At 31.3% G+C, this 144,179-nt stretch overlaps 2 protein-coding genes across 2 annotated transcripts; one reads left to right on the forward strand and one right to left on the reverse strand.

The window, feature by feature from the left end:
• Positions 1–30,143: 30,143 nt before the first annotated feature.
• Positions 30,144–110,993, reverse strand: LOC134695204 (inversin-like). The gene is made up of 24 exons (XM_063556420.1): positions 110,878–110,993; positions 105,927–105,983; positions 103,682–103,802; positions 102,674–102,840; positions 101,652–101,825; positions 98,490–98,555; positions 97,490–97,591; positions 96,447–96,545; positions 95,446–95,521; positions 94,509–94,615; positions 93,740–93,905; positions 93,126–93,333; positions 92,408–92,488; positions 91,702–91,798; positions 90,389–90,495; positions 85,733–85,850; positions 82,205–82,296; positions 76,710–76,871; positions 61,820–61,966; positions 48,327–48,464; positions 40,830–40,933; positions 39,937–40,023; positions 38,990–39,127; positions 30,144–30,847 (listed from the first exon to the last, which is right to left on the reverse strand). Exons 1-24 carry the CDS (start codon positions 110,905–110,907, stop codon positions 30,738–30,740), a joined length of 2,754 nt encoding a protein of 917 aa, XP_063412490.1. The 5' UTR covers positions 110,908–110,993; the 3' UTR covers positions 30,144–30,737.
• A 5,582-nt stretch (positions 110,994–116,575) lies between these two features.
• LOC134694364 (hemicentin-1-like) lies at positions 116,576–128,918 on the forward strand. The gene is made up of 7 exons (XM_063555368.1): positions 116,576–116,600; positions 117,829–118,173; positions 118,666–118,947; positions 119,823–120,110; positions 120,821–121,114; positions 122,877–123,197; positions 128,354–128,918. The coding sequence occupies exons 1-7, from the start codon at positions 116,576–116,578 to the stop codon at positions 128,911–128,913; spliced, it is 2,115 nt and encodes a 704-aa protein (XP_063411438.1). The 3' UTR covers positions 128,914–128,918.
• The last annotated feature ends 15,261 nt before the right edge of the window (positions 128,919–144,179 follow it).

A 144,179-nucleotide genomic window follows, 5' to 3' on the forward strand; every position in this document is an offset into this window, starting at 1 on the left:
CGTTTTTGTTTAGTTTCATGCTTTATGTTTGCTTATCAATTGTCAACACTTCTTGAATATAAATGTTAAATTTACTCTTAAGCCAGCCATTTACTATAAATGTATAACTGCAATGACTTACAATACTTTACTAGAAAATAAGAGGGGGCAAGGGGGGTCCCAATAACAACAAAACAGCAAATTGATTTGGTTTATAACAGATAACAAGGAATAAAAATGGACAAAAACAGATAACAGTACTGTAAATTCAGAAATTATTGCGAGGTTTTTATTATTGCGAAATATGCGAATGAGTTGTAAACGCAATAATTTAAACTCTCATTTTGAAATATTTTATATGGATTTTACAGGATTTTTCTTAAAATCGTAAAAATTAAAATCGCATTTAAGTCTAAAATGACAAAATCGCAATAATAAATGCACGCAATAATATCTGAATTTAAAGTAAATGTAATATTAAAATAAGTTTGGTCTTTGACAAATCAGTATTTCTTAGTAATACGGATATAATCCTTTGTAATGCATTCCATTTTCTATGACTATGTTTTGAGTATTAATTTATGTATCTAGAATGCGTTTAAATAACTACTCAATATATTATATTTTTTGTATACGCTCGTTTACGGAACATAGTATGGTATACCATTGTCCGTCTGTTGTCAACATGTCGGACATTATCTCAAAAACTTTTTAACCAATTTGCATTAAACTTTGGGAATTTGTTTATATCTCTTGGAGTGAGCTCCCTTTTTGTTTGTTTTTTAATAAATTTTAGATTTTTAATTTCTGGGTAATAATTTTTTTTATTCAATAAAATTGGTGTTTTTTTTCTTCAGTTTTCTGATAATATATCAAAAACGCTTTCACAAACAAGGAATTTTGGTGAATTGTTAACATGAGGTAACTATTAATTTTTATAAATTTTAGATTTTTCGTTTTCGAATTAACGGGGTTTATTAATTAAAAAGGGGGGAATTTCCAGTTTTCAGACATTAACACAAAAATGTTTTCAGCAGTTCTCGTGGAACTTTGCTGACATATTTATTTGTTGTAAACTCCCTTTCGATTTTTATTAATTTTAGATTTTATGTTATTGAGTTAAGGGATTTTATTCATTAGAAAGGTGATATTTTAGTTTTCAAAAATAACTTAAAGATGCTTTCAGCAATTTTCATGAAACTTTGGTGTATTTTTTATATATATTGACTGAAGCTCCCTTTGATGCTAATAAAAAAAAATTACCTAAAAGAGTTTGAATATTCTGACTTTTTTCTAAATTACCATTTATTGAGGTGTGTGAATTTTTCTTAATAAGACTATGAGGCAAAATAGTATATAGTGTAGAAAAAATCAAAAGCACCAATTTTAAGCATGTTTATCAAGTACTTCAAACGAATTTTGACACACAAAAGCAATTATTCCACTATTTTCAAAGGCCTTATTTGAAAAAAAAATTATTGGCTGAGTTTTTTATTGTACCAAGTGTACTAATAAGTAGAATACATAGTTTAGTAGGGAAAACATGGCTTGAAAAGAAATAAATCTCTGTTTGTTATGAGTTAGGTGCAGCTTCGGGCCCAAGTACATGGTTGGAACTTTCATTGTACAATGCATTTGGTTCTACTTTGAAAAGAATCACAGAGATGAGTCTATGTACCATATTATATAAAAGGTTAAGTGATTGTTATGACCTAGTCCTTAATTGAGATCCATGTCAGATATTCCTGGCCATTTGTTTTCCTATTTGTCATATTAAGAATTATTTTAATTTAATATGTTCGTAGGGGAAACAAGGAACATTATTCTCATACAAAAAAATTAGATAATTCTAAATATACATTCATAAAAAAAAATGGAATTTATTACAAAGGATAATCCTAAGATATACTTGAAGTGTCATGGACCTCACTTCTGTGATGGGTATATATTAATGGAATCCTTTTCTGAATACGGTACTACATATAAGTAGTGGTAGACCCCAATGTCCAATGATTTTCAATTTATTCCGAATATTGACTGTAAAAAAAAATGCTAACATTCCAATTTTCAATAACAGTTAACAGCAAATACATTATCACATTAACAGATAACAAAAAAACTAAAAGCCCAATAACAGCTAACAAAGAATAAGACAATAACAGCTAACAGCAAATATATTCTCAAAATAACAGATAACAAGGAATTAAATTGCCCCATAACAGCATAACAGTTAAACCCCTTTCCCCCCTCATATAAGGAAGTTCACTGAATGCCTGATATATCTGGTGGTTTTTATAACTGTGTAAGAGATGTTTTTGATTTTTTTTTTAACTAAAACACTACTATTGGCTATGTGATCAATTTTGATAGCATTGTTTCTATGCAGCATTTTCAAAAAACCCAATTATGAACTAAACATTTATAGTTATTATAATACAATCTCATGGACAAATATTTAAATTAACAATAGCCGTGTTTAAAATAATCTCAAAATAGATTAAAACTTTTGTACGACAGAATGACCATTGAGTGTCACTGGTGAGTCTTTTGAAGACTAAACGCGCATCTGGCGTATATACAAAATTTAGTCCTAGTATCTATGATGAGTTTATTTACTGACACGCGCATTTAAAACGTTAAAGGGCCAAATAAAGTATAAAGCAATAGAGCATTTATGAGCCAAAGTTCACCCTCAGATCAAAATAGTTACAAAGCCAAACAAGTATAAAGTTTTAGAGCATTTAGGACCTAAAATTTCAAAAAGTTGTGTCAACACGGCTAAAGTAATCTGTTCCTGGGATTATAAATTCCTTAGTATTTAAAATAATTCATTTATTTAAAAACAGGAACATTTATAACAATGACGATAAATAATTGATATGCATTTCACCACCAAAGTTCTGACTACGTACTGGGCTGGTGATACCCTCGGAGACGAAACATTCATTATCAGTTGATTCGACCCAGTGGTGTAAATAGTTTTTAAAGGTATCAATTTGTCAAGATCAAATAACCCTTGTCAGACGGACATTTGTACCTTACAATCGTTCTATCCCCGAAATCATTAGACCAATTATATTTTGTTTGAACTGGTAGATTCTCTGAAACAGACTAATCATGAAATATGAACGCTAACCAATGGACAATAAACAACTGTCCACGCCAGACAAACCCTGTCAGTCGAACGTGTCAAATTTTCAATCATTCTGTACACAACATACTGTAAACAAACTTATTTTCGTGAATATTTTATTTTGAACGTAGCCATTACTTGCCCATTTAGATGTGATTTTATTCACGATTTTCAAATTTGCTTGATGAAGAAAAATAATGAAAGATAAAAGTTATATTTATTCGAGACGAATTATATTCGCATTATTTTACTACTCGAAAAAGTCGTAAAAATAAATTGCTCGCAAAAATTATTTGGTTTACAGTATAGAACTAGAACTATCTAACTAACTGACCCTAACATCGATTACTATAAGCCATGTAATTGATGTCAATGTTAGATTAACCATTTTTTATTTGGGCAATAGCTGTAAGATGGACAAGCGCGTCATACGATCATTCTACATAAATAATGAAGTTGACATATTAATTTATGTATCTGAAAAACTGGAGTGGTATTCTAGAACTATCTTAAAACTATGATATGTCCTAAGACCATCTTTTGTCAATAATTTGTTCTATGTCGGGTTCTCGAAGATCTCTTAACTTCGGATATATCTCATTTTTCGTCCTAACTTTAGGACACCTAATAAGGTGTCTTAAGATCATCCTATCTTCATCCTAGCATAATAACGTTTGTATTTCGGTTTTTGCTAATTATTTTTCATGACGATTTACATGAAATGAAACGGACCATCGGTTATTAACTCGTATATAAAGAAATTGTTCATGATTTTAAACTTTGAATTTCGTGTTTCACGATACGATGACACTACCAATTTAATTATCAATTCAAAACAAATAGTTTTAAAGTTTAAATTACAATCCTTTTATATGTAATTACATTAAAATCATTCATTCAATTCTATACATGTTATCACTGATGTACAGTAGTTGTCGTTTGTTTATGTAATATATACGTGTTTCTCGTTTCTCGTTTTGTTTATATAGATTAGACCGTTGGTTTTCCCGTTTGAATGGTTTTACACTATTAATACTGAGGCCTTTTATAGCTTGTTGTTCGGTGTGAGCCAAGGCTCCGTGTTGAAGGCCGTACTTTAACCTATAATGGTTTACTTTTTAAATTGTTATTTGGATGGAGAGTTGTCTCATTGGCTCTCACACCACATCTTCCTATATCTATTAAACAATTTCGTTAACAATCTTATTAAATGGTTTCGTCATTAATAAATGTTTTATAAAAACAATAATTTAAAGATTTAAATTTTCGACTTAGGATATGTTTAGGACCTCCTAACAGAAGATGCATCTGAGATAGCTTCGAGACACAACTTAAGAGTGTCCTCAGATAAACTTGTCCATCCCAAAAATGGTCTGAGATGTGTCTTAGGACGAATCTTAAGATACTCTCGAGAACACCACCCCTGATCTGTAGTCACGTTAATTTTCTTCCTCCGAACCTTATTTTAAATTTATAGTTTTTACATTATTCAACGTTGTGAATATTTTTGAGATAGCCAGTTTTTTTTCTCTGTTTTACGAAATTTATTCATTTCACCTTTATTTCTAACCAAAAACATGAAAAATGCAGAAATTAATTTTAAGTATTGGTAAAAAGTAGAAATGTAATTATTAGTTATTATAATAAGTTTATTGATATTATTCTTGTTAAAGTTCTTTACACGAATTAAATTCCGGCCATCGAACTGAGAAAAGTGCAATCAATGGTTATTTATGCTCACGTTAAAGTCATCCCAGCAGATATTGCTTTATTAATTTGTAATTTAATAATGTAATTATTAATTATAGATATCATAGGAATTTCTTGCTATTTCAGATTACTTTTTAAAAGTTAATTATGAGCTTGCACATAGATGGCTTTCTGAAAAAGATTAATATCTGCTTGATTTTTAGCATTCATGGCCGTTAACATGACAAATGACTTATTCTTTGTTAATGTGATTTTGAAAATGTAAGAATCTTTTGTTAGATTTATTTTGGATGACCTGATTTTGACATAATTACAGATTGGGTTCTGAACGGGAAATGCCATTCGCTTTTTTGGACTGATTTATTTTAGTTTTTGTTGCTGTGAATGATCGATAAAATGATAAGAATCATGACTTCTATCCCAGAAAGTGCAACTCCAAAAGTGTTTTTCCATGAAGTATTTTAAGTATTTTAGCTGCTAAATAATAATAATGGTTTTTTTTTTCTTTTAATATAACGAAAACACTGCTTCATACTACATACTGATTTGTGTACGTCAAATGTTGATTTGCACCGTCCAATAGTATCTAAAATGAGTTTTTATTTCTCGCTTTGTCCATATTGTATGTTTGTATAGTTAGCAAAGGTACCAGGATTATAATTTAGTACGCCAGACGCACGTTTCGTCTACATAAAGCTCATCAGTGACGCTCATATCAAAATAGTTTTAAAGCCAAACAAGTACAAAGTTAAAGAGCGTTGAAGAAACAAAATTCCCTAATTAGATCATTTCTATTATCTTGTAGATTGACGAACTCCTACCCACATGACAAATATCTCCATGGATTAATTATTTTTGCAGAGGAAAAAATGACATTTATTTGAAATCGACCCTAAACAATCAATCATCCACTGAGGATATTAGCGAGCAATAATCATCAGATTCTATACAAATCAATACAAAACTTCTTAGTAAATCAAAATCTTATCAACTAATAATGCAATATTTTTCTATCAATTCATAAAAGAACTGTTGACAAGAATTGATATCTGGACGACTGGTTTGAAATCAAAATTCTTAACACATATTACATTAATAAACAATAACCCCGAAAAGAAAAGAACTAACGCACATCAGTGGTTGTGCACTTTGATTATCTTCCATTTCAAAAGTACAATCCATTCTGGAATCCAGACATCATATAGAGTTTGGTTCTCGGTCATGAAATTGTTTTACATGGCAAATATGGGAAAATATTAGACAAATTATTAGAGAAGTCACTGACGATATGTCCAGAAACTGACATAATTACACCATCATCATTAATACTGTCTGCCTTACATTATTCTGAAAAGAATCAATATAGAGAAAAGGGTTAAATATAAGAAAGCTATTTTGATATTTGAAATTAGCACCTCTTTATTTCGAAAATATTTTGCAATCAATCTGTTAATATCCATAATTATCAGTAGCGATCCATTGACAATAACAATTTACACATGCCAAAATTACCAACTGTATGAATAAAACTTTGATGTATTCATGTGTACAAATTTAGAAAGGTGAAGATTTTATTTAAGTAATAGCCAGACATGTTAATTTTGTTATTTACATAGAAGTGCAATCAATTTATCAGCAAATGTTCTTGGTTTGATAATAACACCGGTTTTTTTCTATACATTCAGTATTGATACATTATAGATAAATGAGAAAAAACCTTAACAGTTGTTTAGTCTAACGTGTTGTAACGTTTGTTTTCTTAACTTCTTCTATGATGTTGAATAACCATTTTCTAATAATATAATAAAAAAGAAGGTTGTATGATTTTAACTGAAGATATACTATCAACAGGAATCCAGATTCCGTATATATAAAACAAAGCTAATACAGTATTACTAGGATAGCCTTTATCAATAAACATCTATACCGCATATAAACAAGCTTCTCGCTACATTGAAGACCTGTTGGTGACCTTCTGCTGTTGTTTTTTCTAGGTTCGGGTTGTTGTCTCTTTGACACATTCCCCATTTCCATTCTCAATTTTATTCAAAAACCCAACATGGCAAATTAAGAAAAAGATAAAGTGAAACAATTCTTAAGAGAAAAATAACGATAGAACAACAAATGTGCCATATAACAACCAACCACAACCACTGAATCTGAGACTCCTGGAAAGAAACATGTTAAATGTTACCGGTTTAAAAAACATTTCTGAGCTCTTAATCCTCTTTAATTTTGGATAGCTGCATAGCAGCACGTCATCATAACTGTCCAAATAATTTGTTGCGTTCTTCAGATTATCACGAAATATGTTTATTCCAATGACAATGTTTTCTGTCGGGAATTTGACAGTTGATTAATGTAAAACTCATGTGTTTAACAATGGATGCAGGGTTTCGGGTATAACTCAGATTATAGTACACTTACTCTAATTTCTATCTTAGATAGTTGTTCACACCACACAGAGAGTGAAACAGCATATGTAAGTCTATATTTGTAGATTATTGATAATTAAAATTAACAATATAATAATAGTTATTACTTTAATCACTCAATTTATTACTCCTAACATGACCTTTACCTTTTGCCATCAGCAATACAATGGGCTTCCATTCTGGATCAGAAATGATATATCCTTCAAGAAAAGGAACCAAAGCATTGGTTTTCTGAGCAGATTTTGTTGATAGTTTATGCATGTTGGCCACGGTGTTAACGTTGTCGGGCTTTTGATTTGTAGTTGACCTCTTTAAGTATCCATATTCTTTTTCTGAGCTAAGTACAGTTACAGTACTAAATTAAATGGGTTATGTTCAAGATTTTGCTAAAATTTTGCATACAACTTTTCTTTGTTTGACTTTTACTAAAAATCGAAACAATTATACATTTATCTCTTTTATTCTCTGAAATAATATACTGATTGAATTCTATCAAAAAAGGTGAACATTTATTCATATACCGTACACATACATCCGGCGAAAAATTAATGAAATTTGTATAAAAATAATCAAAACCCCATTTTTTAATACAATATATATAGATTTTTACGTCGATATAGTCGTAACGTCGTCGCGGTGCGAGCTGCATAATGTTAAATGTTGACGTTTAACTACATAATTTGTAACATATAAATCGTTAGACACAAAAAAAGAAGTTGGTGCCTATATGAATATATTGTTTTTTAAAGAAAAAAATCATGTAATAGAAGTTGTAGTGCTGATGACTTTATGACACATTTAAGAGTATATTTTGCCGGTTGTTTGAGCTTTCTATAGAAATGGTCACTTATGTTGAAAGAATTCACTAAAATTTCAGATATCAAAATATTTAAATTTGTTATCTGTGCCGACTTATCAATATAGATTGACGAGCCAAAGTTGTCTGCATATTTTAGCAAAATCGTTGACATAGCCTGTTAACTGTTCCTATACCTTATCTATATTCTTGGTCTCTCGTTCTTTCAATGTGAAACGACATGACATCGGATAGATGAAACCTATTGTTTTATTATGTCATTGAAAACAAGTTTTAATACGATTAATCAGAAATAAAATATAAAAGATATTCTTTTAATAAAAAAAAAATAAACTGTACTTTCTCAGTTTTCATACATAAGATTGTATTCAAATATATTTAGCGATTGATATCAGAAATGAATCTGTATATGTGTAACATAGATCTGGTCTAGAAAGATGGGATCAAAGTAGAGACGCAATTTATAATAGGACAGCAAATACGCTATTATATTCCAACATTGACTCTTCTTCAAGAATTAGATTCCTCCACAAATCTGTATAAGTTTAGGGTTTGTAAATTTGCAGAAATATAACAGCATCTTTTTAAATACCTCTTGTACCGTATTTCAGATCTGTTTTTAATTTGATGTCTTAAACAATATATGCATAAACGCAAGAAAAGTAGACACCTGTTATATCAAAAGTAAAACGTTTCAATTCTTTCAATACACAGTATAAAAATCATTATTCTGAATGCAGTAATTTATACTTTTGATTCTGATACTATCACTATAAAAATGTTCTTCATATTCAGCAGTTTTTGGATAGCTACATGCATGTAGATTAATACTGATGGATAAATGACCAAACCTGATAAACTGTAGAATCAATTTAACAGAAGATATAAATTCTAAGCAGAGGACATATCAAAAGTCTTGCTATAGAAACATTTCATTTTGCCTTTATAAAGAGAAAACAATTAGTCCAAATGATTATTTCTGAATAACAGCAATAGTTGGTCAATATGCATCAGCAATTGTAATGATAAAAAATGAAAATATCTTTTAATTTGAGAATCAAACAAGATAAAATCCTAAATCAGTTCTGTGCTTGTGAAGAATTGAAAATAGTGTTGTAAAGAGACAGCTCAAATTCAGAAATAAACTATCAAAAGGAAGTACTTGAAAAATAAGTGTTACAATGTTTTATGATGGTACTGTTTATGTTTCAAATGCCTCATGATACCCAACAGTACAGAGCCTTCGTTATGACAAACCAAATCTCTACAAACAATATTGTAAAAGAAAAAAACACTAGTTATCCGAGATGTCAAAAGACATTTCGTTGTCTGTGTCATTCTAGTGGATCTGGTCTTCATACAGATGCTCAACTTTGTAAGAAAAAAAATATGGCTGGATTTAATATATATATTTGTGCTGTTCAATACGTCACATTGTTATATGTCATAAAACATATTTAAGTTCTCCAACTATTGTATTAGATTTAAATCATCAACCCATGATGGAGAATTTTCACATTATGTATCGCTTACATTCTATTTTCCATAACGTAGTGAACGTAAAGAGCAGCAAAATGGTAGATTCAACACAATGATAAAACATACTGACTTATCAGATATGATTCAATTATGACACAGTATTTTTGCTTCTCCTTTGCAGATAAACGACATATATCCCTGTATTTCTTATATGAAACAAGCACTTGTTAATTTTTAAGTTGCTCTTGAAGCGCTTTCAAATCAACAACAACATTTGGCAAAATAACAAACTTATACACAAGTAAGAACGCTATTAACAAAAGAGTTGCAGTAACTCCTAAAATTGAAAGCCATTTAGAAATCGTTCCTTTTTGCTTTGCGTCTACGATCTCGCCAGAGGCATACTGTCGCCTTGACAATATGGCAAACAGGATAGCAAGAGATCCAAAAGGACAGTTACATAACGTAACAAACAGAGCTAAACCTAGATAATTAGGCGGTCCATTCCTAGACTCAGATAGCTTCCTTTTGTCATTTTTTCCAGTAGGAACACTTAAAACATCTCCATTATAACTTGTGCAACCATCTGTTGATGAAACCGGAAGTAATGAGACATCGGTCCTCTCGTCGGAAGGTGAAGGTGGAAGAAACTTGGGTTCAAAGTTAAAGGTGAGAAGTTCGCATTCTTTATCTTTTGTCATCACTCACATCTGCAAAGGAACAAAATGATATATGAAACTTGACATTTAAACTCACTGCATTTGTTTGCACCTGTCCTCAGAAAGGAACCTGAAGTCAATGGTTTGTAGATGTGTTTCATAAATTTTTCTCGTTTCCCGTTTTTATACAGATTAAACTGTTGGTTTCCCCGTTTTTATAGTTTTACACTTGTCATTTTGGGGCCCTTTATGGCTTGTTGTTCGGTGTAAGACCCGTTTTGAAGACCGTATTATCACCAATAATGCTTTGCTTTTTAGAAATTTTGACATGGATGGAGAGTTGTCGCATTGGAACTCATACCACATCTTATTATATATATCTCACAAACCAATTTTATTTTGATGGTCACCTAAGCCATTATACTCTAGATTCTCCTTAAATAATTATAACGAATATACATTTTTACGGAATCATAAGCCTGAACTTATGAAGCGGAACATAACATATAGAAACAATGTGTAATGCCTTTTATCATTAGATATTCAAAACATTGCCATTATACCATTTTTGGTCTACGCTTCTATCCTTTATACATGCAGTTAAACTTATCTTAAAGGAGAAGACGTCATTAAAACTGTAATAACCACTATTGGTTTGCTATGCATTATTTCCAGTCTGCAAACAAATTATTTTATATGATATCACTAAAATCTGATAACTACATGTGAAGATGCGATAACTTGTTTTCTACATATTAACTTTGTTTAATCCTTTGAAAATAATGCGCGTCTTGCGTACACAATTTTAAAATTAGAAGAATTCTCAGTGAGTTAATGGTAAAAGAAGCAGCTATGGAATGATGTAATATATTCATGACTTATAACTATATAATGACCGCAATAATTCTTCAAATTTTAAAATGTGTATAACCTGAATGTAATACTTCAAGAAATATACCTTGTGATTTCACTTTACTATAAGACGTGTCACGGTACATTTCTATCCCAAATTCATGTACTAAGTTTTGATGTTATATTTGTTATTTTCATCGGATTTTGTTTAATGCTTAGTTATTATGTCTTGTGTAGACGAAACGCGCGTCTTGCGTACTAAATTGTAATCCTGGTTTCTTTGATAACTATAAGTTCCTTTCTATGTGTGTTACATTTGAATGTTGTGTCGTTGTTCTCGTCTTATATTTAATGCGTTTCCCTCAGCGTTAGTTTGTAACCCGGATTTTTTTTCTTCTATTGATTTATGAGTGTCGAACAACGTTTTATTACTGTCGCTTTTATTTGGACTAGCGTTCGAAATATAGAGACTAGCATGTGGTTATTCGGGATTGGAATCAAGATCCAAATTAATTAGTAGAAACAAGTCAAGACAACATTATTATATTAAGTTTTCAACAAAATGTTTTAGGATTGAAAGTATTTCGAAAAAAATGTATACAACACAATTCTTTTCAATCTCAAATAATAAGTTTCACAACTGTAAATTGTTCGAATGTAATTAACACTTAAGGGCATACGATACAGTTTTGATCCCGTATTTACAGTTTGATAAAATAAATCATCCATATAGACTATTTTTTACCCGATTAAATCAAATATGCAATAAAAAATATACCTACATGTGCTACTTTTTGATAAAATGAGGTCGAAATTTTGTATATTTGCTCAAAAGTCGGATTTGAGGCCGTATTTTCCCTGTCAAAAGAAAGCCATATCTTTTTTGTTTTAAATGATAAATACAATTTGTTTTTTGTTAAATAATTTGTAATTTCGTCATTTTATAAGTATTATAATTATTTATGCATTTTTTATTCAGAAATAACTCATATTTATCAAATGTTCATGAATTGAGAAAACGTATTTTTTGCTGTATGTTTATCGAAATTTACAAAAATTGCACTATCTACAGTTTTATAAAATTTGGTCCACATTAACTCCGTGCAAAATGAAACAAAATGTATCTTTAATAAATAGAGGTCCATGTACTCGTTTTCAAATTAAATCAGTTTGAATGATAAAAATCCGTCGAAAAATGCATCTTTTCCCGATATGTTACAATTTGTCGTCGCGAAATCACATTTTACGTTAGCAACGTCATAACCTCTCCTGTATAAACTGTAACGTATGACCTTAATAAATTCCGTCCATCAGAAGGATTTTTCAGGAATTATGTTAATTAGGAACGCTTTAAACCAAGCAATTGAAAGGCCAGGATTTATTAATTGTAGATATGTTCAAGGCTAAATTATCAGAAGGGACAAAAAAGAATAGACACATTCATCTACGGTAAACTTTACTAATTCACTGACTATTGAGCTAATGATACCCTAATGATACCCTTGGGGATTAAAATTCAACCAGCAGAGATTTCGACGCAGTGATTATAAATAGACACACACTTAAATTAGTATCAAACGCGTTCACTCTGAAGTTCATTCGCGCAATTAACACTAGACCACTGTAATACACACGCTTAACAAAAGTAATCAACAAATAACTCATTTAATACAAGTGTTGCCAATTTGAAAAAAAACTGATACATTTTCTAACTGTAAACTAAATCAAACTGTCAAATAACTTGTTAGCATAAACTATATTTTAAAGTTCGCTAACGTCATTGCCATTAGGGATGTTTTTATAGCCCGACTGGTTGAAGAAAAACATCTGCCTAACGAACATGTCATTTCGCATTTGACATTCCTTGATACAACGAAATAGAAAATTATTTGTGATTTAGAAATATGTATTGATTTTTGTTGTTGTTTTTGGCACAGTGACAAGAATTAACAACCAGAGACTTGGGACATGGTACAATAAAATATGTCATTTTTTTCAATCATTAGAACTATAATTTTGTGCACCCGATGTGTGTTTCGTCTTTATAAGACTCAAATAAAATGTATATTAATGAATTTTAGTTATAAAAAATAAGGAGATATTGTGTGATTTTCAATGTGGCAACTATCTTTTAGGGACATGGTTGTAGGTTGCACTTTGTAAATAAAGCTGTTTCTCAAAACACGCCTCTCTTGGGGAGAACTTGAATATTCATAGAAAATCAATTTTGTTTACATACTGGTTTCCAGTTATGTTCTATGTGTTCCATTTCACAGAGACATAACTTGGGAATGTTACCAGTAAATTTACATGTGCATATTGTTTACATTGAAATCTGTGGTAACCTTTCATTCGAGGTAGGGGTATTTACGAAAATTAGTGTTAAACTCTGAGAATTTCAGGGCAAATAAACGTTGAAAACATGCCGCACAGCCCTATATTTTGACCTTTGAAAAAAGTTGTGGTGCATATGAACTTTCAATTCTAGGATAAGAATTTTTTTAAACTTCATAGTAAAAATTGTATAGTTTTAGCCGTAAAGGGAGTTCCAATGGGACATTGTATTGTCAATATTTACAGAATTGCAACCTATATAGGATGAAAAAGGGGAACATTCAGAATTTTATCAAGTTTGCTTTATTTCACAGATTTTAAAGAAATTAACTCAAATATTAAGTTTTATTAATATCTAATGAAGATTGATAGAATCCTTGGCTTTAAATATGATGACTCAGCATAGGTTCACAGTTTATACCCGATGTGTGTTTCGTTATTTTACTGGTAACATAACTTGGGAATGTTACCAGTAAATTTACATGTGCATATTGTTTACATTGACATCTGTGGTAACCTTTCATTCGAGGTAGGGGTATTTACGAAAATTAGTGTTAAACTCTGAGAATTTCAGGGCAAATAAACGTTGAAAACATGCCGCACAGCCCTATATTTTGACCTTTGAAAAAAGTTGTGGTGCATATGAACTTTCAATTCTAGGATAAGAATTTTTTTAAACTTCATAGTAAAAATTGTATAGTTTTAGCCGTAAAGGGAGTTCCAATGGGACATTGTATTGTCAATATTTACAGAATTGCAACCTATATAGGATGAAAAAGGGGAACATTCAGAATTTTATCAAGTTTGCTTTATTTCACAGATTTTAAAGAAATTAACTCAAATATTAAGTTTTATTAATATCTAATGAAGATTGATAGAATCCTTGGCTTTAAATATGATGACTCAGCATAGGTTCACAGTTTACAGTATGCAAAGTTCACTTAAAGTCCTGGATACAAAAATAATTCATAATATTTGCATATTTGTAAGTTAAATTGTTAAGAAGTGCTTATATTTACTCTTCGCAGTCATTGAAACTCATAGATCCTTCCTGAATATTATTTATGGGGTGTTCGTGTCCTTTCGATAACCCACGGCATAATCATGATAATAAATACAAGCTAGAAAAAACAAAAATATCCAAACAAAACTTACAATAGTATGTTCTATCCTGAATATGTACTAAATATTCCAAATTGCTAGAAACAGCAGAATGATTTAGGAAATTTGAGGCCCAGTGGCAAAAAAAGGAGAAAATTGCCCCCCCCCCCTCACCACCCCCCAATCCCCCGCGCCCCGCCCCCTGGGTCATAAAACCAATAATTTTAGTTGTAAAAGCTATGATTTTAAAGTTTTTGATATAGAAAACAATAACTATGCTTGGAAGTTGTGCAAAAATCAGATGTTAGCAGTCATCTCTATAACATTTTAAGTGAATTTATATCTCAGACTGGTATTTGCATACATACAACTATTGCAAATATGGCTTTGTTTGAACACTTCTAGTATATATAAGCTAAATTTCTGTCAGATATATGGTAACAGATGATACTTTTGTGACAAGAATTCTAAATTGACCATTTGAGACACAAAATGTGTACTTTAATTGTCAAATAGGCATACAGTAGGATGTGGACTGGAGACAGAGGCTGGATTGTATATTTTATATCATCTTGAATGTTGTAATGATTGACTGCTAAACATTACATTTATAGTATTCTGATATGCTTTCAATATGCTTTCAAACAAAACAGATTCTAGGCATTTTGTATTAGAGTTTTCTATTTGAATAAATGTTTATATAGGTTGCATTTTGTAAATAAAGCTGTTTCTCAAAACACGCCTATTTTGGGGAGAACTTGAATATTCATAGAAAATCATTTTGTTTACATACTGGTTCCCAGTTATGCTCTATGTGTTCCATCTCAAAGAGACATAACTTGGGAATGTTACCAGTAAATTTACATGTGCATATTGTTTACATTGAAATTTGTGGTAACCTTTCATTCGAGGTAGGGGTATTTAAGAAAATTAGTTTTAGTTTAAACTCTAAGAAGTTCAGGGCAAATAAACGTTGAAAATATGCCACACAGCCCTATATTTTGACCTTTGAAAAAGTTGTGGTGCATATGAACTTTTAATTCTAGTATAAAATAAACTTCATAGTAAAAGTTGTTCAGTTTTAGCCGCAAAGGGAGTTTCTTTGGGAAATTACATTGTCAATATAAACAGAATTGCAACCTGTTAGCATCTAGCTACTTTTTTTTCTTGTTTTTCAACTGAATACCAAAAATAATTCTGTTTAGTAAGTTATAAAAACGATTGGACGAGAAACTGTGAAACATGTAAAAAAAAATGTCATTGATATAGTTACTGTGTTCCTAAATGCTAGAATTATTTTAACCAAAAAGTCATAGATGGTCGATTGCAGATTTTGTATTTTTTTTAAATATTTTTATAATTTTCAATACCTTTCGATTCGTAATTGGTATGGCCTTTAAAATTTATTATGAGTTTAATATTTTATAATTTTAAACATAATTTGATAAAACAGTGGTTTGAAAATGGTGAGAAAAGATGGTTTGTCATATTTGATACCGGTATTAAGATTTTACAACAGGTAATATTAAACTAATAACTTACTTATTGAGTCATAAATTGACTTGAAATCTGATCATTTGAATTCAAACTGTTATCAAATATTAATTCAAAGTACTATATATTTCACAATTAACTTACACCGTGAACACTGATAAGAATATGATGCTAGAAAAACACCTTTCAAAGTAAAATTCGTCAGCGATTTGTCTAGATAGTTATATACGAATTTGCCCTACCAATGTAGCTATCCGTTTCCTTGATCTGTTCTTTAAACAAATTATATATGATGATACTATTGAAAAATCACGAAGAGGAATAGCGTACCGTAAGACATGTTATTTGATATAAACAAATAAAAGATTAGATGTATATGGTTGTGTTACAGTATAACATCTGTTATGGATTCCAACGAAAAGACCAAAAGATTTACAAAAGACCAAATGGTAAATAAATTATCTATTTAAAGTTAGTTTTACATTAACCAATATCATATAAAAAGCCTTAAATGGATCGGGGTAACAAAATGGTCAACCATGCAAAAGAAAAAAAAACACTTAATCTAGCTTAAAAATTAAACAGTGACAGACAGGAAACAGTTACAACAGTTGGACTTCATTCCCTTAATTTAGCTCTATGGACATGGTTCTTATCGCGCTGTCCTTTCCCTAACACCCCATCGTTGACAAATATTGTAAAATAATAGAATTGTGTGTAAAGATACTAATATTTTTATGAAGATGCCCGATTTTTTGCATAGCAAAACTATATGTATCGACAGAGTGTCGATTCTTTTAAAGCAAGATATGTTTAGGTAGGAATTTAAAATTTTTTTAAAAAAAATGGAGATCTCACGGCAATGATTTATTTTTATTCTATGGTTGTTGAGTTAAAGAGGAATTTATAAAGATTTCAAAATCTGAAAATAACGACTAAAATTCATAAATTCTTAACTATAATAGGGAAAAAATCTAAAACAATATCAAACTTAGCAGATATTGGTGATCAACGGGTTAAAGTTCAAAGGTCAAACCTAGATTTATTTTGTCTACAAAAAGCCATAAAATCAAAAGCCAATTTTCCATCTCTTGATATCTATGTAATCAACATTCTACTTTAAGTTGTCTTTTTCCAAGTCGCTTGAATTTGTCATTATGAATTATAGCTTAGATACTACTACCGTTTCTACGACTTTGATTGTTTTTATATCGATTAATCGATCGATGTCAGCACAAATGTCACAACAATCAAGAATTTTATTCGAACCACATTAGATAAATTGTCGCTGTTCGTCTTAATTTTGCTCATTTTGAAACCTTCTAAGTAGGCATAAGGATTAGGGAAATTACACGCGAAATACAAGTTAGCTTGAGAGTGCATTCTAAATAGTTTGACAGGCAATTTTCCCGTGAGAAATACCAGTTCCAATTGATCATGATTAGAGGTTTTTAATATACTCTAGATAAACTTTGATGCATGGTCGTGTTCCCCAGTTATTGTAATGCTCCGCAGATCAAATTAACACGGTATTGTCAAATTTTGCAACGTGATACGTCGGGTGCAATGATAGACCATATCGTACAGCTAACTAAATCTTTACTTGTATGAAATTTATTTACAGTTCCGTTAAATTGACAACATTGAGTGCGCAATTTCATTTTTTTTGGGTTCAAATGCTGTAAAATAACAAAATTGGTTCAGATTTAATTGATAGAAGATTATACAATTCGACAATCTATTTCTTTTAAGTGATATATCGATGCTCGGCCAAAACCTTCAAAAATTTAATATTTAAAACAAAAAACGCGATCGATTAATAGCTGGTACTTTCAGCTTGGCTTACAGACCAAAGTCCAAGATTCAGTCTATTATTGATATATATGCTGTTAATTATTGATGACATCAACATATTTGTCGAGAATGTCATTAACACCATTCAACAAAACAAATATAAATGACGACGTTCACAACGTGTTCTTTTAGGTAATTATTTCAAAATAAAAATTAACACCGGATTCTAAATGAGGGTCTGCACGAATCCCTCATTTTTTTTTTATATATTTTGATAATTTTTCTATTCTTCCTTATTTTGCCAATTATTCTCTTTCCTCTTTATTTTTGCCCATTTGTCTATTTTCTCTATGTTTAAACATTTATTCTGCACTTGGACTTTTATGTTAGCCACACAAGTGCGAGTTGAAGCTAGCATTTTCTACATAAGAAAGTTCCTGTACCAAGTCAGGCATTTGACAGTTGTTATCCGTTAATTTGATGCATTGGAGCTTTTAATTTTATCTTTTGATTAGGGACTTTCCGCTTTGGATTTTTGCCAATTAATCTCTATTCTATGAACCTCATGTATATCTGCAGCAACAGCTGTGATGTTTTTCTCGTCATTTGAGTTGTATAGAGCAATTTGCAATGTGTATAGATTTTTTTGATTTTTTTATTGTTCGTTAAAGACTTTGGGCAATTTTGGCAATTTTTTTTAAAGGTAGTTTAGCCTCTGAATCACTCCAATGTCAGTACAATAGATTGTAAGTTCGGGTCAAGCACGTCACATGGCGTTCAACTCCAACCTTAATTGCCAAAGATTGTCAGTTTTCCTATCGAACTCCGTCAGGTCGTAGCGCACGTGGCTTCCTTCGTCAATTCAAACTGACCAGCAAGAAATAGCAAACAGTGATGAAAGAGTCATTTAACACTTAATAAATCAACCAAACGTTGGCTTATTAGAATGTCTTAGTGTATTTTATAATTTTCAAAAATCAGTGGCAACCAAAAAGCATTTAATAAGCAGATAAAAAGTGTAATACTTGTCTTAAAAAATAAGAACACGTAGAAACTTAATTGCAAAGTATGAAACATTATCATTTGTTAGAGTTAAGTCATAACTTACCAACTCATCAGCAAAATGTCGAGCCCGAAAATCCGTTGAAAATATAGTCACAAAGGTGCTAGCTTAATTCCTATAAAACGTAGTCTCTGCTTAATGTAAAACAGATAATATCAAATACATGAGTTTGCGTAATGTGTTATAATTTTGTTGAAAATATTGAGATGATAATAACATATCGTTATAATGATTCGATTTTAATCAGAAATTTTCCAAACCGTTGCACAATATCTAATGAGTTCTAGGAAATAGTCATTACAAAAAGAACTCTTATCCCTATAAGAGGGTCTTATAATATGATATATAAATTAAATCTAATAAAAAAGGTGATATTATTTACAATGGTTTGTAATAGAAAGTAAAATCACAAAAATACTGATCTCCGTGGAAAATTCTAAACGGAAAGTTCCTAATCAAATGGCAAAATCAAATAATAAAAGACATCAAACGGATGGACAATAGTTATCAAAAGTACCAGGATTATAATTTTATACGCCAGACGCGCGTTTCGTCTACATAAGACTCATCAGTGACGCTCAAAATAGTTAAAAAGCCAAACAAATACAAATTTGAAGAGCATTGAGGACCCAAAATTCCAAAAAGTTGTGCCAAATACGGCTAAGGTAATCTACTCCTGGGGTAAGAAAATCCTTAGTTTTTCGAAAAATTCAAAGTTTTGTAAACAGAAAATTTATAAAATGACCATATAATTGATATTCATGTCAACACCGAAGTGCTGACTACTGGGCTGGTGATACCCTCGGGGACGAAACGTCCACCAGCAGTGGCATCGACCCAGTGGTGTAAATAGTTATCAAAAGTACAATAACTGTCATATTCCTAGATTGGTACAGGCATTTTCAAATGTAGAAAAGGGTAGATTGAATTTGGTTTTATAGCGCTAAACCTATCAGTAGCAGTATCTTGACCAATCACCATAGTCATCAAATAGAATGCTATATCAAATTTAAAATGTCCTTCTCATTTGAAATAAGTTTTAATTATGATTTTTAAGGGAAATTACAACTTTAAAATATGAGTAAATCTCTTCTGCCCCGTGGAAAATAAAAAATTAAACTCACTCTGGCAAAGTTGATTTTGCTGTTTTCTTTTTATACTCCTAAATGCCTATGGCATGGCTAGGATGTAGCAATTAAATACTAGTATCTTAAGGTCTTTTATTTTACCCAGCCGAAGATCAAATTTATGAATTCCCACATCCGCAAATATTTTATTTGGAAGTAATTACTAGTTATAGTATTAGTAATTATAAATAAATAGATTCCAAGACGATGTATATGACATAGACAGACAAACTTTTAAACAAAACATGAATGAATATGAATGAATGAATATATTTTATTGTAGAAGCAAACACAATGCTATAGTAAAATAACACAATATACAATTACAATAATGACAATAAATAAACAGAGAACAACACAATATGGTCATAATGAGCACATAATTACAACTGATATGCAATGATTAATTGTGATCTTAACTTCCATGCTTCATTAAGTAATTTACACAATTGTTTAAAAAAAAAACATAAGCAAAAAATGACAAATACAATAATGTATAAATAAAATGAATAAAGACACCTACCGATATGTTAGCATCTCCTGAAGTATAAATATAATGCCATTCATATAGTTATTTTACTTTGACTTTTCCTGCCATATCGCACACAAAAACATTCGATCCTAACAGTAAATCGTTACTTTAGTTTAATACAAATAATTACAGCCGTATTCCTGTGTTATGTTCCGTGCTAATTGGACGTACTTCCGCAGCGTTCAAATGCTCAAAGCCAAATGGTACATATTTATAGGGAAAACACTAAAGGATATCCAAAACTAACTTAGAGGACATCGAAGTGTGGTAACTTTATTTGTTTGGTATTTCTTCGTGCTATGTGTGAAGTGTCACTGTGACAGCTTGTTGCATTTATATATATATAGATTTACTTTTTTTGGAATCTAAAGTGTAATTGCTTTTCATCAATTATCACTGTCTTGATTTACTAATAATATCGATTAGGAGAAAAAAAATCAGCTTGTTGCATTTGTACATTTATAGATTTATTTTCTTTGGAAACTGAAGTGTAATTGCTTTTCATCAATTATCATGGTCTTGATTTACTAATAATATCGATAAGTAGAAAAAAAATCTTCACCTAGCTTTCATTATATTGAATACCAAAATTATCAAAATATAGATTTAGATACTTTTGAAACAGATGCAAAAAAAACCAACAACAATTGAACTCATATTGAGCTATTATAATAGAAATTAAAAAGATATGGGATATTCATCCATGACCAAAAACAATCAGTTAATGCACAGCTAATAAAATAATTCTAAAGAAATACACACATACACACCCACAAAGCATATGAAAAGCGCTTTTATTGTTGTTCTTCATTTCAAAATCAAAGTCTTTGTCTTACAAGAATACCAGATTAAGATATGTGGGTTCCATGTATTGCAATGGTCAATGGATCAGACGAAATTTAAGGGACTGTATGCTACTTTTGATTGTTGTTCCTTTAAATCGATTATAAATTTTTTAACAATGGAGTTTATAAAATGTTCTTTTATTCAAATTATTGACTGATCTGGTTTCATAACGCGTCGTTCTCATTGGCTTCACTGGGTAGTAAATATTTAGCCCCCAATGGGAGGTTTATATGTTTTTTGTTGGAGTCAGATGAAGATGGTTAGGCGTAACTGGTGAGTCTTTTATAGACAAAACGCAAAAACATAATTCCAATCCTGGTATCTATGAAGAGTTGTTTTACAACCACTGGGTCGATGCTACTCCTGGTGGAGTATGCATGCCCCCAGTGTATAGCCAGTAGTAGAGTAGCCATACAAAAGTTTGATTTTTTTTAAAACGCAGACTTTTCTTCCTCAGAAATAGATTACCGTATCTGTAGTTGGCACAACTTTTATGAATTTTTGGTCCTCTATGCTCTCAAACTTCCTACTTTGTTAGGGCTTTCTAATTTTGTTGTATTCAAGCGTCACTTGTGAGTCATTTTTTTAAAAGGAACACGCACGTATGGCACAAATATAAAATTTCAATCCTTGGAGCCAAATATTTGCTACCCATTGCAGCCAATGAGTAACGACGCGTTATGAAACCAGACCAGTCAATAATTTGAATAAAAGAACATACAACCTTCACCCTAACCTTAAATAATTATTAGTTTAACATCACAGCACAAGCTTTTATGTTGTTTGTTTGTATTTCCGTTTTTTTTAATCTTAGTTAATGAGTTGTTTCTTGTTGTTGGCACTTTTTTTTTTCGTACAATGATTTAATAACTCCTGTTTTCATTAAAATTGGAAAATAATTATTTAACTCGTGCTGTGATACTTCCCTCAATCAATTAAGTTAAAAAGGTTAAGAACCCATTAAAATTGTAAAATACCATCATGTTGTTAATGACAGGCATTGATTAAAATGAACAAATCTAAAAAAAAAACATAATGTAAAAATGAAAAAGAATAGTAAAATAAATCAAAGAGAAAATTCATAAAATTAAGATAGAATTAAAAGAAGCTATTATATCACCGTTTTCTTCTATACATGCAGTGTAGTCTTTCGCAAATGAAATCGCAACATGTTTTTTATTGTTACAACACAAATCTTATTTGACGACAGAGTATGTTTCTTGATAGATAAAAATGGTTACTCATGTTTCTCTTAATAAGAGTACGTTAGAATTATCATATAGATATAGGAAGATGTGGTGTGAGTGCCAATGAGACAACTCTCCATCCAAATAACAATTTAAAAAGTAAACCATTATAGGTTAAAGTACGGCCTTCAACACGGAGCCTTGGCTCACACCGAATAAGAAGCTATAAAGGGCCCCAAAATTACTAGTGTAAAACCATTCAAACGGGAAAACCAACGGTCTAATCTATATAAACAAAACGAGAAACGAGAAACACGTATATATTACATAAACAAACGACAACTACTGTACATCAGATTCCTGACTTAGGACAGGTGCACTTTCACTTCCACATGTGGAGCAGTATCTGCTTACCCTTTCGGAGCGTCTGATATCACCCCTAGTTTTTGGTGGGGTTCGTGTTGTTTATTATTTAATGTTCTATGTTGTGTCATGTGTACTATTGTTTGTCTGTTTGTCTTTTTCATTTTTAGCCATGGCGTTGTCAGTTTGTTTTAGATTTATGAGTTTGACTGTCCCTTTGGCATCTTTCGTCCCTCTTTCACTGAGCAGTTATGTTTTCAAACAATAAAAGAATAAAACCTTAATTGTAGTGAAGTTTAAAACAAGAAAATCAAAACAAACTGGAGAGGAAGTAATTTGGAGACTTTTTATCTCCAATATAACAGTTACGATGGCATTTGTACAGCACCAGATGCGCATTAGGACAAACTTTTCAGTTATGATCAGAGCCGAAATATATGAATACATACGTTAATGAGATTTCAAGTAAAGTATTTTTTTAGCCAAAGTCAAACAAGGTTTCATATATATTATAGCAACCTGCATCATTTAAACTACATAATTTTTGTTTATGCCAGTACCGAATTCATGTTTAATAGGTAGTTTTAGTACTAAGTATATATTATTATTTTTTGGAAGATTTACACTGCACTTATATAAATATCCATTTATTTGGTGCTTGAAAGTAAACTGCGCGACAATATTTTCAATCAAAATCAACAAAAGAATTTATTATTGCATATGGTTTTCTTTCCTGTTTGAATTTTACTTGGAGCTCTTGCATTGTTGTTATATTACTTTGATCAAAATACAAAATCAAGAACAATTGTTGTATCTAGAAATAAAACAAGCAGTGGTATCTGCATTGATAAAGGATTGTATCGTCAGATCACATTACTACAAGATATTCCTTCTTCCATTTTCAACCGTTTATAACATCGGGAATATGGTAGTTGTTATTAAGTAGTCTGTTTCTATGCATGTTTTTTTTCTTTTTGTATCACTATAGTGTTTCAGTTGTGGTTCGGTTTTTTTTGTTGGTTTTTGTTTGTTAACGCGCGTCTCGCGTACTAAATTACAATTCTGGTATATTTGATAACTATTTAAACCACTGCGTTGATGCCAATGTTGTTGGACGTTTCGTCCCCGAGGGTATCACCAGCCCAGTAGTCAGCACTCTGGTGTTGACATAAATATAAATAATGTGGTCATTTTTATAAATTTCCTGTTTACAAAATTTTGAATTTTTCGAAAAACTAAGGATTTTCTTATCCCAGGCATAGATTACCTTAGCCGTATTTGGCACAACTTTTTGGAATTCTGAATCCTCAATGTTCTTCAACTTTTTACTTGTTTTGCTTTATAAATATTTTGATATGAGCGTCACTGATGAGTCTTATGTAGACGAAACGCGCGTCTGGCGTATAACTAACATTTAGTCCTGGTATCTATGATGAGCTTATTTGCAATACTAGAACAAAACAATGTAGTATTTGGTCAATATCCCATACATACAGAGCCTCTGTAATCGATGCAACGGATGAAAATATTTATTCTTCGTTGACAATATTAAGTTTTCTAAGATGAAAAGATTGCGTTGTATAGTTCTCCACAATAGCTTTCTATAAATGCAGTAATTGCTTTTAGCTTTCACGTCTCGTATTTAGTTTGAATAACCGTGAAATTTTTAGAAAGGTTGTAAATTGTAAAACCCAATCAATTAACGATCGTCTTACATTAATACTTTAACATTTGTGAATGGTTTATCGAAGATTTAAACAATAATATGCTTTTCTATATAAAGTGCTATAGAGAAAATCTATTTAAATGACCAGGTTTCAAATTTGGGTACGTTGCTGTTCATGGATGAACATAAGTTAGTTTATGCAAGGATGTTGTGTTGTCATTTTAATGTTATATTTCACATGGCCATAAAAGAGGGAGGTTTGGCATGCCACAAAATCAGGTTCAACCCACCATTTTTTTCTTTAAAAATGTCCTGTACCAAGATCAGGATTCAAATGTGGATACGTTGCAGTTAGTTTAAGCAAGGATTAGTATAGTATACAAGTCCTTGGTTTCAGATTAAGTATCCACTTATATTATTATTAAACAAATTTAACATGGGTGCCGAATTGACTACATCAAGTGCCGATTTAACCAGGTGCCAATTTGACTAGGTGCTGATTTGACTATACTGGGTGCCGAATTAACCAGGTGCCGTTTTGACTAGAATTCTTTTTGAAGACGCCGAACGATGTGTAGCTGGGAATAATGTGTGCATTTGTAACAAAACATAACACAGCACAACCATCCTATTCTATGTCATTAGGAGACAAAATTATATTTATATTATAACAAATACTTAAAAATGTTCATCATCTTGTTTACAAATTCATGCCTATAGGTTGCATTTCTGTAAGTTTTGACAATGCAATTTCCCATAGGAACTCCTTTTACGGCGAAAACTGTATCACTTTTACTATGAAGTTTTGAAATCTTATCCAAGAATTGATAGTCCATATGCACCACAATTTCTTTCAAATGTCAAAATATAGGGCTGTGCGGCATATTTTCAACGTTTATATGCCCTGAACTTCTCAGAGTTTAAATTAACACTAATTTCCTTAACTACCCTTCCTCGAATGAAAGGTTACCACAGATTTCAATGTAAACAATATGCACATGTTTATTTAATGTGACATTTCCATCTCTGTGAGATGGAACAAAGAGAGCATAACTGGGAACCAGTATGTTAACAAAATTAATTTTCTAAGTATATTCAAGATCTCCCCAAAAGAGTCGTGTTTTGAGAAACAGCTGTATTTACAAAGTGCAACCTTTAGGTTTTGTACTACAAAAACGAAAAACAAGAGAGTGATAGCCATTTTTGTTGAATGTGTATTATCTTATCATGCCCGTTTTTAAAGTGAGGAGTTTTTGCAAGACTAGTGGCAGATCGCCCTATTATGGCCAGTCTGTCCTTGTCAAATGATGTCCCTTCTATCTCTAGATATTCTTTATACTTGACTTGTTTATTTACCAACACCAGAGGGTGTTTCATAATGTTTGTACGACTTCCTAGGTCAAACTTCAAGGTCAACATTTTTGGTTTCATTTGACAACTCCATGTCATATGGTACAGATCGTCTCTGTTGTATATTTCAAGAACCGTTATGATTTCAAAATTAATACTTGACAACTTTATTAAGTACACTAGAGGCTTAGTCTTAATGTATGAACAAATTCTTAGGTCAATGGTCAAGGTTTCAGTTGACTAGATGTAAAATGGTACCCATCATTAACCCACTATATCTTGAGAACTGTTATGATTTCAAAGTTTATACTTGACATATATATTAACCAACACTAGTGGGTGTGTCATAATGTATATTCAACTTCCTAGTGGAAAGGTTGGATGTCCGTCCCTTACAAACTGTTCGGCTCCAAATAACTTGTGGTTATATCGACTTCAAACTTAATAAATACATTCATTGTGATGTAAACTTTAAAAAAGTAATATTGAAGTATGGTTTTGACAAAGAACCAGGGGTTCAACTATATTCAATGTGATAGAGCAACAAGAAATAGTGTTCAATGTTTTGTCACATTTTAAAATTACTTGTTGATGGCAGATCTTTCATAGTCGGTTTCTAATTTGTTTACTACTTTTCTAGATTATGGGTTGGGTTAGAGCTTGGCATAGTGTACATTCATCGTTCGGTCATGACTTTGACTATGTTCCCTTGATTGATATTGTATGATTTTGTTATTTTTTATGAATTTCCCCTTTCTGAATTTTTTTAATGCTTGATATTTTTCTGTTTCTGTTTCCTTTGGATGCACACAGAAGATTTTGTCAAACTAGTCACTCTTTATATATATATATATATCCTGCATCACCCTGTTCTTATTTTGTTTTCACTGTAGAAAGGCATAGTTTGTGAATAACTAGAGGTTCTCACAATAATAAACAAAGAAAGCAGATGGATTCATGACAAAATTGTGTTTTGGTGATGGTGATGTGTTTGTACATCTTACTTTGATGAACATTCTTGCTGCTTACAATTATCTCTATCTATAATGAACTTGTCCGTGTAGTTTTAGTGGAAAATGTTAGTAAAAATTTCCAAATTTTATGAAAACGGTTAAAAAATTGACGATAAAGGACAATAACTCCTTAGGGGGTCAATTGACCATTTCAGTCATATTGACTTATTTGTAAATCTTACTTTTCTGAGCATTATTGCTGTTTACAGGTTATCTATATCTATAATATTATTCAAGAAAATAACCAAAAACAGCAAAATTTCTTTAAAATTACCAATTTAGGAGAAGCAACCCAACAACAGGTTGTCCAATCCATCTGAAAATCTTACAGCAGGTATATCTTGACCTGATAGACAATTTTACCCCATGTCAGATTTGCTCTAAATGCTTTGGTTTCCGAGTTATAAGCCAAAAACTGCATTTTACCCCTATGTTCTATTTTTAGCCATGGCGACCATCTTGGTTGAATGGCCGGGTCACCGGACACTTTTTTTTTAACTAAATACCCCAAAAATTAGTGTGGCCAAGTTTGGATTAATTTGGCCTAGTAGTTTCAGAGAAGATTTTTTGTAAAAGATTACTTAGATTAACGAAAAATGGTTAAAAATGGACTATAAAGGGCAATAACTCATAAAGGGGTCAACTGACTATATCAGTCATTTTGACTTATTTGTAAATCATACTTTGCTGAACATTATTGCTGTTTACAGTTTATCTCTATCTATAATAATGTTCAAGATAATTACCAAAAACAGCAAAATTTCCTTAAAATTAACAATTCAGTGGCCGCAACCCAACAACAGGTTGTCCGATTCATCTGAAAATTTAAGGGCAGATAGATCTTCACCTGATGAACATTTATATTAAAATAGTTTTGCTCTAAATGCTTTGATGTTTGAGTTATTCGCCAAAAACTGCATTTTACCCCTATGTTCTATTTTTAGCCATGGCAGCCATCTTGGTTGGTTGACAGGGTCACCAGACACATTTTTATAACTAGATACCCAAATGATGATTGTGGCCAAGTTTGGATTAATTTGGCCCAGTAGTTTCAGAGGAGAAGATTTTTGTGAAAGCTTACTAAGATTTACGAAAAATGGTTAAAAATTGACTATAAAGGGCAATAACTCCTAAAGGGGTCAACTGACAATTTCGCTCATGATGACTTATTTGTAAATCTTACTTTGCTGAACATTATTACTGTTTACAGTTTATCTCTATCTATAATAATATTCAAGATAATAAACCAAAACAGTAAAATTTCCATAAAATTACCAATTCAGGGGCAGCAACCCAACAACGGGTTGTCAGATTTATCTTAAAATTTCAGGGCAAATAGATCTTGACCTGCTGAACAATTAACCCACTGTCAGATTTGCTCTAAATGCTTTGGTTTTTGAGTTATAAGTCAAAAACTGCATTTTACCCCTCTGTTCTATTTTTAGCCATGGAAGCCATCTTGGTTTGTTGACCAGGTCAACTGACACATTTTTCAAACTAGATAACCCAATGATGATTGTGGCAAAGTTTGGTGAAATTTAAGGCCTTTTAGGCCAGGTGAGCTAAAAATAAGACAAGTGACTAGCTTGTTAAAATCTTCTATATACCAGCTCATAATAATCAATTGAATGTTGTTACACAGCTCTAAGTATATCATGGTAGGCAGTACTTATTGGTGATGGTAGGCAGTGCGTATTGGTGATGGTAGTCAGGGCTTATTGGTGATGGTAGTCAGGGCTTAATGGTGATGGTAGGCAGTACTTATTGGTGTAAGAAACCAGGGTTTCTCTTTTCCCGAGTACCCAACTATTAAGAGCATTCAACCACCTAGGCTTTCTAGCTCATGGTGATAAATGTGGTTTCACTTTAAATAAAAGAACAATAAATAACATCATTGTTACATATTTTAATGTCAAAATTGACATATTGTAAAATTGGTCATCTGTATTTACATATTTTGAAAGACTAAAAATACATATCACAAAATGCTCATATAAAATAATTGTAGCTGTTTCACATAAAAATCTCTTTCAAAGACCTCTTTAGGTTCATTTTGGTATGGACAGGTATATTTTTCTTTTTTTTTCTATATGAATAATTTATATTTTTTGACTTATTATACCTAAACAAACCCAATATAAATTCAATACAAAATATAAGAGATGAAGGAGAAACTGCTAGTTTTGCATATCTCTGGATATTGTGATAAACTCAAATTTGAAATTAACAATGTTATGAAAATAAAACCCCTAAATTTGAATGATATGGCGATCAGTCTGAAAAAAACAAATTATTCGGATACACTGTACTGGCTTACTGGAAAAGCATCAACAAAAATAGTTTAGCATTAACATTAACATATTCTGCATATTTTGAGAAACAATCTGTTTTGATAACAAATATATATCATCAATAAATACTATCAGTGATTTAAGATGATCAAATTCTTTCAGAGGTTTTACAAATGTATCCATGTGACAAAAATCACAGCATTTTTTAAGAGGTTTATGAACATAAAAAGAACATGAACTATTTTTCTATACTTATATACTATCTTTTATTTCATTATCAATATAAATAACAAAAACAATAATTTAATACCTGTAGCATATTTACTAATACTGCAATCAATACAACTAGTAGCACTCAATAGCAGAACATAATAGGGGCCCCAAGGGGGCTACCACATTTAGATCTCAAGGTCGTGTTTGAAGAATTTGGTTTTACTATTCATAAAGGTCACATGTCCCTTTTCAATGATATGTCAGATCCCTATTTCACTATCCCTCTTCCCTCCCTTAGTATCCAACCAAGAAAGACCTTCATAGATAGACTTGGACAATGAAAAGTCTCAAAATACTTGATAATATCCAACCTAGTAGTAGTATGAGAGTGTTGTTTGCAACTAACAGCAAAAATATCAGAAAGTTGCCTTTATCTAGCTTTTTGAAATATATTTTCCATGACTGGTAAAAAAAAAAAAAATAATTCTACCCCTTGGCAAAACTTAATGTATAATAAATATTCTATAATTAATTCAACATTTAACAAACTGAAGACATCATCTGTATCTAGTTTAAAATGCAATAACCATGACAATCAGTCAAAAAGGATTCCTTTACAATTTAAATGACTTAAAATCATCAATGAAAGTAAACAAATTGATTATTATAAGCACTTGAATATAAATCTTAAGACTTTGTATCTATCTATAAATATACATAAATAAAAATGTATATGAAACACAGTTTCAAATATGTATCTGAGTGCACTGCCAATGAAGTGCAGTAAATGAAAATATAACTTGCTGATTCTGTATTATATGTGAAATGTTAATAATTTTATCTGACACACAATATTTTTTTGGTTTTCAACAAGTTATTTTGCCTGTCATTAGTTTTTTCCTTTATATCAAACGTGTGGTGGAATGCTACATGTAAAAGCAAGATTACAAAATTTCGAATTCTCTAAACCAATATTTCTATATGTTTAAGATTCTAAAAACAAACATTCCCGTTTTTTTTTTAAATGAAATTGATTTAATTCAATGAACCCATCTGATATGGTGAGATATAAAAGTTTCACTTTGAAGTATCTTGTTAAATGCCTTATATGCTACATATCTAAAGAAGTATAGGAATTCCAATTCTGTCCAATCTTTAACATTTTGGCTCCATTTTAGATGACAGTAAACATCACTATATCAACTAAATGTCTTGGTTGCTATCACAGTTATCAATGATCATGTGACAAATATATTGTCAAAATAATCTGGTTAAGTCACATGACTTGTAATCACATGATCATACAAATGAGGATGACCTATATCCATTGCCACCACGTGATATGTTGTAAGAATACTGTCGTGATCTAGACTGTGTAGTATTAGGTACTCGCACACTTCTTAAGTTGTCTGGAAAATAGAACAAAATCAAATAAAAAAATTGTAATTAAGATTCAATGAAAAAATGTGTTTCAAAAGTATATATATGTTGTCTTGTTTATTGGATTTTTTTTTCAATTTGAAGAGGAAGTTAGGTCTCTGAATAAATTTTTCTCATTAACTGGAAAAATTGCTTTTTAAGCCACCTGATACTTACTAATATAAATATTTATTAACTTTGATTAAGTATTAAATTGTGTTTCCAGAGGGCAAAAATTCGTCTGTTTCCTTGTATTGATTTTTTATTTTCAAGAGGACTCAATGTGAAAGGCTATATGGTGACTTATAGTTGTTAATGTATGTGTTATTTGGTCTCTTGTAGAGAGTTGTCTTATTGACAATCATACCACATCTTCTTTTTTATATTTATGTGTCTGAATAAATTTTTCTTATTTAGTGTGGAATGTTTCTCCTTTATACCATCGGATACTTAAGTCTAAATAGAATTTACTTATTAATTTGCAGAATAAATATATATAACTATCTCCTTTTTTCCTGCAAATTAAATTTACTATTGTTAATTGATATGTTATAATGAATGAGCTGTAAATTCAGAAATCATTGAATGCATTAATTATTGAGATATTTGAAGAATGGACAAATCATTTGAGATCGATCATTGAGATTTCAGGAAAATCTGCATCAAGGTTGTACCTGACACTACAGGGAGATAACTCTGTAAAATCAGCTAAACGTTTTAATCATGTCGTATTGTTAAGGAAATATTAAAATGGAGAATGGAAATGGGGATTTATTGCATCAAAGAGACAACAACCCGACCATAGAACAGACAACAGCAGAAGGTAACCAACAGGTCTTCAATGCAGTGAGAAATTCCCTCACCCAGAGGCGTCCTTCAGCTGGCCCCTAAACAAGTATATACTTGTTCAGTGATTATGAAGGCCATACTAAACTCCAAATTGTATACAAGAAACTAAAACTAAAAATAATACAAGACTAACACAGGCCAGAGGCTCCTGACTTGGGACAGGTGCAAAAATTAAGCTTCTCAATGATCAAAATTAGTGTTTGTCAGACTGCTATATATCCAATCATTTTTTCTGATTAAGTGATTGGTTTATTTTAATTTTTAATTTTTTTCAAAGGGTCAAAGATATATATTTTGTCAAAAGTTTTATGAAAATTAAACAAGCCAAATTAATTTTAGTTGAGGTGTTGTGTACCACATTAAGATATATGTACCAGATATGAGAATGTGGGTTCTTATAATTGTGATATACCCTCACAGTGGCATTAATTGTGTCAAAAAAAATTCTGAATTTACAGTAATTTGATTTGTTATTCCTGAAAAGTTACTAGAACACACCCGCGAAATCGCGGGCATATACAGCTTGTAAACTGTTATAGGATGATTTTTTGTAAAATATATTATGTATGGAGAATTACATAAAAGGTAAATGTGTCTCCCTTTTTTCAGAGTCCGATATTTGTTTCCTTTCTGTTAAAATCATTTATATTCGTGTTTCTGGCCTACGACCACAATTCTTCTCCTTTGCAACAATGCTAAAAGTCAAATCAAAATGAAAATTTGCACCGTTTCAAACATGAAATAAATGTAACTGCTTATATATATACCCTTATTAGTCTAAAAAATATGCTTCTATGACAATCCATCAGTACTTTTTTTTGAGAGCCTTATTAACATGCCAATGGTAGGATTTGAATCATGTATAAATTACTTATACCGACTAAGGCTAATTCGAGGGGTTGTTGATCGGAGGGGTCCTGATCCCGAAATCCCGGGCTTAAAACCATGAAATCCTGAGATGCCGAAGAAATTAATATTCCGAAATCGAAAAATATATTCCCGGATTTCATTTGGATGAATCCCCAAATCCCGAGCTTAAAAACACCCGACTCCCATGCCCCGAAAAAGGTCCTGCCTCCCTCTAATCTCTACCTTGCTTTCATTTTTGCCAAATCACTATTTTCCCTTTTAACAATAATTTGTTATGCCCCAATTATGGGCATTATGTTTTCTAGTCTGTTCATCCGTGCGTTGGTTGTTGTTTGTTCAGTCGTCCGTCTCGTTCGTCTGTGCCACTTCAGGGAAAAGTTTTTGGTCGAGGTAGTTTTAGGTGAAGTTGAGCATGTTTTATTTATTTTAATATATATGCAAGTGGTATTACCCCTTAAATAGTAAACATTTCATAGAAAACAGTAAACAGAATCAGGGACTTTCTATACCAATATCAATTATGTGGTCATTTTTATAAATTTCCTGAATATAAAACTTTGAATTTTTGAAAAACAAAGGATTTTCTTATCCCAGGAATAGATTACCTTAGCCGTATTTGGCACAACTTTTTGGAATTTTGGATCCTCAATGCTCTTCAACTTGGTACTTGTTTGGTTTTATAAATATTTTGATATGAGCGTCACTGATGAGTCTTATGTAGACGAAACGCACGTCTGGCGTACTAAATTATAATCTTGGTACATTTGATAACTATATACTGACATAGAAATTCCCTGACAAAATACAGAGAGTCTCTATATATTAAAGTAGTATAATCGTAGTTTACATGTAGATAAACGCGAAAAATATTTGTCCTCTCTAAGGATGTATAATAGTTGTGATTTTTGCGATCTAAACACCACGATATGGAGAACGCTCTACAATTGGTTGTACTTGTTTCACATGTTTTACTTTTTTTAATACAAATGCAACTGGTATGACCCCTTAAATAGTAAACATTTAAAAAAAAAACAGTAGACAGAATACAGAAAGTCTCTATATATTGAAGTAGTAAAATGGTAGTTCACGTGTAGGTAAACACGAAAAATAATTGTCAGACTCCTCTCTGTAAGGAGGTATAATAGTTGTGATTCTTGCGATCTAAACACCATGATATGGAGTACGCTCTGATTGGCTTATCTATTTTTCATTTTTGTTATCTATCATACGATTGGTTGTATTTGTGCATGTTTCAAACAGGAAGTCTTATCTATGACTAAAAGTCAGTCTGATGACAGAATCATATCCGGACTCCTTTTTTGTTGTTTTTCTCCCAAAATAACTCAATCTGAATAATTATAAGAATAGATGACAAATGCGACTATGCATGTTACCTATAGGACACAGAGGCATGATGATTGATTTATTGTGGAAGGAAGAGAAGCGACACCCAAAATGAGGTCTTCTCGTTTAATAGTATAGATACTGCAGGTTTTCACATAACTTATCCCAATTTCTATGTTTATAAAGCACACAACAAGGAGATCATATAATTTTACTTGGATTTTTTATTTCCAATTTATATATTTGGCGGGAGTCCATTAAACTTTATATAATGTTAATGTTTGTGGTAAAACACAACTTTGTAGCAATTAATATGTCTATTTCAAATTATCCAGCTGATACTCACTTAACAAACCATTGAAATAATTGGCATATCCCCATAGCAATGATGATTAAAGGATGCTAATAAGATTTGGACAGAAAATAGTTTTATTTGCTAGGATCTCAGCAAATAAATTAATATTGTTCAATAACATAGAAACTATTTACACCACAGGCACAAGTGTGAAAACATGGTCAAATTCTAGTAATAAGGGTGAATCATATTGTTAATGTCATGGAATTCAGTGTGACTGTCATACAAGTGAGAGACCAGGTTTTATCCATACTTTTCTACATAAGGAAATGCCTGTACCAAGTCAGGAACATGACTGACACAGTTGTTTTCAATACGTTGGATGTGTTTTGGCTCTTGAATTTGCTATTTTTATTTTACTTAGGAGTTTGGTATTTTTAGTTTTATCTTTTTTTTTAGAATGAAGATTTTATCTGCTTTCTCTGTCATGCTAATTTATAAGATTATATATTATATCTGTTCTTCACCTTTGTTTTTAGTAGAAACTTCACATTTACATGATAAGAATATGGAACATATAAAAATATATTTTTCAAATAGTTCATGAGGTTTAATCTAACTAATCTCGTAATTGCATTGGCAGATTGGTGTTTTCATTTCCACCAGTAAATATTACATATACTGGACAATATAACTTGTCATTATAATTGTAGTACTGGAAAGGTATAACTTCACTCATGCCAAGTATTTCTTTATTTTAAACAAAGATAAATTCTGCACAATTTTTGGAAAGTCCCACTTTAACAAAGATTAATAGGGGGAAATCAATGGTGGTATTACTCCTGTTGAACACAAGGTGTTCATTCATCGTTGACAATGTAATGGAATTTGATGCGACTGTTATAAAAGTGAGAGGTTTAGCTAGCTATAAAACCAGGTTCAATCCACCATTTTCTGCATTAGGAAATGCCTGTACCAAGTCAGGAATATGACAGTTGATATCCATTCGTTTGATGTGTTTGGACTTTTGATTTTGCCTTTTGATTTTTGATTTTCCTTTTTGAATTTTCCTCGGAGTTTAGTATTTTTGTGTGTTAACTTTTATAACAAATCAAAGTCACACTGTTGCCTATTTCATCATGTTCTGTTCACATCAAAGGTTGATAGAAAACAATTAATTGAATCAGTGAATGTTTAATTTTGCATAACATTTAATGGAACTTTTTCATCTGTTTATTGATAATTTCTATCTGATCTTAAAGAATAAAGTGTATGACAGAGTTAAAATGACTTTCAGATGTGTTAAGGTGTTTAATGCAAATGTTTGAGACTCAAAGAATTTATCATTAATTATGTTTAATATTATATATTCTACTTGGAAAATAAGTTAATATATATCTTATTGATAATGGACATTTTATAATCAAAGTGACAATAATGCCTCAGGGCTTAATCCTTTATCCTTCTTAAATTAGAGACATTGCTAAACGAGTTGTATTAATTATTTATCTTTCTTTATCTGGATAATAACTTGTTTATATTTGTCAATAATCGATCTTAGCTCATTGCTTAATTCTCATATATATATATATATATAATATTGTACTACTTTGTAAAAGATAGAAGTTTGGAAGTCACAGCATTGGTGACAAGTTCCAGTCTTGGAAATACTTATATACTAAGTGGAATTAATCTTCTATGTATTACTGCTAGTTTACAGTGCATGATTATTTAGGTTTAACATTTAGTTGTGACCAAATCCTCATATCAGTCTCCTAGTTTTAGACTGTGGATTTCTTGGTTACAGTACAACATCTAACTAAAAATTGAACTATTAATGAAAGAGATTCCAAGACTTCAGGTTTTTTGGATTGGGAATAAAAAGCACTTCAAGGATTACACTATTCTCAACTTAAAACTGTTTATGTTTCAGATAAAATGTGTTATCAAGCAGAGTTCATAACTAAACAAAATATGGTTAGTTTTAATCTACGTCAAATACAACATTATTAGTAAAGCTGACAATAAAAATGTTATCAAACAGCATAACATATCTCAACACCTACTAATATTAATGACTTGATGTCACATCACTGTTCAAACTTATTAAAAAACTTTTTTTACATTGTCTTAGTTAAGCAAACTCTTGTTAAAAAAAATTACAGGCAAAACGTAAACTATGAAAAATAAAATTAGATAACAACAGTCATTTAATTTTTTTTAATTCAAAATTCAATCACCTAACTCTACTTTCAAACACTTCAAATACAAAAGTAGGTCACAGCAGCTTGTTTTTTATACCTCCTGGGTCTATGGTTGCTAAAGCTACTACATCTACTACTGTAGCTTCTTCGGTAGCTTAGCGAACTACTGCAACGACTTGTGTTACGACTATTTATAAATAGACTAGTGCTACTTTCATCGTCAATTGATAATACTACAAAAGTTCATAATCAGGGTCAAATCAGCTTTTTTTTCTTTACATTTTATAAATTAATGCCTTTAAGTTTAAAATTAAAATAAATTTTAAGTTACCAACAACCAAAATTTATTTGAAGATTCTCATGCTAATTTTCAAAATTTAAATAAGCAGAGAGAAATTTTTACTCATTATTAAAATATTGCCTCCATATAATACTTCAGTTTTAAAATACCTAAAAATGATGTGAAAATATAAACTTATTCTCAGCTTATTTTTGAAATAATTGACCTGTTGGGAAAGGTTTAAGTTTTCATCTCTTCCAACAAAAATAAGACATCAATTCTTAAGTACATCTGTATGTAAGAATTTGTACAAAATTTTGCCTTCTTCTCCGACCCCCTAAAAATGAAATGTATTACAGGAGCAATTTTTTGGCACCTTGAATTCAAATCAAAAAGTACAATAAATTTACCAAATTACATCTTTCCCACATTAACAAAGTATCAGTCTTGGCGATATTGAAAACTTTTTTTTGAATTTTGTCTTCAAGCTTTTCCTACTTTAAAAAAAACAAACATAAAAAATACCAAATAACTGAGATTATATCGTTAATATTTTTATATTTATAAACAACAGCCTATAAACAAACACATGAAATATGTAGCTATAAACTCTAAAAACTCTGTACAAAGATGTTAATGTCAGTTAAATATCTTTCGGGGATACTGCTATAAAGCATCTTTTTAAAGTAAAAAAAATATAAGAATTTCATCAAAATTACATCACAAATCTCATTTCTTTATAAAATGACATAATTTTCTTCCTTATAACTTATCCTTTTCAACATATGAAGACCAGGGCTTCCAAAAAATATTTATGCCAGCTGGACATTTTATATCTGATCCCGATTTTAATCCCTAAGACTAAGTCCCGAAAGGCAATTTAAATGAATTATAGTAATCAGATGGCCATCCCAATGACTGACATTGAATTAAAAAAACGTTTATTAAACTTTACTTTGAGATGAATTTGATGTTCTGACGTTCACTGTTAAATTGACAGTGCATAATTTAAAGTGTGCACATCAGCGTGCTCATATTTGCCTTAGTCTCTTTATTTGGGCAAAATGATGTTGTCAAAAACTTTACTTTCGTTTTTAAACTGGATGTTGACATGAAAATGGTAAAACATGGACCATATATGGGTACGTAAAATCCTTGTACATTTACAAAGCACGACTGAGTGAAGAAGCTCTTTCCACGTTTTTTCTTCAACAAAATACTTCAAATGAACTTTAGATACAGGTTTCAATGATAATTTTAGCATTTATGAAGAAATGTAGGATGCATAATTAAACTTGCCACCTGTGCACATGCGCACTTGTGTTCTAGTTCATACTACGTAGTTCTGACGATTTTTCATTTAAAACCTTTTTTAATTTTTCATCAAATCATGTTTATAAATGTATTTCTTATAATTTTAATCTTTTGGACTAAATCAATAAGATACAAACTGCTGAAATGTTAAAAATTATTTGTTAATAGACCGATCAATTTATACCATGTACGGTACTGAAAATAGTTTACCTGTCACCTGAACAGGTAGATTTCAGGGTTCACTGATTTCAGCTGTCCAACAAACTAATTAGCCTTGATTAAAAGTAGAAAGTATTGAAGTAGGGGTTGTTTTGATAGTAATTAATCATCATGTCACTTTTATGACCGGAAATGTGTGGCTGTGAAAGGCAAAATATTGGGTCAAAAAGATCGTGAATTATGTAAAAATGACCGAAAAAGCCTTGATATCTAAAAAGCAAAAGACCGTTTCATGCTTTTCCAAGCCGGACTTTTACCGGACATTATACAATTGTCCGGAATATATGACCGTTTTGGAAGCCTTGATAAAGACACATATTTTTTTTTAATACTTTTTGAAATCTCAGGAGAAAAGTAATGACTTTTATATAGTCCTTCCCATTCTAAGCTTTAGATCTATTTTCTAAAAGTATTGATTAAAGTGCTGAAGGATAAAATCTAAAGTGAAAGCAGTTTAATGCCTCGTTCACACGACCATTTAATTCGAATTGAATGCAAATCAAATTCGCTAATCGTGTTCACACACTCTTCTTTGATTCGAATTGGCTTGATCGAATTGATTCGAATTGGCTCAAATTATTGAACGTGAATCGAAATTTGAATTACGTGTGAACTCAGCATTAATGCCAAAAGAAAAAGAGTCATGGGAGAAAGCAGAAATAAGTGAGAATTATTGAATTAGCAATCTTCTGTTTTAAAAGGGGAGGAGTGTATAAAATACAAAATCAATAAAAAGGGGAGATAATTGTGTACTTACTTGCTAAATCTTCATCTTCTAATGGATTCCAATCAAAGTTTTTAGGATATCCCTGAGGGTCAATAAATGGAGAAGGAAGAAATCCTTTCTTGGAGACAAGTGGATGATATCGATCAACAGCAAAATTATATGACAAGGCTGAAAAGTACAAAAAATCATTAAACATCTTTTTAAAATCATAATGAAAGTTAGAGGTCATCCCTTGCTTTGGGGCAACAAATTGTGAAAAATTTACATATTTTATGAAGACAATTTAAAAAAAAACTGGAACAATTATTTTCTGTTATTTGACAATCTAAGAAGATGAGACCCCCTTCCATACTATCTTTAATGAGATGCAGATTCTCACAAACATGTTCACCATATCTCTCATATTTCCTAAGATTTACAAATTAAAAGACTATACTATGAGAAGCATAGATTTTTTTTATCCCTTGACAATTTAATGATAAATCATTGGTTGTTGCAGACAAATAAAAAAATATTTATTCATCAAGCCAAAGCATGATCTAAATTATTTATTTTTTATATAATCATCTAAACCTGAAGCAGTCTTATCAAATAAAGTACAATCAACAGAATAATGAGTTTATATTAAAAAAGATTTGAGATTAGGAAATCAAATAAGTTTATTACCTGTAAAAGATTTATTGGAAATAAAGTAATTGTTGAAGGCCATACGGTGACCTATAGCATGTATAGTTGTTAATGTTTGTGTCATTTTGGTCTTTTGTGGATAGTTGTCTCATTGGCAATCATACCACATCTTCTTTTTTATATAATATCCTCTAACAATTTACAAAAGCTTCCATACATCAGGTTTACTTGGTTCACAGGAACTTAAAAGGGTCAGTTATTTTTTTGCTGTGTTCCATTCTTTTTGTATTGCAGATCTTTGTACAATTGCACAGTGAGAAATATGCTTTTGGGTAAAATTTGTAACTTACCTGCTGCTGAAGGTACCCATTTTGACCAGTAAGGTCTTGCAGGTTTTTTGGGAGCAGGGTGCCAAAAAGGTACTGGTGGTGCTTCACCTACAGACACATTAAATATTATAATGATATTAAACTATTTAAGGTAGTACCCAACACTTTCACTAAAATTAATTTGGCTCGTTTAATTTTTATAAAATTTTGTCAAAGTATTTACTTTGAGACTTTAACAAAAATATAAGAAATTTAAAAATTTTGTACCAACTGTTTTGTTAGAAAAATTACACTGGTTATATAGCAATTTGACAAACACAAATTTTGATCGTTGAGAAGCTTAATATTTCTTTGAAACACAATGTAATTAAAATGTTTAGCTGACTTTACAGAGTACCACCTTAAAACAGTGGCAGAAATGTTTGTAAAACTGACCAACATAGATGATCCTTCTACTTTGTAGTTTATAATGAATCATATAAATTATTCAAGAGTTTCTTCCCTTTGTATGATTCGAAAGTTTTGTTTTTAACTTTGTTCAAAGTCTCTTTTAATAGCACATTTTGAATGAAAATATTACTTTTTTGTTGAAAATGCTAAAATAAACCATAATCAATGGGCCAAAATTAACAACTTAATAATAGTTCCATGAAATATCAATATCTTTGCCAAAGGCATGGATTGAATGTGAAATCTACTATTTCAAGTGTTAAAATCCTTTTTGTGAAAACAAAACTAATATGGTGTGGTCCATGTTTTGGAATTGTCCTTATCAAATGAATAGGGACAGAACTCTAAATAGACTTACAACTTTTGTTTGGTGATCAGATCAGTAGACTCACATAAATTAACTGTACAATGTTATAATATACACTATTCATACTGATGGTTTGAGGTAAAGGGAGATAACTCACCATAAATTTGTTTGACTAGAGCTTTTTGTTTCATGGTGATCACCTCAGGATCCCACAGATGGAGCTGTCTTCTGTTTGGTGTCAATGACCTTAGAAGTTTACGTCTGAAATAAAAAATTAAAAAATCTTACAAGACGAACAACTTTTTATTTGTAATTTTTTGCCAAAGTATTATTGTTCATGGCCAAATACACAAAAGCTTATTTTTCTGTTACAAGCTGGGTAAAAAAGCTTAACTAAAAATCTATGTAATTATCTTAAAGCTGCATGGAAACTAAGATTGCAAATTATCAGTCAATTTCATATTATTATAAGTTATCTCTGCATTATTTAATGTATTTAATTGTTCTCTGTATTCTGTCATATTTGTCATATATGTATATGCCTTGTATTATGCTAAAGCAATGTTGTTGCTAATGCAATAAAGCTTCATTCATTCATTCAACTATTGATCTTTGTAAAAGAAAACACTTAATGGCAGACAGGTTGGTTTTTGAAGGAGATGTGACACATTTTTTTTTTTTTTTTTTTTTTTTTGATTAATTAATAAATATTGGTAAAAAAATATATTGTAATAATTTTTTCTTGTCAAAACATCATTTAACAGCCTTTAAATGGTCAAAGAATCCAGCGCTTGTCGTAATCTTTGATTTTTAATGAGATACTGGTCACGTGATCGTGATGACGTCAGTGGATACAAGCCGAGAAAATGTCTCAATGAGAACGAAGTCGATCATATTTCTGCATAATTAAACAATGGACAGTGTTAGCATCAGTTTTCAAGGCAACTCTCTAACTTTAGATATTCGACCGTATCATTTTGAGCCGTTACTTGTAGAAAAAAATCAAGTAGAAGATATAAATCCGTCATCCGACATTGACGATCTTTCAAGCAATGTCGATATAATATAAAAATACTATATCAATAATTAATTTCACCAAAAATAAAGATACATTTCTTAAAAATGTTTGAGTGAAATTTAATTACATTTAATAAGAGAAAAGGATAGTTCATAAAGAATGTAGGACAGAAAGTCACAGGACAAAAAGTCACAGCCAAAAAGTCACGGACAAATCGTCACAGTACAAAAAGTCACAATTTATTTTCGAAATTATTTTTCTAATAACAAGAAAAAAATTATTTAGGAAAATACAAAATTTTTGATTTATTATATATGAAGTAACTTTGTTACTTAAAATTATTCAATAGATATCAATAATCAAATAATTGTTATAAAAATAACATGTCAAAGTGGCTTGATATCTATAAATGGCTTCATTTTGGCGTCAGAGATATCCTTTGCCTGATAAAATTTTATTTTTTTTCATTAATCAAGCATCATGAAAAATTTCTTAAACAAGCAAATGAATAAAAATAATAGAATAACTATCACCTTACCAAGTATGACGGGTGTAAAATTGAATCACTAAAGCTGTCACCAATAAATGTGTTATAAGTATGACATAACAGGGGTTTTTTTTTTTGGGGGGGGGGGGGGGGTATTAAAAGAAATATTTTAAGAAGTTGTAAAACAGTAAAATAAATCCATATGTCTCTTCTCCTCCATAATAATCCCATTGAAAATGTTCTATGAGTACTGTCTTAATTTTTTTTTAAAATTTTTTCTGTGTGGTATATCTTCAGTCTTTAAATTGTTTTGTATTTTGTGACTTCTATCTAACTTCGACAAAGTTTGGCATAGGGGCCGTATAATATGTAAAATGAAAGCTTACAGTATTGACGGAAACTTATTGAATTGGTTTCAGGACTATCTTCACGACACAAAACAGAGAGCAGTAATGCATAACAGAAATTTGAAACAAACACGATAAACGATTATATAAAATTGAAACGTTTCATTTGTACGGCCCAATAACGCAATTGAGTTGTTCCCATTCATTTATAACAATGATCTATGTAGAGCTAATATTATAAATGATCCTTCTTGTCATTGTGGGTCAGATATTGGGGATGACTACCATTACTTCTTTGTTTGTCCAAAATACACATCATGCAGAAAAACCTTATTCAATAATCTTAACTGGCTATCTGAAAGCATTGTTTTATATACAAAACTATTAATTTGCGAACACATTGAACTTTCGAATGAACAAAATATTCAAATTTTCAAACATGTTCAAAATTTCATACAATGGTCAAACAGCTTTTTTAAGCCTTGATAGTCTATGATAGAGCGTTACTGTTACTGGCACGGAACATCATGATCGTCATCATAAGTACACACGTCATTGTCACATTATCATATGACTTTTCAAACTTTCCTTTTCTCTTTTTTACGAATGAAAGCTAGTATTATTCTATAAACTGTTTGCCTTATATGTATGTCCATTATATCATACTAGTATAATTGTAATTTTATATTGTCCATGTTGTATGATTTACTAGTGTCTAATCCAATTTGCTTTAATTCGGCAAATAAAATAATGTTTCAACTAACTCAGTCTATACTTATACATAATCTACTACTCCCAGGTCTGTATCAATTGGATGTATTTGCATTATTTAAGTTAAAACTATGTAATACAGCTTTATGTCTTATGCAATATAAAGACTTGCATACATTCACTAGCCAAAATATTCGTTGCACATTCAAATCACCTTTTGCGTATAGTTTTTCACCGCAATAACCTTGCATCAATGGTCTGTCATTTTAAAAGCATCACTTGGCATCTCTTCACAATAATTTTTTATTAAGAAATAAAATGATTATTAATGAAAGAATAAAATAATAAGGGTAAGTACTAATAACTTATTGCAATACACCTTTCATACCTGCCTTATTTCTATTAGAAAACTCATAGAAATTTATGTACCAACTACAGGTTATGTATTAGTTATGGGGACTGACAGGCTTTTTTTTAAATTATTTTTTTACTTTAGAAGCATTACTTCTTAATTCTCTATTTATTTTGCTTATTTAATTATTGTTATCGTACTCCATTGTTTACTAAGTAAATTCACAAACCCAATATTTTCGATCCGCCCCCTTTAAAAAGCTGCACTGTCCAGTCCTTTTTTCTCTATTCTGTAATACCCCATATCCGACAGTTAGGTATTGACTATTGTTTATTCAAACAGGTTAAACAGATATGCATTACGTAACTCATATCCGTAACAATTGCCAACCTCACCTGTGAACCGAGTAGGTGAGCCCATGGATGTACACAGATTCGGCGCATGTTACGCAATAGCGCGTATTGCCGATGTCTTACATATCACCACCAGGGGGCATGACACCTGTAGCTTTCAACTTCAAAGGTAAATCAAGCGTTGTAGAGAACGTGTGCCGATACCTGTAACTTCTGATCAATGTTGATGACTTTTAATTTATTATGTCCAATTTCAGTGTACACACCTGCACACATGAACAGGTAGTAAGGTACACACAGGAGGTACAAAATACCAATTTTTAATATTGAGATATATTTGGCTATACAATTATACACAAATATGACTAAACTATATAAAAAAAAATTATAAAGTGAACCAAAAAATATTTGCGAAGAATTTTTTTCTTTTCTTCAGCCTTTCTCTGCTTATTATAAGCTCCCTGTGTATAGGTATAGGTGGACTGGGCTCAGCTGTTGTTGGTTGTTTCAATGGAATATCAGGTACTGCATTTGGAGTTTTGGCTTCATAGTAGGACATCCCTCGAGATTCTTCTTAACTTCTGGGTCACGATCGTAACAAACATTTGTAAAGTGGGCGGAACAAAGTCTATGACTAGTGCTTGGTAGGAAGTCCTATCTATTCCTGGGTTAGATGATGATTTACTCGGAAAAAAAAAAAAAAAATCAAACTGTCTTATTCCTTCTGTTGCATCCACTGGCAGCACACAGAACCATTTTTAATCACTGTCATGCTTTTTTTAAAAAGATATTCGAAAATAAAATTGCGCTAATTATGCCTATACACCCGTCAGTCAAATATGATTGATGTAACCACTGACGTCACAGCCTCGTTCTGAGTGACTTCCGGGATTGAAATATGCATAATTAGTAGGTCGACAGATCGATACATTTAGATTCATTATTTATCCATTTAAACGATAATTATATTGCTTTCAATGTTTTTTGGGGGGTAATTATGTATAAACAAATATTTATTCACCAAAAAAAAAATATAAAAAAATCATGTCACATCTCCTTTAAGTACCACTATAACTCCAATGCACAGTAGTGTAATAAAACAATTAGAGATACTGAAATCAGGTGTGCATTGTATGCAATTATTAATTAATTACCCAAAGATCTCATTGTGCCCTTGAATAGTAGGCATCAACTGCCAAAATACACCCAGTTAAAAATATCTGTCAAAGCAACTTACAATCTGGAACATGAAATAACTTAATTCCACAGATTTGTACTAAATTCTGGATGAATTTGATGAAAAAAGGATTATTAAAAATCGGGCAAAATCATTACCGTAAAATCAAACAAGTAGTTATCAACCTGTATGACAGCTTTTTTTCTTAAACAAACATATGTCATTATGAACATGATGAATAATTTAAAACCAGATTAATATAACCAATTACGGACAAAGAAAACACTCGTTAATTTTTCAGATCATTAGGTAAAATCAATCTTATATAACAAATTACTTCAAATTAAACTGATAAATCAATAAAAAATGTGATAAAATCTGACAAAAATGGTACATTAAAGTAATTTTATGTTTCCTCATTTATATTTATGAACTCTACGTCATCTATAAAAAAATTGATGAAAAATAATAAATTTGTTATTGATAATTAATCGGTATTATCTTAAGGAATGGTTCCGATGGATCCAAATTACAGACAAATCTAGTTGGTAATTTTAAGGTTTTCTTTTACACAGTACAAATTAACCTAATGAGGATGATTGATTGTTTGTTATTTATTGCAATTTTATGGCAGTCAGTTTTTATTGGTGAAGGAAGCCAGACTGCACAGGGAAAACCATCTACCTACAGAAGGATTAGGAAAACTGACACTCTTAGTCAATTAAGATTGGAGTCAAGTGCACCTGTCACATGTGTGATTCAAACTCACAACCTCAGTGTTCACAGTCTTCTGATTGGGTAGTTCGACCATTCAGTAACAGTGACCCCCCTAATAAGGGTGACAATAGTATTATCCCCATTACAACCCAAAGTTTCCTACAGGCAACACATTTTATAAATTCCTTTTTTGAAGTTGCCTACCCATGCTTTTTGGTAAGTATGAGGCGATTTTATTTTTTGTTTGGCCAAGAACATTAGTTACATGTTTCAGACAACATGGACAAAAAATGACGTACCAGCAGGAAAATAAATTTAAAAAAAAAGGTTGAACTGATTTGTGGCATAAAGTTTTTAAGGGAAATCAGTAATGAAGGCAACATAAATAATCTTAATTTTATTTTTGGCCTCATCAAAGCCTAAGACTTTCTGCTTTTTATTGAATATTCATTGTCACTAATCATTTTTTGCTAATAAGGTTGTCGCTTTGATAAAATTTCTCACATTGCAGATGTCTGACAAATGTTCATATTTCTAGTTGCTTCCTTTATTTTCTTAATGTCTAGCCATTGTTTGTTTGGATTAATAAAAACAATTACAGCCATCTTCACTAATGGAAGTGCACCATAATCAAATCAACTTCTGCAGACAAAATTGCATTATGGGAATCCCATAGCGATCTATCATGTCTATGTAGACTTTTGATAAAAATAGAGATAGCTAGATATAATTGAGACACAGGTGCAACGATCTTTCATTCTAAATAACCATAATACAATATTTCTATGTTCTACAAATATTGTCTTTACGTTATTGGTCTGTCTCCACACTTCCAATTGAATAACAATGTCTGATGCAGCTTATTCATTTTGCTTGATACAAGAATTTCTGAGAAATATGTTTGCTCTTAATAATTTGTTATATAGTTATCTTTATAGTACATGTAGTACAATGCTGAAATCATCTCACTCTATAAGGAATTCTCTGACATAAAGTTATGCATTTTAGAATCTGGGAATAATACTGAACTCTAAAATCAGACATGTATGAATAGTTTTACACATGCCATTATTGTAGCTTGCTTGTTCGTTGTGAGCCAAGGCTCCGTTTTGAAGAATGTACTTTGACCTATAATGATTAACTTTTACAAATTATGACTTGGAGGGAGAGTTGTCTCATTGACACTCATACCACATCTTAATATATCTATGTATCTCTGTTAGAAAAGAAGAAAATAATAAAACGTAAATAAAAGTTGAAATGTTCTCTACCCAGAAAAAAGAGGTGTTTTGTATTCAAGGTGCTTATTTATTCAAAATTCAAGAAAGGAAAGAGTTGTTTTCAAACAATGCATATCATAACATTCTTCAATGACAAATATAATTCCATGAAAAATGTATATGATCTAGTATAAATCTTAACCTGGGAACATTCACTATAATAAGATCTACAGTACCCAATGTACATTTTATAAATTCAATGACCTTTACTTTTTACCATCTACATGGATATGATATTACAGAAAGACAAGAAAAGAGGAAGAAAAAAAATGATTTGTTGAATATATATATATGTAAAACACTTCAAATGCAAACATTATTCTAACCTGAAGCTTAAGATTATTTCCCATTCCTAATGATGGAAACTATTAACAAAAACAAACTGTCTTCTGCCAACAAAAACAAGACACAAAAGAAATTTAATATAACGAATCGTAATACCCCATAGTTACTAACAGGTGATTTTAACTTTCTATAGGATTATGACAAAAAAATTACGGGTTCCGAAACAATGAGATTATAAGGACTTTAACATAATGAAAGCTCCGATTTTTAAATATTGATTTTCACAATTGAAGTTCTTACTTGATTATGGTCTTTAAATAACATCGTAATCCAATAATATACTGGTTGTAATTAATACATTTAAAAGCTTTTAAATCAATGAAAGAGAGAAACATGACACTCCTAAAGGATGAACAATTGATTTTGAATGTGGATCATTAATCCGATATACTTTTTACAAATTACAGGTTGAAATCAATGAGACAGCAACCCATCAAGAGCTGCAATGGCACAGTAAAATCTGTGAACACCCCTTATCAGGATTTAAAGAGATGTGTCGCTCATATATGAACAACCCATCACCAAGACAATCCCCAACCCGACATAAGGAAAGTGTTAGGACACTGGAGTCTTTCATTAGGGTGGAGGAAGCTAAAACCTAGACTGCTCTCCAGGAAGAGACAAAACAATGAGATATTTGAATATTGTTCTCCATTTACTGTCTAAATCAGAGCCTCTTTGACCAAATTGGGCCAACCTATACCTATTCTAGTTTAAACTTCTGTCTGGAAAGGTGAAAATCACCCTATTTTTATACTAAAATTTTCAGCATCCAGAGTCAGGATTATAAACCCAGGACTTTTCATCCCTGAAGCATTGGTCGAAAACATTAGGCAACTTGGTATAGGTTTCCCTACCAAAAATTACCTGTAATATTTCCTCCATGCTAGCTGTATAGTAAGGGCAGCTATTTGTTTCTGGAACTCCTCCGCCCCAGTCTGTGTCTGTAGCTGATGTATGGACTGCTTGGCTACAGTCAGTATACCAAACTGTCTCATCTTGTATCTGAAAATATATAAAAGTAAACTATTTAGATTTGTATTCTACACCTCCACAAATGACAGAGGCAAGCGCAGTAGGATTGACTTCGAAGAAGGGTTCGACATCCACGATCCAGACCTACTGCGCACACCACCACACACATCACCTGTCATCAACGAAGATTCCAAAGAGGCAATACAAACAGCCATGCTAGCAGCACGACCTGATACTCCGTACCAGCAACACCAACGCAGTCGGAGTTAAATGAAGGCCAAAAGACAAACAGACACCAGTCTGTAAAATAGGTTATTCCAGTCCGCAATATCCAAACAGGATAGCCGGACGTGAAACATCTACATATCATCATTGTATCATTTTAGTTAAATTTAACAGAGGTAGGTGGCATCTGAAAATGCTTAAATGTGGAATGACGTGTTCACCTTTTAGCTGGGGAAAAATGTGAAAAACAATTATTACAAATTTATGCATAAACAAGAACATGTCCATAGTACACAGACGTCCCATTCAGACTATCATTTTCTACATGTTCTTTGTTCAATGGACAGTGCAAAGCTAATTTGGAATTATTATTAGAAAGATCATATCATGTGTACTAAGTTTCAAGTTGATTGGACTTCAACCTCATCAAAAATTAACTTGACCAAAATTTTAACCTGAAGCAGGACAGATAAACGGATGGACGAAACAACGGATGAACATATCAAAAAACATAATGCCACTCTACTATAATAGGTTGGGCATAAAAATATATGTTCCAGATGACACAATTCAAGTAACGTAATATTTTTCACATTTTCATGTATAAAGTTCATGCATATTCTAAAACAATTGACCTCCCATCGTTATGCCTACTTCCAATATCTTCCAATTTCAGTGATCATAATTCAATTAATGTATAATTACTGATTGGCATGCCTTTATATACAAGAATTTAATAGACTTAATTAGTGTGAATTTTAAAAAAGGTTAAAATATAAAGTTTTTGTTTCAATTACAATTAAACTTTCTTATATTAATTTGATAGTTAAGTTATGCTGATCTGCTATTTGCATTTGTATCTAATAAACTTGACCAACTTTTAAATATTAGTTAGACAGCACACGTACGATCCGACCATATGAGTATTTTGAAAAAGTATGTGTACGGTCCAGACCTTACGCCTACGGTCCAAATACTCGTATGGTCTAGAACATATACATTTTTAAAATTGTTGCTAAGAATTTGGGTACAAGTACAAGGATTATTTTAAGTCACCTGAACAGTTCAAAATGCTTTTGATTGAATATATATGGACCATAATTTGGTATTCGGCCTTTGGTTTCTTTTTGTATCCTTTTTTATAAGTTCTAAAATTTTAACTTTTATTTTGTGGGTTGTGTTGGTGTTAGAATAGTATGAATGGAACAACTGAGTTTTTCGAGAAAAAATTAATACATTTTGATTCACAGTTTACGTGACATGAAACCAAACAGGAAACCAATCTTTATTTTCTTTATTTTGCACAATATAATTCAAAAGGCATAAATAAACACCATTACTAGTGTTACTTGCTTCATGTTAATATTCAAAATCTATTTTCAATGTTATATTAAAGTTTTTTTTAAACCTGACAGGAAACCATAAGAAACCGAAAGCATTTTTTTAGTTTTATTTTATTGCAAAATCTGCTTAAAATAATCTGAACAGTATACTTTTTCTTAAAATCCATCTTAAATGTAACAGTATTATAAAACTCCTAAATATGTGCTTGTTTTGAAAACAATTAGTACAATTTATTCAGAATTTTCCATATTTTCTCCATTGATACAGGATACCAAAAACGTTGTATCTTGATGTTTAAGCAAAACAAATGTATTTATATTTGGTTTTGATATTCCAGTTATATACAATTTTTCCAAATCATTGGCAATGTAACATTCTTTAAATCCAGTAAAGAAAAAAACTTTTAAATTGGAATTAAAATCTTTAAATAGGCACAATGTGATACTTGTGACCTGTACACCATCTACATGGTTTCCACATTTTAACCTACTTTAGTGGGCTAAAATCAATAAAGTACTTCCTTTCAAGTCATGCATGGTAAAAGTTTACTTCTCCTTTGACAAGTTTATTGCGTTTCTGATAAGTGTTTGTAGAACATGAATAAAAAATATTAATTAAAAACTGTGACAGGATTCCAACTTTGTACATTCTAAGTGTAACGGTATATTAACATGTATTTGTTATCAAATTATATTTATTCACCTAAAATATCCGGTAATATTTACTGCTGAAGTTAAATCAATCCAACGAGCATTGGTACAATGTTAAGTGACGTAATTTCGATTGATTTTTCCAAGGACTCTTCACGTCATTATCGGGAAACGAAGTGTGTTCTAACGTCTGTCAAATATGAAATCGATTTTGTCAAGTCATTGGGCATTTATTTTCACACAGGATCGTATGTAACATTATGCACATAGGAAAAATAACAGATTACCGGCGCAATCTCTTTGACAATTGTATTTTCCTCTTTAAAACAAGACGAAACAAGTCTACAGATTATGTTTGCTAACATCCCGTTGGAAACAAAAACAATGTTTAGACCTAGTATTTCGTACATCCGGCCGTAATGGCGTTATCACATGTTAGTCACATGTTTCACGTATGACAGGAAATGGTTAGAACTTAAGGACAAAAATAATTTTAATAAATAACTGGACTTCTGTTTCGTGTGAAATGTAACGCATAACGACAACGTACTTTTCTTACTTAATTATTACAAAGATCAAAACAAGAATGTAAATCATCTCGGATTTACCTGTTTGAACATCTCGCGAGAGTTCATATTTGCATATTGTTTTAAGAATTCTATTACAACAAAGCAGATTACATCATCTAAAAACTGCGTTACGAAATCGGACACATAAATCACGCCACTGTTCTTACATCTGCTACATAAATACTTATAGTTCTCGGCATTTTCTTCTCACTATTCTTATTGGTGGATGTTCTTTGTTATTTGAAGGCAAAAGTTACGAATTTGCCGGTGACGATTATCTATAAATCAGTCAGCGTTATGCTCTTCGGAAGCAATAAGTAACGCGAGAAAGGACACAAAAATACTGTTGTAGAATCTTTGAAATTCATATATTTATTTTTTTTTTCTAGGGAAGAGTAGCATACACTTGTATGTTGATAAAAATAATGGCATCTTTAGATGTAGTTGCAACTTTTCTTACAGTAATTCACATTTTATCACTTTTCTATAGTTATAGGAAACGGAGCCCAATAGCAAATTATGGTCCATATATCAATTTTTAACTGGATCCTACTCTAAGGTAGATGCTGTTTCTACAGCACAATTCAAATTTACTAATCATCCTAATGGGACTATAAATGTTATCTTTAACACAAGTTTTAAAAAGATTTTGTAAAAGCACTGTTATAGTATTATTGGTTACATTACATTGATTTCGGTAACATGAAAAACAAGTTTGAAGGGAATGATTTAAATATTTCAAAATGTCTGAGCCTTAAATCTATAATACTGGCAGTTTGAATGAAAGTGGAATTTAATTCTTTCAAGGTATACAAAATATTTTATGACTATTTTGTGTGATTGAGGCAAATAAAGTTAGAGAACAGAAACGAAAAAAAAATCAGCAATTTTGCCATTTGTGAAGGGGCATAACTCTAAATAGGTTAAAGTTATAGACACCACCATTGACCAAAGTTCAAACTAGATCTGTGTTTTGTTGTAATAAACATTTGGTGGAAACCAACTTTAAGAGGTACAGACAAGGGTAAAATGCTACGACTGGGCCATAAAACATTTGGGGGTTCATATGGGTTATGAAAGAATGGTGGTTGCAATCATAAGTACAGGCAGGATTGGGGACAAAGGCGTTAATCTCAATGAAAATTGGGAAAGGTATTATGATAATTGCATATTATAATGATCATGGAAAATTACTTGAAGTCTGAATAAAAGGAGGAAATAATTTCTTCTTGAATTCCCCTTGGTAGCTATAGACTTGCATAAAAAAGGGGGGGGGGGGGGGGGGGTTAAAAAGGAAGTTGTGTCAACTTTTGGTGTAGAAAAGATAGCAATTGGCAGTTTCAGAATCTAATGCATCCTGGGTAATATTTTCAAAAAGCGTACTGATTGGTTTAAACCGTGATTAATTTAACCAATGACGTAACGTTATTTTCACTTTGGGGTATGAACAATGAAATTACCCATGATGCTTTAGATTCTGAAACGGCCAAGTGTTCCCATATAACATGTAAATACTTACATGTCAGACTCAGACATTTCCTCCATTATTTTACAGTCCAAATAACTCAAAACTTTAAAACACTACACTATCATAATTTACACTGTGTCTTTCAATCAAAATTGACTTTAAACCTAAGCTTCTTTTTATTCAGATCAACATTCAATTAAAATTCTTGTCAAATCGTAGACTTATAAATCACTTTGGATTATATATCACAATGAAGGATAATTATAATCACATTTAATTCAATTGTGTATTCTTATGTAATAAAAAGTGTCATTTTTCTTGATTTACATTATATAATTTAAATTCTCCTTACCCTTGATACTAAGTGTTAGATTTAGGCTCACAAAAACAAAATTTAACTATTTTCTGTGTGCTGATTTAAGATTTTAAAAGTAAAAACAAATTATATCTAAACATCCCTTTATATACATCAGATCCTTACTCTTGAAAACTTTTACGAATCCCAAACATGAATAGACAATGAGGTTGTGAATTTTTCATTATACCATCTCCTGTGTGGTACAGTTAAAACTCTAAGTGTTTATCCAATGTTCAGTAACTAATTATTGTCAATTAAAAATACAAAGGCACCAATTGATCTCATCTATTAGTCTAAGTATTTAAAGTAACACTACTGTGGATTCATAAGTGTTCCTAAAGTATATCAGTTTTCATGAATTTGGTAAGTACACAGGTTAACCATGAATTTAAATGTTCAATGAAGTTTAAATTTTCTATGACTTGTATGAAGAATTGTCAAAATTACCAAATCATCTTTCTAAAATACAATCAAATGAAAACCACCAAAATTGGTATGAATGAAAATCCCAAGAAAGTATGCCATTACAACTTGAAATACACAAAATAAGTATAAATATATAGGAAGATGTGGTATGAGTGCAAATGAGACAACTCTCCATCCAAGTTTAATTTGTAACAATTTATAAAAGTAAACCATTATAGGTCAAAGTACTGCCTAAAACATGGGGCCTTGGCTCACACTGAAAACAGCAAGCTATAAAGGGCCCCAAAATTACTAGTGTAAAATCATTGAACAGGAAAACATTTCTAATCTATATAAAAATAAGACTACCATGCTAAATTAACTATGGTTATTTGGTCCAAAGGCCCATAGGGATAACTTATCACAACTTGTCGTAAAAAGGCTTATAGCTACATAAAACCCTGATTTACCCCATTAAATTTGCTTTTAAAAATAATTTTATTCAAAAACCAACAGATATAAATTGTGCATGATAAACGCAGCTGAACCTACTAAGAATTTTCAGAACTTGAATAAATATATAAAGACACTTACTTTTAAAGTATAATATATGTTTCCGAGATAAAGGTGTCAGTATCAATTTACAACCATGTTATATAACATTGAGTTGATCCAAATTTCAACCGATTTGTACAGAATTTATATAAAACTTTCACTATTCTTTAAAATGAAGGATTTCTCTATGTTATATACACCTGGTTTAAATCAAAACTTCCAATATATATAAGATTTAAATTGACAATTTCAGCCTAGACCTGAGATTAAAAAGATATTTATCTCTGAAGTATATTTTGTTCAAATAATAAATAATTCTTTATTATAATCCGTTATAATATTACTAATGAAAGGAAAACACTAGAAACTAGTGTTCAAGGTATTTTGTTAAAATATGTGTACGTAGATTTTGATTTAATCGGGCAAAAATACAAAGCAGTTATTTCATCAAAGTTTAAACTTAAAAGAATGGCCCATTTGATATTAAAGAACAAGTTTCTATACAGCTTAACCATGTTAACCTTGTAAAGTTGTCATAGTGAATAACTATTTGGTTTTGATTTTTGAAAGTTTTTTTGGTCTAAACATCATGAACATTAATCTTTCTACAACACATACATATATGTAGACCATAAAATTTTGTAGTTCAGTATATCACAATTCATTTAAAAGAGAAGGGACCAATATCGAAAGGAGAATTCGAATCAAAGAGAGAAAGATGAAATCATTGCAAAATGTGAAAAATTGTGAAAAGACAAAATAGACATATGACATTACAAGAATGTGTCCATATATATGCTTAAATATGCATTAACAAACTGCAGTAAAACTCTAAGGTGCTTATCATATTCTTGCAATTGTCAAAAAATATAATTATATACATAAATATCTAGTAATTGGTTGCTGTGTGTACATGGGAGAAAAATACCCTTATATCTAATCAGTTGGGGCTGCATATCATTTTTATGCAACTAAAAACACCATATCTGTTTAAAGGGGAATAATCCTTACAGAAATTGATTGTCTCCCATATTACTTTCTATTCCATGTGCATGCAATAACTGTTCAGTGTTCTATTGTCATGTATTTCATTTTATTATTTCATTGTTATAACAAATCATTGTAATCATTGTATGAAATTTAAAACCCGCAAGGGTCCATAATTGGATTAATAAAGTATTCTTATTCTTATTCTTATAGTACATGGATGCCCAACTTGCACTATTGTTTTTTAGTGGACTGTGAAATTGCCATTATTGGGGTAAAAAATCTAATTTGGCATTACAATTAAAAAGATCATAATCATAGCATTGGAACATGTGTACTAAGATTCAAGTTGAAGTGACTTCAACTTCATCAGAAACTACCTTGATACAATTATTAACATAAAAATATAACCATAATATATTATACGAAAATCAGAAATCAGATGTGGTAAATGCCAATGAGACAAATCTCCAGCCAAGTGACAATGTGTAAAAAGTAAAAAATTAAAGGTAAATAATACTTTGCAACCTTTGGCAATAAGACAAAATCTATTGTCCTTGCAAGTACATTGTTTCATTAATCCACAAAAAGAAATGTATCCACAAATGGTGGAGGGCGTATGACATTTGCGCCGATTTTGAAAATTTTCATTCTTTCATTTGCGCCAATTTTTTATTTGCTCCTAATAAGATTTACAGGTAAATTAATACTTGTACATGTACTGTACTATACCATTGGTAAAATTTGGTTCAAAATGTTTTTTTTATTTATGTTTAAGATAATTTTGAGTCATATTTTTCTGCAACTTCATTGTAACATGATGGGCATATTGCACACTGAAACGAGCCGAGGAGACAATTCTTTAATCATCAAGGGCCATACATATCGGAAGGTCAGTGTCCTGAAATATAACAACATATCTTACTAATGTACCATAAAACTGTGTAAAGCCATGGATTTTATTGTCAAAACACAGATCGAGCATAAATATGTGGCAGATGTCCGAAAGACAGAGGCTAAAGAACTACGGTTACGGTATGGGAAAATGTCTGGAGATGTACATGTAGGCCTTTCTCCACCTCCCAGTGGTGAGTAGGGGACAACAGTTATATACATGTTATGAATTTGACAATTCATAAATTTGTACAAGTGGCTAATGGAAGAGGTCTATAATGTTAAATGAAAAATAACATGACTTCAAGGATGGAGAGTTATCTCATTGTCACTCATATCACATCTTCTTATATCTATTCACCTGTAATTTACCTGTAAAAAAATCGGCGCAAATGAAAGAAAATATTGGCGCAAATGAAAGAAAAAATCGCGCAAATGAAGTGTAGATCAGCGCAAATGCAAAACGCCGATGGTGGACTCTCAAATTTATCTTAAAACAACATCAGTTTAAATCAAAAGAGAGAAACTTGGGAAAACAAATATCAATTATCTACCAAAAAAGAAGCATGGTTTATGAGTCCTATATTTTAACAAATTCAACCTAATTATTGTTGAATTATCTCCCTTAGTACATATTTTTGACAATGTCAAAGAATAAAAGTTTTAAACTAAAAGAATTAACAGTGGGTAGATAAGATTACCAGTCTGGTAAAGGTTATTTGCAAAGTAAAAATTGTTTTAAATTTTTCAATTCTAGGCCTTTTATAGGTATGGGTGTGTAGACTACAGTTTCCGATAATTGCTTTCATCCACTTCATTTGAACTTTGGAGAACTGTTGCCTCTTTGGCATTCATACTGCATCTTCTTATTCTTATATCTGGACCTTTTTTTATGGTTATCTTAAAATGATTACTCAAGCTCATGTAACATTGTCATACATGTGTATGTTATTAAGTAAATCCATCCCCCACCCCTCCTCTCCTGCACAGTGACACAATTAAGACAAAAATCTATAGTTTGCACTCTCTTTTCCTTACAGTTATATAAAATAATGGTCCAGGAAAAATGTCTTTTGAGAGATGATGGGAAAAGTTTATACAGTCATAATAATAAATATTTTACCATTGAAAAAACAGTATTTGATTTAGTTTTTGAATTATCTCCCTTAGAGCACAAAGAATAAAAGTAATTGAAAAAAAAAGCTATCTAATAAAAGAATAGGTCATATATGATTTATAATCAATTTTAAGATGATTCTTAATTATTACAGAAAGCATTGACTCTTTTTAAAATAGTCTATTGTTGAAGGCCGTACTTTAACCTATAATGGTTTAATTTTTAAATTGTTATTTGGATGGAGAGTTGTCTCATTGGCACTCACACCACATCTTCCTATATCTATATAAAGTAAACTTATAAACACTGCACCTGTCAACATTATTTTAGATTGTAGTAATGTGTACACAAGGCAAGCAAACAGGAACAAAAAGAGAATTATCCAGATTTATCAGTGTATGTTCACTTGTTTTTGTTAATACGTCTATGCCATTTCAATTAATATCCTATAATTTGCCTTAAGCTTTCTATATTCTAGGTTAGGATGAAAATATGTACCTTTTAATACATTCAAAACTGCTGCAGCCTGCATTTGTGTGCACCTGTCCAAAGTCAGGAACCTGAAGTTTAGTGGCTGTCGTTTGTTCATGTGGTTCAGAAGAATTTCTCGTTTCTTATTTTTAATATAGATTAAAATGTTGGTTTTCCTGTTAAAATGGTTTGACACATGTATATTTTCAGGACCCTTTATAGCTTGCTGTTTGGTGTGAGCCAAGACTCTGTGTTGAAGACCAAACTTTGACCTATAATGGATTACTTTTACACATTGTGATTTGGATGAAGAGTGGTCTCATTGGCACCCAAACCACATCTTCTTATATCTACTAATATATAGTCATATGTTACTTGTGATGTCATTTTTATTGCAAAAAAATGTGGAAAGTGACATATTTGATCTTTTACTGGCCTTTTTAATGTTCCTAGTAAAACTTGATATGTGCCCAGCCTTTAACCTAATTCACATGCAAAAAAAACCTTGCAAAAGGCCTTGGATAATATTTGTGGTTACTAATGACAATCTTAAAATAAGGATATTTAGACATTTTTTTGGCAATTTAATGCATTAAATGCAAGATGTTGAAAACCTGTACTTCAATTGAAGCAAACTATTTTACTTAGCCTTAAACATTCAAGGAACATTTGCAGAACATTATTTAATCAATTTATTAAATTTTGGTTTTGTCAAAATCAGGAGGGCGAAAAAGTGTCCTTGACCTAATTATGATATTCTCCTTTAAAATCTTAAGTACTTTTAAAACCTTTAACCTTGTAGTACATTGCATGCCAAACATTTTTAACAATATCATATGTAAGCTGTCTTAAATAAACAAAATATACCAGTATTTGGTTTCGAATTGGGATGTTAACTGATCATTTAATGTAAAAGTTTTAATGTAAAAGTTTTAAGCCAAACACTGAATTAAAAGTTCAATTGTTGGTTAATATATAACATTTATAATATGCATATAATGAATGTTATAAATGGCATTTAAATATTGTTTTATTGAACAAGATATTAAATTTTCATAGCCTATAGTTTGAATCTCACAGGTAATAAAATATGGTTAAATCAAGATCTAATATTTGAAATTGGAAATGAAATTTCATGTGTATTCAAAAAACACATTTAATCTTTTAAAAAATTTGGGCAAAAAAATAAATAAAAAGTCTTTACCACCTAAACAAGTTACAAAATAGAAACCACCTATACTGAAAAGTGCTCATTTTCAGTCAATTTTTCAAATCAACATTTTAAGTCTTTTTTTTTCTTTCAAAAAATTTAAGAAGCTGATCTCCAGCTAAAAACATTTTTGATGTGATTAGTTCTATGAGAAGGCTATTTATTTCAAAATTATATATTACAATTTGTTCACCTTTAAAAGGATATTAAATTTTGGATTACAAGTTAGATAATACTAATATAATACTATAAGGATAGGTGGGAATACCCACTTCAACACAGGTGAGGAGCTGTTCGTGTATTATTTTTTTGTTATCATATTAGTTCATATCAGTGCTAAACTTTCTGCTGTTGTCTGTTCTATGGTTGGGTTGTTGTCTCTTTGGCAAATTCCCATTTTCAATCTCAATTTTATTTCTTATTTTTAGAAATGGAAAAATCCATAGTTTGCTTAAAGGAAAAGCTAATTCAGTTAACATGGTTAAAATTAAATTAGGATAAAACATTGACACAAATATTTAATGCTTTACTCCAATAAAGTAAACTGGATTTTTTTCCCATTATGTAATAAAGTCAGCTTGTTGATTTTTTTCATTATAAACATATGTACTAGGTTTAATGTTGATGTTTTTACACACTTCCTTACACCAAAACATTAACCTGGTAAGGAACAGACCAAGAAACAGACTAACAGACAACAGACCAGTAAACATAATGCCCTTCCACTAGCTATCATAGTTAGAGCAAAGAAGAATTATACAGTTCTTTTTCCATGTAGCAAGTCCCCTGTTCAGAAACTAATTCAACAATTCTTGAGTTTTAAAAGGCTGACTATTTCAAATTAATATATTAAGGTTTGTCCAAGTTAAATATGATATTTAATTTTGGATTACCAGTAAGTAAATACTGATATAATAATATAAGGCCAAGAAGTAGGCACAACCGCTCGAATTCAGAAAATATAGAATCTGTTCAAATATTATTCTTTACTGTTCATAGAGGTTTGGGAAGTTTGGAATACCACAGATTGTTCATTAATTAATTTGTGTATTGTTTGAAAACTGTACTGTTGTTTGTGATTTTATTAATATGAAAAACTAAGCATTAAACTGTGGTCCTTTACCAAACATGTGTTTGTTTTACTAGTACCCAACTGGATTTACTGGTTTCTAGACTGTATTCCGAGCAGAGTAGGTCAGATGCTATTCTGCATCTGTTCTGAATCCGGTCTAGATTCCAACACATTATACTGTCAGTTTAAGGGTTAAGGGGGGAGGGGCCTATTTCTAAATGCTGTAGATTAATAGAATCTAATAACACGAGTGCACAAGCTGGAATGTCTTGCCTAGTAACTGATCATGATAGGCTACACATATCACATAAACTTAACCTGATTAAGATCATTAAAAATAAGGCCATGGACTAATTCAATACACAAATATGTTGACCTGTAGACTTCCCATAGCATCTAAGGTTCAGGCATAATCACAAATCTAAACATTGACCGGTATCATGTTCGTTCGCACCCTACACGTTTGCACCCAAGGTCTGTTTGCACTCTACACATTCGCGCCCAATTTTAATTCAAATTCCAGTTGAATAATTGGAAAATCATGATTGTTGTTATAAATTGTTTTGGTGTAAGTAAAACATTAAGACTTTAAATGAAAAACACAAAAGACAATTGTTTTTTTAAACAGCTTGGTCCCTTAAATTTGATCTGAAACAATAAAATATAGCAATACACTATTATAACCAAAACGTGATAAATTTATTCAACAAAAAAAAAAAAAGTGTCGTCAGAATCTCACTTTATTTTGAAACAAGTCAATGAAACAAAGTTATAGCAATACACTAAACCAAAACATGATTAAGAGTTATTCAACACAAAATAAAACATTGACAGAATTGCACTTTATTTAGAAAGGGTTAAAAAAAAATTAACAATACACTATCCAAAACATGATTAAGATTTATTCAACACATAAAAAAAGTTGTCTCATTTTATTTTGAGACATTGACAACAAATATAAGAATACACTTGCCAAAACAAAGCTAAAGTTATAAAACACAAAACCAATTAAAATTGGCGCGAACATGAAGGGTGGGAACGGACTTTGGGTGCAAACATGTAGGGTGCTAAAGTAAAAGGGGGGGGGAACATGAGTGGGTGCGAATGTGAATGGGCGCTAACGGACCCGGATTCACATTGACCAATGAAGCAAGAAAATGAGGTCAAGGTTATATCCAGGAAAGTTAACCTTCTTAATATGGTATCAGGAAAACAGGCTTTATCGTGTTAATGAAGAACATTTAAGTTAATCAGTAGGTCATGGTCATGTTTAATGAACGTTTGCTAAACATCCAGTGGCAAATATTTCACATATATTCAGCTATTTGTATAGGTGTAACCTCAGGTATCATCGCAGGCTATTTAGAGGCAGGACGCCTTCGTCCTTGAATTTCCAGTATTACTCTTGATATTCTTTCTTAAAATAAACCTGTATTTTTTTTTAATATAAGAGACAAGTTCTGAAAATAATGGTTTTGTCAGTATAATTTTGAAAGACTATAATCCAAATTCCATTTTTTGTCATAAAATTACAACACATACATTTTTTCACATTTATATATATTTATGCATTCACACTCCTGATGTGCCTGTCCTGATTAGGATCCTGCTATTTAGTGGTTTATTTCTGTATGTCATGTTTGTGTTTTGTTTGTTGTTTTGCATTCATAAGTCAGGGTGTTGGTTCTCTCATTTGGATTGTTGTACATTTGGCATGCTAAGGTCATTTATATAGATTGCTATTCGGTAGGGACTTTGACAGTGACAAATAGTAGCAAACATTTATATCATTTGGTCCCTGGTGGACAGTTATCTCATTAGGCGTCATTACAAATATAACAAAAGATATAAATTGATAAAAACTTTTCATCATTTGCAATAATTGTTCTATAATCTCCAACTTTGAAAATTTGTCTGTGTTCAGATATTGTACCTTTAATTTGGAACGACTTCTCTTTGGTTGGTTTGAGAGTCTCTTTGACACATTCCCCATTTCCATTCTCAATTCATTTATTTAATTACAATGTTTGAAATTTGAATTTACAAACTTCTCTACTTACTTTTTCCATGCCTTTTGTATTCTAAATGCAGCTTTCTGTTTGAGACGGAAGTTCTTTTGTCGTTGTCTTTCTATAGATTTGGCATTTTTGACTCCTTCATGTGACCGTAACAATTTTTCTTGCTCAGACACCTCCTTCTCTCTTTTCCTGTAAGTAATACGAGCTTGTTTAGAGGATTGTAATAAACCATGGATTGATGTGGACAAGGTTTGGAAAAAGTGAGGCATTTTTAATCAAATTATCAATAAAAAATATACTCTAAAGTGTAACCCACTGAATGCAGTATGAAATCACAGCTTCATGTGAAAAGTTTTACTTTGATCACTTGTGTTTTTATGTCTTCACATTTGTTATAGAATCTGATGATAATCTTCAATTTGTGGAATGCAAATCAACACTAATTTTTCCAAATAACTACACTAGAGATCAATGAATGATATTTTTTTCACAATTTTACACATTTACTGATTGTCACAAAATATATTGCTTCCATATGCTGCCTGCTGAATTGTGAAGTCACATTTAATTTTGAAATTTGTTCAAAATGTTAGCTAAGCTAAATATAGTTTTCTTTCCCAAAATATTAATATGTCTGTTAATCAATTTAAATACTTTGTATTCCTACGGAGATCAACAGATCAACAGTTTAATAGATATTTTGAAAACAAATCCATAGTTTAAATATAATGTAAATCCAATTAAAATTTTGTTAAATATTCTTAAAATCCACAATCAACATATAAACTTTATAGATGAATATGATAAGGCTAAGTCCACTTCTAACTATTGAAATGGCTAAATTTTAGTTTGTTGTCAGGTAAAAGAAATACGTAACAACGTACTAAAACACTGAATATATGATTAGAAAAAAACAATCGCAACTTTGTTGAAAAATCTGATAAATCATGCAAACTCTCCTGTGTATAAAACTAATAAAATTAAAATTGCATGATTCAGTTTAAAAATTTAAACAAAAAACTTTCTGTTTACAAAATTTTCTCATTGCCCCCAAGCGTGAAATTTGAACATAATATATATTTATTTCCATTTAAAATTACACCCTCAATTTGTTAGCCTAGGCATCTGAATTCTATATCCCAAACAAAGTGTTATATTGTCCCCGTTTGTTTGTTAACCCTCAAACTTCTTATATTGAAGCAGAAAAGCAGAAAATTAAATATAATACATAACAAATAAGAAATAAAAAGACTACATCCAATTTGTTCATATTAAGTGCTAGTTCTATTATCTGTTTTTCAATAGATTTTTAAAGTTCTCCATAAAACCCTGTTGGTATAATTAAACACTGATTAAAAACACGTACTCATAAGAAGTTTACATATATATGACTAAATTGTCTTCATACAAAAATTCAATTGAGAAAGTTTCATTTTTCGGTTAATTACACAGGTTACGAGCTCTCACATTAATTTGTCGTAAACTGAGATTTTTTATTAATTGACAATTTCTTATTCCATTCTATCCATTACAATATGTACTTGTTGAAACTGACACTTGAGTATGAAGTACTAGTATCTACTGATAGGTACGGTACAACCGAACTCAATATCACATACCTTTGTTTTGTATTCTTAAGGCCAAAAAAAACAACCTATGTTTTCTATCTACCTTTTTATCTACCTTCAGACTGTTACTTTCCAGTAGCTATCGGTTAGCAGAAACACAGGTATTTGTGCATTTTCCCAAATTGCAATACATAATACAAAATTATTTCACACTGATGATGGATTACAATCAGGTGTCCAGTGGCAAATATTACATGTATTAATATCAGGACAAGAACATTGTTTATGTTAAGATTCATATGAAACAATGTTATTCTTAATTGCAGATTAACCGCTTAATTACTAATTAATTACTAATTAACCGCTTGTGTCATGGTTTTCATATATTAGTGAGAGCTGTTAATACTGATCCCTGTGTAAAACTTTTTTAATAGATTCCTAATAGTAACTTGATCAGATAAAACCTAATAGGTACAAACTCTACACTCCCAAATAGATTATGATAAGGCAGATTTCACTACTAATAAGTTGTTCACTGTATAAGAACTGCTTAAACTAATTTCTACCCATAGGGCAATGATTTTTCCAGATATGCTCTGAATATATTTAACACAAGGTGTGTTGTTTGACCAAATTAAGTTTCCTATGATGGAAATTAAAATAAGAAATAGTGCCCATTGTTTTCAAAGAGTTGGTCTTATCTATCCACAGCATAGTTTTTAATGATTATCTTGAGCAATGATCATTTACTAGTACAATATGTTATGAAAGTGCAAGGAAAATTTTAACCACAATTATACACCAGATCAAGAAATTAAGCACTGTTGAAAAGAACAAAATTTAAAACCTTTCGTCTTTAAACTATAATACTAATATAGAATTGTGATATAACTACAAGGGTATAATCACCAAGTTCATGCAAGTTTTGTAGATGAATCTGCATGGAATATGGATGCCTAATTTCAAATTCATCCAAAATTTATAAACTATTAAAGATATTATTAGTAATAGGTTTAACCAGATGCTCCGCAGGGCGTAGCTTTATACGACCGCAGAGGTTGAACCCGGAACGGTTGGGGCAAGTATGGACACAACATTCAAGCTGGATTCCGCTCTAAATTTGGATTGTGATTAAATAGTTGACACAGCATATGTTTCTGACACAGAATGAATGTATTCAAATGAACTTAAAATCTTTGTTTTCTCTTAGAGCAATTCACTATGCTGTTGAATATTAATCCTCTCAAAAAAATGTTTAAAGAAATTTTCTTTTTATTTATGAAATTTCAAATGAGAAAAATTGAACCCAATTTTTTAATCACATCCCCCTTTCCCTTATTCCAAAACTAATTTCAATTAAAATATTCTAATGGAGTTTGCAACAATTACTACTCATTTAAATACATCATAAAATTTTAAGATGTAAAAAAAACTGCTTGTTATCACTGAATGGTAAAGATTATTTAAATTTATCAGTTGGTAGTAAAAAGTGAATCTACATTGTATATTGTATATAACAAAGATTTAAGTTGATTCTGGACAAAGAAAGATAACTCCAATTAAAAAAAAATCTTGCAGATATTTCTTGCTTACTATACTGGACAAAGAAAGATAACTCTTAATTAAAAAAAAATTGCTATTTCACAATATTGTGAAATTAGATATTTCTTGCCATTGCACAATACTGTGCAATTGAAAAGACTTGCTATTGCACAATACTTAAAGTCATATGAAACGAGCGAGTGGTGAAAAAAAATGTTTGTCCAATTCTTGAACCAATGCATGAATACATCATAAACTTAGTCCTCTGTGCATGATTTTATCATTATTTTCGCAAATATATCATATAATCGTCAATTTTTTTTTCTCTCTGTTTGTTATGATTTAACAAATATGGCTGCTCATTAAATGCCGTGTTTTGAAGCCGAGTTTTACCGATTGTCACCTTATAGTAAATAAATCACAAAAAGCATGGGTCTTGAGCACGTGTTTAACATGTATAATCAGATATTTGTTTATTTCAATGACAGATCCATGCGTATTGTGGTCACCGGATTTTTACGAGGAGGGTTACGCTCGGGTCACTATGCATACGAAAAATATGTCGGCGAATTGCTTGCTGGAAGCAAGCAATTAAAAATAAGTAAACTTCTTCTAAATGTGGAAAAATTAAAGAATTTTCCTCAGAAAAAAGTATATGTACTTAAGTTGTATAATGAAAACTATCCATTTAGTTATAAAAAACATATGCATATTTTTTTTTAATTTGAGGTTTCTTATGACTTTAATATAATAATTTTAGATCCTGATTTGGACCAACTTGAAAACTGGGCCCATAATCAAAAATCTAAGTACATGTTTAGATTCAGCATATCAAAGAGGCCCAAGAATTTAATTTTTGTTAAAATCAAACTTAGTTTAATTTTGGACCCTTTGCACTTTAATTTAGACCAATTTTAAAACTGGACCAAATATTAAGAATCTACATACACAGTTAGATTTGGCATATCAAAGAACCCCAATTATTCAATTTTTGATGAAATCAAACAATGTTTAATTTTGGACCTCGATTTGGGCCAACTTGAAAACTGGGCCAATAATCAAAAATCTAAGTACATTTTTAGATTCAGCATATCAAAGAACCCCAAGGTTTCAATTTTTGTTAAAATCAAACTAAGTTTAATTTTGGACCCTTTGGACCTTAATGACAAATGAATGAAGACCAATTTGAAAACGGGACCAAAAATTAAGAATCTACATACACAGTTAGATTTGGCATATTAAAGAACCCCAATTATTCAATTTTGATGAAATCAAACAAAGTTTAATTTTGGACCCTTTGGGCCCCTTTTTCCTTAACTGTTGGGACCAAAACTCCCAAAATTAATACCAATCTTCCTTTTATAGTCATAAACCTTGTGTTTAAATTTCATAGATTTCTATTTACTTATTCTAACGCTATGGTGCGAAAACCAAGAAAAATGCTTATTTGGGTCCCTTTTTGGCCCCTAATTCCTAAACTGTTGGGACCGAAACTCCCAAAATCAATACCAAACTTCCTTTTGTGGTCATAAACATTGTGTTTAAATTTCATTGATTTCTATTTACTTTAACTAAAGTTATTGTGCGAAAACCAAGAATAATGCTTATTTGGGCCCTTTTTTGGCCCCTAATTCCTAAACTGTTGAAACCAAAACTCCCAAAATCAATCCCAACCTTTCTTTTGTGGTCATAAACCTTGTGTCAAAATTTCATAGATTTCTATTAACTTAAACTAAAGTTATAGTGCGAAAACCAAGAAAATGCTTATTTGGGCCCTTTTTGGCCCCTTATTCCTAAAATGTTGGGACCAAAACTCCCAAAATCAATACCAGCCTTCCTTTTATGGTCATAAACCTTGTGTTAAAATTTCATAGATTTCTATTCACTTTTACTAAAGTTAGAGTGCGAAAACTAAAAGTATTCGGACGACGACGACGACGACGACGACGACGCCAACGTGATAGCAATATACGACGAAATTTTTTTCAAAATTTGCGGTCGTATAAAAACAAAACTGGTTTAATAGCAAAGTTTTAATATATAAAATTTTAGGTACAGGTAATTATGGATGCATGCCACTGAAATTCAAATATTTCATAATTTTTATAAAATTTTCATAAATTTCATCAAACTGTAAATGTGAACTCTGAACTTTTGCCACAGCAATTTCAATATGAATTTATACTTGTATCTCTGACAAACATATTACTAATGGTCTCTGATCTTCCGTAACAAAAGCTGAATCAATTTTAACTTCATAACAGATTGCATTTTTTATGCCAAATATGCTCTTTTTATAGATATAAGAAGATGTGGTACGTCAGTGACAACGAGACAACTCTCCATCCAAGTCACAAAATGTAAAAGAAAAACCATTATATTCAAAGTATATTCAAAGTACAGTTTTCAACAGTTTTCAACACAGAGCCTTGGCTCACAACAAACAGCAAGATAAAAAGGGCCCAAAGAATGACTAGTGTAAAACCATTCAAACAGGAAAACCAACGATCTAATCTATATAAAAACCAAGAAACAAGAAACACTTATGAACCACATCAACAAAAGACAACTACTTATATATTAGAAGTAACACATATCATGTACCTGAGCGACTTATTCTAATCCTATAGATAGCAAAGAGTTCATATTCAAGAAGAAGGATTATAATATATGTTTTCTTATGGATTATGCCCGTCATAAAAGAGATAAATGAAATGAAAATCAATATATAATTTAGTAAAATCTTCAATTTATGATTATAAATGGACTTTTGTGGTCGGTACCAATTTCTCCCACGTCATACCAGATATATACAGGTATGGGAAAAGAACAATTATGTATTTTATTTTAAAAACATGGTCAGAATTAAAAGCATGACCAAGGATAAAACGTTTGTTATTTAAGAGAACAAAAAATGGTTAGTTTACCCTACAACTGCAATAACTTATTAAATATTTATTCAATGCAAACAATATGAGACAGGATATCCCCCCTTTTTTTAAAGAACAATATAACCCCATGATTCCAAAAAAAAAAAAAAAACTTATAAAAGTTGAAAGGATGGATATAAACAATTAAAAAGTTTCATGAAAACTGCTTGAAGCATTTTTGAGTTATTGTCTGAAAAATGGAAAATGCCCCTTTTTAATGAATTCAACCCCATAACTCAGAAACTTAACTCCAAAATTTATAAAACAAGAATGTGTCCATACATAGTACACGAATGCCCCACTCGCACTATCATTTTCTATGTTCAGTGGACCATGAAATTGGGATGAAAAGTCTTATTTGGCATTAAAATTAGAAAGATCATATCATAGGGATAAGGGAACATGTGTGATAAGTTTCAAGTTGTTTGTTCTTTAATTTCATCAAAAACTACCTTGAACAAAAACTTTAACCTGAAACGGGACAGACGGTACAACGAACTGACGAATGAACAAACAGACACAGATCCACAGACCAGAAAACATAATGCACCTCTACTATCATAGCTGGGCCATAAAAACTAGAGAGGACATCACATCAATAGATTTAAACATTTCACCAAAGTTTCATGTAAATTGGTTAAAGCGTTAATGAGATATTGTCTGACATGTTGAAGTGGACAGACACCAATATACCATTTATATTATAAATACGCCAAATATCCAAGTAAATGCAAGTTTTCCTCGATTCAATAAATCGACCAAAATTGTTACCCTTGAAAATAAATAAATAAATAGTAATGTCCCATATGGCTTGTAGGCCTTAAACAGAATTTCATTACCTGTATTCTTGTTTTTGAGAGAATTTCTCCACAGCATTAACTTTTGCCAAACTTTTTCTCCATTTAGCTGAAGTTGATGGGTATTCCGGAGACGGTACTCCTTTAATTGATGGAAATGTAGTCTTTGATGGCATAGAAAGTGCATTAATTGTTTGTATTTTCCCTGTTGCAATCCTGAATCGATCACTCCCCCTTTTGAATAATTCTCCCATGATTCACTTTCAAAACAATCTAATGTGTTTCAGAAAAACTTGAAACTTTATTTAACCAGCATAACAATTCAAAATAAAAAAGTTGGTCATATCAATCATTTTATAAACTAGAGTCAGCCCTAGCAAAGTCAATGATAAGCAATACAAATTCTGCAATCTATTTTCCTCCTTTTTTTCAAATAAAATAAAATTTTATGAATTTCCTTAAAGATGACTGCCACTGCACTTTAAGCGATATATTCCAATTCCTAAAACCCTCTACAACACAAGTTCCTATTAGCTGCTGACTGTAGAATTTAAAATTTCATTTTTTTTAATCTCTAATCATATATAAAAGTGTTTTAGGAACTTTTTTTTAACAAATCACTTCCTTTGCATCAGAATATAAGATGAATACAAATTTATACTAAGTTGGAAAAATAAACAGCAACCACAGTTCAGAGTATCCAATTATAACGAAAAATAAACCGCTTAAAAAAGAGTAACACTAATATCTACGGAACATTCCTTCAAGGAAATTTAAAACTTATCATTCAAAGAACATCCATTTCATTTATTCTCTAAAAAATTACTAAACAATGGCTCCAAGATATTTTTCCATCAATGAAAATTTCAATCTATATCCAAACAATGCATTTATTCCCAATACTAACATTCCACTATCACTTAATGAATTAAACGTTTTAAAGATTTTCAATATTAATTTCCCCTTACCAACGGATATGAACACAGGACTGGAGGGGTTTAAAGCGATTTTAAGTTTTAATTCTTCTATTGTTTGTATTAAGAAGAAAACTGTGAAAGATTTCTGATTTAAAATCATTTTATATAACCCTGGATTAGTTTTTCGATTTTGTTGTTTCAAGTGGCACTTTACTTGAAAAAATAATTAAGTACACATACATATAAAAAGTAAGGAGATGTGTCAATGAGACAACTACATCCGCCAAAGTTCAATTGAAGTGGATCTCATGAATATTTTCCCATACATAAAAGGTGCATTCTGATTCAAGCAGACCCAAAGGAGACATAAATGTAGTTTAACAGAGAACTGCTATGCCATACATATGTTTTTGCTCATTGTTAAAGGCCATACAATGACCCATTGTTACTAACCTTTAATTTCATGTGATCTCTGATTGAAAGTTGTCTGGCAATCATACAACATCTTCTTACTCTTTAAATTGATGCAAAACAACAGTTTGATTGAATTTGGACACATGTTCATATCTGTACATAAATATATAAAAAGAAGAAGTGGCATGATTCCCAATCAGACAAATCTCAACAAGAGACCAAATGACACAAAATTTAACAACAATAGGTCCCAGCCGTACAGCTTGAGCATATAGCTAACACTGCATAGCCGGCTATTAAAGGGCCGAAATGACAAATGTAAAACAATTCAAAACAGAAAACTAACAGCCTAATTAGGTACAAAATAATGAAAGAAAAACAAGTATGCAACACACAACAAACAACCATTGAATTACAGTGTCCTGACTACAGACAGGCACATACAGAATGTCCTAGCTAGGGTTAAACTAGTTTAATTATTTCAACCGTCCCCCTATTTTTTGTTTTAGTTTGATAATTACACAGTAACAAACTAATCCTGTGGGTACAATTCTAATTCACAGGGTCCACAGAAGATACTTATTGAATGTATGCCCATTTACATGTATTGATTCAAATTATGGTTTTTATGTGTACATCAAAACTTGTCAGTCTTATTTCCTCATATGCTTAAATCTCTAACCAGTCAAGTCACATTGCAAAGACTCTTAAAATTTATCAATTTACTGCTCCTCCAGCTGTGCTTGTGGTCTAGCAAATTGAATGAAAATATAACTAGAGGCTCTTTAAAGAGCCGGTGTCGCTCACCTTGGTCTATGTGCATATTAAACAAAAGACACAGATGGATTAATGACAAAATTGTGTTTTGGTGATGTTGATGTGTTTGTAGGTCTTACTTTACTGAATAATCTTGCTACTTGTTTATAATTATCTCTATCTATAATGAACCTGACCCTTTAGTTACAGAGGAAAATATTTTGTTAAAATTTACAAAAATTTACCAAATTTATTAAAATTGTTAAATATTGCTTAAAGGGCAATAACTCCTGAAGGGGTCAACTGACCATTTCGGTCATGTTGACTTATTTGTATATCTTACTTTGCTGAACATTATTGTTGTTTACAGTTTATCTCTATTTAAAATAATATTCAAGATAACCAAAAACAGCAAAATTTCCTTTAAAATTACCAATTCAAGGACAGCAACCCAACAACTGGTTGTATGATTCATCTAAAAATTTCAGGGCAGATAGAACTTGACTTGATAAATAATTTAACCCCATGTCAGATTTGCTCTAAATGCTTCGGTTTCAGAGTTATAAGCCAAAATCTACATTTTACCCCTATGTTCTATTTTTAGCCATGGCGGCCATCTTGGTTGGTTGGCCGGGTCATCGGACACATTTTTAAAACTAGATACCCCAATGATGATTGTGGCCAAGTTTGGTTAAATTTGGCCCAGTAGTTTCAGATGAGAAGATTTTTGTAAAAGTTAACGACGACGGATGACGGACGACAAGTAACGAGAGAAGCTCACTTGGCCTTTTAGGCAAGGTGATCTTAAAAGTACTAACAATTCCCTAGAACATCCCCCTCCCCAAATTAAAAAAAATACTTCATGCAAATCTTATCAGTATTTAAGGTCCACAAGGGTCAGCCAAAATTCAGATTTGATCGTGCAGTACTTTGATTAATATAGTTTGGAATTGAATCAAAGTCTGACATGTACAAGGACGGCATTAAGATTAAAAGCTTTTAAACAACACTTTAAAGATCTCACTAAATTTAATTCCTTGTTATCAACACTTCAGCAACTACACAAGCCAAACAAAAGTTTGAAACATCCAAGACCAAGGAATCTAAAAAATTGATGGACAGATATTAGAATAATTCGAGATTTTTTTTTATTTTCTACTTCACAAAATTAAACTTTTTATTTACATAAATAAACACATCCATACAATACAATATGGAATCATTTGTATATTTATTCAGTACAAATTGATTTGATGTAATTGTTTTTGTAAAATTCAAAACCAATTAAAGTGAATTATATTGTAATATATGTTTAACAATTGAAAATTTAGTATTGACAAATGGCATTTAAATGTGTAGATAGATCTGTAAAGTGTAAAGTATAATATATAACTCACGCCTTAGTAAAGATTTAATATCTGGTACATGTTTATTGTCATATTCGCTTTCTTATTTGTGTGACTGGCAAAATAATAAAATTTCTTTCACTGTGAACCTAATTCATGTAATTAGAATATAGTTCCAAAAAGAAAATCTATTGTACTTTTATTTATATTGGACTTATGTTTCTCTGTAAACCTGTATCTAGTTTTTAGAGAATAAAGTATCTATCTATCCATCTATTAACTAAGTTGGAAATAAATATTCTTAAAAATGGCTTTATGTGGTAGTGATTAGATCTCTGTACATTTTAGTCAGCAGAAATAATCATATAAAATATTGCATGATAATATGAAAATAAATATAAGGAAGAGTATCTTTAAAATGTTTCCCCTTACCATTTAAGGCCACACTAAAAAGTATCTTGGTTTGCCCAAACCCTACCAAAAGAAAGAGACAGTGGGTAGGTAGGCAAGTATTTCCTTTTTTTCTTTTCCCTCAATGAAAAAATTAAAGTGTCAGATGTGTTTCAATCTTCTTGTCTATCTGATTAATAAAAAAAACCTTTTCCACATCAGAACAAAAAAATCTGAGTGGAAAACAAACATTTCAAATTTTCATTTTTTACATATCCTGTACCATTTGTCTTCAATGGATACTTTTAAGAGTTAACTCCCTTAGGTGTTATGTAGCCCTTAATCCCAATGATCATGTTGATAGTTACATTTTCATTTCAAAAAGTAATGCTGTAAATTTTCAAATGTTTGCATGCATTTATTATTGCAGTTGTTGAACAATGGGAATGACACCAGCTATATTATTGTGATTTCAAACATTTTGTATACAAATGATGCTCTATATATTAAAAAATTTGTAAGGGTTCCGCGGAACCCAGTGTCTCGCCTATTTTTGCTGTAAATCTCAGGCTCAACAAAAATGAGGAAAAAAATCAATAAAAATATTCCTCTTGTTACTATTTTATGATTGTAAGAAAATCTTAAGTCCATTTAAAAGTAAATTACAGAAAAAATGGATTTATTTATTTATAAAATTTACTTCTGGATACTATCTTATGATCATAAACAAGCTTCTGTCCAATTTTGGTACAAACCCAGGATAGTTTAAGAAAGTTATTAAAATTCTAAAAACTTTAACCACAGAGTGAATGTAATGTTTCCCTGCAGAAAAAAACTAAGTCCATTTATAGTAAAATACCGAAAAAATGGAATTTTATTTTTACAAAATTTACTTCTGGATACTATCTTATGATCATAAACAAGCTTCTGTCCAAGTTTGGTACAAACCCAGGATAGTTGGAGAAAGTTATTAAAATTCTAAAAACTTTAACCACAGATCTAGAGTGAATGTTTTGTTTCCGTGCAGAAAAAACTAAGTTCATTTATAGTAAAATATGGAAAAAATGGAATTTTATTTTTACAAAATTTACTTCTGGATACTATCTTATGATCATAAACAAGCTTCTGTCAAAGTTTGGTAGAAATCCAGTAAAGTTTAAGAAAGTTATTAAAATTTCAAAAACTTTAACCACAGAGTGAATATTTGTTGACGCCGCCGACGACGCCGACGGAATGTAGGATCGCTTAGTCTCGCTTTTTCGACTAAAGTCGAAGGCTCGACAAAAAGAGTGTTTATCTTTCCAACCTATTTTCCAAGCAATTTCCCAATACTATAAAAACTTTACAATAATTCCTGCAACTCAGAACAGCAAGTTGCATCGGAAATACATACAATTAAGACAAGATGTTTGAAATATGAGTTTTAAAAGAGTACTTTGTATTAACCAGGAAACATTGGAACATTGCATTAATCCCTGTTAATTTGTCCTACACAAATTCCATACTTTCATAAATAGATTCCACCACATTAAATGGTTATGATGAATTGCCTCCGTTCAAAAATAAAAAATTGATTGTGGATAAATAGGATAAATAGCATAATTAATGACAGCGGCAAAGAAACATAATCAATTTCTAAAATAATCAAATTGAAAACATCTATAATACTAAAATTACGAGGTCCAATTTGTCAGCCGTCATCACGTAAAAACGACGAATCAAAGAATTCAACTTTATATATGACTAATATAGTACAAATGTGTAGATTAAAAATTACACCACTCCAGGCCCTTTTGTTTTCCACGTAATTAATATTGCCAATAATTAAGAAGTTCCGGGTCGAGTCCGATACCGATACCAATAGTATATCCATCTGTTACCTATTACCTTATCTATACGTTCTGCATTTGACAGGCGCACCACCAAACGGTGTATTCAGGATATGCTATATACACGGGTCATAATCACAGGGTTGACACTACTAAATTGTCAAATTGTTACCTATTGTAGTATTTTAATCAGTAAGACTTTATAAGATAACAATACGAATACTAAAAATAAGGCGTATAGGTACAGTTTTCAATTTGTTAGCGGGCATGACGTAAAACAGCGAATCAAAGAATTCAACTTTATTTATAACTAATATAGGACAATGCTGTTGATTAAAAGAATACTCCATCCCAGGACCTTTTGTTTTCCAAATAATTAATATTACCAATAATTGATAAGTTCCAGTTAGACGGGTTCAAACAGAAAGATTTGAAAGCAGAGACAACTGTGATAACTATCTTATAATCGGCATGACTTTATCAGATGACAATACTAATACAAAAATAAGTCTTGCGCATAGTTATATACTTTAATTCAGTCACGGACCCGCGCTATCACGATATCACGGGTGTGTTCTAGTATAATTGAAAAAGTCAGAACATACTCTATGGAGAGATTTGACATGAAAGCTAACACCTCAATTTCATAAATATCTGGTTTATCAAATATCTATTAACATGATAAAGCTGATCAAAACATGTTTATATGCTTGAAGAATTAGAGAAGGTCCTCTTATGCCTTGCTCTTTGCTCATTTACAGCCGATTTCAATGAGTATGTAGCTGAAGGTAATATCTTCAGTTAGCTTGCTTGCTAGCTGGACCGTGAAGTTATTGTTAGACAAGGTATACTACCCTCCTTTCGAAATAGCCTAGTCCTACAGACAGATATATTGGTTATCTGTCAGACTAGTCTACTCTTAGTGGAAGGTAGTTTACTTAATCTAGCAATAACTTCAGGGTCAGCTAACAGGCAAGCTAACCAAAGATATTACCTTTGCCTACATACTCACTCAAATCAGCTGTAAACATGGATATCATTATGCATTATATTTGTCAATATCTTTCTACCAAGTGTTAGTGCTTGATATCTACTGTGACTTCATTATGAATCTTTTGATACCATTTTTAGTTGGTTTCGTGGGTAGAGGTGAACCACAAATGCAAATGTTTAACGAATAACATATTTTCAATAGGCTTTGTATACAGAGCGATTGGCAAAACCACGAAATCAAATATCCACGAAAATGCAAATTTTCAGCGATCAGCGAAAATTGATACCAACAAAAAATATATGATTCACACAATCAAACTAAACAAAACCAGTGTGTATCATTTGTATGCTTCATGAATTAGAGAAATTTAGGTAACAAACACTTGGGGGGGGAATCCATGCAAAAGGAAGTCCAAATCTAACCAAACTAACTGACATGCGGCTTTTCATGCACAATTTTTAACAATCCTTACCATCATACAGACTGTCATTAATTTTCATACCTTCAAGAAAATCATCAATCAAATAAGTTGTGAGGATTACATATCATAGTCAAATAAAAACTTAACCAAGAAAATGGAATAAAATACAAAGTTTCAATTTAAAACTGTAAACTAGTGTCAAGTATACTAGTAGTACATGTCAGGATAAATCATATTTCTACTAAGTCTAGAACGACAAGCTTGTTTATGGTAGGATTAGTAATCTGAATAATTTGAAGAAACAAACTATCCCCACCTACATAATGTCAAAATTTGTATTTATTGTCTAGCTAATTTTTTTCAGACTTCCCTTATAAACAGGTAAAGGATTTAATAAAAGTAACAATGATTCAACAAGAGACTTTGTCTTCAGTCATATGAGTTGTCACCTCTATTTCTGTAACTTATGACTGAAAGTAAAAAGTTGTGTAACTCATGACAATGACTATGAGTAACTTAGGGCTATTCCAGAAAAATATGTATGGGGTGGGGGGTTGGAAGGCAGTTTTTGTCAGCACCTACTACCCAGACAATTGTAATTGAGAGTTATACTGCATTATAGTGTGAAAAGTTGCTCTGATACTTATCACCCATGTACATGATGTATTATTAATACAATGTGCATTCCAACCCCTCCCCCATACATTTTTTTCTGGAATAGCCCTTACCTGTTTTAATAAATAAATTTACTTTTTGGCAGATTTTTGTTTAACTCATTACTAAGACTTTCTGAGACTTGAGCTCACGAGGAACATGCTAAATAAACAAACTTTCTTTTTGGCAGAAATGTAACTCATGGCTGATGAGTAACAGTGAGATGTTTTTAACACGTTTAATAAACAAACTAAAAATATGACAGACATCATAATAACTCATGTCTAAGACTTGTTCCAGCACCCCATGCAACACATGGTGCTTGTAAGAATTGTTCCAACACTGGCATGTTTAGTTCTAACAAACAAACCTACTTTTTGGCGGATATGTAACTCATGGCAAAGACTTGCTCAGTCTTTGGCTCATGAGTAACAGTGACTAGAGTTTTATCAACATAGGCTGGCCTTTGCCTTTCTTCTACTTCTTCTTTATGCTTTGTATCTTCTTTCTTTCTCGTCTCTTCAACTGCTCTTTTTCTGCAAATAAATAAAAGAATTAAAGAAAAAAACACCATTTTCAGACCAAAAATAACTTCTCATATATTTACTATTTTGGATGTCAGGATTCGATCTATCATTTGAAACTCAAAATGTGGCATATGATAATAAAGAGCTGTGCCATGAACGCATGATACACCCGTTGATTTTTTAAAAGAATTAAGTTCCAAAACTACTCAATGTCATATCAGAAACTTATTCACAACTAAAGGGAGGTTTTATTTAGATAGATATAAATCAATCACCAACAACTCGCATTGTCCAAAAACTGGAAAAACACCCTCTTTTGATAAAAAAAAAAAGAATTTTGAAAAACTAAATTTTTAAATTAAGGATAACTCAACATTCTCAAAGGGAGCTCATAAAGATTTACTTGTCCAGAAATGTTAATACCTGCTGTCAGTGAATCTTTGAGATTTATTTTTTTCAATCAATTAAAAAAGACCAATTTGAAATTCCTTAATATGGATGTGTTATGTTGCTTGACCTGTCATAGGTCAATCCGTGTAAATAACTTCATTAACTGATTCACTCTTTGTGATGTGATAACATTTAGCATTCTGACATTGGAAATGTAAGTGAAAATGCAGGAATGTGAAGGTCATCTTTTATTATCAAAATAAAATTAAGAATGGAAATGGGGAATGTGTCAAAGTGACAATAATAAGACCAAAGAGCAGGAAGCAGCTAAAGCCAAAGAAGGGTCTTCAATACAGAGAGAAAATCCGGCACATAGAGGAGTGCTTCAGCTGGCCCCTTAAAATAAACAGCTGCGTCATGAGCGCATGATACGCCAGACGTCTTGTTTGGAAGTTTTATGCAATAATCATAAATAGTTTCTGAGAAAGTTTTAAGCAATAACCATATATTGTTTTTGAGACACGGCGAGACATGTGAAACCCCTAACCCTGTTTTTTTTTTACAAAAAACTAAATATCACTAAAATAAAATTTTGAATCAAAACCAAAAAGTATACAGATCTTTAGATTAATATAACAAAGAAGTGTGTAAAGTTTTAAGCAATAATCATAAATTATTTTTGAGATACGGCGCGACATGTAAACCCCCCCCCTTTTTAAATCATCACCAAAAAGTATACAGATCTTTAGATTAATATAACAAAGAAGTGTGTAAAGTTTTAAGCAATAATCATAAATTGTTTTTGAGTTACGGCACAACATGTAAACAAAACCTCCCCCTTCTTTACAAAATACTCAATAACTCAAAAATGAAATTTTGAATCATCACCAAAAAGTAAACAGATCTTTAGATTAATATAACAAAGACATGCAATGACATGTGTAAAGTTTTAAGCAATAATCATAAATCATTTTTGAGATATGGTGCGACATGTAAAAAAAACCCTCCCCCTTTTTTACAAAATACTCAATAACTCAAAAATAAAATTTTGAATCATCACCAAAAAGTATACATATATTAAGATTGATATAACTAAGAAGTGTTTAAATTTTTAAGCCATAATCAAGAATCGTTTTTGAGATACGGTGCGACATGTGAAAAAAACACACCCCTGTTTTAGTTACAAAGTGCCGTAACTCAAAAAGTTTTAATCTTATTTTCACCAAAAAGTATACAGATCATTTGACAACTATTTTAAGTTTCATGAAATTTGGATAAGTCGTTCTCAATTTACGGTGCGACATGTTTACGCCGGACAGACAGACGGACGGACACCGGACATTTGTATACCATAATACGTCCCGTCAAAATTTTGACGGGCGTATAAAAATGTGTACTAGTTCAGTGATAATGGGCATCATACTAAACTCCGAAATATATAAATAAACAAAATTAATCAAAGAGCAGAATGCTCTGAGGGATACGATTGCCATAGTTTTCATTGACACATGTATAGCAGTTCTGCCAAATTTTCATTAAACAAATGCATGAGATTTGGCCAAAATTCAAAAGATCAAAGAGGAAAGAAATAGATCCAAGAATACTGTTGCAAAAAAAGCATGAACATGCGCGAGTCTCAAGCATTTTTGGCCGGTAACCCTGGTACAGCTGGATAGTATTATTCTCTAAACTAATTCAACTGCACATGCAAAATGTAACAATCTGAATAGTCACTCAACTTAAAGAATAGCCAATCCCCGTTACAAGTGTATGAGCCTTGTACTTATTGTGTTTTATCGAATTATAGTTATCCTGTACCATTGTAAACTCGTACCATTAAAAAAAAACTTGTACCAATGCAAACTCGTACCATTGCTAACTCGTACCAACTTATTTAAATGCATTCAAATGGTGTTAAATGATGAATATACATGATATACGTTACTTTCACCCAATACCTCTTAAGTCTGTAAAATGTATATAATTTGAAAGTACAATGACCAATTTGTAGCTTATGTTCCTTGTATATTGGATAGAAAATACTGTGGCAGATGTAGATAATTAAGGTATATACAGTTTCACCCGAAGAAAATTTTTCAAGAATAATTAAATCTTAGCAGTTAGTCAAAATGATTGCCAAAATTATTTTTACGGTCTATAAATAAATGTAACAATGAAATTTAACTGATTCCTGTTAAGGGGGTCCGCATTTTCCCCGCAAAAAAAGCACATGGCTTTCAACAATTGTAAACATAGCATTCAATTTGTGATCTGACATGGATTACAGCTTTAATTAACTTAAATTGGATATATACATATTCAACATGTTCAATTTTAATAAGGTACAGTTAAAGCAATGTTTTAACTTTCCTCTGGATTAAGTTCTACAGTGGCGGATCCAGAACTTTTCCTAAGGGGGAGCCCGCTGACTGACCTAAGAGGCGGCCCGCTCCAGTCATGTTTCAATGATTCCCTTTATTATCAACCAAATTTTTTCCACAAAAAAAGGGGGGGGGCTGGATCCGCCTATGTTCTAGTTTGAAAGATCAGTTAAAACATTAATGCTTTAAAACATTCTTTATTTTTGTCTAAGTTTTCATTTAACTCCTGTGTAAAATTCAAGTAATTCAACTTTATTTCTATTAAGTTTACAAACAGAAACCCATAAAACATCATATTTTTTATATATTTTTCTGAATGTTACGACTTCCCAGTAGTACAAGTTAACTTTTTTGGTTCCAATGCCGTGGTACGAGTTAACTTGCTTCCGTATCTTATCACCGTAATTCTAGGAGGAACCCTAAACTGGACCCCTATTGTGTTCACTTATCGCTACACTGACCTTCGGTGCGAAGCTATATATAGAACGGTGGACCAGTTTAGGAGGAACCCCATTTCTTACTCTTTAATTATTGAAGTTCCTTTGGGTCAGAGGGCATGACTCCTTTCCGTACACACTCCTCTGTTTACATTGAGATCGTTCTTAATATAATACGACGTTTACCGGCATTAACGAGTTAATTCTTCTTGACGAATACTTCGAAAAGGGAGACAACTCGAAACGATAACATGGAAGATTCCATTTCTGCTGAAGGGGTGTTATAGGTAATTTTTACGATGAAACATTTATTTTAATTTAAATTATGCATGTGATTTAAAATTATGCAACAACAATAGCCCTCCATATGCAGACAGACATAGAAAGAATCCCATGAGTTTCAAATTAATCAATGAAGCCGGGAATCACTCAATCTGATACCCCTTGAAATCAGGAAAACTACACGCATGTGGGGTCTCACTAATTAGCGACAAAAAGCGTCAAGAAGCGACAAGAAGAAAAATAATAAGTGACAAAAAGCAACAAGAAGCTATTTAGCGACATACATTAAAATATTTTTTAGGATTATATTGAAAGATGAAGAAATAAAAAAAAATCGATGAAGAGATTGTGTACTTTTTATTATCATATTGATAGATGTAGAAATTAAACATGTGTAAGAGCAAAGGAAATATAAACGCTATAAAATGAAAATAAAAACAAAGATTTGTCACCTTCCTTTTGAAGGATTTAATAAAACAAAAACATGAAATAATATTTCCTTCCTAACTGTACAATTAATTTTTCCTGATAGGACCAACATTAGCTGTGGCTTCACTCTAAGATAATACACAATTAAGAGCAACAAATGAGATTAACTAGGTGCGTGTCCTTTGTTTTATTGCAACAATAACATCCATTAACACCTTCATCAATTACACCCACCAGAATATAAAATTATTGTACCGAATAGTGAACACCTGTTGAAAACTCAAGATTGTCATCAGTTTCCTTTAATCTTCAATCTATATGCATAAACATGATAAATATCGTTAAATGAGACAATACACTAAATAAAATGATGAAAAATATTCACATTTTAATTATGTTTTCCATTTGTTTGATTTCAGTTCTTAATTTGTATTTCACAATTTGTGTATGTATTTTCTGGACAATTATGCACAAATAATGCATTTTGCAAGTTAATTATATATTGTACAAAAATGGTTTTAAAAACAAATAAAAAGACAAAATATACTTCCTGTGATACCTTATAAAATTTCATGTAAATAAATGTTGCAATTGAATTAGATTTACAAGTTTCATTTTCCCCCCTATCAAAATTAACTTTCCTGTATTTGAAATTGTTTTCTTTTGCATATTTTTTTAATATTTATTTCAAATAAGTAATATAAATAAAAAAAATGTTTTCTTGTCGCTAAATAGTTTCTTGTTGCTAATATTATTCTTCTTGTCGCTTCTTGACGCTTTTTGTCTCTACAATTCTTTTTGTCTCTAATTAGTGAGACCACGCATGGACATTAATACATAAACAAACCGCGACTTGCGATTTGGAACAAGAACGTTTATTAAATGATATGATGAATGGTTCTCCATTTCTTTATGAGAGTACAGTATCAAATATCAGTTTCATAACGGTAAAATATAGAAATACTCCTCTTCAGTTCTTGTGACAGAAATAGAATTATCTATCGGCTTTCAGAGAACTCTCGCAAGTTATCAAAATTTGGGAATTCCCTCTGACGTGTTTCTAAATTTATAAAAACACTAAATATAAATACTGTTTAATTCTGATTTTCCGTATTGTTAAAAACACGGATATAAGTCAAGGAAAATATCACACATGAAGATTATGAGTAAAACATTACAGGAAAGTTGTTTATGTTCAATTGTTTTGCTTGTTTTTACCTTTTAAAGCAAGACAATCATAAGAATCTGAGATGTTGCCGAATGTTTAGAATAAAACGAATGACGTGAGGGAGTGTGTCATAGGGTCAATGGTAAAAGTCTACAGATTGCTTGACAGCAATCGTATCCCAAAAATTATAACAAAGGCCAGAGTCTCCTGACTTGGGACAGGGGTAAAAATGGAAGAAAAGAAGAAAATAATCACCTTGCAGCTTCTTTCTTCAGCTGTTCATGCTTCATCAGCAATCGTTTTCTTTCTGTGAAAGTTTTCCTGACACGGAATCCTCGGAACGCAGACTAGAAAAAGACAGTTTATAAACAATTATTTCTGACATTTATTCCAAGTTCAATTTAGAATATTACATTCAAAGACACAAATAAATAGCAACCAGAGAATATAAACCGTCTTAAGTTATATAATCCTACAATGATTAGGATAAACCAAAGTTCACATTTAATTCCAATATCAATATTTTAAATGTTAATTTTACAATTTCCTATAGAACTTCCTAGATAAAAGCATAATATTAAACAAACACTATTTTTTAGTCACTGTAACATCAAATTTAAAGAAAATTAAAAAACAAAAATAAAAAAAACAATATCCAAGTTTTGAAATAATTGCTGAAAAAAACTGAAATATCATAAGTTGCTTTTCTACAACTTTCATTGACTTTTGTAAAACTGATCAACAAATCTTTCATTTTTTCTGTTTTTTATTGGTACTTGGTTTTACAACCGATCAAGGTCCAGACTATATAAAAAGATTGATTCACTTTTTGGCAGTAATCCCCAAAGAATCACAATCCAAAATACAGTGATAAAATCAGATTTAATTGTACTATAAAAACTAAATTAACCATTAAATACACCTCATCACTATAAATAAAGTCATGTCCCCTTTATCATAAGCATATTGTCGTATTGCAAAAGGAAAATCTCCCGATCATTTAAATACAAATATTTATCACATGCTACCTCAGAGATTTTTTTATTGCATCAATAGTTCAATATTTCGACAATAAATTCATCAAAAGGGACCAATTGACAAAAAAAAATCACAATTATTGCCTTTTCAATATTGTAATTGTCTACTAAATTTGTTTTTCCCCCTTTTTATTACAAACCTAGTGTATTTCATAGTTGATAAGGTTATACAGTCGATTCCACTTAATTGCATACCGCTTAATAGCATAATTCGGTTAATTGCATACTTTTCTCCTGCACAAAACCATTTCCCATTCACCTAATGTTAAATTGTCCGGTTATATGCATAGCCTTACAAGTCGCATTTCGGTTTATTGCATAGAAAATAATCGCCAGCTAGATATGCTCAGTTAAAACTGACGAGATTTTTGACCGGAAACGGCAATTTGGTAAGTATATTTTTGTTGAATGCATATCATAATTTTCATTATTATTTCACATTTACTTGTGTGTTATTCAAATAAAGTTTTAAAACAGTATCTTTCGTGTTTATATGATTATAGAAAAGGCCTCGATGTGTACACAGGTAAAGTTTCCCATATTCTATTTTAAGCCTCGAGGTCATAAAAATGTCAATCAGCTGATTGTTGTAAAAACACAACCATTCTATGATCTTCTATCTCAAAAGGTGTTAATTATTGATTGGATTTCAAACATTGTTCATAGATTATATTTTGGGTGAATTTTTAAAACATTAACGCCTGCTAATTATCGATCATTATCCAATGTGTAATTTCGTAATTCAGCTTGGGTGATCTACATTTATGTTAAATATTACAGGGCATTTATATATGGTTGAAGAATTTTATACATCAATCTTTCCTTTTTAATATTTTTCTAAAAGAAAATTAACTTCTGATTATTATATTTTCTCACTTTCAACACTCGTGTCCAGCAAATAACCCGTGCATGGCCCCATTACCTGTTAACTGCTTTGCATAAACGAAACTATCGGTGTTAAAGTAACAGTGTAACATCACTGTGTAATTGGTAAATACTGGATATCAAAGGCAGTTCATTGCACAATTATTGTTTACAATGATTATAAACTGTGTAGTATTGTTAAACAGTTTATTTTAAACAAAGCGTAACAATTTAATTTGTACATCCGGGTCATAGAAACAAATCTATTTTTAGAACAATTTTATTTTTGTATCTCAGGTAAAGGAAAAGTCGGTACATAAATAAACTAAAACAAAATGTGTTTATAAACTTTATTGAAAGAATACACAATGAAATAAAATGTATGACAGTAGACAAATAACTTTTATTAGAATAAATAAGCATTCATTATGTTGTAAGTGGACTATGGACGTACATCTTTCTTCTTTGCTGATCTGCACTATCGATGTTATTTGACTCCGTAATTTGTCATTTCGGATATAAGCATACTCCGCTTTATTGCATAATTTCGTCTGACAAATAGGCTATGCAAATAACCGGAATGTACTGTATCAGTGTTATCATTATAATAGAAAATATAAGAGAATTCCCAAAGCTGCATCCATCTCAAGAAGAAAGATTTTCTAAGTTTAAAAAAACATGATAAAAGAAAAGACTGGACTGATAAGAAACACTATAGTCCAACATTGATTCTGCAATTGACTTTATCTTTTTTCAATAGAAGACAAAAACATAAATAGATTTTTATTTTACTTTCCATCAATATTATCAGAATCCATATACTTTTCAAAGTAATTACATCCACAACTCCTGATTATACTTGATACATTTAACATTATTTCTCTGCAAACAAGGGCAGATGACTCTAATTTATCAAGTTTCAACGGGAGACAAAAAAGACATCAATATTTTTATTATACTTTTTAACAAATAATCTGAACAATTTTTAGTAATTAAAGGACTTAAAATCAAAAGCTCTTAACAGATTAAAATTTATTAAACTTAACACTTCAAATTTGTGTTTAATGGTTCTGCAAACAAGGAGAGATTTATCTAGTTTTAAAGGAACACAAAAAAAACATCAATATTTTTATTTTACTTTTTAATAATATGATTGGAACACCTACAAGTGATCTAAGAAGAACTTTAAATCAACAGCTCTTAACAGATTATAATTTATTATTCAGTATAATACTGCACACTTCAAGTTTTTGTTTAATTGTTCTGCAAACAAGGGGTGATTACTCCAATTTAAATAGTCTCAATGGAATGCACAAGATGTCAATATCTTGAATTTACTTCCTATATATTATTGGGATTTATTTAAAGAATTACGATCAGCAGATTCTGATAGATTATAATAAATTATAGTTATCATTTTTTTATTAAATAGTTCTGCAAACAAGGGGAGGTAATCCTATCTTATCCAGTTTTTATTTTACTTTCTAACATTATTATCTGAATCATTTAATACTATTTATAGATATCAAATCAAAAGCTCCTCATAGATTTGATTTAATTCAAGTTCATACTTCAAAATCGTCTTAATGGTTCTGCAAACAAGAGAATATGACCCTAACTTATCTATTTTCAATCAAAGACAAATACAGTTGATACTTTTGATTTTATTTTCTATCAAAATCAACAGCTCCATACAGTTCATAATGAGTTATACTTTAACAAGTTTGTGTACATGATTCTGCAAACAAGGGGAGATGACTCTAACTTAATACGTAATGAATAATACCTCTGAAACAATTTTTTTATATTGTAAATATATCACCATTTTATGGCCACCATTTTTTTAAAGATCGTATAATCAATGAAAATGGCAAAGTAATACCTGAATTTTGAGAGCTGCAATATCTTGAATACCCGTAATCGACAAAGCCCCCTGTTCTATCATATACTGAGCTACATCATGGTGCTCACCCATCAAAGCATAGTCTAGTGGAGTGTACCTGTAAGGAGGAAAATTTAATTCATTAAAATTCTTAAAAATCATAATTCTGAAAAAGTTTGTTATCACACATGTCACAATACAGGATTAAACATTTTTTCTAGAGGTTATTGATGTGTAAACCGGTGCGATTAACTCACAATCTGAATAAAAGTCTGAAGGACTTTTATGTCACGTTTGTGAGTTAGAGACCCGGTTTACACATCAATTACCCAGGGTTTTCCATTCATTTTGGCCTAACAGGCCAAAATGAATAAGTAGGCGGTCACCGGATAATAGGGGGGGTCCGGGGGGGCTTGCCCCCCCGAAAAATTTTTGAAATCTAGATTCAAAATCCTGGCATCTGACGAATTTTAAGACAATATTTCATGCTTGTTAAATGGGCATATTATTAGCAGAATTTTTTTCTAAAAAATTTTGTCTGCACAATTTTAAGACTTTGAATACTACTATAATTTAAACGTCATGAACGTTGACAAAATTAAGAATACTGTTCTTGGATTATTGGATACAGCAATTTTATTTATTTTTATTTAATTATAGATAGGATGCACACTATATTCTATATTATCATGTCTTTTAAGCTTTTGTTTTGTAATAATTTTGATAGTTAAAGTAAAACTATATTTATTTTACTAAAAAATAGTTATCAACCATTAAACAGTTAATGTAAAATGTGTGGTGCTAGTGTACTGTAATTATCAGTGTATTTATCATCATACTTCTCCTCATGTTTACAGGAGTTATTGCATATAATTATCATATCAATGTTGAAGAAAAGGTAGTGATCATAATCTGTCAGACGTTTAAAAAAGTATAAAGATAAAAAATAATTTGCAAAATATTTATCTCTGCAAGTTCAAAATAAATTTCTAATCACTAAATATGCATAATTATGCAATTTCTTATTAAATTCATGTTTATTTCAATTTTTAATAGTAAATAACATTTGAAGGATAATAAATTTGATTGAAGCTAAACAAGGGGGAAATAACTGAGAAAATATATTTACAAACGCTTCAAATTCGCGGATAATTTATGACCTAAAGCTCAGGTAATAAATGTTAATTAACAGTTTGTTAGACACACAAGCTGTCAAGTGAAGTCAGTAGGTTGTCAATTTAACTTGCAGGTATTAATTACCTTGATTAATGATGAAAATCGATATTAATTATAGGGTCAACAAGGAAATGAAATCAAACACAATCGATCTCTAAAAGGACAGGACGCCCCGAAATCGTCAACAAGGGCACGGGCGCAACTGAAAAAAAGGGTGGGCGCCGCGCCCTCTGAAACGACCTAGCTGGAACACTGCTATGTCATCGATTCATTCGCGATTTAAAGTATCCGTTTATAAACACAACAGAACAAATTGAAAAACAATGCATGCAAACTTTATAAATTGTATTATCATAAAAATCCACACCTTTGTGTCGCTTTGAGGGGAAAAAATCTGTAATGGAACGTTTCATCTTCAACAACAAACGAAAGTTTTTAACGACCTTGACATGGCATGACTTGCATAAATACTCGATATCTCTCGGGAGTTTCTCTTTCGATGGATAACGGCCGTGTGTTCCGATAGAAATACAAACCGGAACTCTCAAACGTAAATAAAACTTCAAGAATATATTGAAGATCATAATAAAGATCAATAAAGTTATGAAATGTAAAATAGTCGTATAAGTAAAATATGCACCCAAATTTTTTAGACTGATGACGATTGAACCGGCCAAATAATTGCTTGAACCGGTCAATTTGGCCGGCGGCCGGTTCTTATGGAAAACACTGATTACCTCTAGAAAAAATGTGTTTAATCCTTATAATTCTTCAGCCAAACATACGTGATTATTAATTTACGTTATTACTTTGATTGCTACTATATGTACCATCAGAAGCACAATGGCTTTTCGTAACTAAGGAGTACACAGCCATCTTGACGTTCTAACAAGAGGCTCTAAAGAGCCTGTGTCGCTCACCTTGGTCTATGCGAATATTAAACAAAGGACGCAGATGGATTCATGACAACTTTGTGTTTTGGTGATGGTAATGTGTTTGTACATCTTACTTTACTGTACATTCTTGCTGCTAACAATTATCTCTATCTATAATGAACTTGGCCCAGTAGTTTTAGTGGAAAATGTTAGTAAAAATTTACAAATTTTATGAAAATTGTTAAAAGTTGACTATAAAGGACAATAACTCCTTAGGGGGTCAATTGACCATTTTGGTCAAGTTAACTAATTTTAAGGTATCACTTTGCTGTACATTATTTCTGTTTACAGTTTATCTCTATCTATAATAATATTCAAAATAATAACCAAAAACGGCAAAATTTCTAATTCATGGGCAGCAACCTAACAACAGAATGTCTGATCCATCTGAAAACGGACGCCAAGTGATGAGAAAAGCTCACTTGGCCCTTTGGGCCAGGTGAGCTAAAAAGCTTAAATGTTCGATTAATGCAACAGAATCTAAAATGAACTAGCACCTACCTCAAAAACTTCATTTAAATTGGATACTATCCGAATTTTAAAGTCATAAGAAACGAGTGACCGGTGAAAAATTATGTTCTTCCAATTCTTGAACCAATGCATACACACATCATCAACTTAGTCTTCTGTGCACGAATTTTTCATTTTTTTCGTGTAAATTTCGTATAATCGTCAATTTCTTTTTTCAATCGGTCAGTGTTGTTGTGTAAATATGGCAGGTAATTAAAGTTCGTGTTTTGAAGCCGAAGTTTAACGATGGTCACCTGTTTGTCAACAATCGACAAAAAATAAACAAAAAAGCATGGAAAGAGAGCACGTGTTTCACATGTGAATTCAGATAATGGTTTATTTTAAGGACACCCATGCGTATTGTGATCACCGGATTTTTACGAGATGGGTCACACTGAGGTCACTTTGCATACGGAAAATATGTCGGGGGAATTGGTTGCTGGAAGCAAGCAATTAAAATAAAGTAAACTTCTTCTAAATATGGATAAATTAAAGAATTTTCTTCAGAAAAAAGTATATGTACATAAGTTTTATAATGAAAACTATCCATTGAGTTATAAAAAACATATGCATTATTTTTTTTGATTTGAGGTTTCTTATGACTTTAAGCGTACAAGTAACAAAATAATCTTCCGTCTGAAAGTTTTCAATCGTATGACATCAAGTTTTTCCATGACGTAAATTCGCCAAATCATTCGTGAAATTTCCCGGAATTTTATTTAAATTTTATTTTTATACATTTTCGAAGCTTTAGTGATTTTTTTGATTTTTTTGGGGTTATATATACATTAGAATATAAACAACTATAATGCAATTGTTTTATAATCTCAACTTCCTGAAAATCCCAGTATCCCTGCAAGAATGTGAATCGTGCATGAATAGATTACAAAAGTAGTTTCGGAAACATGGTTTATCGAAGTGTAAACCAAGAGAAAAATTCTAATTGACCAATCCAATTCAAGTATTTATAGATATGCAAATGATATAAGAATTATTGGAGTATATGTAGATCTTCTAACTAATGTATAATTTTATGAAGGGTAAAAGATTATAAGATTTATTTGACTAGATATAGAAAGATTGAGAAGCAAGATTCTACAATCTTTTCTCTTGTATCAATGCAAGTAAAAAGAGTTTTATATTTTCATACACTGTATGAATGATGTTTTTGTCCTACAATTTAACATAAAACTAAAACGTATAGATTTGTATCATCCAAATCATAGAATTTTTTGTGTTTTAATGAAATCAATATGACTAAACATGGACTGTAAATTGTACCAAAAATTGAACTGTTTTGTAAACAGCAATTTGAAGATAACACTTCCCTCCCAACATGAGCAAGATACCTAATAAACTTTTATTTTTTCATGTTATCTGTCAACCTGTATTTGAAAAGTAAACAAGTGAAGCTGTGAGCTACTCCTCACTGATACCCTGCCCAAATATTTAGGGAAACAGGAAGTAGTTGAGAGATGAATCTGAAAACACATCACACAGTATCCTAACCATACAGAAAAAAACATAATATTAACTAGAATGGTGGTTAATTTTCTCTATTTTATTCAACCAAGATGTGATACTTACAGATTAATTAACTTTGTTGCTTTTGGTTTTATTTTTATAAGTTTTATAAAAGATATTATTTCATAGCAATATAATATTTCCCACAGAAAGTAACCAAAAGTTAGTGTGCAATAAATTCCAATATTGCACTAGTGCAATAAATCTTCAAAATTCATGACGTCATCATCAACAATATTTTAGTTTGAACCAATTCTTACTTTCAAATATTATATTGCTATACAATAATAGGGTTATTGCATGAATATTGGGGAATATTGTCCCTTAAGCTTGTAGAACATATATTGCACTTGCAAGCTCGTGCAATATAAAATTCTACTCGGGACAATATTCCCCAATATTCATGCAATAACTCTATACTATTACTTCTTTTATCTTTTTCTGTGTTATTTCTCTATCAGCAAGTTGTTACATGATGTGAAACGAACAATTATAAATAATTGATATTTACCGATCTTCAGTAAACTCCATGTGGTTAGGAAATGCTCTGTATTCCATCAGAAGTTTAACAGCATCTAGATGACCTTTACTACAGGACCAGTGTAGAGCTGTCATTCCCTGAAACATACTCAACAATATGACTACTTGATTTTTATTAAATTTGTTGTAGAACTAGTAGCACATTTACAATTTCATACATAGAGTTATCCCTCTTTGTATGCCTAAACAGTCAAAAAAGCAGGAACAATATAATGTTTATTTTGTACACTGAGGTGATAATAATTGATATTGAGCAGACTATATAAACTAAACATTAAGTCATCATATTAAATTATTGCAGGAAATATTCTAAGATGAATAAATATTAACAACTTGTAGTTTCACTTTCTATATTCTGTTTTTAATTTAATGTAAGCCTAACAGGGTAAAAATCACTTGATGCAAGAATATATTATCTGGGAGTTGGGCTATTTATTTCTTTTCAGGTGGTGATCGACTCCAAGCAGACAGCATACATGCATATAAGTTACAACACTAGCTGTAGATTTTCTTTTTAAATAAAGAGAGTTGCTGGTCATGTACATGATTTGATTGGTGAGAAAGCAAGGTTTTAAGTTTACAGCTAATTTCCTAATGCATGTAAAGCAAAACTTTTTTTGGCTTGCTTGCTTTGTTTGTATAATTGTTTATACAAGATTTTTTAATAAGATTGGCATCTTTAAACAACATGTTTAGGCATAGTTTAACCTGTATATATAATATTTGAATTTAATTGGGTGTTATCCTAATGATTGTGCAATATAAAAACAAAGCAAGCAAGCTAACTGAAGTCTTGCTCTACATGCTTTAGGAAATTAGCTGTAAGAGACTGGAAAGCCTCATTCAAGGGCTGAAAAACATTGGAGCAAAAGGAGGGGTTCCACAAAGATTTTTTAATCTTACCAACTCTGTATTTTAAAGATTTAAATGTTTTATTAATTTAATAGATTGTTAGTTATAGAAAATATAATTCAATAGGTTAAAAGGAAGATCGTATCAATATCCAGGTATAACCCAACTCAGAACACAGTTCTGACTAAACCATGGAGAATTGCTCTATCTTTCTTTCTAGGATATATATATAACAACCAACCAATCCTAAGATTGAAATGCACCTTTATTTAAAAATTTTAATTGATAATTTGAAATAATCGTTCAGGCTTAATTTCCAAAAAACACTTCTACCTAACAAATTTTAATGATATGACTCCCCAATTACAATTAATTCTGGAACAACCCTTAGTTATAACCATCCAAATGAACAGCATAAAATAAATACAATACCTCATTATCTTGATCATTGGGATCAGCTTTATGTTCCATTAAAACAGACATACAATTAACATAGCCACCATAGGCTGCACATTGGAGAGGTGTTCGTCTGAAAAAAAAACAACAGATTTATTAATACTGAAAATATAATGCCATAATAAATTTAATGTAGCAAATCTTACTAATGGTATAGCTTGTTGTTTTAGGTGTGAGCCAAGCTAGGTATTGAAGACCTTACTTTCACTTATGATGGTTTACTTTTACTAATTGTGACTTGGAGGGAATGTTGTCTCATTGGCACTCATAACACATGTTCTTATATCCATATACTGTGTATTCATTTCTTTAATTTGGAACAAGTTTTTGTGGATTAAAGATAATAGTATTTTTTATCAAAGATAATTGATTTCATGCAGAAAATTTATAATAACTTGAATGTTTAAATTCATGGCTTTCCTATACCCACGAAATCCAAACGGAAATTAGTACCCGTCCCACGAATAATAATGAATCCACAGTATTTAAAAATTAATTTAAACTTAAATTTTTTTTATACAAAAGTTGGAATATTTAAAAGATTTATATTAACTGTATCATCTTAGATTTACATGACTTCAAAGAACTTTCATAGTAATTAACAAAGTTTGGAATATATATTGAAAAAGATGGATTGACCAAAAAACACAACTTTTGTGGTTCTCGGTTAACAATATCTTACCCATTATGATCCCTAAAATTTGGATCCACACCATATTTGATTAAAGTTTGACAAATGTATGCATGGCCTCCTAATGCTGCCCTAAAATGAGAGACAAAATCACAAAATAAGCATATTTTTCTTCGTGATAACTACAGATAAATGTTACAAGAATTGAGTTAAAGCTCTTTCTTTAGAAAAAGCTATGATAGCTAACAAACTATGTTTTTCCTTCTCACACTGATTATCGGACTACAGATAAATTATCACGTTGTGATTGTTTAAACGCCGTCACGTGGTGACCCCCTATGAGAACGTATGGGGTTAGTAAGTTTCATAGGGGGTTCAAGACGTGTTAATGGTGACGTCATCTATTGATGTTGTTGTGTTTTATTGTTTATTTTTCAACAAAACGCAGTTTGGCATCCGATAAATTCGAAGAACGTTTATTTAAACTACCGACCCCCTACAGATCCATAGAGGGTGAATAAAATTATGGATTTTACTAACCCTCTATGGATCCGTAAGGGGGTCAGTAGCGAACCATATAACTTGTAATATTTTGTTTATCAAGAAATCAATTCCATCAATTAATTTAATAGATATATATGGATATCAATCTTTTTTTGCAAATTTCACTTTGCCTCAAATCATAAATAGCTGTTTAAGTGAATGGAACCAAGATTGTTGTTTTAATCTATTCATCACATAAGTTCATAGTATACAGTATTTAACTCACCAGTGTAAAGAAGACCTGCCATCATGATCCAATACATCAACCCGTGCACCATAATCTATAAGAGTCTGAACCACATCTGTGTGGCCCATCTCACAGGCCCTAAATAATGGGGTATGTTTAAGAAGGTCTGGAGCATCAATCAGTGCACCATGGTCCAGTAATATCTTGACCGTTGAAGCATGACCAGAAAGTGCTGCAGCATGTAATGCTGAAAAGAGAAAACTAATCTTCAATGTTTTAGAATCTAATGCATTCTGGGTAATATTTTCAAAAGTTCACCAAAAGGCTTGTGATTGGTTAACAACATCCTCAGCAATGGCAATTTAAACAATAGTGGTGTGTTTTTTTACATTTCGATGTACATTAAACATCTAAAATCCTACTTCATAGATTTTTAAATATATCAGAAAGTTTGATATTTAATTTCTTGTCTTTCTAAAAAATGTGTATAATTTATGTTACATCCTACACAAACATCTAGCTAATATTCATGAGAAACTAGATAGCCAAAATGACCTGGTTTTCAATTACAAACCTAAACATTAGTTCTAACAAACTTACTTCATAATAGACTACGGTAAACAAGTTGTTAAAGTAATAGTTATAATACTAACCAGTGCCACCATTTTTATCCACTTGTTGAATATCTACATCAGACCTTAAGAAAACAGTGACAACATCATCAGCACCTTTCCCTCCCGCCCACATAAATGCTGACCTCCCTTCCACATCAGGTTCATCTACAACTATCTTATATGTCAGGAACACACCTACTGTATCCTAAAATAGAAACATAAACAAGTCAATACAAATATCGTTGTATTCCTACACTTAAGGATTACACAGATGCAGATTGAGTGATTTATTTTTTATTTAATTTGTTTAATATTTATTTTCTGTCAAATATTTTTGGTATGGTTGTTTCTTTTAAACTTTTTTCATTTTGTCAAATTTTCTTCACCAATTTTTATGATTATTTCTGCCATTGTGTTGAACCTTGGATTTATATTCTGTTATTCTTCATGGATTGTCAGAGGAGAACTAGTAATTTTGTGAATATCAAATTTCATGGTAATGCTATCATGGCTATAATCTGCATCCAGCCTTATAGTAATGTGAACATTTGAATTTATGGTTCACCGGTACCCATGAAAATTGGTATTCAACAAATAATTATGATATGGAGTATATCCTTCATTGACCTCTTTCCATGTTTCCAAGCTCTTCTGAACTTCTGACTTTTTTTTCTTCCCAGAACTCTTTTTATTTACAATCAGTGGTATTATCATAACAAGCATGTATATACTGGTTGATAATTTTGAGTAACAAATGAATTGATGTTGAATCATTAATGAAATCACTGCTTATAATACACAAACTTACAGAATGATTATTTTGAGCGGCATAGTGAAGGGGCGTGGCACCATTTGCATCTGCAGAAGCGTAATCTCCACCATTGTCTAATAGAAGGGAAACAATTCCTGAGTGACCTAAATATAGATACAAAATACAAACATATTATTTGTTTTAGACCAAATCCCATTTCTATATTCAATTTGTTAATTAAAGAAAAGCATTAATTCATAATTCATAATTGACATTATTTACACCTTTCAATGCTTGATGGAATAAATATCAAATCAAATATCATATTTTGTACCTGGCAGATCCAGAGCAATGTAAAACAAACTCAGATTTTGAATGAAATCATAATTGTATATATTTGTCAAATTTGTATGCAACATCCACTTTTTTCAATATAAAATGCAATGAGTTTTGATTTTGTGTTTACACAACCTTTCTAAGAAAATTATATCAATATTTCCAATGTCCAGATTTCAGTTTTGCTGTTTGAAAATATTGTAGTAAAATTTATCAGACAAAGGAAAAATAATATTTCCATACAATTAATTTTCTGTTATCACTTAATCAATCTTTTAGATGAAAATATCACAGATCAGATCATTTTAAACATAACACATTTTTTTAATTCTTTTTGTTTGTAATTTGAACATTTTTTAATTTTCTTTTTTTTTATCATTTGAACATTTTGTCATTTTCTATTGCAGTTGTTTCCCTTTGTCTTTAAGCAATGTAAAAACAACAGTTAATTAAAATATTAACTCACTTACTTTATAAACATCAAGTATGAAAACATGAGTTTCCAAAATATTCAATTCTTTGATTTTGTAATTTGACAGTTTTATATCAATTTTTATTACAGTTATTTCCCTTTGACTGTAAGCTATGTACAGGCACCATTAGAAACTGAAAACATTAACATACTCACTAAACCTGAAATCAGTGATAAGCTTCTTACCTAAAACTGCAGCCCAGTGGAGAGGTGTCCTAAACATGTTATCTAAAGCTGATATATTACTATTCACAACAGAAATCTGAAATATAGTATTCATTATAATTTATAATATATATATATGCAAACTAATTTCTTTCATTGGGTTATTATGTTCTATTGGGAATTCTAGTTATTTTAAATACATTAAAGAAATTTCAAATACTTCTGTCAATTTGTAATGAAAAAGAAATATATAGATTCTACTAGTACTGCATCATGTCTGATATGATATTTCTCCACTTGAGACGGTTGAATTTTCATATTCCAAATCTAGGTTTATTGAGAAGTTTTAAAATATAAAAGTTTCGAGAGTGGAGAAATACTATATTGCAAGAGTTTCAGAGATTAAACTTGTTCGTCTAATGATTTGGGACTTCATCATTGTGTAATTCAATGATTTTCAAACAGATGGGTTCTTATAAATGAGAGATGTTGTCAGCTTGCATGTTCACCTCTTTTTTTTAAGAGATGTAAGAAATATTACAAAATTTGTGAAGACAATAATTTATTTTTTTATCATTAAATTCTTTCAAATTTGCTTTGGTCTTTTTGTGTGATAGTTTCAATTTCTCTAATTTTTGTGCTATTTTTACATTTCCTGACCCATGTGAGAAAATATTTCTCCGAACTAGTGAAAAATTTGTTCCTCAGCAAATGATAAGTCTAAATTTGATTATGACGTCTAAATGTTTTGTTTTCTTCTGAATTTTCCTAATGTGACGTCATGGAAAAAGGCGACCATGTCTGATGACGTCGCATATAAAGAACACAAGTTTCTGAAAATCTTTGAAAAAGAAGGATAAAAATCATTAGAGAAACAGATTCTACACTATAACTCGTGTATTACGATATTTCTCCACTTTCGACAGTTAAATTTTAGTTATTTACAGAGAATAAAAAAACAAATGGGTCAGATCTTTAGCACAATAACCATCAAACTATGCTGCCTTCAGATCTAGACTTACTAGCACTTTTACAATAGATTCATTCCCATCAGCCACTGCTAGATGTAAGGCTGTTCTCCCTTCATAATCTGGCCAGTTTATAACTGTTGGGGTGGTTTCCTAGAAAAATAAAGCAAATTGTAAATAAATGTTTGGAAAGCATCTACAATGATAGCTACATGAACAATATATTCTAATTCTACCTCAAATGACAATTTTTTTTCTCTCTAAATTATCAAACATACATAGAAAACAAAATATTGAGCATCATGAGCACAAGTGAAAGGTGCAGACAAATCTGCTTTCATGTTACTCCTGTTAAATTTAATGATGACATAACCTGTGACAAGGCATATGTACAGTGATCTATAGTTGTTAATCTCTGTGTCCTTTGGTCCCTTGTGGAGAGTTGTCTCATTGGCAAACATACCACCTCATCTTTTGTATATATACAATTGCAGATTAACAGAATCATTTTACTATTTTAGTATGCCCGTTAAATATTTCAAAATTTATAAAAAAAGCATACATGAGGGACGCCTCTGGGTGCGGGAATTTCTCCATACATTGAAGACATGTAGGTGATCTTCTGCTGTTGTTTTTTTCTACGGTCGGGTTGTTGTCTCTTCGACACATTCCCCATTTCCATTCTCAATTTTATGATAATTAATCAGTTTAAATTTTGATTCGGATACTTTCTATTGTAAATGTACATTTTACAACCCCCCATAAGTTTCATAAATTTGGGATATCATTGATTGCCATGTTTTTAAGAGGAGAGGGGGGATATTACAAATCTGCCTTCACTCATAAAACATTGGATACTATGGATTCATTTATTTTCGTGGGTATCAATTTTAGTGTATAACAGAAATTTTTCATTTTGTTGGATATTTGATTTCGTGGTTTCGTCTAAGTCTGTATACAACCAAATAGCAAATTTGTGATTCGTTGAACATTTAATATGTGGTTTGCTTGTAGCAACGAAAACAAAGAAAATTGGTATCCCATGAATAATAATGAATCCACACTTCTAGAAATGGGTTATCTTTCACAACACTAACCAATATAAGTCTAACACAACTAGGTGCATCTGGGTCCATACAACTTGCTGCCCAATGTAAAGGAGTTTTACCTTCAATATCTGGTATACCTATATTAGAATCCTGAAATATATGAACAGAAATGAATTATAGCTTATTTTAGGTTGTCACTCGTAAACAATAACTCTTAGGACAAGATTTGCTTATATTCACCAACAAAAGTCTGTTCCTTATATATATATAATTATCACTTTTACAAGAATTTGTTCGGTTTTGTAAGAATTGACTTTCATAACTCTTAGATTAGAACTTTGAATATTTTGTCTTTATTTTTGCTGTGTCTGGTGCAAACTAATCTTGTTGAGTCAAGGCATTTCCAAAACTAGACTTTAGTTCTTTTGTTTCACCTTTGTATAAGTTAGAGATGAGGTTAATTTGAGTTTACAAACATTCTATATTTGCCTGTCAAAAGTCTGTTTTTTTATTAGTTGAAGATGTCTGCCATATTTTTTTTCTTTTGTTGTTTTATCATAAATCAGACTTTTGACTATTTTGTACCGAGTAATTCTCATTTTGACGTGTCATGGCCTTCTATACAGCTGACTATATAGTATATGTTTTGCTCATGTTTGTGGAAGGCTGTTGGTGAAATTGATAGTTACTTAAATCCATATCATTTGGAATAATGATTACTATCTCATTTGAAATTATACCACATATATCCTTACTTTTTTTTAATTTTGTGTCTCTACTTGTCTATTGTCAAAATGCATTCCTTTCACGAGTTACTTCTGACCATTCAAAAGTTTTTGTTTAGATTTCTTTGTTTTTGTTTTACATGTTTTATTTTTCCATTTGAGCATCGTAAAAAAAATTCCAACCCCTCAAAATACAACACACATTTATTGATCATTGAGAAAATTCTGCTATTACATGTGTCTGTTTGAAATCATTTACTAGTTCTTAAGTTGAGCACTACCTCCTGCTTTGACATAAAACTTTCAAATCTCCTCCCACTTACCTGCTTGATTAAAAGTTTAACATGTTCCACATTGCCATAAGAAGCTGCCCAGTGTAAAGCTGTTCTCTGAAAGTAAAAAAATAAAATAAAGGCTATTAAAACAACTTTTCAAATCTATTTCCAAATAAACTGTCAATAGTGCTCAGTCTATCTATGGTAATAAACATAACTTGAGGAGAGTTTAAAGGTGCAGAAAAGAAAATAGATTTTCACTTCCTTATTGCTGATTGAGAAAGGTTTTAACAGTAAACACTAATGAATAACCACTGTGAAAAAAACACAAAGGTAGCATATTTTGATTGAGTCATTGATCATTGGTGTTTAAAGCTTCCATTACTTTTTGCTATATTTTTACTGGTGGGGAAGCAGCAGAGCCTGGAAGGACTATCAATCCTATGGCAAGAAACCCGTCAATCCTATTCAATTAAGTTTGGAGTCAACCACTGCCATGGCATGTCAGTGTTCAAACTCACAAACTCAATGTTGAATTTTTAGATCAATTCCTTCGTTAATTATAACCTGAAACTGGATTCTTTAATGCACAGGTGTAGACTCAAAGACATCTAGCAAACATCTTGCTCAAAATGATGCTATTGGCCGATATATATAATTTCTAGTGTATGATGTGAATGTTTGATAAATTTGTAAAATACAACTCAATAAAATTAAGAATGGAAATCGGGAATGTGTCAAAGAGACAACAACCCGACCAAATAAAACCAGATGCTCCGCAGGGCGTAGCTTTATACGACCGCAGAGGATGAACCCTAAACGGTTGGGGCAAGTATGGACATAACATTCAAGCTGGATTCAGCTCTAAATTTGGATTGTGATTAAATAGTTGACACAGCATAGGTTTCTGACACAAAATGAATGTGTTCTAATGAAATTAAAATTTTTGTTTTCTCTTAGAGCAATTCACTATGCTGTTGAATATTATTCCTCTCAAAAAAATGTTTAAAGAAATTTTCTTTTTATTTATGAAATTTCAAATGAGAAAATTGAACCCAATTTTTTTAATCACATCCCCCTTTCCCTTATTCCAAAACTAATTTCAATTAAAATTTCTAATGGAGTTTGCAACAATTACTACTCATTTAAATACATCATAAAATATTAAGATGTAAAAAAACTGCTTGTTATCACTGAATGGTAAAGATTATTTAAATTTATCAGTTGGTAGTAAAAAGTGAATATACATTGTATATTGTATATATAACAAAGATTTAAGTTGATTCTGGACAAAGAAAGATAACTCCAAATAAAAAAAATTCTTACAATTAGATATTTCTTGCTTACTATTCTGGACAAAGAAAGATAACTCTAATTAAAAACAAAATTGCTATTTCACAATATTTTGCAATAAGACATTTCTTGCCATTGCGCAATACTGTGCAATTGAAAAGACTTGCTATTGCACAAAACTTAATATAATAATTTTAGATCCTGATTTGGACCAACTTGAAAACTGGGCCCATAATCAAAAATCTAAGTACATGTTTGGATTCAGCATATCAAAGAACCCCAAGATTTCAATTTTTGTTAAAATCAAACTAAGTTTAATTTTGGACCCTTTGGACTTTAATGTAGACCAATTTGAAAACAAGACCAAAAATGAGGAATCTACATACACAGTTAGATTTGGCATATCAAAGAACCCCATTTATTCAATTTTTGATGAAATCAAACAAAGTTTAATTTTGGACCCCGATTTGGACCAACTTGAAAACTGGGCCGATAATCAAGAATCTAAGTACATTTTTAGATTCAGCATATCAAAGAACCCAACCGATTAATTTTTTGTCACAATCAAACGAAGTTTAATTTTGGACCCTTTGGACCTTAATGTAGACCAATTTGAAAACGGGACCAAAAGTTAAAAATCTACATACACAGTTAGATTCGGCATATCAAAGAACCCCAATTATTCAATTTTGATGAAATCAAACAAAGTTTAATTTTGGACCCTTTGGGCCCCTTATTCCTAAACTGTTGGGACCAAAACTCCCAAAATCATTACCAACCTTCCTTTTATGGTCATAAACCTTGTGTTTAAATTTCATAGATTTCTATTTACTTATACTAAAGTTATGGTGCGAAAACCAAGAAAAATGCTTATTTGGGTCCCTTTTTGGACCCTAATTCCTAAACTGTTGGGACCTAAACTCCCAAAATCAATACCAACCTTCCTTTTGTGGTCATAAACATTGTGTTTAAATTTCATTATTTTCTATTTACTTAAACTAAAGTTATTGTGCGAAAACCAAGAATAATGCTTATTTGGGCCCTTTTTTGGCCCCTAATTCCTACACTGTTAAAAACCAAAACTCCCAAAATCAATCCCAACCTTTCTTTTGTGGTCATAAACCTTGTGTCAAAATTTCATAGATTTCTATTAACTTAAACTAAAGTTATAGTGCGAAAACCAAGAAAATGCTTATTTGGGCCCTTTTTGGCCCCTAATTCCTAAAATGTTGGGACCAAAACTCCCAAAATCAATACCAACCTTCCTTTTTTGGTCATAAACCTTGTTATAAAATTTTATAGATTTATATTCACTTTTACTAAAGTAAGAGTGCGAAAACTAAAAGTATTCGGACGACGACGACGACGACAACGACGACGACGCAGACGACAACGCCAACGTGATAGCAATATACGACAAAATTTTTTTCAAAATTTGCGGTCGTATAAAAACAACAGAAGGTCACCAACAGGTCTGCAATGTAGCGAGAAACTCCCGCACCTGGAGGCATCCTTCAGCTGGCCCCTAAACAAATATATACTATTTCAGAGATAATGAACCCCATACTAATTTCCAAATTGTACACAAGAAACAGATTTGTCTGATTTTGTGTCAGGAATATATATACTGTATTTTTGCTTATTTATTCCTTAGAGCTGTTCCAGAAAATACTATGTCCTCCCCAGGGAAGGCAATTTTTTTAAATATTATGTGGGTGGTTGTATTTAAAATACCAAAATGCAAAGGGAGTGCTGTTCTAAATTAAATTTTATTTCTGTGGGTGGTAGGGGTTAAAAAAAAGTGCCGTCCCTGGGGGGGACATAGTATTTTCTGGAACAGCCCTTATCAGGACTACAATGTTTAGTAATCAGCAGAATAAAAAAATATAATCCACCCTTCTTTTTTTTTTATCATACCTTTTTCTTGTCCTGATCGTCAATTTCCCCTGGAGACAGTTGCCGTAGTAACAAATTCATGCATTTGGTAGATTTATGTCGTGTACACAGATGGAGAACTGTTTGACCTTCATTATCTTTCTGTTTGATGTCAGCTCCTTTAGATAACAATAACTTCAACAACCGATTATTTCCCTATTATAAAACACAAAATTATATATTTAAAATATTTTTAACATGTATAAAGATCTTTGCGAAAATATCATTGCATCTTCTCTTATATAAATACAACAAGAAGGTTAGAACATATATTGCCACAAAATTTACTTAAAGATATGAACACGAAAATAAGTTGGTTTACGCTAGTGCCTAACATGCCTAATAAGCTGACTGCAGTAAAATGACACATACACACTTTCAATTGTTTCTACTAATCTTGTTTACAACACTTTTTTAGATTCCTATTGAGTGATTTAGGGCTTATAATAATTTAAAGAAACAAGTCAAATTTAAAATATTACATCTTGACTACTTCATACCCTTTGCTTTGATATGTGTCATTGACATATATATATGCACCATGTTATATTCTATTTAAAAAGTCATAAATTCAAAAAAAATCTTTCATAGTTTAAAAATCAAGGACATAAGCCATAGAATAGCAATGTGTGTTACATTTTAATATTGTGCTGTTGTTCTCCTCTTTTATTTAATGCTTGTTCCTCGGTTTTAGTTTGTAACCCAGATTTTGTTATTTGTCCATGGATTTATGAGTTTTGAACAGTGGTATACTACTGTTGCCTTTATATATCAAAGCTCAAAAGTATAACAACTGCTCATGTATAAAGGTTTATAATACTTCACACAATAACATTGAGAAGGAAAAAGTACAAAAAGATTTTGATATATTTTGGGTTCTAAATTAGAGTATTATCTCCCCTTTCAAACATTTTTTCTGTAGTATATTCCTATCTACCATATCTTTTTTTAATGATATATTACATATCTGATGATGCAGCCCAAGCACATTCTAGTTTACTTACTTTATGAGCTGCCCAATGTAGTGCTGTTCTGCCTCCTTTGTCAGATCTATTAACCTGGGTCCCTGCTCGTAATAACAACTCAGCACAATCCAGTCTATCAGCCAACACACAGAACATGAGGGGAGTACGCCCAAACTGGTCACCTGTATCTAATTCCTGAGTACTTGCTAAAATGGAATATACAGAGAAATAAGTATTATCCTTATGAAATACTTTTATTAAACAAAATAGGCAAGAATTGTTGTTGATGGCAGATTCAGTTTTGAAATATCTAATTCCTGAGTACTTGCTAAAAATAAAATGAAATAAACAAAGGAAATAATAAAATGTTCTTCTCCTCATTAAAATATCAAGGCAGGCAAGAAATTTCTGTTGATGGCTGATTCTGCCTCAAAGTGTCAAGTTTTGCAATAAATCAAATGGCAGGAAAGATTTCATGAAAACAATGAACAGTCACTGGAAAGACATCAGGAATAGAAGAAATAGTGAATATTTTGAAAATGTTTATAATTGTGCTGTTTTCAAGAATCATCATAATCAGATCATATTTTTCTGTTGACCCTTGTGAAAAGTTCTTTTGCTTTCAATGTTAATTACTACAAACAAAGGCTTATACCAGGAGTTTCAAGTAAATTTCCTATTCTTTGGGTGTAATCATTGTATTTCAAAAAGGGACTTCGGTATTGATGGCAGGTTTTTTAAAGTGTATGTCTATTAAATCTGTGTTTATGGGCCAGCTGAAGGATGCCTCAGGGTGCGGGACTTTCTCGCTGCATTGAAGACCCAATGATGGCCTTCAGCTGTTGTCTGCTTTATGATCGTGTTGTTGTCTCTCTGACACATTCCCCATTTCCATTCTCAATTGTATTGATATTTTTTCACAGGGTTATACATCTTCCTAAGAACATTACAAATTATGCTGAGATTTTGACATTTTTTAAAAGGCTTTGGTTCTCATTGAAATATAACCTATCTCCTTTTAGTCATTTTACAAACTAAAGCACCTACAGACTATTTGTTTGGCAAGTAAGGCTTTATCTCCATTGACGGCAGCCACATGCATCTGTGTGACTCCTTCCAACTCCTGCTCTGCAATCTCTGCAACGTTGTCCATCCCACCATTCTCCATCTAGAAAACAAAATTTAAAATACAATTCACATGGCTGTTCCAGAAATATGGTAATCGCCTCTCATTAAATGTTTAATCCTTTCCTCAATGAAATTATTTATTGCATACTTGATTCGCATAGGATTTTTTCACTAAAATGCTGAAAATAAGCTTCAAAGTATTATAGCATTGTGAAAAACAAATAATTAATCAAATAAATCTAAGTTAGAGATATTCTTATGAATATCCTTTACATATTGGATACAAGTCAGATGCAGATTTTTCGCAGTCAAAGCGTCTCAACTTAGGTACTACACAGGCGTCATTATGGAGTAAAGGGGGTGGCGTCAAACGGACTCATTATGAAGTAAAGGGGGTGGCGTCAAAAGGCGTCATTCTGAAGGAAAGGGTTAAAGAAATGCCTTAACCTACCCCCCTTTTTGATCAGCTGTTGATAATGTTGTAATATTTGATATCAGACTAAATATCAAAAGTATTGCACTGAGACCTCAGTACATGTAAAATAGGGTCCAAGTATTGTATACAATATTTTAAAATCATAAGTTCTATAATCTATAAATAACAATTCTAAAAGTAAAGCAAAAGATTATTTCAATTGATCATGTTGATAGTTATCAAGTGGAATGAAATGTCTTTCTTATTCATATTGATTGGTAGAGGATTGTATAAAGAAGTGACAGTGTGAGAAAGGCTACATTGAACAGGGGCGGATCTAGCCATTTTAAAAAGGGGGGTTCCCAACCCAGGACAAAGCCCAGGGGGGTTCCAACTATATGTCCCCATTCAAATGCATTGATTGGCCAAAAAAAGGGGGGTTCCAACCCCCGGAACAACACCCCCCACCCCCCCCCCCCACCCCACCCCCCCTGGATCAGCCAATGATTAAACATGCATATTGCACAGAGTCATATTTTCAATTTGGAACTGGTATATAACAGAAGCTGAATAAAGAAAAAATAACATTTTTTTAAACATACCCATACCATCATGACCATTGTGTATGTGTTATCTCTACAATCATGACAATATTTATGGCTAACTTCTTTCTCTATCTTGTATAAAAAAGTCAATATTTCACAGCCAGAGAGGGAAATGATTTTAGTATGTAGGAAATTCTTTGATAATATTTGCTCCATGACTGTCGTGAATAATTAATAAGTTACAAGTTCAAAGGAAAATATTGAATAGATTCTTGTTTATATATTGATCTCATCATACTAAACATATATTATTAGTGTCAAATAAATTACATACACTGTAACAAAATTAATATACATGGTATATATTTGTTTAAAATTTGGTGTATTTAAAAGACAATGGCACACGCCAATAAGGCACTAACAACTGAAGGTTGGCCAGGACGGCCATTACGTAACCAAATATTGACGATTTTTTGCATTTACACAAAACAGGAATTACTGATTGTCATGTGATATAGGTGTCAAAGTACGTTTAAAGATTGCCAATTATAATAAGACGTATGTGTATTGTCCGTATTTAATATCTCTATATCTTCCCTCATCAGATCATTGTCAGCAAGGTTTTGTCAAATTCAAGATTCAAAATTAAGATAATAATCTTGGTGTCTTTTAATTTATAAAAGACCTAACATGACTAAAAGAGCATGAATAAATTGTATATGAATATATATCTAAGTTTATAAATATGTATGTATAGAATTGTGTAACATTGTAAGGACCACTGTCCTAAGAGCCTCAGAAATTCAATGTTGGAAGATTTTCAAACTTTTTATCTTCTGAAAATTTAAGTCTAGCTCTGTTTCATTGAATATTTTATCTCAACATGTTATAGTTTTTTGTTATCATTCAAACAATGTTACCAAAACTTTGACTTGCTTTTATAGTTTCAATGAGAATTTTGCTTTTGGACATTCAAAGAAGATTAACCAAAGGTCTATACATGTACATGATGACCATGTATGAACTCTTGGCTTGTCTTTTAAAACTTAAATCATATGTTAAGAGTGTGATGAACATATTGAAAGGTTATTAATTTCCTGGCATTGTGACAGTGTTGTTTTCACACCAAAAAGGCTGTTATTCCTTGCCCTAGGTCGCAGCAAAAAACTTCATAAACATTTGATCATATTATTTTTATATTTACCTGTGTCACCCCGGGGCCCTCTGCCCCCATCACCGCTGTCATCTCATTTCCTGTAACCTATAAAAACAAGGGAATCTTATTATAATCAATGTACAAAAATACTGATTCTTTTTTCTTTCCACTCTTGCTTTCTTATAAAAATAAAAATTCTCACAAAAATAATCTAAACCAAGAATGATCACTGATGAAGATACATGAACATGATGAATAAGCCCCCCCCCTCAAACAATGATGACTGTTTACTAGTTTTTATCATATTCATTTGTGTTGCTCTTCCCAATGTTTTGAAATACATACATCATTACTTAGGCTAACAATTGTTTAAGGGATCCATGAGAGTTGCTGATGAAGGTAAATTAAGAAAAGTTTTTCTGACCCAACAAGTTAAAAAAAAATAGGAACATCAGCAGTGGTCATCTTTGATTGTTTGAGCCTCAGTGGTTGACCTACTGTATCACTGCAGCCTATCAGCACATGGCAGGTGTGCTTAATTACAATCTTAATTGATTCTGATTATTTCAATGAAAGACAGTTTAAATAATATTTTCATGTTGAGTTTTTGTTTCATTGATGTACAAAATGTAACTTCTCCACACCTTGATTTATATTTAAAATTCTTTAGAAATCTAACCTTCATATTCAGGAAAAGGCATGTAGTATCTTTTGCATTTTTTTAAAAACCTTAATCCTTGATAGACATTTTTTTAATTTATTCCACAACTTTCTTTGTATCCCTTTAAAATGTTTTACTCAATCAAATTTCATATGTTATATCTAATAGCGTCAAACAAAACTGCAAGAGTGTGTCTTTATTTGGTTAAAAAATTATCTAACTACATATATATAAACAAAAGAACAAAAATGAACTAAAAAACCCATAACAACTTTTATTGATGTTATTCCCCATATCTCTTAAGAAACTAAATATTAGTCAAGTTCATTTAAATTTTTCCAATAAATGTTTTTATGAAGTCAAGTAGAAAGAGATATGTTTATCAAATATACAGTCAATATTTAAACATGGTGCCTTTGTTCATGTCGTTCATAAACAAACATGGCCATTCATTAATGAACTGGGTCAATATTTATACAGCTTTAACATAAGTTACAACCCAAAAGAAAAAGTTTAATTAAGCAGGTCCAATAATTATATGTTTTAAGATTCCAACTGAACCTTTGAGTATAAGTAATTCTTACGATTACACGCTCCATACATCATGTACATGCCTATAAAATTAATTTTATAAATACTAAGGAATAGCTCATGTTGGACAAACATTTTGATATCTTAAAACATGTAAATAAGTTACATTGAAGACCCATTGGTGGCCTTTGGCTGTTGTCAGTGCTCTTTGGTCCGGTTGTTGTCTCTTTGACACATTCCCCTTTTCAATTCTTAATTTTATTAAAACATCATTTATTTCAATTTCTATCTGTTTCAACTGTGTAGGGGGAATGACACCATTTTATCATGTTTATGAGGATGTGGAATATAGCAGGTAAAAAAAAGTAAGAATGTTAAATGTTGCAGGTAAAACATGCAAGGCTATGGGATAAAGGGGGGGGGTAACAAAACGGGATCTGGTAAAGAAGAGAAAAAAGGTGGCGATTATCATTTTTTATCAGTTCTCACCAACATGACCAATGTCTGCGTCATATCATAGCCCCCAAAGGTTTCATCTGCTTAGTGGCCAGGATTTCAATACCAGCACAACAAAGCTTTTACATTTGGTCTTTATTTTTACTTAAAATGTTATAATTAACCTTATGTACAGTAGCATTTAGATTTATATTTTTAACATACATGTTATAAAAGTGCCCAAATTTCTAACATGGGGTTGCTGTCTAATCAGTGGCAGATCTAAGGGGTCCAGGAGTCAGAACCTCCCCCCCCCCCCTTTTATTTATAAATAAATGAATTTGAACTGGGACATACGGTTGGAACCCCCTCACCCTTTTTTTTTTATATCCTCGGTTGGGAACCCCTCTTTTGAAAATGAATTGATCACAGCCACTTCGTAACCCATTCAATTTCTACAAAAAAATACCCTCATTATCAAATATATAATTTTTATACAGAGAAAAAAAAAGAGATACTTTTGATTTTGTTAATTTTCATTTAAAAAGAAGGTTCTCTATCGGTTCTATAGAAATGAACAAAAAGAATGACAAATTTGCTTCACAAATATTGGTTAATAATCAAACCATTTCATCAACAGTTCTGTAAATATAGGTTCTACATGAACAACAAGCACAGAAAAGTTCTACCATCTCCATAACTTTCCACAGGAAGTGAAGGCATCATGCTACCTCAGCAGCAAATATATATACCTATTTCCAAATGGTTATTATTCAGAGCTATCTCAAGCTGTTTTATGTCTAAAATTTATATTGCTACAAAATGTTGGGAAACATATGCATTGACCAATTACTGATAGTAGTTAACAAACTTTTCACAAATAACTGATAAAACTCCTGAATTTTACATTACCTATAATTTGCACATGATTTATAAGAAACAGACTTTAACAAGATCAGCTAAAAATAGAACACTGATAAAAGATAGGTAGATGATAAATAAAAATAGACAGAAAGATTGTCTACCAGCAATAACACCCAGATATGCTGTATACTGTTTAATTAATCTCAAATTTAGAAAATCACTTCAAAAATTTCTTTAATATACATGTATGTACATTTATATTTCTATAAACATAATTTTCAATTTAATTGATGAAAGTTATATTTTTTATTAGATTTCAACAAACAAAATAATTCTTTTTATTACATTTAGATAAACATGAAGAAAATTTTCACAAAATGTCCAGTCCAGTCCTGGTGCAATAGGCAGATTATCTGACAGAACAACTTTTTCCTTTCTTCAAATTTAGTTTTGAAACATCCAAAATTTGTAATTTCTTATTCATGTATATTCTAAAAATAACTTCTAAGATCAAGTGTCAAATCTTAATCTATTGAAATAAAGGATAAAAATCTATTTGCATTACCCACATATTCCCACTCAGCTCTTTAGTTCAGTATAGCAAGAAATCTAATGTCACCCACACAGGGCCTATATTAATATATTGTTTGTTTCCCCAATCCGGACCCTGTTCTCAATACTGTAAATTCAGAAATTATTGCGTGCATTTATTATTGCGATTTTGTCATTTTAAACTTATTTGCAATTTTAATTTTTACGATTTAGAGAAAAATCATGCTTAATTCAGTTAAAATATTACAAAATGCGAGTTTTAATTATTGCGTTTACAACTCTGTCGCATTATTCGCAATAATAAAAACCTCACAATAATTTCTGAATTTACAGTACTTAATATCTAGTAACTTTTAATTTACATACATATTCAAAGAGACCAAAAAAAATAATAAATGTAATCTAAAATTCTGGTTTGATCTAGGGAACAAATTAAAGTACCTACATACTCATCCCCTAGCCCCATATGTGAAACATTTTTTTATGTAACATCCAGAATAAACAAACTGTATAAAAGATACAAAAAGCAAGACCATACATTCAAAGTTGACCTCTAGATACATGTAAATTGTTTGTACCTTCACCTTTTGAGTCAACTAATGTACTTGTTAGATGTTAATCATTTTAAAAACAATTACAAATCTTAAAATCTACATGCTAGTTGTCAACTTTTATCATGTTTATAATAAATAAAGCTTGCCAAAGGTTTTGTTAAAGCTTGAAAAAAATAATCAATTTCTACTTGCACATTTATAAATATTAAAAATGAAAAACACCAACTTCACTAAACATCATTATCAATTAAATTTCATACAAAAACAGCAAGATTTTAATTTATATGTCAGGAAAACAATAAATATTACCACACTTACATGTACAGATGAACATTTACATGTTTTTAATTCAAGTGTTAATATCAACCACATTACTCTAAATTAGAAAATAAACTAATAAAACCTGTCAGAGCAGCATTACTGATCAGAATCAATCTTACTTACATGACTTACACATCCATTAAACATGACTAAGTCATGAAAGACTATGTCACTAACTCAAAAATACACTATGTCTCCTAAAGAACAAATTAGAATGAAAGAGTCTGTATGAAATTGGGAAAAATGTGTGTACAATTTATAATTCAATGTTATAAATACTAAATTTATAAAAAAAAACATAGTTAATTTAGAAATAGTAATTTTTAAACCTGCAAGAACTGATTTTTCACTCTTACATGTCTTAATTCATACTCTGCTATACACATGTAAGTGGCAAATATCGATTTAGACGTTTTATAAGGATAATGATTATGCAGTGAGATAATCGTTGCAAGTTAATTTCTGCTGTGATTCATTGTTTTAAAAAATTGGAATCCAACTTTTGTTGATCAGGAATGTCCCCTGGAACAAACTGAAGAGAAATTGTGAACTAAATTTCCAGATCTCATGTCAAGATCTTTCATAAGGGCCAATACAATCAAATCATACAATTACTGCCAATCATGCCTAATTTTAAGTCCTTTAAAATCTGACAAAGATTCAGTAAAAGAGGAAGGTAGTAGTAGTAATATACATTGTACATTACAACCTTGGTTCCTTGCTGTTACATATTATGAAATTATACCAGATCTCAATATTTTTAACACAAATATTAACTTAATAATTTATTTTATTTTCAAAGGATTTAAAATTTATGACAGTGTCCAAATGCAATGTTAAAAAAAATATCAATGGACTTTAATAAGCATTTGTTATGATACAATTATTCAAATTAATATAAAAATAGCTACAGTAGTAACTATCAAAATGTTCAGATTATTGCTAATATTACTGACTATGTCATCTTCCGAATGTATAAAAAATACTCTTAAAAAATTAATAATCCACAAACTGGTGAAAGTGCTCGATAACTTAATAATAATTAAATAATCTATGTGATTATTAAGATTAATTGGATTACCTGTGTGTCCGTCACAATATTGTCACCCATGAACACCTCAGGGTGGAGTATAATGTTATTAATTCACGGGTGAATGAGTTATTCTTTTACACTTCCGTGGCACATGTCGAACCGCCATATTGTTGTGCATAGAAACCAAACTGGTCGATAAGACGGCAATTCTGATTGGATGATATTAAATGGCGGCAATTTTGTAAATTATCATTTTTATCTTATTAGGAATTTTATGGAGGAGGGAGATGAAACATTTCGTCCTGATTATTTTTAATTGTTATCTCTGTCCTGCCTTTTTTGTTTTTCAGAAATTGTCATCCTTCCTTTTTTTTTTAAAGTGTCTCATTTTTTCACTCGGTCCTGTCTTTTTTCCTTACTTTTTAATATTTCATCCTATATGGCAAGCCAAAGTGGACAAAAAGAGCTATTTTCTAATATTAAAAAATCATTTTCTAATAATTTATAAGCTATCGAAACACTTAAATGTATTTGAATTTATTTCCGCTTTTAATTGATTTGTAAGTGCATACCATATTAACAACAATGGAAAAAATATGTTATCATACGTGATTAATAGAATACGATACGTTAATATTTGAGAAAAAAATCCAGATTCACTTATTGTGACATATAACCAAAGATGTTTTTTCAACTGACATATTTGACGTATGCATTCATACTTACAAAAACTTACAATTTGTCTGTTACAAAATGCTAAGGCTACCAGCATTTTTGACATGGCGCTACATGCAATGCACTGATTAACTGATAAGTGTACACTTTAATGTGCTCAAATTGACATATGCAGCATTCTGTTTTAGATACAACTTCATTGTTCAAATATCAATACTGAATCATTCACCTTATTTCTAAGTACATCATACAATTATACCTCTTGCAAGTATTACTGAAACTGCTGTAATCAAATATTAACTCTAGGGCCAATGTTACATTAATTCTATTTGCTATATATTATTAATTGTCGCGAAAATCGAAATGGCAACCAACCAAATATTTGTGAAATTCGAACGCGAAATGATAAATCATAACATGAAGACCAAGTTCGATTGATTGTTTTGACATTCACAATTCCAAAGTTCCCCGTAGGTATCTTGTATTAAGATATTTTTTTAAAGTTCAACCGTGATAATGCAATATTTTTAGAGTACAACAAAATGTTATGAATCATATGAATGTTATACATATCACTTTCAATAGGTATTTTTGTTGTTATTGGTGAAGATGTTTCTACAAACAGGGGTATCTGTGTTCTCTATGTGTACCCTTTCTACTGTGCAAATTGGTAAGAGAACTTTAAATATTTTCGCTTTGCATACGCAAAAACGTTATCCGGAACAAACAAAATTCTGTAAACAACCATGCAGAATTATGTAGAAGAAACTAGCGTCTAGGTAGTTATAATCCTGGTCCTTTGAACAACTTGTACACAAGAAGACATTTTGACAGTATAATCGTGGAACAAATTTGAGCAGTTCTGCATCATAACAGTTTTGGACGGTTTGCATTGCTTTGTCAATTGTTCGCTTATCAGAGCTGATATGATGGTAGAATTTTATGATATTTTAAAATGTTATTTTTCTTAATTTTTCAAAAATCTTAAATACATAAATATTCAATAAGTAGTTAAAAAGACCGTCGATTTTGCGGAGTCTTACAGTAATGTCGCACTGGCTTAAAAACAACGTTTCAGTCGAAGCTTTGGTTAGAACGTTACGAATATTCGCGACGTTGTGTTACGCTTACATGTACGAACATCGCGCGTAACGTCAGTATGTTGACGAGTATTCATCTCTTTCACAGAAATGACGGAACCATATTTCAAAAAATGAAATTAGATTAAAAACATATTCTTAATTAAATTAGGACGAATTTTAAAGCACTTTAAAGTTTGACAATTGGTGTATTTTGCCGTTTTTTTGTCTTTTTACAGTATACACCTTTCCCTTACTATCGCCAGTTTCTCTGTTTATGAGATATTTTTAGTCCAGACCCATTTGTCACCGCCTACACAGCGAGGTTTGCATTCCTGTTACTGTTGAGGATATTTTGGGAAAATAACTCCTCTGCTTACACACTATTTTAGCACCGACCGAAAATTTTCTCGATTGGGATCATTTGTTTCTCTTTTCAATAAAAAAAATCTTTCAACTGCACAGACATTCACGTTTACAGGCATGTCTATTTTTATTTGAACTGAAACGTCTTGAAACGTCATAATGATACATCCATAATTTCGCGAACAAACGCACTTAAGCGTATCAAACCATCGCACTTTAGCGTAGGCCATCGTACTTTAGCGTGACCATCGCGTTTTAGCGTCCCCACCGCACTTCAGAGTCCTACGTTATATTTGTTTAGGGGCCAGCCGAAGGACGCTTTTAGGTACGGGAGTTTTTCGCTGCATTAAAGACTTATTGGTGACCTTCTGCTGCTGTCTGCTCTATGGTCGGGTTGTCGTCGCTTTGACACATTCCCCATTTCTTTTTTGCAATTTTATTCAACCTAAATTCGATTCTAACACTTCTACAGTTCTACACTTGAACTGATTTCAATAGATATATAACTCAACCATAAAACGAGATTCTGATAACTCTACCCTAGTATATTTCTAAGGAAGAACTCTTCTATATAAAGAAGAACGGTTCTAAGGTTAAACTGTTTTAAAACTATTTTAAAAGAACAGCTCAAAAGGCATATACTTCTGTAGCATATTATTACGACAGGTACATAGTGAGAGGTTGAAATTGATTCGAACTATGAATGAAGTTCATTGTACCCGCTTTACATGCTCTCAATCGTTTCATTTTGTGTGTGTGTCCCTACCATTTTGTCTCATGTCTCAATCAAACGAACGTGTGTTATTCCTACAATACATATCATGTTCAATGAAAAAGGCGTCATTTACATACAAGTTCATGTTTAGTCTAAACTGACATTCTGGTGATAAAGTATACAATTCCTCGTATATCAATTTGCTTATTGGCAACTTCATCAATGCTTTTGAAATTAGTTTACTGTTCAAGCTTTGCAAAAATTTTTTTTAAGTTTTGAATTATCAGCCATTTAAATGTATCAACTATATTCCTATTCAGACAATGAACATTGACTTTCAAAGTACAATTTACGTCATTTTTTCATTAAAATATTTTGTAGTGCTTGTCATATAGTTATATTTCCTTTTAATCATTCAATACCAAAATATTAATGTATGTATTAGGAAATACACAAGGAAGTTTTTTTTTATAACCAATCAGCTCTTTTTTCCATAAAGATTTTTGCTTGGAAAAGGAGATTAACTAGGTAATGTTCTTTTTTTATTTTTCTTATTTGAATTCGGAGAGATGTCCGTTTAATTGTAAAAGTTTCTTTACACGGTGTTTTGTACTATTATAATCAAATCAGTTATTTATGCGTTTCTCTGTTCTGAGTGTTTTTGAGTCTGTTTGTTTTGTATTCCTGTCTTGCAGTGTTGTCATTTTAGCGAAAAAATTCAAAGGTTTGGCTAGCCATAAAAACAGATTCACCATTTTTCTTAAAATGTCCTGTATTAAATCAGATATATGGCAGTTGTTATCAAATAGTTTATATCTATGTTTGTTGGCGTTCGTTTTTCACGCACTTCAGTGTTTTTCTTGTCCGATTGTTTTTCTCTTACAGTTAGTGTGTTTTCTCGGATTTAGTTAGTAACCCGAATTAGATTTCTCTTTATCGATTTATGACTACTGTTGCCTTTATTTGTTACGATATAAGTTTCAACACAAGTCATCACAACGCACATATAGTATTTCATTTTAGAGTCTCTTGTAAGGTTTGAATCGAATTAAATGTCATCAGGTTCCTTGATATATTTATTTATTTTTTACAATCGGAATAAAAACAATAAAACAACCAAATGTGGCATCCCTGGATACAAAAGGATTCTGCCACCTTTTCTGGTGATAAAAATATGTATGAAATCAGCACAAAGAAAACCAAATAAATTTAGATATATATTTCAAATATGGCATTGTGTTTGTCAGTGTTTATAGAATAGGTTTTCATTTCGATTTTCATTTTATTTTCAATTATTTGTGAAAAAAATTTAGTAGCATATGGGCGTTTTCAATAAAAGCGTAACTTTCAGACCTAAAAAAAATGTCTAAAATTTAATTTCAAGAGGTATTTTGAATACCTCTATTATAGACCTGTTTGTAAACAAAAATTGCAATCTTAAATATTATTTGAAATGATATTATTTTCATAATTTGTGTACTGTTTCGTAGGGGACTTTTGTCCTCTACGAAACTTCTTCGAAACACACATATTTTTTGCAATTTGAAATGTTTCCAATAGACATTCCAGTTTGTTTACTTTGAATACTAGAAAAATCTCTTTTTTTCGGAATTAGAAAACCGTTTTTATCGATAAAGATTAGACAGTACTTCACATATGAAGGTACAACTCATGTTACGTAGTGGACATTTTGATGCCTTTCGTAGTGGACAAAAAGTTTCGTAGTTGACATCCACCCTATTATATGTTAATAAAAACATAATAAAAATTACATGAAACTAATCCTTGTTATTTGTTTTGCACGAATATAATTGAAAAAAGATTAAAAAAGACTGCATGGTAGTGGTAGTGTCCACTACGAAACGTTTTTCTCCCATAATTGTTTCGTAGGGGACGTATTCGCATGTTATACTCCCCCCACAATCCCTATATTGCAATAGCAACAAGAATGATTGTATTCATCAAAGCATTTATTAAGCTGTACACTGATATTTTTTTCATAATTTTAAAACCAGATACTGAAGGAGATTTGACCCGTTTCGTAGTGGACATTAACAAAAATACGGTATCACTCTGGTCCATTTGATGTGCTCAATTTTTCTTACCAACAATTTAATTGCCGTCATAAAAGCATCATTTCTTTTGTAAGACCCTAATGTATATATCTCTTGCAAACAAAAATTACATTGATTTTATAAAACTGCTTATTGGCAAATTTTAATGACTTCGTTTCGTATTGGACATTTTGTCAGGGACATACCTTCTGAGATTAAAAATCCTATATTGAAAGCTGTTTATTAACATATGTTGGCTCTGAGCATACTTTTGAATTATTAAAGAACTTATGTAAAGTAAAAATAACATTAATTTCATCATTTTTTCACGATATTTTGGAATATGAATGTTGAACAGGCGGTCTAGGGACATGCCATTTTGGTTGTTTTGGACCATTCAGGAGTCTATATCTTATCAATCCCTTTTAAAAATAAACTGTTTCTTTGCTTAAAAATGTTAAATCTAATTCAAGGTACTGACTGCACAAAAAATTACTTGCAAAGATCAAACACATTTTTTAAGTGGCTAGGACAAGAAAATACGTTTTTTATTGAAAAACCCCCATATACAATAGCAATATGAAATCTGAATGGAAACATTTCAAATAATACATACTCATTTATACGTACATACATAATATAAAATTTTATTTATTTACAACTTTTTTGTTATTTCAGACATGCAAACATACATTTTGAAGTTTCAAGTACTTCTCATACTTCTGGCTTTTAAAGGTATTATATCCATTAAAGTGCTAATTTATTCTTGGTTTGCAAACTATTTGTTTTTGTTTATGTTGAACATGTTATTGCAGCATTAGATTAAATTTTGTTTTATATAATGCTTATCCATTAGCATGACACATTTTACTGATCTCAACAGTAAATTAACCAACGATGCTATTTTGTACGCTAAATAACTTGAGGAAAATATTTTTCAGGTTTGCATTGGATCTTCACGTGATATTAGTTAAAATACCGAAACTAGGGCGTATGCTTCATATATTGATCTTTCCGTAGAATTGACAAAAACGAACAATTTAAAACTGAAATTTATGAAGAACTTGATGATTAAACTTTCTATTTTTCACACAGACACATAACATCAGTCCATTCGTATGGCGTTTAAGCATTTCGTCTAAAATGTTACGCATGTCCACAGTAGATGGACTTACAGGAGTTACTTCCAGACACAAAGACTATAAAGTTAGGATCGAGGAAGACAACTGAAATAGACACTCATGTTTTACGCCATTATTATGAATTGGTTGATAAAATGTATCTGTCTCTTTCAACTCAAAAGCGTCATGTGTTCGTCATGTTCGTTTTCTTAAATTATTAGATACCAGAAAGGTCGTCTTATTAGTTAATGGAACGATTGTGTGTTATTTCTGGTTGTGAGATGTTGATTGAGTGTGGATTCGTATTGCGGTGGATACATGCATAGAGGAAGACACGTAGCTTGTCGACAATTCTAGTTTCGCTTCTTAGATTCTTTCTTCGATTCCTTTCGATTCCCTTATAACTGTTTTTTCCTTTATTTTTATCTTAAGTTGTTAAAATAAGTATTTGATTTCAAAACAGTTTATTTAATAAATCTATCCATCAACCGTATATTTATCACATTTCTTCGGTGTCTGGTGGATATTTGGCTCATCTCATCGTTCTTGATAATAATGACAGTCTTGACTTGGACCAAGCAAATTAACATAAAGTGGGGGTTTTGTGACCCAAACCAAAACCCTTTTAATCAAAATCCTATTTTTTATTATGGACCCCATAAAATCTGTATTGATATTTACTTAACAAAAAGCAAAACATTGAAAAAAATAACAGTGGTGTTTTACTTTATGCAATACCATAGAACATATAGTGAAATTATAAACCTGCAACTAAGTGAATCAGGAAATTCTAAAATAATGTAATTCTTAAAAGGATTTTTTTTTAAATTTCAAAATGAATTATTCTTTCATCCACAGTTTATTCTGTGTAACAGGCAAAGCTTCATTTTACGGCGATCGATACCTTAACTTGCCATGCTATATTATGTGTCTACACCTTACTGTCATAATATTGTCTCGTATAACTTGCTTAATATTTCTATTGACAGGAACAAAGTGCTATAACCGGTTTAGGGAGAATCTCACAATATTCGTTGATAATTGTGATACAATTGTTCTAAACTGCACTTGTTTTTCTGAAGACAAGAGTGCATGGAGTGGTCCAAGTGGATTACAGGTTATGGTGAATGATACTACACTTACTGGCTATGCAAATGGCCTAGAAATTAATCCCAACTTACCAATAACAAATGTCGTTATATATGGTAATTATACTATAGGAATGTGTCATCTGAAAATATCAAACTTTTCGACAGCCAACAATGGTATTTATGAGTGCAGTTATATCCATTCTGATATCTTACATATTCAAAGATTCAACGTATTTAGTAAGAGTAAGTTGAATTTATAAGATTTTTAGTGACTTAAGTTTGCAAAACGCGTTATTATTGAAAACATTGCTCCAATTTCTCTATCGACCAAGCGTTTTGGACACCATATTTCGTCAACATGGTCTTACGAGTTTCAGGAGTTTAATATGTTTTAGTGATAATATTCTCTCACAACATTACAGATCATTTACTTTCTTCTTTATCATCCAATAAACATAGAAAAGGATACCAATCTATCCATTATGTCATCAAGTAAACATATTTGTTGTTACGTATTTTAAATGTTTTAAGGATTAAAACCACACAACATTAAATATATGTAACCATCATCAATTAAGTTTGACTTGGTTCTTATCTGTATTGAAAGATACACATTTATAGGTACACATGACATAAATTAACATATATATATATACTGTAATTTCAAACAGAATCGTATGAATTATTTATACTTGCTTTAACAATGATTAAGTGTATAAACTTTTTATCATAAAGAACCACCGACAAATTTGAAAATAGTGAAAACTTCAGGAAATAATATCATATATGGGAAAGAGGGAGTTCGAATAGAGTTAAAATGTACTGTAAAAAATGGTATACCAGCAGCAACATTGATTTGGAGTAAAGAGGATCTGACTGTTTCAAATGGAAGTAGTGACACTCTGCTGTATCAATTTACTCCAACTAGATTCGATCATATGCAAAACATCACATGTTACATCAATAGCGATTTGTTGACATCTCCATTGTCTGAGACAATCAAGTTAGATATACAATGTAAGTCAGTAGATACCGCTACAAATGTGATTTTAATATGAAAATATATGTTTATTTTATACATAACAATAGTTAAACTATATACAGATGCAGATTTCCGATGAACCTAATATTCCTTAAGCAGGAGATGTGAATGTATATGTGTTTGCTTTTCGTCTCTTTGGCTACGATACATGATCAGAATAATCTTCGAGACAAACTGTATAGAAATACATTAGTATATTTATACATTATATTTATAAACGTTGATTCCGACACTGTTGTCTGCAACTCAAAATGATGGATGCCTTATATAAATAAACTCATCATAGATACGTGGATTGACATTTATATTGCGCATAACGCACGTTTCGTCTACAAAAGACTCATCAGTGAGGCTCGAATAAGAAAAATTTAAAAGGCAAAATAATAACGATCGACGTTGAAAATCATTGAGGCAAAAACTTGCCAAATACAGAAACGACTATTTTATGTTAATTTAGAAATTTAATAGGCAATTTTTATAGTTTAAAACCTTATATTATTAAGAGAAGTGTAATTTTCGTTTAACCTACCCAAAAAGCATAGTAAACGAATGTGTTATAATGTGAGTTAAAGCATCGAAATGCAGTAGTTTTAAAATACATACATGTATCTTAATTCAAAAATGCTTTGTGAAATCATTAAGATAGAGAAAGCTGAAAGTTGTATTTGTTCTCATAATTTCTCCTTTCACCATTATGTTCTATGCTATTGGCTTCTTCAACAGGCTAACACATTCCATCATATTCATATATGAATATGAAATAAGTTTGATCATGCATTAAGAAAAAGCAACGTATATCATGATTTATTAAGTTTTGACAAATTTTTCTATCATATACTATTTACAACAGATAGACCTCACTTGACAATAATTCGAAGCAGATACGGATCAATAATTGAAGGTGAATCAGTGAAGTTGTGCTGCTTTTCAAATAGTAATCCACTAGTACAATACTTGGCATGGTATCAGAACAATTATGAAGTATTTTCTTGGAAACAAAGTCCCAAATCTGAAGGACTCAATAAAGATCTCTGCCTTCCGATTTATACAGTATATAGAAACCATACTGGAAATTACACGTGTTTCGCAGAAAATAGCATTGCAAAATCGAATTCCATAATAGCTATCAATGTTTTATGTGAGTAATTTATATAGTTTATCTTTATTTATTCATTACTTTAATAAAGATATATGCTACATTTTGTAACTGTAGTCAACTGGAATCAAGCAGTCAATTTGAACATACCAGGACTTATAAGCCTTTTATCAATGATTTCTGTTACAATTTCCGATAGAGTGCCTATCTTTCACGTGGCATTGATTGTTTATTCCATAAATAATTTCATATGTTTTGTCGAAAATTAGTACACAAAAACGCAGTTTGAAAAATAACGATCAAACATCGAAAATAATGATATACATGTACATGAATGCACAGTAGCATACTAAACGTCAAGAAAGATTAATTGTTATCCATGTTGATGTGTTTAACACAATTTTTGTTACATTTGTAATAAATATTCAAGATTTGAATGAGAAAACAAAGCATAGAGATTCAATTTTCTATGCTTTAGAGAACTACGACTTGAAAATTAACTTATAGGTTTGATCATAATAAAATATCAACGTAATACACGTCAGATTTTATCAACCAATGGAACGAATGGAAGACAACCGTCCTCGACATTTAATAGACATTTTCCACAGACAATGAAAGGTTAAATCTAAATAAACCTAGTTTAAAGACAGTTTGTTTGTAGTCAAAATAAAAATATGTTTATGTTTAAAATTCTTAGAACAAATCCCATTTGTTCATCCATGTCTGCCTTTTATTTTTACATTTTACAGATCCACCAGATGTTAAAGTAACCTATACAATTTCAGAACAAAGCATAATACTTCATTGCATTCCAAACGGTAATCCAGAAAATTACATTTTTTATGATTGGCAACACAAATCAGAATTCAATGAACACATTCGTTATATTCATGGAACACCAGAAGGTCAACTTATCATACAAACACATCAGAGCAGGAAAACAAATGAAGTCGATGGTATTTACGTTTGTAATGTATCTAATGGTGTATCTAATCGAAAAGGACAATTTAACCAAGAAGGTCAAACTTTGATAAAATCTCATGGTAAGATCTCGAAGGAGTTTGTAACTTAGAATACAATTCATTCTGGTGCAAGTAAAGCTCACACGTGTATTAATATAGTTTTTGTATCATGGATAAAAAAAGAAAACAAATCATTTTTCAAATATTCAGTTGCAAAGAGCTCTTCTAATAGACTTAAAGCAGAGTATGAAAGAAGAATAATGAGATGAGTAGAGACTAATTCTTGTAATCTCGTTTTATCAAACAAAGTTCTTCCAAAGATAAAGTTAAAGAAGTCAAACCGAACGAAAGAAACATGTTTTAATCCCACAATATTTATGGAACGAGCTTGTCGAATGTCGTTGGCCTGGACAATTTCGACAACTTAGACGTGCTTTCATTACGACGATGTCTCTTACACTATTGACTCAAAAAAATACTCCAAAAAAGTTAACAGGTTGAAATCACGGGTGTCCTTCGGTTTAACGAGAGAAACGATCGTGAAAGAATATATGACGGCGGTCATTGAGTATTGTATTGAGAGACGATCGTGAAAGCTCTGGTAACGGATCGTAAAGACATTTCATGTAAATTCTAGTTAAGAATCTTTAAAAAAAATCGCTTAATTTTCAAAACGCGGTACATCTTCGAACAAAAAATTTTGGCTGTCAAAACAGTTTAACTTCCTCATCATAACTGTGAAATAAGATAAGGAAAATATGCAGTACTTTATAAAAAACAACAAATGGCGCAATGCATGTCTATGAAATTAACTACACATAACACGCTTTATGTACCTATAATGGTCATATTTCAGTTTATTATGATATATTTAAAATCTAATCTTTGGTGTCACCGATTGTACAGTAAAATTAACGTATGTTCTTCCCTTGAAAGCATTAATTTATATAAGAAAACCTTGAATTTGTTTAACATTAAACTTAATCGTGAAAGATCAGATCATGTGATACAAGTGAAAAATATCAATGAATTTTAAAAATATTATAATCAAACATAACTCTGTAAAAGAAATGTGTATTTACAATGAATGGTATTTGAGGAATCCAGTTTTCAAATTTTATGACCTATCAAGTCAGAATTTTTTACCAAAATTTTGAGAAAATGGGTTATGGATACAAAGAATCATGTGCATCCCATATCATTTTGGTCTTTTCAAATTTCTTAGATATGTGTTTATTCAATCATTTATAACAAAAAAGTTGAAATTATATGCATTTTGTTCTTAAAATTGAGAAAAATCACAAAAATACTTGACCGCCGTTAGAAATTCTTTTACGATCATTTCTCTCGTTTAACCGAATGACACCCGTGGAAATTGTCACTTTAAATGTTTACAATTTTCACAAAACATGTACAGTTTATCGGCTCCTAAACTCATAGGGATATTTTGATTAAGGAATATATCTAAAATGCCAATAAACGTACATTCACATGTCCCTTACTCAATATGGTAAGATGTTTGCCCAGCAGAGGAGAAACAATCCTTATGACACAATAAGAAGCAATATGATTAGTTTTACTCCCACTTGCTAGTCATATAATTTGAAGTATCAACCTTAAATCTATTTATGAATTTGAAAAAAAAATGTATCGAATAGAAGCTTTTTAATAAATAACACCAAGTTGTGTGTTGTTCACTGATAAGTAAGTTTACACATACATAGACACAAAGAGACAACTGTGTTGCATGTATCAAATAGTTTAATTGGAATTGAAGTTCAAGTATTTTAGTTTCGTGCGAATACTTAGTTTCACATTGACACCAATGTTTTATCCATTCCAGCATCACCAGTCTTTGTTTCAGAGAATAAACCAATTCAAGTTGGAACATTTGGAAGTGGAGTAGAAATAAAAGTTACAATTTATGATAAGCTCTATAATAGCACAGTTTTTATTAGAAACAATGGTACAACACTTGAGGTTAAACCAACAATAGAAAATATAACCACACATGACACATTGTATGGGGTCAATGTTAGAGTCACAGGAATACAATATATTTTTCAACTGTATTTGACATCAACAAATAATTTTACGAACTACACAGTGGAAGCATGCAACGATGTTGGGTGTAATTATTTTTATGTAAAAGTAATATCGCCAGGTAAGTAACTCAAAATGCGTAAGATTACAAAAATTAAATATTTGTTTTAAATATGCTACAAACCTATTTTATTACTGTCAGGATGTTTTTCTATAGTATTACGGCGGCTTTTTGAAAAATGGTGCACATCCTGCTACAAGCATGAAACTTGGCATAGACCTTCCTCAACTATTACTCTTGTATTTCAGATAGGAAGGCATTTGAAAAAAATGTCTCACTTCCGGTTAAATCCAAAATAGCGGACGTCATACTTTAATCAGCCCAATATCAAAGGCTAGTGTGTAAATTTTGTAATTATCATTCTAATATCAGAATATTTGGTACAAACATTTATTTATTACTACTTTTGGATAAATTAAATAGATTAGATGTCTTTAGAAACCCTACCTTCGGTTAAAATCCAACATGGCGGACATTGTACTTAAATAAGCTTATTTTAACGGAGGGTAATTGAAATGTGTTTTTTACGTACTGCTACTATCATTACATTGTACAGGAACCTTTCTTTAGTGCATATGATGGATACAATATATAAGACATATGTCTTTAAACCCCTCACCTCCGGTAATATCCAAAATGGCGGACATAGAAATATCATTTTATTATTAAAATTTTCAACTTTTTTGAAAATGTAAAGAAAATGATTTTTTTTTTGTGCTGGTCAGAAAACTTTTGGCTTTAAGTTATCCCCAAAACCACTATTCTATCATGTTGTTAATGTTTAAATATATATTTGACATTTCCGGTAAAAATATGACGTAAATTTCAAAGATGAGTCCTCAATCCATTTCGTCGATGTAGAGTTTTGGATGATTGATTAAAACAAAATAAAATTTCTATAGTACTAAAACATATTTGAAATTACTTCTATTTGGCCCAAAAATATCATTATCACTGAACTAGTATATATTTGTTTAGGGCACGCTGAGTGACGCCTCCGGTCCGGGTGCGGGAATTTCTCTCTACATTGAGGACCTGTTGGTGACATTCTGCTGTTGTTTTTTCGTTGGTTGGGTTGTTGTCTCTTCGACACATTCCTCATTTCCATTCTCAATTTTATGTTTATTCACAGTCACCAATAAGAAAGAACTTTTAAGTTTTCATTCACAGCAGCTTGTTCGATACAATTTTGAGTACAAGGTATTTGTAGCAACAAATGCTCAGGATATTCAGTGTTATCCACCACTTGATGATGTTTCAACTTTAGCTCCATGTTAACACGAAGAGACTGACACTAGAATCAAGATCGCTGTGTCTGATGCAGTGAAACACAGACTTATCTGCGTCATGACTCGAACAGTCGATACTGATGTGTCATTGCTTTGTCACTATTCAGTGACATAGGGGCTGACAAACTTTGGTTTGCATTTGGAAGGGGGGAAAGCATAAGATATATACCAATCCATGACCTTTCAAATGCACTAGGCATTAAAAGATAACACGTTTGCTGGAAAAGGAACTGAGTTGGTGACATTAATGGAGTTTGGAGATGTGACTTTAGTATTTAGAATGATTATTGACCAGCCAACATCACCATATGGATTTGATAAATTTGATGTCATTGAAAGCGATCCGTGGTTTTGTTGTAAGATCGAAAAAAAGGAAACAGATTGGGTTACATGTAATAACAAGGCAAGAAAATATGTGTTTTTGGAATTGATGGATGTGATAAACAAGACCAGTCTTTGTAAATGTATGAAATCAACTCTCAGATTGTGAGTTGCATAACGAGTATGCTGATTGGGTATTATGTCCTAACCCTAATAAAATACCTTGAAACTGTAATACGAGTGGATGAAGCAACAAATGGTCAGGATATTCCATTTTATCCACCGCGTGATGTATTTCAAGTTCAGCACCAAGTTCACATTTAGAGGCAGACACTAGAATCATGGTGCATGTGTCTGATGCAGTGAAACACGAACTTAAACATCATGATTTGAACAGTCGTTAATGATGATGCTGTCACTACTGTTTCGCTATTCCTTGACATAGGGGTAGACGAACTATGGATTGCGTTTGGGAGGACAAAATACTATTAAGGATTAATATCTATCAATGACCTTTCGAATGCACTAGTCAATGAGTGATCTGACACACTTATTGATATACATGCATTGGCATGTTGTGATATGGTTCTCTTTGCTTGAAGGGAAAAAAACGACTATAAGGAAGACATTGATTGCATTTGAAGATGTGACTTCAACATATAAAGAATGATGATTGATCAGACTAAATAACCGGGGTTTTACTGTAAGATCGCACAAACTTAACAGTTGGATAAAACATGGTTAACGAAACAAGAAAATAACTATTTGCGCAAAATGGAAGGCTTTTTGAGGTTATTCCCTCAAATTTGTCTAGTCTTTTCTAGCATGTAAATCATGCAAAATACTTAGGTAGCTGTTTAGGACACGAGCTTGGAATTGGCTCTTATGCTAACCCTTCCAGGTAGTAAAAAAGATGATAACTTTTAAAAAAACTCATCTTGAGGCCTCATCATTTTGTCAGAAGCTTGTACATGTGGATGTAAGAAAGGATGCCGCGGTCATTTCTAATGTGGAAAATCCGATATCCTGTACACTGCGATTTGTGCATGTCGTAGTGATCGTTATTTTGACCGACATTTGTAGTAATTTTAAATATGTTAGTACTATATTGATTTTATTTTGTTTTAATCAATCTATCCGAAACTCTACATCTAAGAAATGGATAGAGGACTCATCTTTGAAATTTTCGTCATATTTTTGCCGCAAAAGTCAACTTTATATTTAAACATTTATAAAATGATATAATTAATGGTTTGGGGGATAACTTAAAGCCAGGAGTATAATGACAAGCACAAACACAATCATTTTCTTTACATTTTAAAAAGAGTTGAGTATTTGAATATTACATTGATATTTCTATTCCGCCATTTGGATATTACCGGAAGTAAGGGTTTTTAAGTTATATGTTTTATTCATTGTATCCATCAGACGCACCAAAAGAAAGGTTCATGTACAATGTAAGGATAGCAGCAGTACGTTAAAACACATTTCAATTACCCTCCGTGAAAATAAGCTTATTTAAGCACAATGCCCGCCATGTTGGATTTTAACCGGAAGTACGGTTTTTGAAGACATCTAATCTATAAAATATATCCAAAAGTAGTACATAAAAAAGGTTTGTATCAAAAATTATGCTAGTAGCATGATAATAGCACCTTTTCAAATACTAACCTTCAATATTAGGCTGATTCAAGTATGACGTCCGCCATTTTGGATTTAACCGGGAGTGAGACAATTTTTTTGAATGCCTTCATATCTGAAATAAAAGGGGAATAGTTGAGGGAGGTCTGTGCCAAATTTCATGCTTGTAGCAGGATGTGCACAATTCGCTTGAAATATGCTTGTAGCCGCCGGACTATAAGAACCGTTTCTAATGATATGAATGCAAACAAAGGAAAACCCAATTAAAAGGATATAGCATATATGAACTATTTGAATTAATATGAATTAGTTAATATATTATTCTAAATGCAAGTTTGACAAAGTCATCATATTAATTTTCACAAAGTTCACGAAATTAACAATGCTTATGTAAACAATTATAATTAAGTGGGAAGATGTCATACCATGGGCTGCACAGCCGTAGCTAAGAAGGGAGTGTGGTGTTCTTATCCCCTTGAAAACAAATAAGCACGGTTAAAGTCGACGTTCTGTTTGAATTGTTAAAGTTGAGTATGATTGTATCTACCCCACTGGAAATTCCTGGCTACGGGCTTTAGCTAGAACAATTTTTCTGTGTTTGTTTGTCTGTGTTATAAGTTGTGTACAAAAGTCATTGAAGCAATATAGTTATTTTTCTTTTCATCAAAAATGATTTTTTTCTTGAATGGTTAACGCGTCGTTCTTGATGCTAAATTCTAAGGTTCTTAATTTTTACGTCAAAAGGCAAATATCTTCACGTCACAATGTCTTCTGACACGTTTGACAGTCCCCATCTCCATTAAAACAACCTTAGGGCGCGTTAGCAGATCGTTATTTAAATTGGAGTTTCTTTAAGAGGATGCATGTATTTCATTTGAAGAACTTCAATAGTTTTGAAACGAGCTTCTCTTTGCATTAAATCAGGTCCATCAATTTTGTTTTCAATAAAAACACCTAGACAAATCCCGTATTTGATAATGGTTTAGAACAAGAATTTTTTATAGAATTGCGAGAGGAATTCAGGTTAACATTAATACAAATAAGACCTGTTTAAGACACCATAGAGGAAATAATGAACTACAGAGTAGATCATTTGTCTCCATATACTACATATTCCATCTGTTTATTTTCTCGACAAATACCGTTGCTTTCAGGACATTAGGTAAGTATACTGTGGATTCATTAATATTCGTTGGATACCAATTTTCCTGGATTTCTTTGATATAGATGAACCACGAATTTAACTTCAGAACGAATTGCAAATTTTCTAAAGAAATGTGTGTAGACTTTGCCAAAACCACGAAATTTGATATCCACGAATATGCAAGTTTTTCTCGAACCAGGAAAATAAATGAATCCACAGTATACTATTTTCTCTATAATGATATATTTGATAGAAATCAACGTTTTAAGGAAATATTCAAATAAAGCAAAACATGTTACGTTTAATATTAATTGTATTTGTATTTTAGGTTTTGCATTAAAAACTTCGTCTTTATTCCAAATGTTGCATCCCGCTTCATACTCAATACTTAAATAAAATGAGAAAGTGTAAAATGTAGTTTTAAAGAAATCTGCTGTACAACAAATCTTTTGTTTTGCAAATATCGAGCAACCCTAATTAGGTAAAAATGTTATTTGATTTTTGTGTGTGTATGATAGTGTATATCATAATTTTACCTAGGAATGTTCTATTTACCTCCCTAATACTTACTTCCTGTGTTAAATGATCAAATATTATGATTTACATCAATTCGGATTTTAATAGCTTATGCCCTTTAAAAACTTAAAAATATGAAGAAAATCAATTGCATAATACTTGAATAATACATGATAAATGATTCAGACAATATGAATGTTTTTTTCATTGCTTAAATTATAATGATCATTTTTGTATTTTGATCGATAAAATATTTACAAGGCTGGACCAAATTAAGATTTGTTTTTATCCTAGTTTTATTTTAGATTTCAACAATAAGCCTCAGAAGTATTGTAATTCTGGATGGAAGATTATGGGTATCTTGTTCGGAGGAATTCTCATAATAAGCATATGTTTGAATATTTATTGCTTGTTAAAACGTAAGAGTCTATCAAGAATGGTACCGGAAATTCCACATGAAATGCAATACGATGAAATTGGAAACATTAATGATAACCAGGCGAGTATTCTAGCTTTGTCAAACAGTGTACATCAAGCGGTAACAAGTGTTGATGGACCATATGTTGAAGAAGCAGACTCTCATTTGACGCCTTTGGAACATAACGACTCTTCAGACAACTCCGTACAAAGTCTGTCAACATCACTGCTGTGTTGGGACGGATATGAACATCCTTATCAGTCGATTGATCCTGCTGATATAGAAATACATCCATACCGTACCATAGGATCATATTTATATCAAAATACAACAATTTTTCCAAGGCGGAGAAGTTCTAGGAATCCAAATCCTTTCATTCCAAATGAAGAAAAAAGAGTTCCATGGCTTGTCATATACAAGAAAACATGTGTAAATGCATGGACTTAAAACGTTATTTAATTATATTTAAGCATTTTCATATTTAATATTGGTCAGACAAGAGTACGTTATTTAATATTGGTCAGACAAGATTACGTACACATGCTAAAATGCTGGTTTACGTATTATGATTGAATTCATATTGAAATTCTAAAAAAACGGTTTTATGGCAAGTATCACATGAACTTATCATTACCGACGATCAATGACAATGAGGTCAAGTTTATGCTAACCCTGTGTTATAGACATGTACACATATCATTACAATCATAAAACACATCTAATGTAGTTCCTTTATAGCTTATATTATCTGAAAGAAAAATACATAATTACGAAAATTGAACCATTAAATGAGGGTAAAGGTCAGATGAATTAAGCCAGACAATAGGTACACCGTGAATTATTTCGAACACCAAATAGGCATTACTTATACTATTCGATAAACAAACAAAAAACAATGGAAACATCGGATTAATCAATAAACATGAAGTTGAGGCTGATGTCAGATTAAATATGCCAGACGGACATTACAATGATAACATACACCAAACAATGGTAGCAAATTTTATAGTACACGAAAAGAAGATAGAGAACCAAATATAAAAATAAGTAAAACAAAAACAGAATAAAAACATTACGTACTTAATGTCTTTTGATTACATGGAAGTTAACATCAAGGAAAGACTAGACGCGATTGTAATGTCTGTTTTTATTTACAAAAGTGTCTACTTATAACCGAATCTGGAATAACAAATTTAAAAAAATCAATAATTAGTTAAATTATTTGCAATAAAACAAGGGATGATACTAACACTTAGGTTTGGTCACTTATAATATACAGAATGTTCAGCTGTATTTTCAAAAGCGATAAATATTTCACAGTTAATCTTTGATCACAAGAAAAGATCTGAATTGCACCTAGGTTTCAAACTGTCAAGAACACGTTTTGACTGTTCACAGATTCGGAGTAAAACGCGAAAAAGACCACCTGCGTCGATATTTGTAATCTTATAGATGTAAGCTTTTTTTTATGCAAACAGACGATGAACCAGTTAAAACATACCGATCAGAGGATGAAATATGCTTAATTCAATTTCATTATTTCTTTATCTTCAGTTTTAGCAATTTTCAATATACGAAGTACCATTTTCAGGTAATAATCACAAGAACGGAACATCGTATTTTATTCGGAGTTGTATTCCGCTCCCTCTCCATTATGCCTTTAAATCATCCAGCCATAATCAGAATATAGTTGAAGATTAAGTGATGACACACAATAGAAAGACGATTTTGAAATTCTGGATAATATCTCTTATCCCCATCCTTTTCTTGAATCTCTAACGGGTTATAAAACTAGAGTCATTATCCTTAATATCATATAAAACGTAATTGTGGTTAGGTATATCGTCAATAATACAACTCAAAAGACACAAAAGCCATCAAAAAGACTAGGGGAACCGTCAACAACAGACCTGTGTATTATGTTAAAGGCTAAACCTTCCGGCGTTTTTTAATGTTTACAAAAAAGAAACAGACCATGGCAAAGACTGGACATCAATAACACATTATCCATAAACAAAAATATGAAAAGGAATCACGAGGTTCTTGGATTCTGCGAAAATAAGCGAAAATTTACACCCCGCAAAAATAACCCGCTATACGGTACTTATATAAAAGTTAAAACTAAACTCTGGTTTGCAGCTGTTTCTCTGAGAGTCATACTATTTCCATTATTTGTTAAGGTTATTGTAAGTATAAACCCTTCCCAAACAATTGACGTATTTAAAAAAAAAAGGATTGTGTAATCTATTCTGACGCCTTGGTTTTTTTCTTCAATTTTCTACCTTAAACCGCAGGTATGGATCTTCCAAGGTAAATTAAAAAGGAGGAATTACATCAAAGTGTAATGAAAAAATCAAGCATAAGGCTAAATGGACAAACGGACGGTAATGATAAACTGTCATATTCCTGACTTGGTACAGGCATTCTTAAACAAAAATGTGTAAAAGTAAATACACATTGAAGGTGTGTTGTGAACATTACTACAAAAGACATGATTTCCATTTTTCTATTGTGAACTTTCCGTACTTGCTTTGTCAAATACCGATCGATGAAAACAATTGCAAGTGTGTAAGATATTGCTTTCCGGTGATTGTTATATACAGTAAATATTGGTCTGAATTGTAGGGACAACTACATGCATGAACATCATTGTCGTCAAGCTTGTAAGTTACTAAACAAACCCGTTCAAATTATGAAAATAATGATCAAAGCGGATGTTTTTACAAAAAGTTAAAAAAGACTTATCAAAAAGGTACCGAATAACGAATAAATAACGAATTAAAAATAAGTGATGATTAAGGATTAGATAACTAAAATGACTGTGGAAACTAAAATCCCATCTCCTGTCAGTGTTTACAAATGTATGATATTACCGAATGCGACTTTCAGTCTTTATTTTCAATGAACAATACAACTGTTACCAATAGTGAAGCAATCACTACTGACCCTTTCGATATATCAAAGTTCACCTCTGGTTTGATTGGATTAGTGTTGATTAATCGCCAATTATACGTGTGATATATGTGGACTTTTTCAAAATTTTCTTATATTGTTTGTACTCATTTTGGATATTTTTTTTGTCACTCTTTTTATTTGTTAGAGGTTTTGATTCTCTACCTTGTTATTTGTTACATATGTTTGAATAACAGATACATACAGGCATACCGCTATTAAAAGTCATTAATCGATCGAAAGAACCCAAAACCGTGTGACAAATTTAAACCCAAGGAAACACATTAACTATGAGAGGAAAATAACGGAACAACAGAAACACTGCAGTGCAACAAAAAAAAAAACCCAACATATATAGATAAACTTGATTTAGGTCACGAACCGTCTATATTGAGACTGACACTAAACTATCGAAACGCTTAACTGTACTTGAAATTATTTCCGTTTCTAATTGATTTTTAAGTTCATGCCATGATAAAAACAATTAGAAAAATTATGTTGTTAATAGTGGATATAAAATATACTAATATTAACTGTACAAATTTTACCACACCATATGCGCCTTGTGTCTATTTTGGTTTGAATTGGTAATTTAGCAGTTCTGAACAAATAATGATTGTTTATTGTTATTGGGGATGCAGTCTGCTGATGTTTCAGTCTAGTTAAATTTTCGTTCGAGCATTATTGGAAAAACATGTGAAACTAGTGGAAAATATTCAAAATGAATTCAACGAACATAAAAATCAAATTAAACACTGTGAAAAGGTGTGTACTTCCAATAAGTATTTTTTCAGTAATAAAATTCTAAAAATTTTAAGCCTATTTTGAGGTAACTGATATTTTACCAAATACATCCAGTATATTTTTGTTTTCAAAATTCTTAGGAATGTATTATTTCAACAAACAAGTTGAAATGATCTGCTTTTTGTTCTAAGAAAAGAGAACATTAGAAATTTACAGCCTGGTCAATTTGTCACGAAAAAACAATACGATATTAAAATGTTATAATAACTTTCTAATATCAACCTCAAACAATAGTATTTTGAAAGTTATATTTAATTCAGATTGGTTCACTTCATCTTAAGTGAAAGTATAAAAAAATCCCAGCATAACAGCTTATATATTGATTGCGGTTGTATATTGAACGATACAGTCATTTGAACTTCAAATGTTTAGTCGCGATAAGAGATTACAAACCCTTAAACCAACTTTGTCCTTATGGAAACGTCATTACAAATTATTCAGATTTTGAGAAAGGTTTGATATACATTTAAAAGGTTTGTATTATTTTTGATGGCTTAACTTAGAAAGAAACTCATCACACGCACCAGCACAAGGCATAGCACTGTGTATTCCGGATACGCCTTTTTAAAGATAAAAAAGGCAATAAGACAAAAAAACGTGCGAAGCCGAAAAACATTGAGAATCCAAAATTCCAAAATGTCTTGCCTAACACTGACTAGGTATATTCTATGGACAAAACTAATCTTTAATATTTCGAAAATTATAAAAGCCCTTCAAACAGTTTATCTAGATCGGTGACCACATTTATCATAGTTCACAGAAGTGCTGACCAATGGACTGGTAATATCATCGGGAGAGGAAACCTCCAATACAAGTGGGATCGACATTACAGTAAAGGCAAACTAACCACTGGCGCCAAGCCTGCAATTGTGCACTCTAGAAGCCCCTCCCCAAAATGATTATTTCAAATCAGGTGTTGTTGGCGCTGAAAAAAAATATTACATATTCTATTTTTCTGTTTAACTTGATGGTTAACTGTTTGCCTTGGTACTGCTATCTGCCTAAGAGCCAATAGTTTGAAAAAATTAAAAACACAAAAATACTGAACTCAGAGGAAAATTCAAAAAGGAAAGTCCCAAATCAAATGGCAAAATCAATAGTACAAACAAATCAAACGGGTGGATAACAACTGTCATATTCCTGACTTGGTACAGGCATTTTCTTATGTAGAAAATGGTGGATTGAACTTGGTTTTGAACATGCTCAAATTGAATAAACCGTTTTGACTATATTTTCTAATTTTATAATGTTTAACTGTTGACATTTGACTTAAGAATTTTTTTGAAAATTATTTATTACTTTTTTTTTTACTGTATATAACAAAAGTAGAGTGTTTGATGGTATAGCGTGTTGTTTTCTATTTCCAAGTTGATTTCATCATTTAAAACCAAATATATATTAACACACATACACATGAGGAAATACATGATAAGGAAACTTTACGCAGCTCTATGAGTCAGAAAGAACAGATCGTGTAGGTAAATGTTTTTTGCGCCATTTATTTTAAAAAAATGAAGTTTTTACAGGAAAGCATGACCGGTAATCTTTAAATAGTACTCACACATTCTTAATTTTCATAAAATTTAAGTACTAGATTAATTTGGTATCTTCTTTGTTTTTAAAAATGCTTGATAGTCTTCATAGAAATAAAACAGATTGATCTGACTTAAATAAAAGATGTGTTTCAAAAAACTATTGGAGAGAATATTTTGTGTAACTATTTGTTCTTTATTTTTGTATTGAACGAACTATGAGCTCTATCCAATAGTTATCAAAGGTACCAGGATTATAATTTAGTACGCCGGACGCGCGTTTCGTCTACAAAAGACTCATCAGTGACGCTCATATCAAAATATTTATAAAGCCAAACACGGATAAAGTTGAAGAGCATTGAGGATCCAAAATTCCAAAAAAGTTGTGCCAAATACGGCTAAGGTAATCTATGCCTGGGATAAGAACATCCTCGTTTTTCGAAAATTTCGAAGTTTTGTAACTGGAAATTTATTAAAATGACCACATTATTGATATTCAAGTCAACACCGAAGTGTTGACTACTGGGCTGGTGATGCCCTCTGGGACGAAACGTCCACCATGCAGCAGTGGCATCGACCCATTGGTGTAAATAGTTATCAAAGGTACCAGGATTATAATTTAGTACGTCAGACGCGCGTTTCGTCTACATAAGACTCATCAGTGACGCTCATATCAAAATATTTATAAAGCTAAACACGTACAAAGTTGAAGAGCATTGAGGATCCAAATTCCAAAAATTTGTGCCAAATACGGCTAAGGTAAACTATGCCTGGGATAAGAAAATTCTTAGTTTTACCAAACACGAGGAGTAAAATTACTGTGCAAACATAATTAAAATGTAAATCCTTGTTTAATCAGAAATATTTTTTTGTCGATATGAATATCTTTATTTTGTTGCTGAAGATATGATAGCATTTATTATGTTATTTCAGATAGGATAGCATTTCTTATGTTGTTTCAGATATGAATACATTTATTTTGAAGTTTCAAATACTACTCATCATTCTGATTTTAGGTAGGTGTTTACATTGTTTTAAATTTGTAAAGCTTGAAATGCAAATGTTGTCTAAAGGAAAACGTTTTCTTGTCGGCATACGTTGCATTTTATTTATGATTATATAATCTCATTCATTGAACTTTTAGGGATAGCGGATTCTTTAAGTTCCTATTTGAATGTCAGCTTATATTGGTCTTTGAAATCAAGCAGTGAATTGCACCTATGTGCAAGCTAATCTTTTTTTAAGTGTCAAATTAAGTTTCTCTCTATAAATCAACTGATGAACCTAAATAATTTATTAAGACCATGTGCACGTACTATCCTACTCAATGCCTTTAGCAGACACATAATAACATGTTTGATAAAGGACTGTAAATTCAGAAATTATGCGCAAGTTTTATTAATGCGAACGATACAAATTGGTGATAATTGCAGTAGTAAGAACTCGCATTGTGATAACATGGTATCACGCATGCGTGTATCCAGATATTCCTGAAATTGCAATATTAAATCTCGCATTTTCTCTTCTCTTCAAAAATCGTTATAAAAATGAATGCAATAATTTCTTGGTTAGACTTTCACAAAAAAAATATGAAATAAAAGTTTAAAGGCCATTTACTTCTTCAGGGGACAATTGATTATTTTTATCATATTGAATTATTTGTAGATCTTACTTAGGTAAACATTTATTGACATTTATATTTCTCACTTTCTATTATGACATTAAAAAGAAATACCAAAAAGAGTAAATTCTAATAAAAAAAATAAACTGTTTCCAACAGTAACCCAACAATGAGTTGTCAAGCTTGTCTAAAAATTTCATAGCAGATAGATCTTGACCGAATCATAACTTTAACTTCATGTCACGTTTGGCATTTTTCAAATATGAGATTTATAAATAACAGTTCTTGAACGAATTTATACCCAAGCTTGATTAACAATCCCATCAAACATGGATATCATATAATGCATGATTTTTTTTTATCCAGGAAGAAAACTAAGATAAATTCAAAAATCTTTTAGGATTATAGAAAAGTTTTATCCCAAATTCTTCTTATATTTTGTACGAGGATATTGTTAGTTTCTGTTCATAAGCAACCAATTATGCCTTCTGATCCAGAATTTCTTCGATTTTGTGCGTTGTTTGCAACTTGTTTGCTAGTTCATGTGAAAAACATTGTGATTTTCCATTAAAATCCCTTCCCTTAGTGATTGCAAACGATTGAACTGTGCTAAATTTGACTATAATAACTGTAGAATGTATGAATACTAGGAGATATAAGATTGAAGAATAAAAAAGCACAGTTTTGACATTTTAATCTATAGTTTTATTCTTTCACAACATAATTTGTGTCGCGAAACTATTGTGAAGTAATGTAGAGCGGTCAAACACGATACAATTGATCGAAGCCAACATTTAAGGACAATAATTCAAACATCTCAACATGTAGTCATCTGATTATTGATTGAAAAAGTAGATATATCAGGAATGTTAGCTCTTTTTAAATCTTTGTCAGATTTATCTATCATTAGTTGAGCAACAACGAGAGAATATATCAAGATCGCAACATAAAATCACACTTCAAATAAAAAAGAAGACGACGATGACGATAAAAAACAAGTCTACTAAAATATGCCTAAATTTACTCTGAAAGCGGTATAAAATGCAAAATGCCAAATATTGTGCAAAATGAAATTCATACTACCACCTGCATTTAATAATTGCACTCCTTTCATTATTTTTAAAAAATACTATCCAATGGTCGGAACACCTTGATTTTTTCTCCCCAATTTGTAAAGTTGATTATGTTGCATGATACATATTTTTATCGGGGGGAAATTGATATGCAGCAAGGATTGGCAGTTTTTCATTTTGGTGTTGCTATGTGAAATAAAGGGAAGTAAGTTAAAGTAAAAGAAGTCGCGCTTTTTCAAATAGTAAACAATTTAATTCAGACGCGAGGTATTTTGTTAAATGATAAAGAATGTCGTAGATACTTGCTAGAAATCCATCCAATTTATAAAAGATATACATTTTGATATACTGAAATCTGAAATGGGTTAAAACCACCATACCTTGAAAAAATTCTGTAAAAAAAGAGGAAAGGGGGTGAAAATGCTACGAAATTTAGATTTTATTAATTTGGGGTCGTCAACCAAAAGATCATTTGACATGCAACTAACTACTTATTTAATTTCATTGTAAAGTAATTATAAATGGCTGTGTTTTGGGGTCTCTGTTCATTGTGGTCTAACATTTAAAAGTTCTCTTTGGATTGCCAAATACTATTATAATCATTTAACTGAATGTTCAAATTATTTTGCAGCGATGATCTGTATGGAAGGAAGACTGTCATATAATACAACAGTTCCGGATGGCCCTTTAAACTAATTGCTTAACATCAATAGCGATGTAAGATTCAAGTTTCTGATCAAGCACAAGTTAAGCCAGGTTTTCCTTGTAATTGTGGCAGAAAACCCACTAGACAGTGTCTGGCATTCATGGGATATCAAACAGATTTCTTAAGGAATGATTTTCGTACATATGACACTCATATGCATAGGAATGTTGAACTAGTCTCTTTCATGTAGCAATTTTTAATTTCCAATTTAAACTCCGAAAAGACAAGAGTATAGAAATGTAGACCAATGAGAAACATTCTATGTGAATAAAATCATTCCAAAACTTAAATGTGTCATTAGTGTTGCATTGTTCATCAGTAGATATAATCAGATTCCAGTAAGATTGCCCAACTGAAGGTTTTTGTTGGTAGTGTTTTGTAAAATGTGGTTGTTTTGACAAGCTAGGCTGTGCAGGTTACCCGGCCGCCTTTTTCAGTGTGAGACAACATTTTGTTTATTATATGCTTAATCACTGATTCAAGACTGGAGCGGGTCCCCTTTTAGGCAGTTAGTGCGAATCCCCTTAGGTTTCAACCTTTACGCAAAACAGGGGAGGGGGAAGTTTTTTATTACCGAGTCAAATATTATTCCTAATAATAATACATTGATATTTAGCAAATACTTTCCTATATGTAGTGTGTGAATTAAAGTATTGCCAACAATTTGGGTATAGTTAATTCGGATTACATATTTTCTATTCCGATCTAATAAGAATTCGAATGTTCATATCATTTATAATATCATTCAAAATTTTTCTATATTTTTTTACTATCAACGTTTAACCTCGAGGTTACATTGTAGTAAAAAAAAATCCAATAAAAACGTTGAATGTAAATGATATGAACCTCTAAAGTCTTATATTATAGGACTAATTTTTTTCAAACATAATGTGTTGATCAATTATATGGTATGATGATTTTGATAAACTTCACATTAGGTAATCTGTCACGTATATTGATTATATTATATCGAGTTGTCCTAACGAAACGATATACTTGTCGATTTGCTCGATCATACGAATTTACAGACATTCATATAGACAAAATGACACAACTTTGAAAAATTCTTGTGACGAAACTACATTTCGGAACACGTTGAAAATTGAATACTGAGAAAGCTTCATTATTAAGGTTTGACATAAAAAAAGAAGAAAAAAAGTATGCAGTCAAATTTTTTTTTTACACACCCCTATGCTGAACAATAGATTGTTCAATTAGCAGCATGTTTGGCAATTAAAAATCACAAAGTAACAAATTCAGCTTTATCATATACTTTACTTATAGTGATTGTATAAAAGTTAAATAATGGTTTTGTGTTTTAAGAGATTTTCATCTCTATGCATATCGGTTTTTATGAGTAGATTGTCTCTCCTGTTTTTTTTACCTTTTCTATCTCTTTTATAAGAAGAGTGACTTTTCTATTGTTCTAGTGGCACTGGAAATTCACTGTGATTATTGTATGGTAGCATAAAAATCTTACATAATGAGTGCCAATGGAAACGTACACTTGTTTTTTTTCAAAAATAAAATTTATATCAGAAATGATAATTTTTCAGAATAAATTGTTCCTGAATATTAACAATTTTAACAATAGATAGATATTAAACAAAAATGTGTCATTGTCATTTTTCTGGCGCAATATGTTAGAACAAAACATCCAATGTCGAATCATCAACAGTCCTAACAAAAAATGTTACAACCCTGTAGTGCAGTGCAATCTCGACAGCACCATGAAATTGATCATCCCGGACGTTTAATGTTATCCCGAGGAATATGTTATTCAACTTGTCCCGCAAAGCAAACTCAAGCTGACTAAGTTATTGGTGGTGTTTTTTTATTGTTTAAACCTGCCGAATCTGATACAAAATTTGCTCGATCAGTTCAAAATCCGGCGAAAAGCATGACTTTTGGCCAAGGCGGGTGTCAAATGTCTATGTAACGATTACTGACGGTTTTTGATACATAATTCGATGTTTACGCCAGACGGCCGTTTAGATGTCACTAAGGAAAGACTGTGGTGCTCTTTAACAATTCCTGCATAAATGGTGCTTAAGTGAAATTGCTCTGAAGGTTCTTCCGTGACCACCATTGAACTATCGTGACCTTTGGACAGTCATCAGAGTCGATATCGGATATGTTAAAGACCAAAAGTATTGGTCTTGTTGAGAGTTTCTTGCTTTTTGTACCCTGGATCAGTCAGGATCCTACTTCGTCAAAATTATCTCCCCATTACGCCAGTTCATTTTCACAATCGTAGAAATGGAAGCCATTGTAGCAATGACGCGCTACCTATTGTGCTCTTGGAAACCGATAAATTTATCCACATTGCTCCAATACGATCCTTATATGTCAGTTATGTTTGAAAAGACAAATGTATCAACTAGCTAATGAGCATCAGTTAATGATCTTGTTTGCATTGATTCAGCTTAAAACTATTGTCTGATCGGTTGTCAGGTGGAATTTTCGAAAAATCATAAACATTTAAACAAATTCTAATTAGATATTTCGTGGAAGGGCAGACTAGATTTTTTTAGTGGTTGAGGACTAAAAACCCTAGTCATCACACACACGAGGTGTCCTTCAGCTGGCCCCTAAACAAATATATACTAGTTCAGTGATAATGAACGCAATACTAGTTTCTTAATTGTACACAAGAAGCGAAAATAAAATAATACAAGACTAACAAAGGCCAGAGTCTCCTGACTTGGGACAGGCGCAAAAATGCGGCGGGGTTAAACATGTTTGTGATATCTCAACCCCCCTTTTACCTCTAGCCAATGCAGAAAGGTAAATGCATAACAATACGCACATTAAAATTCAGTTCAAGAGAAGTCCGAGTCTGATGTCAGAAGATGTAACCAAAGAAAATAAATAAAATGACAATAATACAAAAATAACAAAAGACTACTAGCAGTTAACTGACATGCCAGCTCCAGACTTCCATGTAACTGACTGAAAGATTATGATTTCATCATATGAACATCAGGCACAATCCTTCCCGTTAGGGTTTAGTATCATACCATCATAACATATATGAGAAGAACATAACCCGTGTCATGCCAACAACTGGTTTTTGAATAAATGTGTTTAATTCCGATGCAAAGACCCTATAAGTGAATCAATATCAACGCCAAAGTATGAAATCTTTAATGACCTGACAACAGTATCGTAACTATATCCCTTCTTAAGTATATTCAAAGGTTTTGTTAGTTTATGAGGTGAATACTGACTGATATTTCTATAACAAAATGGATATGAAATACATGAACGTATCAAAAGTCTGCATGTTGATTTATATTTACGAATGATGTCCTAATACCAATGATAAAATTTAGTAAATGTTTTGACATGTGTGTGGTATCGAAAACCCTGGTGTAATGATTTTTCAGTAATACATAAATTTCATTCGTTAAAATCTAAAACATTGTTACATACACGAGCGAATCGTACAAGTTGAGATATATAAACACCGTAAGATGGTAACAAGGGAACGTCACCATCTAAAAATGGATAATTAACAATAGAAAATGAAAAATTATCTCTTTTATCATAAATTTTAGTAGTCAACTTTCCGTTAGTGATATAGATATCAAGATCGAGGAAAGGGCAGTGGTCATTTTTTGTATTAGCTTTATTCAAAGTCAGTTCAACAGGATAAATTTCTTTAATATACATACTGAAATCGTCATTATTGAGAGCCAAAATATCATCCAAATATCTAAAAGTATTATTAAATTTGTATATCAGATGTTGTTTCGATGGGTCTTCGCTTATTTTTGTCATAAACTGTTACTCATAGCAATACAAAAACAGGTCCGCAATAAGTGGTGCACAGTTAGTCCCCGTTGGAATCCTGATAACCTGACGATAAATGGAATCCCAAAGAGAACAAAAATGTTATCTAGTAAAAGTTCAAGGGCATATATAGTATCAAAGTATGTCCAAATGACATAGTTTTTTTTGTTTACTGCTACTAAAAAATGACTTAAAAGAGTTTGAACATATATATTCACATTCTGACTTTTTAAATGCTCATTTAATTAGGTGTGTGAATGTTTTTTTAATGAGAATGTGAGGCAATGTGGTATACGGGGTAGAAAACTTTGAACAGATTCAAAATCACCAATATAAACATGCAGTTTATCAAGTACTGGAAAAGGATCAAATATCAAACATACATAATTCAAAAGACAAATTACCGAATTCAGAATTTTAATGCTTAATACATTTGTATATCAACATTAATCTTATTCTGTATTTCGAAACCATTGCTTTATTGCTTCGCATCACGATGCGGAGCTATTAGTTTCAGTGAATATCACGAGTTACACCCCAGCTCTATTGTTATACTTCAAAGTTTCTATTTTTGAAACACGAGTAAATTGAATAGATCTATTGTTACGAATAACAATGGATTTTGACCACAGGCTGTGACAAGCGGGATTTCTGGAAACCCCTGCTTCTACATCCCGCAAACAAAGTCCATTGTTATTCGTAACAATAGAAATTGAGTATTCTTTAAATAGCATGACCACAACAAATTACGTACAATGTTCACTACAAATTGTTTCAAGATATAGAAAAACATTTAAGGAAATTCCAATAGCGAAAAAAAAATTAAGCATTTATTTTAAATTAAAAAAATCCTTCAATTACTCCTTTTCTGAAAGTAATATTTTTTTATCCCAGTCATATGTTTCTATTATAAAAAGGGGGGATTCTAACTCTCGCCCCCTGTTATCCAGTGGCCGATCCGGGGAAGGGGCTCTGCGGGTTGGACCAGATTTAAAAGATCAATGTACTAGTATTTGACTTATTTGAACCCCCGCCCCTTTCTTTTCAGTTGGGAACCCCAGCTGGATCAGCCCCTCTTCCGCAAAAGAGAGAGTTACGAAATATTAAATCTGTATCTTTGTATGCTGAGCGTGCCTGGAAGTCGGGTTTCTATTGCAGACACACTCATCCCTTTGTAGGTCTGAATATAAATGTTTATTCTTTCTTGAGAAGAGGGGGGGGACTTTTTTCCCATTAAACCGTAAGATAGAAAATATAGTTATGATTACCTTTATTAAACTGATACAGGTAAGTACTTTGGGTTATAATATTGCCTTCATCTTTTAAATTAGTCTCATCTACCAAATCCAACGCTTGCTAAGAAATGTCGTCCGTCTCATACCCTTCCATATTGACAACTGCATACAAGGAGCATATTGATTCTAATTGGTTGCTTTATGGAACTGCTGAGATAATGCAACAGCTATTGGCTAAAATGAGGCAAAAATTACAAACATTTCTCGTTTAAGGCAAAGTGTACGTAAATGTACGACCCTAGCGGAGTACAGGATTAATAACGTTCGACGTTAGTTACGCAAGTTATCTCCCTTACTCTAAGAAAGCTACTTTGTGCGGGTCTATCACGAATCCAACAAGCACGCCTGTGCTTTCTTAAAATATATTATGAGAAATTATCCGAATTACTCCAGTTAAAAATCAAAGCATTCTATTGTTTCGTGCAGCCTGAATGTAAATGTCTGTCTGGTGGGCATCATTTCCCTGTTATCCTTGCTATCAATTTCATGTTTCATTGTTCAATGTTAAATTTTCATGGTTCAGTTTGTTTCATATATACTATATACAATACTATATACAATAGGTCAACTAAAACTTATACACATATTGATTGTAAGATTGATTAATCTGACCTTGATCTCATTTTCATGGTTCACTGGTCATGTTACAATATTTGAAATCTAAGAACACAATAGACACATCGATATCACTTCAAAAGGTGTTATTGTGAAGGTTTATGCACATCCAAGACTTGCAAATGCAGAAATGATATGGTGCCGTTTGGAAGTATATAACACCCTTCGCCTTCATGCAACAATACAATTAGCGATGAAAACAAAGTTCAACTTACTATGGCATCTTTATTTAATGTTCATGTAGCTTTTAGATTATAACACTAGCACATTGCTATGTAATTATGTCCTTCATTGTTTCTTAAAATAAGCTTTATTATATTTTTTCAAGATGCTTGATTTCTTGATTGACAGCATATTTGTTAGGTTCGGAGGACGTGTTTTTCAACAGACTGTCAGCATCCCAATGGGAACAAACTGTGCCCCTCTACTTGCTGACTTGTTTCTTTATTATTATGAGGCTGACTTCATGCAGGAACTTCTTAGAAAGAAAGATAAGAAGTTAGCAATATCCTTTAACTCTACTCTCCGCTATATAGATGACGTTCTTTTACTAAACAATTCAAAATTTGGTGACTATGTGGATCGCATCTATCCCATCGAATTGGAGATAAAGGATACTACAGATATAGTTAAGTCGGCTTCATATCTTGACTTACATCTAGAAATTGACAATGAGGGTCGGTTGAAGACAAAACTTTACGACAAAAGAGATGATTTCAGCTTTCCAATTGTGAACTTTCCATTTCTAAGTAGCAACATTCCAGCAGCACCTGCATACGGGGTATATATCTCCCAATTGATACGATATTCTCGTGCTTGCATTTCCTATCATGATTTTCTTGATAGAGGGTTACTGCTCAAAAGGAGGCTATTAAACCAAGAGTTCCAAATGGTGAAGTTGAAATCTTCCCTTCGTAAATTTTACGGACGCCATCACGAGTTGGTTGACCGTTATGGCATAACAGTTTCACAAATGATATCGGATATGTTCCTTAAGTCGTAACTACAATCCCCTTCCCTTTCATGAATTTGACCTACCGAATTAGACTATTTACCGGATTTGTAATCACATTAGCAACACGACGGGTGCAGCATGAGGAGCAGGATCTGCTTACCCTTCCGGAGCACCTGAAATCACCCCTAGTTTTGGTGGGGTTCGTGTTGTTCATTCTTTAGTTTTCTATGTTGTGTCATGTGTACTATTGTTTTTCTGTTTGTCTTTTTCATTTTTAGCCATGGCGTTGTCTGTTTGTTTTAGATTTACGAGTTTGACTGTCCCTTTGGTATCTTTCGTCCCTCTTTTGAAACGTTTCTAAAGCA

The sequence above is a fragment of the Mytilus trossulus genome, chromosome 13 (genome assembly GCF_036588685.1).
Source record: "Mytilus trossulus isolate FHL-02 chromosome 13, PNRI_Mtr1.1.1.hap1, whole genome shotgun sequence".
Taxonomy (NCBI): domain Eukaryota; kingdom Metazoa; phylum Mollusca; class Bivalvia; order Mytilida; family Mytilidae; genus Mytilus; species Mytilus trossulus.

Excerpts from the sequence above, each read along its gene's own strand:
- LOC134694364 (XM_063555368.1), top strand. The coding sequence starts at position 116,576 with ATGACACATTTTACTGATCTCAACA. Across the intron at positions 118,948-119,822 it reads AATCAAGTTAGATATACAAT|ATAGACCTCACTTGACAATA; the intron begins GTAAGTCAGTAG and ends TATTTACAACAG. Across the intron at positions 121,115-122,876 it reads AACTTTGATAAAATCTCATG|CATCACCAGTCTTTGTTTCA; the intron begins GTAAGATCTCGA and ends TATCCATTCCAG.
- LOC134695204 (XM_063556420.1), bottom strand. The coding sequence starts at position 110,907 with ATGGGTGACAATATTGTGACGGACACACAG. Across the intron at positions 103,803-105,926 it reads AGGGCCCCGGGGTGACACAG|ATGGAGAATGGTGGGATGGA; the intron begins GTAAATATAAAA and ends TTTGTTTTCTAG. Across the intron at positions 97,592-98,489 it reads TTAAACTTTTAATCAAGCAG|GATTCTAATATAGGTATACC; the intron begins GTAAGTGGGAGG and ends CATATATTTCAG.